Raw genomic sequence first — 144,179 nt, 5'->3', positions numbered from 1 at the left:
ATTCTAATTTGGTAGACATATGGAGACTTATGCATCCAACCGAAAGAGATTATACATTTCACTCGCATGTACATAATGTATATACTCGTATTGATTATTTCTTGGTGGACAACAATCTTACTTCTAATATCCTAAATTCTAAAATTCACGATATACTGATTTCAGACCACGCCCCAGTTTCATTTGAAGTTGTCCTTGATCAAACATCTTCTATCCGCCCTCAATGATGGATGGACCCTCAACTTATTGAAGACCCTAAGTTCATTGATTTCATGAGTTCACAACTGGACATTTTTTTTGATAGCAACGATAAGCCAGATACCTCACCAGGACTGCTCTGGGAAACTTTAAAAGCTTATATAAGAGGTTGTGTTATATCATATCAGGGGTCCCGAAATAAACTATTCAAAACGAAACTAATTGATTTAGGGAAAAAAACTCATCGGTCAGACAAGGAAACGCACTAAACCCCTCACCAGATATCCATAAGAAAATTTTACAGTTAAGGTTTGAATACAACAAAATAGTCTCTACTAAAATAAATAAAGCGTTTCATTTTGTTAAACACAAATACTTTGAATTCGGGGAGAAACCCCATAAATTATTAGCCAGACAATTGCGAAAAATAAATAGTGAAAGGACAATTCATAAAATACAGACAAAATGTGGGACACAATTTATCACAAATAAAGAGATAAACCAATGTTTTAAGGAATTTTACTCAGTTATATTCTTCAGAAATTGATTTGGACCCACAAGCAATGGATGAATTTTTACGCAAATGTACTCTTCCCACACTATCTCTAGATGATCGGGCATCCCTTAATAAAGATATCTCGCTAGAGGAATTGAAGAACACTATAAACTCTTTAAAGAGCATGAAAACCCCTGACCCAGACGGGTTGCCAGCCAAACTATATAAAAAATTCGGCGACATCCTTACTCCTTATTTGCTTAAAACTTATCAGAAAGCATTAACAACTGGACTGCCGCCGACTTTTTCTGAAGCTATTATCACAGTAATTCCTAAAAAAAGTAAAAATCCTGAAGAAGTTGAGGGATACAGACCTATTTCCCTTATTAATGTTGATCAAAAAATATTATCCAAGACACTTGCTAATAGACTTGGCAAATTAATTAGCAAGCTGGTTAACACAGATCAGAATGGATTCATTCCAGGAAGAAGTACTATACATAATACTAGACGCCTGTTTAATATAATTTATCATCCCAAGGCAATCCGAGACAATTTGGTTGTAATCTCATTGGATGCCGAAAAGGCATTCGACCGAGTGGAATGGCGTTATTTGTTTGCTATCCTTGAGAAATTTGAAATGGGGAATGAGTTTATAAATTGGATTAAAATTTTGTACCGTAATTTATCAGCCCGGGTTTTAACAAATAAAACATTATCGGACCCCTTCTATCTTCAAAGAGGAACCAGACAGGGCTGTCCCCTCTAACCCCTTTTGTTCGCTTTAATAGTAGAGCCCCTGGCAGAAACAATTCGATCTAACCGGTGCATACATGGCTTTAATACTTCAAACACTGTTAACAAAATTTCACTGTACGCGGACGATATTTTGCTTTATATTACCCAACCTCAGGTGAGCCTTTCTGTTGTACTCAAAACTATTTCTAACTTTGGAAAATTTTCTGGCTTTAAATTAAACTAAGAAAAAAGTGAACTCATGCCCATTGGTCTGAAGGATTTATCTGTAATACACTCTTCCCCATTTAAAGTCTCCACGGAAAAAATTACATATTTAGGAATAGTGGTTACTTCTAAATATAATTTACTCTTCAAAGCTAATTTCAACCCCTTACTATCCAAGTTACAAGCCTGTATACACTACTGGAAAACTCTTCCGATCTCCTTAATTGGCAGAATAAATGCGATAAAAATTATATTTCTACCTCAAATATTATATTTATTTCGTAATATTCCAATACTATTGCCCAAATCCTTCTTCAAACACTTAGATTCGATTTTCCTTCCTTTTCTATGGAACTATAAGGGTCACAGAATCAGAAAAACACACCTTTGTAAACCCAAACATGAGGGGGGGTTTGCCCTTCCTGATTTTCGCATTTATTACTGGGCCACTCACTTACAAGTTTTTGCACTATGGTTGGGACAGTTGGCTAATGCCCCAGACTGGCTTCAGATGGAGCGGGATTACTGCCATCCCTATGATCTTGGAGCAGTGCTGCTTTCACCAGTGATACTAGACCAAACTGCAGTTAATGGTTTTGTCATAAAGAGTCAGTTACGTATTTGGAGACAGATAAGAGAATACCTTAATATAAAATCACTCTCCCTCTTAATCCCGATCGCAAATAACCCATTACTTCCCCCTTCAAGGTTGGATTCGACCTTTAATCAATGGAAGGAATTGGGTATATGCAGTCAAGGACCTTTATTTTGATAGGGCGTTAGCTTCCTTTACGCAACTACAACAGAAATACAACCTTCCAAAAAATATTTTTTTCAGATTTCTACGGATAAGGAATTACTTGCGTACACATAATGTCCCCCTGGATGAGGTCCCGCCCTCAATCAGTGATGATTGTCTCATTCAGTTTAGAGGAAACAAAAATTAATTATCTTTAATTTATGGAAAGTTACAAGCAGCTACTTCTCCCTCTACAAACTTGATCAGAGAGGAATGGGAGCGAGAGATGGGGATTGGAATCTCTGAAGAGATTTGGAAGAATGGTTTAGAGGATATTGATAAACAATCGGTCAATACAAGATTATGCCTCATTTAATTTAAGGTCTTACATAGATTACATTTCTCAAAAAAGAAATTACATAGGATTTTCCCCAAAGTCTCGCTTCTTTGTGATAAGTGCAAATCAGAGGAAGCTGATTTAGCCCACAGTTTTATTTTCTGCCATAAAATACAGGGATTCTGGTGTGAGGTTTTTAAAATACTTTCAGATGTACTTAATGTAAACCTGGAACCAGACCCAGTGCTCATTATATTAGGACATTCTAACCATATATATCTGTTGAACAGTGCCCAACAGAAATTTCTTACATATTGTCTGATAACAGCCAAGAAACTGTTACTACTGTTTTGGAAAAAGGTTTACCCTCCTGATGCTAAACTATGGCTTGAGGAACTGATGTCTACTCTACACCTGGAACGAACTAGATACCTTTTGAAAGTTAACATGGGACAATTTCACAAGATTTGGGACCCTTTCATCTGTTACCTTAATAGGAATGTTATTCTTTAATGCAATGATTTGTAGGCGGACTTAAGAGCAGTGTATTAATGTCATTGGATTGTATATTAACAGGCGGGGATGGGGTGTTGGTTATAGTAAGTGGTTTTTTTTTATTATTTTTTTTTATTAAGTTTATTATTTTCGTGCATATAAGAAAATCTATCCTGAAACCTGTAATTATTTGTAATTATTTCAAGGCTATTTGATGTCTGAATAAAAAAACAATTTAACAAATTTAAATTTTTTTCGATTTCAGTTAATACAGGTGGAGCTGGGAAAGTTGTAGGGTTTCTGAAAGCTGCAACTACAAAAAAGTATTTGAAGGTTGAGCAATCTCATTGGCTACTGTACTGATACAGCACGAACCAATCAGCTGTGCCCTATAGAGAGAGATGGACTGATCAGCCTGCGCCAGAGTTTCATGACATAACTTTTTACTTGTTTTTGGGGAACTATTCCTATATGCTTCAAGATTTACCTAAATCAGTCTAATAATACAAGAATAGCATCTTTAACCTAAATAACCAACTGGGATGTCAGGGTTATGTTTTAGACAGGCTGTGTAAGTTTGCAACCATGTAGATAGAGTTTTTAAACCCCTTTATTTCGGGAAGCACAAAATAGGCTTTAGCCTTTTCACTTCAAAGGTATCTCATAAAGCATTTCTTCTTTTGCATTCATTGAAAGCATTTATTCAAACGGGTCATATATACAGATTGGTCATTTATAAAGCACTATATACATAAAGATGACTTGTCTTGACTTTTAAAACAAAGCAAAAGTGGCTGTGATGACTTAATGACTTCTTTCCAGTCTTCAGTCCCTCGTGTTCTTGCTCAGACGTGGACAGGCTCTGATCTCTATTGTGGCGGCTTGAGTTCCTGTCAGGATGGGATTGGACTTCAAGCTTGATGTCAAGTCTTGAGCTTGAGCCCTCCACCAAGGACAGCAAGTATGTTATTTCCTGTCCAATACAAAGATTTTATAAGCAAGTCAACTCATGAATGTTTTTTTTTTTGTGTAAAGCTGATTTATACAACAGAATTGAATTCTTGCAATTGCATCACTGATTCTGTTATTTTCCTGTTTATTACCATGAAGCCGCTTTGAAACAACACAAAGCACAATATAAATGAAGGTGACTTGACTATAAAAAGAACAAATGAACATTACAATGAACAAAAATTTGAAAACCTCACTACAAATAATCCAGAATTGAAGACAAATGCTAATAATCCTACTCAGTCTGTTACACTTCTTCACACCTGAAATCACTGATCGAGTGAATCTCCTGAAGTTCTCCATTCTACAGTAGATCATTTCTAATCCATCTATGTTGTAAGATCTGCTCTACAGTCAGGCGTTTAGTTGGATCCAGGGTTAGGCACTGGCTAATCAGATCACTGCATTCTGTACACATTTTATTATGGAGAGAGCTGGTTAGTCATGACCATGTGACACTAATGTTGCCATCTATGAAAACAGCATCTGAAACATGATTAATATAAGGTAAAGTGTTCTTTATCTTTACTTTAAAGGTGAAGTATGTATTTTCTGTTGCACTAGTGGCACATTGCGAAATTACAAAATAGTGAATATTTTAAAAAACTAAGCAAACGTCCCTTTCGTGCATCACCTCTTCCCCAGCTCAAACATCACAAACGCAGCTCTAAATGGTTCGTGTGAAGGCATGTTTCAGGTCCAACATATTAGGACTCCTTTTAGCTGTGTTGCATATGTCTTCATGAACTTGTCTTTCTGAACAGATGCATGATGATGCTGTGTGGTATTAAAGGGGCATTCGGCAACTCTAGCTATTTCTTCGCTGATTTTCACTTTTGTTGTCGCATGTTTTCTCAACAAGCTCCCCCTACAGCTGTGAGGCGTATATTTCACAACAATGTCGTAAAAAAACTCACTTGCTCCTCCCCCTCTCTACCACTGCTCATGTGCATGTGTTATTATCGGATCTGATACGACCTATTTCCAGCTTACCGTGACTTTAGTCCCCATGTTGCAAGGTTGGTTTTCCGCCTAGGAACGTTGGGGGAAGCGGGGAAAGTCACCATTCTCACCAGAACAGATTATTAAACCATCCAAATGATTACTAAACGGTTTTATTAAGTTGAAATAGTTGCCTAATGCCCCTTTAAAGCATCCTTTGTAGCGATTAGTATCACAAAGATCTGTTCCCTTTGACGAGTTCATGACCTATTTAATCTTCAAAAGTATAAATGCAGTGAACTTTGGCTTTCAGTTCTGTGACTAAAGCTACATTTCTTTTCCCATGGCTCCGCCTGCTACAGTAGCCACGCCGCAAATTCTCACTATACGTTTAACGTATATATAAAAAAATGTACTTCACCTTTAACTGTTTCTGTACTGAGCCTTCGCTTTATGTGTGTGTTTATCAATCTTATCAATATTATTCACTCACCGTTGGATAAGTTGGTGTTCTGAAATGTAACTTTGGCTTCTTTGATTTCTGTTGGATTGTGAAAAGGAGGACATGCGTTCACCATCTCATACAGCAACACTCCTAGAGCCCAGACATTTGCTGGGACGGCGTGAAATCGAGGTTCTGTGAAGACTTCAGGTGGGCAGTAATCCAGTATTCCTGTAAGCAAGACATTTGTGCATTGTTGAGCATTTTTTTCAAAGCATCAAATAATCAGTAAGTCATTACATCCAGGTTTCCACACTCCCAAAATGCTCACCAATGTAAATGTCGCTGTCATAGCCATCACTACTAATTAGCTGACCAGAGCCAAAGTCTATCAGCTTGAGCTCTAACGTGTCTTTCTTCAACAGGAAATTGTGCGCATGAACATCATTATGAAAAACGTCATGCTCAATGCAGTGTTGCACTGCCAGCACAGCTTGTCGCATGATGACCCGTGCTGTTGTTTCGTCCAGTTGAGGATTACGAATGATGAAGTCGAGTAAACTCTCGCAGGGTTCGGGATACTCCATTATCAGGGTGAATTTTCGAGGGTGTTCAAACCAATCATGTAGTTGTATGGCGTATGGGCTTATGGGTTCTTGCCTCATCATTAGCAGCAGAGCCACTTCTGTAATGAGAGGTTCAGGATGCCCAGGCTGGAGAAAAGAAGAAGACAGAAGGTTAGCTGGGTAAAATTCTGAAGAAAACATCATTTTTAAATGTTTCTTTCTTTGATTTTGGTAGATACGATCAATAGAGCCTTTCCAGGCATATTTATCTATAAGATTTACACCTAATGTAATGTTTCCTACAGGTGTATTAACTGCAGTAATCAGCACTTAAACAACTAAATACACATTCAGCTTTTGGCCAACTTACAATATCAAGATAAAGATCGTTGCAAGTCTTGCGCATCCGCTTGATGGCAACCTGCAAAAATGAAAAAAGAAACAGTATTCAATAAGAGTAACAGCATTCAAGCACCTGACCTTGCACATAACATTTATGATTTGAGCATCTAAGTATTAAACTAAGTGTATTAAATATGTTTTGAAGTTTGCAAGAGCAAAATGTTTATACAATTCAGCAAAATTGCTTTACCTTTTTGCCATCAAATTTGCGTGTTCCCTCGAACACTCTTCCGAATCCTCCTGATCCAATCATCTCTCCCGCATTATAGAGAGACTCAAAGGAGTCTGAAAAACAAGCAGAAAAAATATGAGAAATACATGAGCTTGCTAGATCCTTTGTTTTATATAAAAAATAATATTAATATTATCTGAAATAAAGCCTCAAGATATCTTTAGTGGAAAACAAGATGATAATATTGTTTAAAACAATGTTTGAGAAATAATGACTCAGATTTACCATGATTTGGCTCGACACCGGAGTGATCTGGATCAGAATCAGGCTCTGAGTCCAGATCTAGTGGAGGAACAAAAGGCTCCACAACATCCACAGCTTTACTGTCAGAACAGCTGCCGAACGAACTCTTAATAGACGTCCATATACTCTTCAAGAAAGAAGACATTTTTTCCATCTTCTTACATTTTGAAGCTTTTTCTGAAAAAAAGAGGGAAAAAATTAAAACACTTAAACAAAAATTTGAAACATCTCTGACCTCACATTTAACAATGATATAACTTCCATTTTACTGTTTAATTCTTATTTTTAATGTTACAAATCCAAAGTAGTGCAAATATTTCCAGTCTATTCGCCTGAGGATGCCCTGTTTCTGCTTAATACCTGCATAAATGTCCCTTAGGGGTGACCAAAAGTTTATTTCACATTATTAAGTAATAATGGTCGTTTTCTAACTAATTATAATAATTATTTTGTTTGATCTTTTATTTAAAAAAAGGAGAGCATACATTTCCAGGCCTCATTTGCCACAGTTCTGCCAATAGCAAAGGTCATATGAGCCATTTTTTAAAATGACCTTTCATGTAGTGTGTAACATAGCTCTAAGTGAATGAAAACATCCCGCAAAGTTTTAAAACTGAAAGTGCACCGTATATAAAGTTATTTTCTTTCAAAAGTGAGAATCGAATTTGAGTCAATTAAATTAATCGTTTTTCAAACGAGTCATAAGCCGTTTCCACTGTGACGTCAAGACGAAACATTAGCATATTTGATGCATGTAAACTTGTTGTAGGAGACTCCAAAGAAACATTAGGAAACATTAAAATAGCATAATAGGGGCACTTTAAAATATTTCACATTTATTTATATTAAATATAATATATTTACATTGATTTTATTAATGTCTTATTAAAGACAATCAACTCTGTACATGAACACTGGCCACAACAATTTTGTGTGCATTTTACCGTTCAAGCACAATAAGTCTTGAAACAGAGCTCTATTCGGGATCGGATCGTATATGCGGTCTGAGTAGTGTCTTACTGTGCGCGTGTTTCGGGTGTGTCAGAGTGCGAGTGAGTTCATGGTTTATTGCGCTTCCCAGCTAACAAAAATACATTCTGAGAACATTTTGACCAACTAAAATATTTCAGAAAAAAAAATTCTGAAAATTTAGCACAGCAACGGTAACCTTAACTTGCCAAAAAAATATAAGCAGTCATCATACTGCCCATCATTATTTCAGTCTCACCTGTCGAGCTCTTGTTCACAGGTGAATCCTCAATGACACCCTGAGCAGTCGGGACATTAGAAGTCTTCATTGGCTCGATGGGAACTTGACCAGGCAGAGGACACATCAACTCTTGGAAGATGTCGGATCTAGACAAACTCCTGTTGAGGCTGTCGGATCTGGACAAACTCCTGTTGAGGCTGTCGGATCTGGACAAACTCTTGTTTCTGCCACTGCCCTGTTCATGTTGGCTCTCAGATCTGTTGTTACTGCTCCTCTTCTCGATGATGTACGTGCCTCTGCTGCTAAAGCTCGACAACCCACACAACCACCTCTCCACATTCCCGACGGAGCGGGGTAAAGATGGTGTGGACATGATGCCCAGTGAAGAATTCACAAATCTGGAGACTGTGTGAAGACTCTGAAAACACTCTGTGGTCTAATCACTGTTTGACACTATAAAGCTGCACAACGTGTTTAGTCTGTACACTGTGTTTCAGTATCTGCAAACCGGCACCAGATGTAGACTCTGTCTCTGACACAAAACTCACTCTGTAACGCGAAACTCCTGCCATAAACACTCAGAGAGATTCTGCAAGAGCGCACAGGTATACAGAAGGCTATTATTGTGACGTCACAGAACACTATGATGTCATAGTACTCGGGTCTTGATGCATGACTCAGGAGTCTCGAGGTGCATTTTTCAAACAGTAAAAGAACTGAAGATCTTCAGTACTTGCTGAAGAAAGCACGACTTGGACACATACTTTGTAGTGTCATCTCGCTTTAAACAAATGAAGTTTGAGGAAAAATATCACATTTTACAGTTTTTTCTTGATTGCTACTAACACACTATAACTGATTCAGTTGACCCGATTTCCCAAACCATTCAATCATTTATAGAAACAAAGACACTTTTCTCAAAACGTTTAAAACACATTTCACCTCTCACATAATCCAATTTTCTTGATGTTTTTAACAAAAGTCTACACAAAAACGCCCTCATTTTGCACAGGTTTAACCATGTTCTCCTTCAGAAAACACAAGTAGCCTACACAATATAATCAAGTGTCACGCATTGATCGTGACAGTCACTCATTTCGGTCTTTTTTGTCACCCACTCCCGCCACGCATTGTATTTTTCACGCGGAAAAACTGTTTATAATATATTTAATATGCCGCAGCGCCCAAAATTACTACACAATAGCCAATCAGAAAATAGTACTATTGTATCTGGGCAAGATTTAACGCAACAACCAATGAAAAAAAAGCATATCGTGGAATTGTTCACGTGATTCTGCTACAACATCTTCCGAAAGGTTCGTTCACCCACAGAGAGGAAACCACTGGAGCTCTGCTTGAAGTCATGATCTCGTTACAACAAATTCACAACTTGTTTGACACAAACAATGACAACTTTACAGCTGTTAGAGAATGTTTCCCAGATAATTAGCATCAGTTTTTCGTGAGTGTCTGTAACTTAGCCAACAGTTTTACAGCCTGCACTGACAACACCTGCTCAGAACAAGTAGTCTAGGCCTAACTGTTAGTTATACAGTATTTTCGTTATCACACGATGACTGACATATTGTCACATTATAATCATCTCTCTCCAAATAGGCTTAATAATTTTATTAGCACTAAATTAATTCAAGTGTATTGCATAGTCGATGTTAGGTCACTTTTACAATCATGTCATATTTTATAATTATATCATGCCCATGGATGCATTAATCATTGCAACTTTCTTTTAAAGATGTCAAGTAAAAAGCAATTATGATTATTAATTAGGATTAAATGAAAATATTTGAGTAATAGAGGCCCCTGGTTCTTTTTAAAAAAAGAAAATGGCTTGAACCAATTTGGGAGGCTATCAAAGATGGCCTTGGTTTTACTGCTTTCACATTCTAATGCTGATGCCGAGAGGGTATTTTCGATGGTCGGTTTGAACAAAACCTCAACACGAAACAGCTTGTCTCTGGACGGGACATTGTCCTCAATCATGACCCTGAAAATAGCTGGGCTTGAGCCGAACTGTTTCAATTGGGAGCCAACACCACAAATGATAAAGGAGTCCAAAAAGGCCACAAACACTTCAAATAAACAACACCAGTCATAAAATCTCTCTCTCTCTCTCTCTCTCTCTCTCTCTCTCTCACACACACACACACACACACACAAACGGAAATTGAATAAATACTTTGTATTTGGTTGAATTGCCAGTGCCATGTGTCAAATCTTTTCTTCTGCAAGTCTGAGCAATTATTAACAACAACAACAAAAATAACTAATAATAATATTATTAATGAAACACCCCCAAAACATGAGAGCCCTGAAACTCAAGTGTCACTGTGAACTCAAATAGCACATATTTACCCATGTGAAAACATTAACTAGCAGAACTGATGACACAACAATCAGAAGCGCAAGATAATATAATTTAGTTCATAGGTGATTATGTGCTTTGGAATATGAATTGTGGTGGGAGTCAAAGAGGAAGAGGAGAGGAAAAGAAAAATGAAGGGGACGGGGTGAAAGGACATTTGCTCCTGATGAAATACAAAGCATTATAGTTGGCCATGTTCTTGTGCAGGAATGACCATGAGGGAAGTTTGTCTACAGGCTCATCTACAGGGTTTTTATCCTAACACATACTGTACACTATAATAACAGCACACGGCAGCACTTCAGATGGGAGAACTTTCACTATTTGTATCACACTCAAACTGATTTGTAGTACTTCTCACATTTCATATTTTTGCAGAACTGAAAGACAACTGCCTAGGGCAGGGAGAGAAATCATTTTGTCAGAAGACTAAGAAACTGTTATAGTATGTCGCATATATGGTCATTACCAGTACTGCAATGCGATTTGGTTAAGGATGCTGAATTTATTTTAAAAAATGTTTACTGTTCTGTAATTGACAGTATACTGTATTGTATTACCATTCCAAGTTCAATTCTTTGGTATTTCAACTTTTCTTTTCTAGTGATTTTCATCTACTGCAAGATCTCTTTACATTAGTGTAATGACAATAAACCTTTCTTAAAACTCATTGTTGAATTTCACTGTATCTGCACCCCTCTGTTTATGTTGTATACTGTAATAGACATTACTGTATGGCCCGGCCTAGACCTGAGATGACAGCGTTGATGCTGATGCCGAGTAACCTGATGTAAAATGTAAGTATTTTACTGAGCATGGACTCTTCCTTACATGTTTTGTCAGTGTGACATTTCATTTCAGACGTCAGGTTTTTGTCCAAAACAGCAGGTACAGGAGCATTGATTTATCCACTCATGTAAGAGGTATATGTTAAAGTACTGTTTTGCGTTTCTTTTGTCAGGGTTGTCCCTGAAAGAGTAATTACTCAGTGGTCGGCACTTGCACTCTTCTGACCGGCAAGAGTTACCAGCATGTGGCGTTTCGATACGGGGAATATTTCGTGAAGCAGTTCAATTGATTCAAAGTTTTGAAATGCTTAATTTCTCCCATCACTACATAAAGGATTCATAATTTCATAAATTAAAAAAAAAACATTGAATCAGAAGACAATACTTCCAAATGAATTGACAAGAGAAATAGGATTTAGTAGTTTTAATGGGACTGGTATTATAGTTGGTCCGCATCACACATTTCAGATCATGTAACCCCAGATATAAAACAAATTTAAGACTATAGGAAAGAATAAAACAATTAAAGAAATGCTAAAAAAAAAAGTATCTAACTAACACGAGGTGAGTAAAAGAGGTTTTCAAACAAGCGGTTTCAAACATTCTTTGAAAAGAATGATGCTTCTCAAGTCCAAGTGCATTGAGACATTATTGCACTTCATCTCAAAGTCTGCTAAATATTTGTAGAGAAAATTCAATGCGTTTCACCAGTCAACTCAGTCAAGAAAACCTTATGTGTTTTCCTTTGTGGGAATGCTCAGTTGTGTCCTTTCTTTTCGTGTCCTTTCTTTTCTTGTCCTCTGGCTCCCACAGTGCACTCCGGACAAACCTTGATGCTGCATCTTTGTCCAGACGTGCAGCTTTTCTTCTGTCCGTGATCTCTTTAACTTTGTTCATATATGTCCTGATTCTCTCCTGTGAGGGGGAGGAGGATGTTAGTTTCCTTTCTCTGTTAGTAATACTAAACCAATATTCACAAAGACAAGCAGTGACTTAACACAGAATTCCACTATCACATACTGGATTTCTGTTCACAGATTTAATCAGGGTTTCGGCGGGTTTTACAAAGGTACATTTTCTTAAAAGATCTTGTAAGACCAAGTAAAGAAAATTTCAGGAATACATTGAAGGGAAAACAATGTTTTGTAAATGTAAATGTCTAGGGAGAAACACAATGAGTTGTATTACCAACACTACAGGGTTTGAAAATATAACTTCCAACAGATATTCATTATTTTTTATTCATTTTACAAAACAAGTAGCTTAAATACCTCTGCTCCTAACCACTAGAATGTGGACATAACTTTTACTTTACATTCTGATGAGAACACTGCAAAAAAGTGATGTTCCTGCTTTTTGTGAAATTAATCAAAATGCAGTGACTTTGATTAAAACAAGAACAGATATCTGGCAGTGGGCTCAGAAAAATCAAGGGAAGTTTTCATAACTTCATGACAGATATTTGTTCTTGTTTTAAACATGAACTCACTTAATTTGGTTCAGTTTTGTATCTTAAACAATGTATCTTAATTTAAAGATGTTTATTAGGATTGTATGTGTTTATTGTAGAGGTGTATTGGGAAACAAGATTTTTGCAATGCAGGCAACATTTTTGTGTCTATCAAGATGGCACCGTGGATGGCTGCCTCGGTGTGGAGCTCTCCAGCTATTGTGTTGCTTTTGTTCGTTTGTTCTGCGTTTAGTCATTCTTTTCCTATCAGTTTCACCAAAGACGAACTACTGGACATTAGGAAACACACACCAGAAACCTTTTCTACAGTTTTTGATTATTCGGACGTTTTGCTGGACATTCTCGTCGGAGGGACAGCGGTGTTGTTCAAACGAGCGGTCAGACGCAAACGCGGGAAGCGAGCCGGCGCGCTGGTTAAACTCCGCGAGCGCGGCATGCGCACTGCACTCCCCAGCATTCATCTCGCGAATCTCCGATCCCTTCCTAACAAAACGGATGAACTTCTTCTCCTCACCCACACTAACAAGGATTTTTTAAACTCTGCTGCTTTGTGCTTCACTGAAACCTGGCTGAGTGAAGCCATACCGGACAACGCAATACATCTGCCAGGCTTCCAGCTGTTCCGAGCAGATCGCATCGCGGAGCTAACGGGGAAAACGAGAGGTGGTGGATTGTGTTTCTACATTAACGAAAGTTGGTGTTCAGATGTAACAACACTGAAGAAGATGTGCTCTCCTAATTTAGAGGCACATTTCATAAACTGTAAACCCTTCTACTCGCCTCGGGAGTTTTCCTCTTTCATTCTCGTGAATGTTTACATCCCTCCAGACGCGTGCGTGAGCGCGGCACTACAACAGCTGGCTGAACAAATATCTGAAACGGAACAAAGGTACCCAGACTCTCTTTTAATCATTCTTGGGGATTTTAACAAAGCAAATCTTTCCCGTGAACTACCAAAATACAGACAGCACGTTACATGTCCCACCAGAGACAGTAATATACTGGACCACTGTTACACCACAATAAGAAATGCGTATCACTCCGTCCCACGGGCAGCTTTGGGGCTCTCTGATCACTGTTTGGTTCATCTCATACCGACCTACAGGCAGAAACTGAAATCAGCTAAACCTGGAATAAGGACTGTAAAAAGATGGACTAATGAAGCAGAGCAGAATCAACAGGCCTGCTTTGATTGCACTGATTGGACTGTTTTTGAAGCTGCTACCAATGATCTGGATGAGCTCACAGATACTGTAACATCATATATAAGTTTCTGTGAGGATACATGCATTCCTACCAGGACATTCTTATCATTCACTAATGATAAACCATGGTTTACTGGGAAACTCAAACACCTTCGTCATGCCAAAGAGGATGCTCACAGAAGTGGGGATAAAATCTTGTATAACCAGGCCAGAAACAGATTGACAAAGGAGATCAGAGTTGCTAAAAGGAACTACTCTGATAAACTGAAAAAACAGTTTTCATCCAACGACCCATCATCAGTCTGGAATGGCCTGAGGAACATCACCAACTACAAGCCACCATCCCCTCGATCTGTGGACAATCAACACCTGGCTGACGATTTAAATTCATTTTACTGCCGGTTTGAAAAGCCCTCATTCACACCACACACCCGGTCTGATCTGCACTTCACACATTCACCATCACCTCCTGCTCTCCCATTACTCCCCCCTCCTGCCATCCAACCTGAGTTTAAGGTCTGTGTGGAGGACGTGAGCCGAGTCTTCAAAAAACAGAAGACTAGGAAAGCCTCAGGCCCAGACGGCATCTCATCTGCTTGTTTAAAAGCCTGCGCTGACCAACTGGCCCCGGTCTTCACGCAGATCTTCAACAGATCATTGGAGCAGTGTGAAGTTCCCTGCTGCTTCAAACGCTCCACTATCATTCCTGTCCCCAAAAAACCCAAAATCACTGGACTTAATGACTACAGACCTGTCGCTCTCACGTCTGTGGTCATGAAGTCGTTTGAAAGACTGGTGCTGGCCCACCTGAAGGACATCACTGGACCCCTGCTGGATCCCTTTCAGTTTGCTTACAGAGCAAACAGGTCTGTGGATGATGCAGTCAACATGGGACTGCATTATATCCTGCAACATCTCGACAGACCAGGGACTTATGCAAGGATCCTCTTTGTGGACTTCAGTTCGGCCTTCAATACCATCATGCCTGGTCTTCTCACAGCCAAACTGACCCAGCTCTCCATGCCATCCTCGATCTGTCAGTGGAACTCCAGCTTCCTGACGGACCGGCAGCAGCGAGTGAGACTGGGGAAACACACATCCAAGACACTCACAATCAGCACCGGAGCCCCCCAAGGGTGTGTTCTCTCCCCACTGCTCTTCTCCCTGTACACTAATGACTGCACTTCTAAGGACCCCACTGTCAAGCTCCTGAAATTTGCATCCAAAACGGTGACGAGTCTGCTTACAGACTGGAGGTTGAACAGCTGGCTGCAGTTATAAGAACCTTGAGCTGAACACGCTCAAAACAGTGGAGATGATCGTGGACTTCAGGAGGAACAGGCCAGCACTCCCCCCACTCACCATCATGAACAGCACTGTGGAAGCAGTGGAGTCATTCAGGTTCCTGGGCACTATCATCTCTCAGGACCTGAAGTGGGACAATCACATTGACTCCACTGTGAAAAAGGCCCAGCAGAGACTGTACTTCCTTCGCCAGCTGAGGAAGTTCAACCGGCCACAGGATCTGCTGATTCAGTTCTACTCAGCCGTCATTGAGTCTGTTTTATGCACTTCCATCACTGTCTGGTTTGGTTCAGCTACCAAATCAGACATCAGGAGACTACAACGGACAGTCCGGACTGCGGAGAGGATTATTGGTGCCCCCCTGCCAAACCTCCAGGACCTGTACTCTTCCAGAGTGAGGAAGAGAGCAGGTAAAATCATCACAGACTCCACTCACCCTGGACACCTCCTGTTTGAACTGTTACCGTCAAGACGGCGACTCAGATCACTGGCCACAAGAACATCTCGGCAGAGGAACAGTTTCTTCCCACAGGCCATTTCCCTCCTGAACAGTTAACACTGTTATAATATCCCAAGGCATATACCTTTAAGTGCAATACTCCCACTGTTTAGTGCAATATCCTACAACTCAGGTGATACTTATATGTAGATTTATTTATTTATAATATTCAAAACACTGTAAATAGGTTCATAATCTGTAAATCTGAAAATGTCTATTCTGACTAAACCCAACTGTGATAGTTTTATTCTCATATATTTTTATTTTTATTCTTATAATTTGTAGTATTATGTTTCATGTTGTATTTGTATTTGTATATGTCCACTGGAAGCCTCAATACCAAAACAAACTCCTTGTGTGTGCAAGCACACTTGGCAATAAAGCTCTTTCTGATTCTGATTCTGAACATTTAATGATTTCAGACCATGTTAAGGCCTTAATTGAGAGACCTTAATTAAGACTTTTTGGCCTGGTTTTTAGATGAATCCAAGATTTCCAGACATTTAAGTAGCTTTATTAAACCTTCTTTAGAAAAAAAAACATCACTGGTGTTCATCTTGAGACAAAATGTCACTGACATATTTTAAGATATGTCAGTGCAAGTTCCTGTTAGTCTGGAACTAGGCTTAAGCCTTGTCTGTGAAACCGGGGGTTTAAGTCCATTTTAAGACCCGCAGAAACCCTGTTAAAGCCACAGCATGTAATTTTAGCCACTAGAGGTCGCTTATTCAAAACAATAATAAAAGTGTAGCTTGGTGACACCGTAAATGAGCATGGAATCATGGGATGTGTCGTCTTCACCTTCAAGCCAATAAAAAGCAATCCGACGGGACTCATGTTCATGTTCATGTAGGTCTTTCGGATTAACTGCTAATGTAGGCTATTAAAGTTGTATTAACGTTACTATGGTATGAAGCAGGGCGGGGCGAGAGCCTGGGACATTTTACCTTGCTGTTTTTATATCATGCTTATATGCTGCATCATCCTTTAGTTTTGTTGTATATTTTACAATTAAAGTTACATTTAATGTCTGCCTCTTTTTTACCTGATCTTGAACTTTGTTACGGTTATGTTTCATCACTTAAATTCACATTATTTTATTTCATTCCAATCAAACAGCCACAAGTGATGAATTACTACTCATACAGGTAACTTTATTTGACGCATTAAAATTGTGGGGTAATGCAGCGCTGTTTAACTATTTGACTGTGTTGAAAGTTATAACGTTACTGTGCGTTCGCTTGGTGGCTGGTATGGTACCCTAACACTTGTTGCACATTGCCGTAAACTAGATTGATATTAGAATATCATATTAATAAAAGCTGGATGACTTGTGTTGCTAAATGGCATACAATTCATTTTAAAACATTGTATGGTGTGGAAAATGTGGAATTACTGTTACTAAAAAAATAAAGCCCTGATTATGCTATGTTAGTCACTTGAAAGAATAAGAAATAAAAATGGAAATCGAGGTTAACTTGGAACCGTTACACTGGTTAAAATAGCTGATTTCTCTGGATTTCAACATTATTGAAAACTAGTGGTGGACTGGATCATAAAATTCACGGTTCAGATCATTTACGTTTTTTGAGCCACAGATCGAATCATTTTTCAGATCAGAATTTTTTTTTTTAAATATATATATATATATTTTTTTTTTTCATGCATTACTTAAAGCTCATTTGAAGTTCTTTAATAGCTACTACATCAAAAACTACTGACCTAACTGAAATTATTTATTACACATTATTTAAAACAATTGAACAGTCAGTAATACACAAATACACAAATTACAATCAGAGATGAAGTCTATAGTATTCAGGTACAGAAATTAATAATTAAGCCCAAATATAAAAAAAACACTTTGTTCACTGTAGAAATTAAATAGTTTCATCTTTGTTAAAACTGTATTTTGTTGTTGACAGACATCAGTAGGAATATTAGGTGTGTGCTGTCACTTTAAGACCGACTGTACGGACCGGAAAAAATGTCAAACATCCTTTTCTTTCTCAACTTTCACTTATGACATAAACTAGACAGTACTTGCCAAGACGGGAATTTTGACATTTTGTGTGTTTATGTGTCCATTCAAGGTCAAGGAAACGCAAAAGAGGAATCAATTCGGTGTTCGAGCTGTCTGAAGCTAATTCATACAATTTCAAATTTAAAGTTGAAAAAAAATGACACTAGAGTGATTAAAATAACTTACTAACCTTGTCCTTATCATGAGTAAAATTTATTAAAAATTAAAAGATAGGCAATTTAAAATTATTTACTGTGGTTATCCACAATGTCACAAATGCTACTGATGAATTTTAACTAAAAATGTAAAATGACAGTCTTTTCTTACCAATTCTTGTTTAATCGCATGGTCTTTCGGATTGACTCCTTGTGTCACCAGATACACTAAGGAAGAAAGTTCAATCTTGTCACAACCTGTTACATTTCATTACACTTGACAAGTAAAACAGGATGGTGTAAAATCTTACTCCAGAACATAGAGTTGAGGGCATATGCAGACATCAGATCCAATTTAGCTTGATCAAGAGGATCCAGCTGGAAATGAGGTACAAAAAGATCAAAACATTCCGATAACAAGCCATTCATATGGAACGAGTTGTGCATTTGTTTCCACATACCTTACGCAGATGGTCACTTCTGGATACAGACACAAGTGTTTGGACCATATTCTGGACAGAGCTCACAGAGGAGTCAAAATCATTGAGGTTTTCCTCGATTTCGGTGGGATAATCCTCTGCTGGACCATCATCAGCCATTGTCTGACAACCGACTGAAAAAAACAATGATATATTCAAAACAATTTGATATAAATCCGGGTTAACAAACTGACACTAAATGACCTGAAAAAATACATTTCAATAGGAATATTTAGACGTCTAACGTTACATTATATTTTAAGCTTTAATTAACGTTAGTTTGACTTGCTGTGGGGAAATGCATGAGAGATGCTTTAATATACACTTGTGGACACCACGTTAATGTTATAATATTATATAACAATGCAAGCATATCTAATAATAAGATATAATAATACACATAAAACATACAAGATTATAACAAGTTTACAGGTTTAACGTGATAGTATGGAGATGTCCAGCTTTATCCACGTGTGTTGGTGACTGCGTGTTTTTAAAGCACAATTGCTTTTCTGGACGAAAAAAGATCAATGCGATGCCCTCCGAGACAGCTCATTAAACACTTATTACAATCATATTTTCACACGAGTATGTTTATGTTATTTAAAAAGCCCTTAACGTTACCTGTAATCACACACACGACACTTCACTTCACTTCCGGCGAAAACGGGAAAAATGAGCGACATGAAATTGACGTGTATTTCAAAATAATAGCCACGCTGGGTTACTTTTATTAGCCCCATATTGTGCTGTGTGAGGATTTAAATGTAAAACATTTTAATTTACTGGGTGTTAGCAGGGTTTTTACAATATAACACTAAGTAATTATTACACTGATAAACACGGCACACTTAAATAATATGTATTAATGTAAAAAATATTAGTTTATTATTATGTATTACTCATCCTCCTTTTCAGATAATTATCCTTGCATAAAATGGATAAAAATCTGTGCTTGCATAGTATTTATTAACTTACTTATTATTTAAATATTAAATATAATTTAAATATTAATAAATATTAATTTATTAGTGGATGTTTCAGGTTGTAAGAGGAAAAACTTTAAATTTAAAGTTGCGTGTTTAAAATAATCGACCTGTTTAGACTTTATTTTTTTATACTATTTCTGTATAAAATCCTCTGCTGACTGCAATTTCGTGAACACATAATTCATTATCATAAATTTGTCTCTTTTTTTGTAACATGACTTTTAACTTGCCGTGAAACTTTTAATGTGAAGTCGTGTTATTCATTTTCACCAAGTGAACTGTAACGTTACTGTACGCTATACGAACGGTGTTGTGAACTCTCCTATGTTTAGAGTGTGTTGTTATATGTGGAAACCAGGTAACGTTAACTGTTACAAGAAAGATGAATTCAGCTAAAATCACGCTATTGGTGAGTGTCTAGATACAGAATAACTGATAAGAATGTAAGTTAAATGTGTAACGTTACTTTGAAATGCAATGTAAGTCGCTTTGGATAAAAGCGTCCGCCAAATGTAAAATGTAAAAACGTAACTTAAATGTAAATCTACGTGAAAATGTATAACTTACTGTTGCAGTTCACAGTTCAACCTAGTTCATAAGGTTTGAATTGAAAACCTATACAGTTACTTTATCTGACCTTTGTATATCATTCGTCAGACTTCTGATTTCTTTTCTTAGCCAAAACGTTAGCACTAACGTTACTGGTTTTCTGTTTGAAATGTCATTTTCCTACAAATTTTAAAAAACGCTGAATCTGTCTTTCCTGTCATACTGAAACATACTTCCCTTCACTGTCTGGAAACCCAGCTGACTAACTTTACCGACATAACATTTGTGGGTATTTCACGATAACCAGAAATGCTGCCTAGGAGCACCTATAGGAAAGAACAACATGTCATTTAACCCTCTTTATTATCTCGTTTGTTTCTCCCAGACAGCATTGAGAGTGAGAGAGCAAACTGAGACACTTTGCTGCAAATTCTACAAAGAACAAATTATCTGAGCTCCTCTTCTCACTAATTTTATATTTGTATACTCTACTATGCCAACAGCTGTCTCGTTTGCCTTCGTTTGCTCGTTTGAGACAAAGTTCATTTCTCAGTAAAACACATTTTAGAACTTTTGAAATAAACGAATGATTAGCTTCCTTTTTCTTGGTGTCTATATGGTCAAGTATTCTTTGTAGTACAATGTGAACTCTATAGAACACGTGTATGGTAATCATTTAGTTCCATGATATTACCATCGGACACAATTAACTGTACCCTTTTGTAATGACATCTTATCTTTCTAATGGCTCTGCGTAAAACCTTTTGCACAGTAGTGATCATATTTGCCACCGTTACTATTGGTGAATGACTGTTGTCTTTTTTGACAAAGCAGCCCAGCTAACAAAAATATGTTCTAAGAATGTTCTGCTAACATTTCCATTAGTTATGTAAAATTTAAAAAAAAAACATTAAACGAACATGCAACTAATATATTTAAAAAAACAACAACCCATGAACGATTTATAAATAACGACTGTTATATTAACATTACTGGAAGAATGTTTGCTCATAACTTTGAGAGAACCTTGCCAGAACGTTGGCGAAAGTTCTGAGAACGTTCCCTGTTAGCTGGGAGAGTGAGCAATGGGCAACAATGCAATTTAATGCAAGTAAATAAAATAAAAGGCAAAATTGGTGAATTTAAAGGAAGACTTATGTTACACGATATTTATTTAAAATTATAATAAAAAATAGTAAATGTGCACTGTTCATTGATTGGGATATCATATTATCAGCTGTATATTAGAGAGGGTAATTTGTTAATAACACAGTGAGTATGTTTGTAGTCTTCTAGGTAAATGTCAGTCTGGTGTCATGTGATTGAGAGGAGGACAGGAGGAGCATGTGAGAATTATGTAATTAGTGTGAGCAAATACACATAAGGCATTACCAGTTACTCCAGCATTCCTTGAGTGACGCATCAGAGAGGATTGGGATAGAGACGGATTGTTCTGTGTAACTGGCTCACATGCTGCACTTTGAGTAATGTGGTGGAGATGTGTTTCTCATGTCTCTTGCAGCGCTGTGAGTCCTGACGGAGTGTTTGCTTCTTTCTTCCTTGTGATCTGAGCGGCCAGCATCTCCAGAATGGCAGACTGATTTTAAAAGCAGACGGACAGTAATCTCACAGCAGCAGAGGGGCTGACGGTCTAGTAAGTTTGGATACTCTCTTTCCTTTGTTTTTTATGAGTTCTGTGTTTTATTGAAGTGGTTGTTATATTTTTGAAATTCCTTCCTCTTTATTGCTTAAGCATACATGGACATGAATGATCATGTGACTTGTGGAGGTAAGGCATGCTATTAGCCTACTTTTTAAATCATGAGTTACTTCTTTTTTTTTTTTTTTATGTTTTAATCAGACTTTCGATTTTCACCTGGTGGATGATAAACAGAACAGGCATAAATATCCCAAAAGGGAGAAACTGAGCCATGTCTAGAGATCTGAATAGCCTTTTTCAAGCACCAATGTTTTCAAACTGCATAAAAACCACTGAATGGAAACGCCAAGATGTGCTTAAAAAACAACAACCTGTGCCCAGTTGAAGTGGATATTTTTTTTTATGAAGACATGCTTATAAACTACAGTGGAAACGCATTTACCAATTAATGTGCAACAAAAAACTTAATGTAATTGGATAACTGCACTAACCAGTGTACAAATCTCATTGCACACCATCTTAAAAGTAGTTTTAGTCAATCTGAAATGCCTGAGGCAAAAAAAAGGTTTAGTTGCTTCCCACGGTTGCAGCTTTGTTTCTCTGTGTCCAAATGAAAACCACCTAACCACTGCCCAGAACACCCTAGCAACCATATAGCAACAATCCATGAGTGGTTCTCAAATTAAAATGTGACCGGATTGTTTAGAACCACTCATGGACTGTTGCTATATATATATACTCATATACTGTATGACTCATTAATAGTACCACTTTCTATTCTATTTCTATTGTATCTTTGTTTTCTATTTTTTTTAAAACGAACTATAAAATATGCTTTTCTAATTTAGTATTTGTCTCGTTTCTAGTCCAAATATCTAACAATTCTTAAATCAAGAAGTAAAATAGCATAAGATATTTTGGGCCAGATTTACTAACAGCTGACGCTAACCTTCTTTTGGTGTTTAAAAACTTTACTAAAGATACGCAGGGAAAAATTAGCGATGCGGCCTCCCTTATTGCAAATGCATTTGTAGGAGTTTCCCTTTCAGACGCAAAATTTCTGAAAGGAGAGTATTTAATGAATCACGAAAGGGTTTGCTCTAGTCAATTTACAGGTGTTTGCTCAATTATTGAATGCACAAAACAGCATTTTTTTCAAAAAAAGCTCATTTGCACTGCTATTGGTATGGAAAATGGAAATGATCCGGCTGCGTCTGTGCTCTTTAATTTGCTCATCATCAGTAGATCAAGCGCTGAACTTTCCACTCCCATTGGTGCTTTTGTGGAATTGCGTTCTCGGGATAATTTGCCCTGTTTATTAAATCTGGCCACATATGGTCTTGTTTTCTGGGAGAGAAAAATCTAAATGAAGTGAGTTTTTGCAAAATGATCTGAAAATAAGAAAAATATTCCTAATTTAAACATAGGCTAAAACAATGTTATTTTTCTTAGCCCATTGGCAGATGAGCTTGTTTTAAGCAAAAATTCACTTAATATCTAGTAAATGCATCTGGATTTAATTAATAATTGTTTAGATATTTGGACTGAAAACAAGACAAAGACTTACATATTGTTGTTCTTTTGTTGGTTCAACTGCTTCCATTTTTCTCCTCATTTGTAAGTCGCTTTGGACAAAAGCATCTGGTAAAATGATTAAAAGAAAATTTATAAGCAAAATATTATTTTGTAATTTTTTGTCTTTTGATTTTGGGGCAAAATACATGTCCATATAATTATATTCCTGACAGTTTTTGTAAGATTCACACCTGTTTATCCCCATTATTGTATAGACAAGCTTTGCAAAGACAGGCACCACTCACGTTTGTTACTCTGAAAATGTAAAAATCTAGTTTTTAATTTCTAGTTTTTACCCTTCTCCTCTTTTTCTCTCTCTCCCAGCATTAGTTTATCCTGGTCACCCTCACATATACAATCCGTTGGATTTCCCTCCCTTCATCCTCTCTCTTTGAGAATGGATGGTAAGCAGTCTCTTCAGGCCAGCACGAACTCCTCCTACATTCCCACTGCCATCTCCTCCATGTCTGACGAAGAGCATTCAGAGGGTGAGGCGGCGGGGGGCGACACTTCCCCATTGCTGTCCCGACAGCAGCCAGCGGGACCCCTGGCGACCCGTCGCTGCCCGGAGGACTCCTACAATCTAGTGTACATCATCTTCTTCCTGATGGGCATCGGCTCTCTGCTGCCCTGGAATGTCTTCATCACAGCCAAACAGTACTGGCTGTACAAGCTCAGTAACAACTCCAGCCCTGCTGGTCAGGAGGAACCTCACAATGACCTCAGCGTAAGTGTGTTTAGAAATATTAAAATCATGTAAATTATAAACAAAAGATTTATCTATTAGCACACTGTAAAAAACAAACAAACAAAAAAACGGGCAGCTATGCTTGCCAGCTGAAAAATATGGTGACAATATTTGGTGCGTGTATATTTGTATATTTTACAACTTATAATTGTATATTAAGCAATATATGGCCCTATCATACACCTGGCGCAATGCGGTGGCAGGCGTGACGCAAGAGTTTTTTGCTAGTTTCAAATCGACCCAGTTATCTTTTTCACGTCCTGCGCCATGTTGTTTAAATAGCAAATACATTTGCGCCCATGGGCTGCTGGTCTGAAAACGAGGTGTGTTCAGGCACATTGTTGGCGCATTGCTATTTTGAGGAAACTGAAATACTGCGCCGTTGACTTTAGGCCAGGTTTTTGTTGGTCACAGTATTTGTTTTGTTATTTAAAGGACGCATTAGTAATATGAGCCTATAGGCGGGTGCACGACGCGCATACACTCTGCTTATTAAACACACAGGGACGTAAAGCACACAAACATGCCAAATATTAAAAATAAAAGTATTACAATGTAAAAGATTATTATTGTGTACATAAAGATATGGTTGGACTCGAGCCCGGCCAGACTCGAGCTGGGGCGGACTGGTGGTGTCAGTGCTTTCACTGTGCGCCTATGGAAACAGATAGAGAGTCCTATTGCTGTCGCGAATTTCAGCGATGTCATTTTCTTCTGGACGAGATAATTTGGAAACGCCAGCCAAAGCCCGCAGGGAGAAACGGACGGCTTAGTGTAAAGTGAGTATGTGTTTTTTTTTTCTTTTTTTTTACTAAGACGTAATGAACAGAGTTTAGACACTCGGCATTATCACAATGTTCTTCACGCGTAGTCAGCTGAGCTATTGTTGTTATATTTACATCTATGCTAGCATACTGTATGTGCAAATAGTTCGCATTGCTAACGTTGTGCTTAACGTTACTGTTTTGTAGACAATATCGCCGACGCCTAACAGCCTACCGTCACTTTATGGAATGGGTCCTGAAAGGTGAGAGACATAGTAAAGGCTATCGTCTCGTTTTGCCCACCTGTGTTGTCCAGGATTTCAGACGGAGATATCCAGCTCCTGACGGGCAATACCTGACGGGCAATGAATATAAGGAAACAGCTGAGGCTCTGGAAGAGCTTTGAGTGTAAAAGTGTTAATATTAATTATTTTTTTAATTAAAAGTTATAACTCACATTGGTTGTGGTTCTTTTTATAAACCTTAACTGTTACCTACAGTATGTATTAGAATGCTTCAATTTCAAAAATAATTTCACATTTCTCCTATATAAATGACCACTATTAAATACACATTCATCTTCCCAGAGCTGAAGTATCCCTTTAACCTCGCGCACAAGCAGATCCGTTTCCTCTCTGGAGAAGTGTTCAGTCTTTCCGCTTGCAAATTCTGCCATGTAAATAGCGAATCCGCCATGGCACGAGCGCAACTGGCTTTTAAAGGGAATTGGAGATGAGACTCTGATTGGTTTATTGCACGTTACGCCCAAAACACACCCATTACTCATTAAGAGAATAGAGACAACACTTTTAGACCATGCGCCGGTCGTGCCGACCATTTGTCCTGTCGCTAAACTAGCAAAAGTGGATTCAGACACAACTTGCACTTGCGCCCTGAGCTTTAGACCATGCGCTTAGATTGTTAAAATAGAGTCCATTATGTTAATTATAAACCAGTCTACTTAAAGTACCAAAAATTGCTCAGACAATTCAGAAACTTGCAATTGCGAGGAAAAAGGTCAGAATTGTGAGTTTATATGTCTCTCATTTCTGACTTTTTTCTCACAATTGCGAGTTTATTTTACTGTTTTGCTTTCAATTAAATTGTAATTCATAATTTTTTTTTTTTTTACTTACAAAAACTATACATTTGACAGTATTTTACAATATAATTTAAATATAGTTTTATGTTAAGCAAATTACAATTTTTCACCATGCATGGTAGGGTAAATACAAAGTTCTGTCATGAAACTAACTGGCGCAGGCTAGTAGGTCCTTAACTCAAGCTGCTTGCAAACACGTCTTTCTCTATAGGGCAGAGCTGATTGGTTCCTGCTGTATTACTAGCTAATGAGCTCACGTGCCTTAGCAGTGCAGTGTGCATTCAGAAACCTGTATAGATCTGCTACGGGTAATTTATGTACACTATATTGTACAGCAGCAGCATGTCTTACTTGCTCTCTGCAGCGTGTCATGTATGTATTGACAGTGGCAAGTCCCGTACTTGCTCTGCAGCAGCAGCACTGAAGCAGATCTATTCCACCAAGACCAAAATATTGTCATACCCATTAGCAAGCCAAACACTCAGAGTAGTCATGACAGAACTTACAGTAAAACAAAGGACAGGATTTTATCGTTGCAATTTAAAGGTTTTATTTTGGTTTCTGTAAAATTACCGAAAATAAAAATTACAGTCCGGCTTTGAAGAATAGTAGGTTATACACAGTATAAACAGTACATTGCATAGCCATGTACCAGATGTTGCTAAAGCGTGTCAGATGACCGTGAAAGTGTTTGTCACCTACTTGCTACCATACTGAAGAACTATTTAAAGGAATCGCCACGTTTCTGTGCTTTCTGCTCACCCCAGCATTCTCAAGGTCTTGTGATATTTGACAGAACTGACGTTCTTTTCATATGCAGAATCACAGGACCTCTTTTTGTCTTCTAGAGTCACTGAAGGTAAAAGAAAGTAATAATGGGTAGAACATGTCCCCTGTAGATGGGGACATTACAGTAGTTGCATTAGTGTGTGATTGATAGTGTTAGGTCTGGTTTGCATGTGACAAAACTTGTTTTTTCCACTACGCTACTTTTCCATTGTTTTTCTATGTAAACACACTAGACGCACCATTATGCTCACGTCTTTTGCAGCGTCTTGTGCATCACACGTGTTCAAAAGTGTGGTCCTCAAGTTAAAATGACTTAAAAAAATGTAAAAAATTGTGACCTTGCGGTATTTTACCATTCCACTGCCCATCTCGCGTTTTTCAAAGCAAAATTGCATTCTGTGTGAATGGCCCCTTAGTCTACTGTTGTCATCCCTTGTAGACTGCTATTGATCTGATTATGCCCACTGGCTGCATTTTCATGTTTGTTTCTAAATATATTGAATTAGCAGGCTTTTATAGCTTTAATGTTTGTATTTCTCTCTTAGTTGTTGGGGTGTCAAAGGCAGATCACATGATTTTAAACAGGAAGAAAAACCATCAGGTTTTTATATCAGTTCTAGTATTTGGATTAGTAACTTTTAAACTAAGTTAAGCATTCTTGGTTAAGTTGCCATAAACAGAAATCTGGTCACTTTTTCTGAAGAGTTAAACGCAGAAGTTGCAAATTCAAAAGTATGATTTTCTTTTTCTTTTTCTTCCCTGTTTGTCACTCTCACTTCTGCTCAAACTTTAGTTTTATCTGACAGGGCAGGAAATGGTAAAAATTATAGCGTGTCCTTTTATGAGACTCTTCCACTTGTGTTTGTGCGTGCCTGTCATCAGGAGCACATGAGCTTTGCCCTTTTGAGCATGTGGCATATTTCTCAAGGAATTGTAAGATGCATCACTAAGGATGACTGACATATTTATTGCTTAGCTTTAAAGGGGCTATATTCAGAATTCAGAAACCCTTGTTTGTAGTGACACCGGTGGCGGTTAAGTGAACTGCAGCCAGCAACTTAATGCTCGTGCTCGTACTCGTGCACACGTAACATACAAGAGACTGAATGTGATTCAAGACCCTTATATAGAGAGCCTAAGTCCCTCCCCTTCCTGTGGACCACCATGGGACCTTATTTTGGAAGAATATTGTATGGTAGTCAATGGTGAGAGACAACAAATATTTGGATCTGGTTTAAATTGTGCCCTGAATTACACATATGATGTTTGTCAATTAAAAGATACATTTTAAAGTCAAGAAAGTCACAGTTTGATGTAAAACTGTTGAAGTATAAGACTGTGAAAATATGTAATTACAAAGACTACAAATCCAAAAGGCGCGCATGTGACGTCATACCTTTTCTCTCAATGAATGAAGCTGACTTTACTGAAGCTAACGTCTGTCATTTTTTCTATAGTCTAACGTTTTAATCGCAACGTTATGCCGTCATGCCTGTGTGTTTTGTACCAGACTGCACACATACGAGCTTGGTGACGTACATAGTGCGAGACGAGAGATGTAGTTCATTGAGCGATTTTCACATAAAACTAAATGTTACTCTTCTGTTTTATGACAAACTGTGACTTTCTTGACTTCCATAATTATCTTTTAAATTGACAAACCTCATATGTGTAATTCAGGGCACAGTTCAGACGGAACAAAAAGATAAGTTGTCTCTCGCCATTGACTACCATACATATTTTTTTTCTGAAATAAGGTCCCATGAGCCGGAAGCGGAGGGGAGGGACTTAGGCTCTCTATACTAATTGCGAAGTTCTTTTTTTGTTCTCTGCTTAGAAGAAGTTGGAAATACCTTTGGAGCAATATACTGTTAACTTACATCTCGATGCCGTTTTACGCTGCTGAGAGAGACGTTTAGATGAATATTTAAATATGTGCTGCACACAGTGGTAAGAAAGCCGCAGTTAAGGAAGCATCTGATCATAGCGATGTGGATATGTTTGCACGAGCTCTGCGATTCACATGCATCATGACAACAGATAGTAATAGGTGATTTGGGATTACAAAGTTAAGAATCTGTTTAAGATCTGCTGATCCTACGTTCCTGACATGACATCACATGAAAAACTAAGGGGAACTACACTGTATTTGGCATTCAAGGTGAACTTTCACATCAAATTCAAATTTACATTTGATCTTCCTACTGAGAGTCAAACTATGTGTGAATGTTTACATAGTGTTACATGTACATAATTTACATAGTTCTCGTGACCAGCTACTGTTTATTCCATTTGGGGTAATATTTTCTTCACAGTCGGGGGTAATTGCCTGTATTGTCTTTAGATGCTTTTGTTTTAGTGGTCACTTGTGAGGCAGTGTAAGGTCAAGGACAGCCCACTTAAAGCATATAAAATACAATGTACAGCTCCTCAGACTTGATGACTGCAGCTACCAACAGCACGTGTTCTCAATGAAAAATCCTGCTGAAGATACAACCAAGTCTGCTGGTCCTCGCTTCTGACATTTCCAACAGTAATAAAAATTACTGAGGAAAACTAGGTCACAGGACAGAACCAAAACACAATGAAAACAACAGAATGGGGCATACCTATGGCTTCTTAACTATAAAGATTTATTTTTACTGTATTTTTCTGTCTGTCATTTGTAAAAAGTTTTTCAGTGGATGATATCTAGAGACCTGGGTGACCAGTACATGTCAATAAATTATATAGTACAATTAATGATTGCGAATAAAAACCAATAAAATTGCTGAAATTAACCTTTATTTTACACAAGGTTTCTCAAAAATATTTGGAAACAGAAAATGTGGGTTATCTATTTACACATCTGATACTGGACATAGAAACACAGAATCACTATTATCAGGTTATGATCTCATGTCAAATAATGTCAAATAGCAGCCAGTTAATCATCCAAGGCAGCCTATTGGTCTGTCACAACTTGAAATGAATTTAAAGCTGAATACTTTCTGCAATAGGTCGGTTTCTGATTGGTCAATTGTGGTATTCTGCAGATGTTTGTATAATGACCTTAAGCTAACTGTGTATTTGACTGTTGTCCTAAGTAACCATTGCCTAATGTAGCTGTGCTAGTTTCCTCTTTCATCATTCTGCTCTCTAATTATTCTTGCATAATAATAATAATTGTTCATGCTCATTTATTGATTGGGTTAATAATAGCCATAAAATAAGTGTTATTTAGGAAAAATTACTGGCATTGTCCCTTACATACACCACTGATACATGTATTGATTTTGAGTAACGTGAGTTGACTGATATTTTTATTTTTATTTTTTTGTCTGGTGTCCAGGATTACTTTGAGAGTTACATCTCCATCGCTTCCACAATTCCATCAGTGCTGTGTCTCATCCTCAACTACCTCCTGGTCAACAGGTAAAACAAACACATCTGCACACTTTCTGTACTATCCAGCCAGAGCATGTGATTTAAGATTTCAAATACCTATAAATTAAGGAGGCATTTTGAGATATGCATTTCAGATTCTACAGCGGTTGAAAAGTAGCATTTTGTTTGTCTTCCCATAAAAAAACAAAAATGTTTTCTAACAGGCGCAAAAGGTTGCAACTTCTTGTGCAGCTCAAACAAAGCATCTGTCTCAGCCCAAATTAAATCAGTTGACACACACAGTGTCCTGTTCAAGTGTACTGTGGTATCTTTGTAACTGTTGCCAATTCCTGTACTCTTAGAGAATAAGGATTCACTGTGTCTGTTTTCCAACATTACATGTTCATCTCGAGGATTCCCTTTTTTGTGTGGGGGTTTTTATGAACATTGGGCTCTAATTTTAAAGAGTCAATACAAGTTGCAAATGAGATCTTTGTGGCCAGCAAGTAAAGGAGGAACATCATGCCTGATGTGCACACTGCTGTTTTGCATGAAGACTAACTGAATTGGGATGAGTGATAGGATCATACAAACTGGATTACCAAAAAAAAAAATAATAATAATAATGTTGACCCTCTGCATTGATGTCGACCTGTAAACAGGGGCTAAATTGGCTTTAGAGCATTCTTTGACTTTCTACAAACTACTGAAGGAGCATAAGCAGCATGTCAATAAGCCTACACTGCAAGAAATTGCTGTAAAAAAACAATATTGATATCAGTATCTTGACAGCAGGGTGACTGATGGCAGTATGGTGCCGATATATATATATATATATATATATATTAGGGGTGTAACGATATATCGTGGGGGGTGCCGGTACTCTCTTGCATTGGCAAATCATGACATTTTAGATTTCTACAGTGAAAAACAAAACTTGGAGATATTGCTGGTACAACAACAATTTATTGTTATTAACAACATAAATGTATTTAAACAAGTCGTGTGTGCGTGTGCTTGTGCGTGTGTGTGTGTGTGTGTGCGTGTGCTTGTGCGTGTGTGTGTGTGTGTGCGTGTGCTTGTGCGTGTGTGTGTGTGTGTGTGTGTGTGTGTGTGTGTGTGTGTGTGTGTGTGTGTGTGTGTGTGTGTGTGTGTGTGTGTGTGTGTGTGTGTGTGTGTGTGTGAGAGAAAACGGAACACCTCTAAGTCTGCAAGTCCAAAAATACATTTATGGTGAGATTACAGCATTTTATTTAATTAAATGCATTTATGGTAAGATTATTATATTTTCATGTCAATCTGTAATCATGTTGACCACGAACCATGCGCTGTAACTTTAATTCAGCGCGTGCAGCACAGCAGAAATAGACTCTGTGTGGAAACGATCGCTGCACTGCCGTATAAATTGTCTCTGTGTATACACACCCAGGCCCGGATTGGCCATCTGGCAATTCTGGCACATGCCAGAAGGGCCGGTGTTATTTTCTATTGTTTTGGGCCGAGCTGACCACGTTGCTTTCCTTGATCATTTCAAATTCACTTCCCGCTACTTTTTCCCATGCTTTTTCCCTCTTCCTCGCTATGTTCCTCGCGCTCGCGCCCGCGCCGCTGCTACTGTCTTCTTCTTCTTCTTCTTCGATAGTAGCCTAAGCTACTGTCTGTATACTGCCACCTGCTTTACTGGAGGTCTAGCAACCCAAGTGCAAGCCGCCACTTCACAGACACAGATAGTTGCGTGTTCTGAGTTAACACAATCAGAGCGTAAAAATACGGGATATTTACGGGAAAATACTAAAACGGGAAGACAGCAGGAAAAGAGCTAAAATACGTGGAAACCTGGAAAAAACGAGATGGGCAGGCCCATATTTATAGGGGGGTTTCTCCCCCTAGCTACTGGCAAGTGATATTGCAGGACGTGCATGAGGACGTGATAGGCAGAGGCCCTCCCCTCTGCCCAAAGTAATATGCTCCACGTCAAGAGTACGCAAGCAAAAGCGGGGAAAGAGTAAAACAAATCTTGCTAGCATGTCAGTGGCCGATCATTGAAAGGGTAGCGGAGAAGAGCGCGCTAATGCAACGGCTGCTGATTTAATAAGGTAGGTCATGCTTCTTTTTATCATATATATTCTATTGTGGTTTGGTCATGGTGCTTTTTCTTTATTAAGCAGTTGTGTTGTGTGCGTCGGGCCGCCGTGCCATGCTCATGTGTGCGTGTGTTTTTGGCCGCTGTGCCATACTCGTGTGTGTGTGTTTTTGGCCGCTGTGCCATGCTCGTGCTGTGAATGTGTATGGACTAAGGTCTATGCGCCTCAGTCTTATATCCTGACGTGTATGCCTACAGTGTGAAAGTCATTGCTGCCTTGTATGGTGTGTCTCAGTGGGAAAAAATTTCAGATTCTGGGGATTCTTTTTAACGTCATCAATTAGTTGGGCCGGTGAAAACCACAAATGCCAGGGCCGAATTTTGGTCCCAGTCCGGCCCTGTACACACCGTTCCTGGAACGGATCGCCGGAGCGCATCCGCGTGCAGTGTGAAAGCTCTAACCTGTTAACATGGGTGTGGAAAAAATACGCACCACAAATTCGCTTTTTCTGTCAGTGGTAGTATAGCCTACCGGCTACATGCGAGAAGTAGCGGTATGCACGAAAAAGTGCAGGTACGCTTAAGAGTAAAGTGCCGGTACTGCGTACCGGTGAGTACCGCCCCACTACGAGCACTGGTGAACACTGTTAATGTTAAATAAATCTGTTATTTAATTTTCAGTTTAATTTTTTTATTTTGTTCAATATATTGTGATACATATCGTATCGTGAACCCAGTATCGTGATACGTATCGAATCGTGAAATGAGTGTATCGTTACACCCCTAATATATATATATATGTATACTCACCTAAAGGATTATTAGGAACACCTGTTCAATTTCTCATTAATGCAATTATCTAATCAACCAATCACATGGCAGTTGCTTCAATGCATTTAGGGGTGTGTTCCTGGTCAAGACAATCTCCTGAACTCCAAACTGAATGTCAGAATGGGGAAGAAAGGGGATTTAAGCAATTTTGAGTGTGGCATGGTTTTTGGTGCCAGACGGGCCGGTCTGAGTATTTCACAATCTGCTCAGTTACTGGGATTTTCACGCACAACCATTTCTAGGGCTTACAAAGAATGTTGTGAAAAGGAAAAAACATCCAGTATGCGGCAGTCCTGTGGGCGAAAATGCCTTGCTGATTCTAGAGGTCGGAGGAGAATGGGCCGACTGATTCAAGCTGATAGAAGAGCAACTTTGACTGAAATAACCACTCGTTACAATCGAGGTATGCAGCAAAGCATTTGTGAAGCCACAACACGCACAACCTTGAGGCGGATGGGCTACAACAGCAGAAGACCCCACCGGGTACCACGCATCTCCACTACAAATAGGAAAAAGAGGCCACAATTTGCAAGAGCTCACCAAAATTGGACAGTTGAAGACTGAAAATGTTGCCTGATCTGATGAGTCTCGATTTCTGTTGAGACATTCAGATGGTAGAGTCAGAATTTGGCGTAAACAGAATGAGAACATGGATCCATCATGCCTTGTTACCACTGTGCAGGCTGGTGGTGGTGGTGTTATGGTGTGGGGGATGTTTTCTTGGCACACTTTAGGCCCCTTAGTGCTTATTGGGCATTGTTTAAATTCCAAGGCCTACCTGAGCATTGTTTCTGACCATGTCAGTCCCTTTATGGCCACCATGTACCCATCCTCTGATGGCTACTTCCAGCAGGATAATACACCATGTCACAAAGCTCAAATCATTTCAAATTGGTTTCTTGAACATGACAATGAGTTCACTGTACTAAAATGGCCCCCACAGTCACCAGATCTCAACCCAATAGAGCATCTTTGGGATGTGGTGAAACGGGAGCTTCGTGCCCTGGATGTGCATCCCACAAACCTCCATCAACTGCAAGATGCTATCCTATCAATATGGGCCAACATTTCTAAAGAATGCTTTCAGCACCTGGTTGAATCAATGCCACGTAGAATTAAGTCAATTCTGAAGGCGAAAGGGGGTCAAACACAGTATTAGTATGGTGTTCCTAATGATCCTTTAGGTGAGTGTATATATATATATATATATATATATATAGCATAAACCAAGAAAAATCAAAACACATCTACTACATCAGGGGTAAAGTTTCAAGAGGTCTGGTCTCTATATTTGCTTCCCAGCGGAGGTGCGGACAATAATTTTTTGGAACAGGTATCTTACAGGTATATTTCCATCGGGGCAGTCGTAGCACTTTGTAAAAGAAAACATTCTAAACACTCAAAATAATCATCAAAGATGAGATTCTTGGGCCCCGACAGCATACCTGTCAACACTCCCGTTTTCCCTGGGAGTCTCCCGTATTTCACACCCATCCCCTGCCCCCCTCCCGTTTTGTTATTTCTCCCGTGAAACCCCCATAATTTGTATGGCCCAAATGTTGTTATATGAATAATCACATCAATATATTATTCCAAGGTTGTCCAGTTGCCAGATCTTGTATGAAACGTATCCTACTCGCACAATAAATACATCATACAAATTTCAACCCATTTGTGAGCTCAACCTGGCAACCTACAACACAGTTGCGCTATTGATATACCTATACCTGCGCAGGTAGTAGACGTTGAATAAGCGTCACTGGTAGAAATGGGAAGAGAAGACTCAGTGGTAAATATTTAACGCAATTAACGCAGCATCCCTTTTTTCTGTCATTTGGCTGGCATTACATTATATGATGCTCTTATTCATGCAAATGCTTTTAAACCATTCAAGCCAAGTCAAATTGAGCGCCAGAATCGAGTTCTCTTTTGGCTTGAAGTTGACCGAACAGTAACGCGCAATTATGCCAAAATGTCAGTTTTGTTGAGTATCCTCAAGAGCAGACTGAGCAGTCTTAAATAAGTTAAATAAAGTCTTAAATGAAGGTAAAGAGTTGTGAGAGAATGAGGCGCGTGTGAGATTCGCGTCTCTGTTTAAAGTGACAGCAGCCTAAAGCTTTCTGTCAGTAAAGTAATCAAAGAACAACGGGAACAGAGAAAAACACTCACTGCTCTTGACTAAAGAACTTTTGTAACTTTAATAAGGATTAATCTATATATAATTTAAAATGTATGCAGTGTAAACTTTATTCAATTATATTTCCTACCTTTTAGACAAATATTTAAATATTTATTCTTTATGTTGTTTCTACATTAATTTGGAGATTAACTGTGAAATAATTACATCATCAAATTTATTAAAAAATGTTTTAATGGCGATTCATCGTGATTAATCACAGAAAAAAAATGTGTGATTAGTTAATTTTTGCAATTGATAAAAATAAGAACAAAAAAGAAACATGAATAAGTCTTATTGTCCTTATTGAATATTATGTATTTATTTATGTTAATATCTGTGCAATTAATGTGTATTTAGCCAGCCTGCCTCTGCCATCCAGCACCCCTCCAGAAATATATGTACATTTGTACATATATTTTAAAGATTCAGCATAGAAACACTCAATAACATAGGAAATGAATACGGGTCATTTTAGACCCGTGTATGTAAAATTGATGTAGAAATATAAAAAATATGTGTTTGTTTATAAAGTAAAAAAGGAAACATAAACATAATGATTTGTGGAAATCAAAAACAAGATATTTAATGAATACCTGGAATAACAAATTATAAAATAGATATATTTTAAAGATTCAGCAAAGAAACATTCAGCCATGACTGAAATAACATAGGAAATGAATACGGGTCTTTTTAGACCAATGTTGTGCATTAGAAGGGGTTTGCATAGCTTGTGCATCAAAGGGTTACGAAAAGTATGGACCATTTCCATATTTTGCACTAAGTAATAAACTACTAAAAACAAACATTGTAAATAATCTAATAATCAAAACTCTCATCATGAGGACAAAACAAAGTTAACTAGTAATTTCAAAGTAATTTTTTTGTCATTCCTTGCCATCTTCAAATAATTTTCCAAATTATAACATTGTTTATTATGAAATGCTCTTAATATGATGATTAATAATGCTAAATGTATGGGTGGGAAAAAACATCTAAAGGTGCCACGCGTCAACTTAAACGGTCGGAGTCACCTGTATAACAGATAGAAATAATTGTATTTGCTGCATTCTTGTTTTCTGTGGTGTTTTAGCAAAAGTAAATATTTTGCTGCTCATGCCATGGAAAAAGGCCAGAACACTCTTGCAACCACATAGCAATATTCTAAAAGCCACTCAGAACAACAAACCAAGCATCACCCTGGCAACCACCCACAACAATCTGGTTCTCTCTTTGACTATGTATGTGTATTTCTTTCAGGTTGTCCTCTCGGGTCCGGATACTGTTCTCTCTCCTGGTGATCTTGGTTGTGTTTGTGGTGACCACAGTGCTGGTGAAAGTAGACATGTCTGGCTGTAGGATGCAGTTTTTTGGGGGTACACTGGCCAGTGTGGCGCTGGTCAGTGGGGCGTCCAACATCTTCTCTGGCAGTGTGTTCGGTATCAGTGGCCGTTTCCCCATGAGGATATCTCAAGCTGTCATATCAGGTACAGCCGGACTTCCTTCTGAGTTGACTGAATAAAAAATGTCCCATATGCCACCAACACATTGTTACAATACTTTTGGCTAGACTTTCCGCTTATCTCACGCACATCTCAGTCATTTAGGCCGTTTGTCTACCAAAGTGTTTTCCTAAGGTTACCATATTTTTTCAATTGTTTCAATGGGAGCGCCACATATTTAAAGGGTTAGTTCACCCAAAAATAATTTTTTTTTTTCAACCTCATGTCACTCCAATCCAAACCCATAAGACTTTCTTTCACCTTCGGAACACAAATGAAGATCTTATTAAAGAAATCTGAGAGCTTTCTTTCCCTACATTGACAGCTACGCAACTAAGTTACCACTGTGACGCTTCAAAAAGTTAATAAAGAGATTGTAAAAACTAATCCATATGAATTGAGTGGTTTAGCGCTTTATATGATGAACAGATTGAGTTTAGGCTTTTATTCACATATAAACATTGATCAACTCGCACATCAGTTGTGGTAAACAGAAGCTCAAGCATGTTTGCTTGACGCGCAAGAACCAATGTTTTATGATCTCTTAATGAACTTTTTGAAGCGTCACAGTGGTAGTTGCGTAGCTGTCAACTGAGGTACAGAAATTGGCCACCGTCACATCCTTCTTGTACAACGACAAGAGACGACAACAAGAAGTACAACTATGGAACAAGATCATTTAAAACAGGGGCCAGAGCAAGCAATTTACATTGTGCCAACATTTTTATATTCAGAAACAAACTATTTGCAAAATCAAATACTAGTAACACTGCCGTGGATATTCCATTTCATGCCAATCAAAGCATCTCAACTGAAAAACTGCTGGCTTTCAGCTGGCTAAAAAATGATTTGATGGACACAGCCTTATTGTCAATGCTCTTGCCATTGTACTGTTTTCTGAAATTATAGGGTGAGGTTTGGAGAAAAAAATGATCTAAAGAAACTGAAAGTAGCTATGAGAAGTAGTAGTCTCGTCAAACTTCAGTCTAGTTTTTGTGTTTATGTCAAAATAATTATGGGGTTAGAATTGTTGCATATTTCCAGATAAATAGATTTTGAGCCACAAATAAATGTAAAGAGATTCACAAATAATTACAAATTCACAAAATTTGTGATTTTTTTCAAAAATTCACAAATAAATAAAATGAGATTTGCAAATAAAAAAGTATCAACAAATATGTGTTCATGTAACAGCTATTATTAACAATTCTCTAGCGAATGGAGTTGTACCTGCTAGTTTTAAACATGCTGGGGTTCACCCATTTTATTTATTTGTGAATTTAATACATTTTTGTAAAACTTTTGTATATATTTGTGGATCTCATTCTAATTGTTTGAGAATTTGTTTAATTTTTGTGAATTTCTTTACATTTAATTGTGGCTATTTACCTTGAAATATGCAACAATAATTTTTTTCGAATACTAATTTTTTTTAATATGCAACAATTCTAATCCCCAGTCACCATGAAATCAAAATGAGCAATTCTTGTTTTTTATGTAATATTGCAGTATTTATAAATGATTTACCCATGCACATAATTTTATTTTTTTAATTAATTTCCCAGGTAATCTTTAACTGATCACATGTTCTTTCCACATCTTTCTTTCCTCAACATGCTCGCTCAGGTTACAAAAAAAATGGGATGCACACCGATGTGCGAAATAAGGTCTAGCAAAGTCAACGTGCATGTCTGCCAGCACTGATGACATCATTTTTTGTTACATGCAACCAAGCAAACTTGAAGACGTGGCTTAATCTTGCATCTTCTGACTTCAGGTCAGGGCATGGGCGGCACTTTGAGTGCATTGGCGTCGATAATAGATCTGGCTGCCTCAAGTGACGTGACCGATAGTGCACTGGTGTACTTCATCACAGCTGACGTCTTCACTGTTATCTGTATCATCATGTACCTGCTGCTGCCCATACTGCCTTACTCAAGGTGAGCACAAACACATTTCAGATATGAACAGAACAGACAAGCTGACACATTTCCATCGTTGCACTGTATATATGGTCATACCACCCAACACTTGATAACAATTATGAACATTTCACTACAATACACATTTGACCCTACGAATACAAAAGGAACAGTTTTCTTTCATTTGTCTCATGAGTATCTGCCCATGATATTCACAGTGTCCGTTGTTGAAAGGGAGCAGAAAGAGGAACTGTGCTGCTGGTAGTGAATCCTTGAGTTTCATCAGCGGTTTCGTGACACCACAGTTTCGTGACACAGTTGTGATGTTGAGATCAAGAGTTGACGATGTGCCAATACACATACACATCCTACATCTACCAAACTCATTTCAGCCTCATTTCTGCTGATTATCAAATCTGTCGGTCAGCCAGACACAAAAAGAGAAGTTTGGCAGAATCTCTCTTCCAGACAATGTCACTGAAAGGAGACAGACTCTATCAAACCCCAACAATGCAGTAAAATAATATACATGAAAGTATTATTAAAGTTCATATGATTTGTGATTTATATTCCAAATCTTCTGAAACCATATGATGGAATTGTTTGAAGAACAGCTTTCAAATCTCATTCAGATTCAAACATTTACTTTCAGTATGGAAAAGAGTATCTTGGAGATTCTGCTATATATCTCCTTTGTTCCAAAGAAGAAAGAAAGCAAAGAAGATTTTTTGAACAGTATAAGGGTAAATGATGATAGAATTTTTGGATTAAAACTATTGGTGTAAATGCAGTACTCCGAGATACTATTAAGTGGCACTAGACTGCTGCATTTACATGATGCAATTACATCACATATATAACATCACAGTATCGCTAAATCATTTAATTTTTACTTGTTTAAATCACAAGAAATGATTTAAATAAGGATGCAAGAGAATCACTTCTGTTTTGTGTTTTTGTCTAAATCTTTGCTTGTAAATCCTTACTTTTAAGAAGATAAATTTAATGTTTTCTATTCTTTTGGTCAGCACTATTTTCATGGCACATAGCATTGTTTTCTTTTTCTTTTCTTTTTTTCGTTTGAAGACACTACTGTTCAAAATGTTGGCGTCTCTAAGACTTTAAAAAATATATTTTACAGTATGTTTACTTACAGTGTACTTACCTAAGAAAGTACTGGGTAATGTAAGGTACCTACAATGGTTAAGATTAGGTTTGGGTTAGGTTCAGGGTTAGTACAGTTATTACCCAATTATTGTAATTACTATAATGCGTACATACTATGCACATGGGGAACAGGACTGTAAAATAAAGAGCTACTGACATTTACGTATTATGTTACAAAAGATTTCTATTTCTTATAATTGTTATTCTTTCAGACTTTATAATCATCAAAGAATCCTGAAAACAATGTCATGGTTTCCACAAAAATAAATAAATAATCAGAACGACTTATTTTTAATAATGATAATAAATGTTTCTTGAGCAGCAAATCAGCATATTAGAATGATTTCTGAAGGATCACGTGACACTGAAGACTGGAGTAATGATGCTGAAAATTCAGCATTGGTCACAGCAATAAATATATTAAAATAGAACATTTTTTATTGTATTTATATTTGACAATATTGTGTTTTTGAGCAAACAAATGCAATCTTGGTGAGCAGAAGAGACTTCTTTCAAAAACATTTTAAAAATCTTACTGACCCCAAACAGTAATGGATAGAAAAAAAAAGATAAATATTTGTGGTCCATTCCCATCACTGGGATCATTTGGAAAATAATAAATCAATAACAAAACAACAGCACACAAATCACTGGCAAAATGCTCAAAATGGTTACTGAGAGTCTATTATTAAATACCTAAATTCTTTCATCAGTATAATTCCTAAACACACTGTAAAAAGTGATCAGTTGACTTAACTTAACAAAGTGAGGAAATGTGTTGCCTTAAAATTATTAAGTAAATAAACCATGCGTAATTGAAAAAATTAAGTTATGTTGAATTGTCAAGTTCACATAAAAAATGTTTTTCAATCACGCATGAAGTTTATTTACTTATTAAGGAACGTGTTTCCTCACCTTTTTTTAAATCAACTGATCTCTCTTTACAGTCCACATAGTGACCTTCACACACAACCATGAGGGTCTACTGGGGTTTTCTGCCTAATATAATTTACTGTTTTATGGTTTTCTTTTCACAACACAAAAAGGCTTTCTATGTGTTGGTTACACTACATTGACTTTTTTTAAACAAAAGAAAAAAAGTTTTAAAATCATTGATATTATTATTATTGATTTTTTACATAGATATTACGTTTCAGCAGTAGTAGAGGCCTTAATGCAGCAGTCTTTATTTTTAAATAAACAAAACAAGATTATCCAAAAGACGATGATAGCAAAAAGAATAATCCAAAAAGGGAAACACAAAGAAACAGTCTTGTATTCAAACAAAGACAACAAACTGAAGAAATATACAGTATAAACAGAATATAATAAAAGCACTAAAATTGACACAGGTGAAGAACATAATTTGTAACTATAGAAACCGATGAAAACATACTTGGAAACCAAGGAAATAAACAAAGGAAACCAACAGAAGCAATTGAACAGAAATAGCATTCAAAATAAGAGTTCTTGAACAGAAATGAAAACAAATACCTATGACAATAGAAATGTATAGTATTTCATAGAAATTATAAAAGATTTTGACAAAATACTATTTAAAAAAAATCAGTCTATTATATATTATTAGTCCATTATATATTATTATATAACAATAATATATAATAATCAATGAAACCATATATTATAGTACAATCAAATCACCTTTATATGCTTATATCATATGAGAAAAGGCAGCCTTATAAATCAGGTGCACATCGTCAGTCCATTGTAAACGAGTGTTATTAAACTTACACACTGGGACAGCACTGTGTGTGTGTGTGGTCAATCTAAACATTAACATTAACACCACCTAAACATTTTTGACCTTACACAATTTTAACGCAGAATTGGAAAACGTATTCATCTGTCAAAGTTCAAAGATTCAAAGTCTGTATGAATTGCATTTTAAATTTCTTTTCTTTCTTTCATTTTCATTGACCATAATAGCAGGTGTCAATCTGTCTTTCAGATATTACATGGACCTGGCTGCTGCCCCCTTTAGTGAGTCTAACAGCCACACCAGCAGCTCAGACTCGTCAGATGTATCCGTGCCCCCCCTCAGACCCATCCTGAAGAAGACCTGGGTGCTGGGCGCCTGTGTCTTCTACGTTTTTTTCATCTCCATCATGATTTTCCCCGCCGTCTCCTCGGGAATCCAGTCAATAAATAAAGACTCTGGAAACCCTTTGACTACCACATACTTTGTACCTCTGACTAGTTTTTTACTGTACAATGTTGCAGACTTCTGTGGCCGTCAGGTCACGGCCTGGTTGCAAGTGCCGGGTCCGACCAGTCGCGTCCTGCCATTACTGGTCATCTCCAGAACCATCTTAGTTCCTCTGTTCATATTCTGCAACTATCAGCCACGATATCACCTGCACAATGTATTTTTTGCACATGACCTCTTCCCCGTAGTCTTCATCTGTTTGCTGGGGATTTCTAACGGGTACCTGGGCACACTGCCCATGATCTACGGGCCCAAAGTCGTGCCGCGGGAGCTGGCTGAACCTGCAGGTGTCGTCATGTCCTTCTTCCTCACGCTTGGGCTAGCTGTGGGTTCATCCGTCTCTGTGGCGCTCGTTCACTGTATCTGAGTGTCTATGACAGGCTGCACTTCAGACTTCTAAAAGGATTGCCACAAGACTGATCATTTACACTACAGCACACCATTTTTTTCTCATATTTTTTTGTTACAGTCTTTATGCATTTTAATGGTCCTAATGAAATGTATAGGTTTTTTCTTTATTTTAATCTTTTACTTTTTTTAAAACATTTTTATTGTTATATTTTAATAGAATATATGTGGTCATGTTCGGGGCCAATTTGGACCTTTTATAATAAAATATTTGTATAAAAAGAAGCATTGTATATTATTTTCCTGCCATAATACACAGACATAAACTAGACTAGTTTTAGTGTGCTTTAAGGGTTTAAAGGTTTTAGTCATGTTTAGAGTGTTCTTTTTATGGTGATAGTACATTTTGATTGTTCAAAGCAAAATATTTAGCATATCTAACATATTATAATGCTTAAAATTAATTTAAAAAAATTAATGTTGGAAAATATAAATTATACACATGAATTTAGAACTTTTTTTAATGAATATTTTTAATTGATGAGTTGAAGCAGAGGAAGGAAAACAGCCATTAAGTGTCCAGCACACACTGAAGTCCTTCAGTGCTGATAAAAAAAGCTTCCCATGATGCACTTCATTAAGTTGGGTGTAAGAAACCTGTGAAATCTGGACAAAGAAGCAGCTCAAATATATTTTATAGATTTAAATACATTTTGTAAAATACATTTTTGATTATTTCTTAGTTTTGATTACCATTTTTAAAAAATGAGGGAAATGTTTATAATAAAGAATTAGTAAGTGTATTTACACTTTTGGACAATTAAAATCTTCAAGTTTAATCCGTTTGATGCATTACATCAATTACAGTGGAAAGATCTTAAAAAACATTCAGGGTGTGATCTTAAACCTGTGACCCTATCCATAATTATATGACTGTCCCCTTTATACGCTTTTTTTTAATCTAATATTAACAGATACAACTTTTAAACTTAAAAATGTTTTAGTAAATGTTGAGATTAACATTAAATAATATTGGTAAATGCTGTAGAAGTATTGCTCATTATTAGTTTGTGTTAACCAAGTAGTTAACTAATGTTAACAAATGAAATGTCCTCGGTTACTACCGTAACCTCGGTTCCCTGAGATAACGGGAACGAGTACTGCGTCGCTAGACGTGATGGAGAAAAAAATATTTTTTCTCTGAATGTTGAAGACTTTTTATTAAATAACGCATAACGCACAAGACATAACAGAGCAGGGCCTTGAGTGCAAAGTATTCACCCGACACAAAAGGGGCTCGAACCCTGGGTCTGAGCCTCCAGGGAGAAATAAGCTGGTCACTCCGAGGTCAACTACAGCTAAATAGAGAGGACTTGTGCTTGTAACACAGGAATGTCCAGGTTATAAAACCTGGTGAAGGTGGACAGCGAGGACCAGCCGGCCGCTGCACAGATGTCGCCAATAGATACACCACTGGACCACGCCCAAAAAGTGGAGTGTGCTCTTACACCAATGGGGCATTGAAGGTCCATCGAAGTACAGGCTGAAGCAATAGAGTCCACTATCCAGCGGGATAATCTTTGCTTTGTGACCGGGTGCACTATGGTGCGGCCTCCGAAGCACACGAAAAGCTGCTCTGACTGTCTGAACTGGGCAGAGCGCTTGATATATACTCTTAGGGCCCGAACGGGGCAGAGTAAGCTCAATTCTCGCTCGTCTTCAGAAGCGGGAAGAGCAATTAGTGAAATGACCTGTGCCCTGAATGGAGTAGACGGCACTTTAGGCACATAGCCATGTCTTGGTTTGAGGATGACTTTGCAGTTGTTAGGCCCAAAATCAGGGCAAGATGTGCTCACGGAGAGCGCTTGCAAATAACTCACTCGCTTGACCGATGCTAATGCTAGCAGGAGGGTGGTCATAAGCGAAAGGGGCCGTAATTCAACCGACTGTAGTGACTCAAAGGGAGGTCCTTTGAGGGCCCTAAGGGCCGTCGACAGGGGGGACGAGGGGTTGAGCCACCTAGCCCCTTTGAGAAAACGAACAACCAGGTTGGTCCTGCCAAGTTACTGGCCGGCCAAAGGAGTGTGGTATGCTGCTATGGCCACCACATACACTTTAAGTGTGTAAGGGGTACGACCACCACCAGTTGGAGAAAACAGACCACTTAAGGGCGTAGAGGCGTCTTGTGGACGGGGCTCTAGCCTAAGATATAGTGTTCAGGACTCCCGCTGGGAGGTCCATAAGTTCCTGTTGAGAGGCCATGGAGACCAAATCATTCCTTTTGCCTTGGAAAGGACGTCCTTCCTCAGGGGAATTGGCCATGGGGCTGTTGCTAACAGCTGCATCAACTCAGGGAACCAAGGTTGTGTCTGCCAGTGAGGGCCCACTAGAAAGACTAAGCGTCTGTCCTCCCTGATCTGTTTGATTACCTGAGGGAGTAGCGTGACTGGAGAAAAGGCATAAAGGGATAGGCTGGGCCATTCCCTGCTCTTTGAGAAAAATATTGGGCAGTGAGAGTTCCTGAAGATACTCCATATTCTCAGAACCGTCTCGGGATGGAGCGTCCACTCCCCTGGGGACACATTTTTTATTTATTTTTTTATTTGACCTTTATTTAACCAGGAAAATCTCTCTGAGATTAAAAATCTCTTTCACAGGAGAGTCCTGGCCAAGAATGGACAGCAGTTACAGTCACAACTTACAAATTGAAACAACAAATATACAATTAAAACACTTAAAAACAATTGCAAATCAATGAGTCTTCTTCGAGTGACTGAATAACAGATTTAAAATGTTCCAAAGGCACCAGAGTTTGTAATTTCAATTTTGTTTGGAGTAGATTCCATTCAAATGGAGCTGCGTACATAAAAGCCCTTTTTCCCAGTTCAGTTCTCACAAATGGAACAGAGAAAGTAAAACGATTATCAGACCGAAGGGAATATTTCCCAACACTTTTCTTTTGAATTAGGCAACCTAGATACAAAGGCAACAACCCCAGAATAGTTTTATAAATAGTTAGATAAAAATGAATTTTCCTTCTAATAGACAAAGATGACCAGGATACTGTATTATACAATATACAATGATGAGTTAAAATGAGTTACATTGCCTTGGGATAGCAGGTCTACTTTCTGGTTCAGGGAGAGCAGGTTGCGATGTGCCCATAAGAGGAGGCTTCTGGACAGCTTGTCCAGAATGGTAGTTTATGTAGGACACCACTGCCATGTTGTCCGTGCGGACTAAGACGTGGTGTCCTATCAGGTCTGGATGGACTTTGAGGGCTAGAAAAACCACCAGCATTTCCAGTCAGTTTATATGTAGCGGCTTTTCCATACTCAACCAGGAGCCGGAAGTCGGTCTGCCTTCGCACAGAGTTCTCCAACCCGTGTTGGAAGTGTCTGTCGAGATCACCTTCCTCCTCAAGACCAATCCTCACACCGGTTTGGTATCAGGTTGGGGTCCTTTCAAGGGGCCAGGGGTCTGATACAGCCGGGGTTTACCTTGACATGGAGGCGACCTGAGCGCCAAGAGTGAGCTGGGACCTGGGGTTTCAGCCAGTACTGCAGAGGCCGCATGTGTAGCAGGCCCAGCGGGAGTACTGATAATGCAAAGGCCATGAGGCCCAGCATCCTCTGAAAGGTTCTGGGAGAGGGGGGGGGGGGGGGAATCTGAGCGATGCTGCGAGCCGCTGAATCATTAAAGCATTCTCTGATGTAAGCCAGTCCCACATCCAGGCCAAGTCGAGAACTGCCACCAGTAAATAGGTTCTCTTTCTCCTGGGAGGAAGAAAACGAGAGAGCACGAGGGGCAGGGCCGCTCTCTGAAAAGAAAGTGATCCGCTAGCATAGAGAGAAGAAACTCATCCTCTCGCAGTGAGAGCAGCTCATCTCGGTGAGCACGGCTTCTGCATGTGATTTCCCCAGACAGGTGACGCACATACTGTGCTCGTCAGATGAGTGCAGAGGGGCTCGACATTTGCAACAATGCCTTGAAATTTGCTCTTTGAAAATTTGCTCTTTTAATGCAAGCCGGATATCGGCAGGGGAAGTGCTGAAATCAGCTGTCAGCAGCGGTGTGTCAGCCTGCTCCAGAGTGTGCCGGTTGCTTGCAGCTGTAGTCAGCTTGTTGGTGCCGAATCTGCTCATTCCACTGCAAGGCTCGTTCTACTACTTGAAGGGCTTCAGCTTCTCCAGGAGTTAAGCGAAGAGATGTCGATCATCGCTGAAGGAGATTTAATCTGAATCCTATGGAGAGACGAGCCCCGTCTTATAGACGGATGCTCCTCCCATTCTGGCGGGCTTCAGTGCCTGCTCCGATTGGTTCGCACAAATACGCTGCATCGCCATAGGTTCGTGGAGTTGTCACTGCTCAGCCAATAGACTCCCGTAAATTCCTGCACTGCTATGGCTCGTGCAGTTTCACTGCGTTATTTAATTAAAAAAAATAGTTTTTCCGCATCGCGTCTAGCAACGCAATACGAGTGAACCGAATCAATACGGAACCTTATTGTAAAGTTTTACCAATACATTTGTTAAAATTAAGAAAGATTGGGGATTATATTCATTTTTCAGTTATGAGAAACATTAACATTTTTTCATTCCTTTGTGATTTAAGGATTAGCCTATACCGGTATTTAAATATTGAGACAATTCAAATAGAAAACATGCAGTACTACTATCCTGAAATTTCACACTCCTCACCTATAGACTAAGTGTCAACTCTGCCTGACCTCGCTTCCTTCTCACTTATTTGCCTTTTGCACGAGGAAACAAATGTAAAGGGATAGTTCAAAAGGAATAGCACAGTTAAAATGGAAAAAAATAATAATATGGAATCATTGTTGCCCCACAACTGTTTGGTTACAAAAATTCTTCAAAATATCTTCCTTTGTGTTCAGCAGAGCAAAGACATTTTTACAGGTTTGGAACAATTTGAGGGTGTCCGAATTTTAATTTTTGGGTGAACTATTCAACACTCTTAACAGGCAGACAAACCTGTTCATTCCTCTGTATATCCTGCAGGCTGCAGCAGTTGTGTGTGACTGTAATGTTGTGATGTGCAGAATGCAGATGGAGATCGCATTAATCAGCTGTTTGTTTCGACTTTGTGATATTCTTGGATGAGTTAAAGCCCACCCACCCTACAAACCACAAACTGCCAGGCAGGACCCACCACAGATAGACTAAATAAACACATTTTCTCGAAGACATGGTATGTAAACATATATTTCTTATTATTATTTTTAGGGATTTAAAAAAAAACAGTCGCCTAAAAGAGTAGAATGTACTTAGCGACTGAAGTAAAGAAAAAAGGGGAAATTCCGTGGAAATTCTGAAGTTCTATTTGCAGTGTACTTTGCCCTTCGCGATTTGAGAATTAAACTAGCTGGATTTCGTAGCGAATAACGATAGGTTAGTTTACCAAGAACAGTGAGAGAAGCATCAGCATTATTTCACTAACAGAATAATGATAAATTACGCAAGTCACGTGTTTTCTGAGCCCGAAACGTAGTAAAAAGTTGTATGTTGAAGATTTCGCCTGCGATTTAATGGTACACAGGAACACGTGCTATTTTATAAAACGTGAACGATATTGTTATTCCTGCATGACTTGTATGTTTAGTTAAAGTCGCCTAGGCATACCCTCTCGAAATTCACTGATATTAACCTACAGTTTGTCCTTGTTGTCTTGTCAGAAAAGTGAAGACAACCTAATCAGCCAAGCAGATGTGCCTGTTTTTCACAGTTGCTATTAATTTCTGATCTGTCGTTTGCAACTCAGTAAACCAGGTAGTTAAGTTCTGCCAATAAGGAATGCAGTATGTTTTTTGAGTCATTAAAATTAACCAGCTCTTAAGAGTCTATTGTTCGGGAGTCAGAAAATCTGACTGCGAAGCATTTTTATGATTCGCTAATATGAACCGGCTCTTAAGATTCATTCGTTTGGGAATCGGGCGCTGTATGATTCGCGCTGTGTGTTTCTCGCACACGCTGTAGATTTTATTTCACGTTGTAAGTGCAGCAGCGGTGATTCTGCGCCAGTCAATACTATTGTAGTAAACACGGTGTTTCGTACTAAACAATGAAATTTGTCCTAAATAAGAACCGCTTTTCGGCTATCAACCCGAATCTTTACTGCAGTGTAATACTCAAACAAAAGCCAGGTTCATACTCCAGGAAGTGACATCATTTTTTGTGGGATAACAACAGCACCAGGATCAGTAAGTCGTAACAATGGATTTAATGAATGTTCTGTGCTATTAGTTTGTTGTCTAACTTTAAAACATTACTCCCCGTTTTCACAGATAAGGTTGAAGCCTAGTCCAACTCCCAGACTAAAACGCATGGACATCAACTTGCATTGACATACCTTAAAATATGTTGTCTCAGATGCACACCAGTAGCACGTTTATAAAAGCTACGGCCTAATCCTGGCATAAAAGTCTATGAGTATCGTTTTGGTAAAATGTCAGAAATCTTCCAAAAGGTGGTTCAAATATCAAACATACAACATCCTTAAACTTAAGCAGATTTTTCAAGAGGTAACAGTTACAATCAGGAATGACAAAATGATAATATGTTGTATATGTTTGACAAATTAATGCAGATAATTATTATGACTTTTGCTTGTATTTATTTATGCACTTTACATGTTGTCAGTGAAATATAGCCTACTTGTTTGGGTAGTTTATTGAAATCCTCCTGTATCTCCCGCAGACAGAAGAAGGCATCATGCTGGATGAGGTGGTTGTGAACGAGCAGCTGTCGATAGACACAGAGGAGGAGTCGATGCCATGTTTCCAGACTCCAGGCCCCACTGTCACCTTCCATCAAATCCGTTACCGTGTCAAAGAACGATTGGGAATGTTTAGTAGGCAGTGGGTTGTAAAGGACATCCTCAAAGATGTCAGGTAATGACATGTTCTGCTAGTCTAAAGTTTGGGCACACCTACTGGTTCTTTAAGCATGTACACTCCAGTGCAAAAATATGGGCCAAGCCCAAAATGGCTAAACTCTGAGCTTTTAATTGTCTTAACCGCAAATGATTAGTCAGGAAATTCAAGCAAATGCACTACGTAAAAAAACATTGCTGTATCAGAAAAACATCAAAGGTAGAATTAAGTTTTTGGCAGAATATAGGAAGTTGTGGGTGGAGCAATGAATCACTGTGAAACACAAGTTGCTTGGTGATGTTTCAGAGCGGTATCGAAAATCTGGTGAGAAATATAATACATGTATCTCTACCAAAGTGAAGCATGGAGGAAGAGTGTCATTGTTAGCTGCTGGTATTGATGAGCTACTTCACTAAAAAGTCATTTAATTCTTCGGAGTACAGAATATTGTAGAATGGCTTGCTTCCCACAAATTAAAAGTTGTGATTAGAAGTTATTTTTATTAACAAGACAAATGGGAGAATTCAGCTTTCCCATCAAAGGAATAAATTACATTTTCAAATATATTAAAATGAGTTATTTCAGTTTGTAATAAAAATTATGTCTGCATCAAAATCAGCCACCTTGTTCTCTAGATACACAAAAAACTCATATTGGCCAACCACCATTACTTTTAATGTCAGAGTTAATGGGTATTTTAGTTAATATCAGCTGTGTATGAAGAAGAAACAGTGATATACATTTCACAGCTGTTCTCAATCCAAATAACTCCTTGTCTAGTTAAAAGCAGTTCAAAAAGTGATGTTTTTTTAATTTGTTGTTTTCAATCTGTTGCAGTGGTATCATAAACCCCGGAATGAATGCTATAATGGGTCCTACTGGAAGTGGAAAGACATCGTAAGCGCATGTTCATTTATTTCTGTTGATTCTTTTTAATAGTATTTGGATGCTAAAAAAAATCTGAATCTCATTGTATTCAAAATATACAAATATTTGAGACAAACTATCAAAATAAGTGAGATTAATTTTAAGGAAAAATATCACACAGGTTTATATATAAAATATTTGGTTTTTCTTAGTCACTGCACAGTGAGATTCATGTCTTAAAAAAAATTCTGTCATAATTTTTATGTCGTTTCTGTTTTTTTAGTCTAATTTTTAAGTCTAATGTTGTTCGGTTCCCTGTCCCTTTAAGCGTTCAATTGTTGTTGTTTTATTAACTATTATTTTTAAGTAGTTTTCTGCATATAATATATGCTATTAATTTCAGTGTGTCTGTCTTCAGGCTTCTGGATGTGATTGCTGGACGGAAAGATCCTAAAGGCTTAAAATCAGGTCAAGTTCTAGTTGACAACGCCATCGTGACCTCTGACCTCAGGCTCTGCTCTGCATATGTAGTTCAGGTGAGGAGACAAAACTCTCTGTGACTTTTCTAAATATTTTAAAGGTGACATATTATGCGCCTTTTCACAAGATGTAATATAAATCTATGGTGTCCCTAGAATGTGTCTGTGAAATTTCTGCTCAAAATACCCCCAAGCCCAAATAATTTATTATAGCTTTTCAAATTTGCCCCTTTTTGGGTGCAAGCAAAAACACACCATTTTTGTGTGTGTCCCTTTAAATGCAAATGAGCAGCTGCTCCCACCCCCCCATTCAGAAGATCCTATATGAGATTTGGAGTACAGCCTTATAAAGAGACTCATGAAGAGGTTGCAACTTTTAGAAGCACCTTGATGTCCCCTTTAAATCAATTCAATTGGTTCTTCAAAAGAATTGATGTATACATTACTGTTCAAAAGTTTAGGGTCAGGAAGATTTTTATTCGTGTTTTTGTCTACTGCTCCCCAAGGCTGCATTTATCTGATCAAAAATACAGTAAAGTAGCAACTCTTTACCATATATTCTGAGCGTGTCCAGTCATTCTTTTATTTTGGAAAGATGCACACAGGACATTAGAGGCTATTTTAAATATCAAAATTCCATTCCAGTTTTGTGTCTTATATTTGAGAAATCTGGATTTGCATAAAACCAATTATACATGTCTATGGAGAATATTTCTGGTTGCAGCTAAAAAGGCTCTTACTGGTAAATGGCTTCAATCTAGTTCACCCGCTATAGAGAACTGGAAAGCAATTGTAATTGAAATAAATTAGATGGAATTCTTTACCTTTTCTTTAGAATCAATAAAGCAAAAGGGGGCTCTGTAGTCAAAAAGATGGAAGGAATTTGTGGAAAATTGAGAAATAGTAATTATATAATCATAGATTATTGTTGTAAATTAAACACTAATTATGTGAAGTTTCCACTTGACTGTACTGTACCCTATTATTTTTATTGTTTTTATTTTCATTATAGATGTATGCACAATTATACATGCATACATATATTCTTTTGTTTGTTCTTATTTATTTTTATTTTGTTGTGAATAATTCAGTTTCTGTAAATATTATGAATTTATTGTGAAATTTGTAGGAAGTCAGCTGGACTGAAAATCCAATTTTTCTTTTAATTCTGTCATGTATATTTGACTCCTACACAGAAAAATAAAAAAAAAAACAGAAATACAGTAAAAACAGTGATATTGTGAAATAGTTTTACATTTAAAATAACCATTTTTTTATTTTAAAATTAAATTTATTCCTGTTATCAAAGCTGAATTTTCAGTCTTCAGTGTCACACGATCCTTCAGAAATCATTCTAATATGCTGATTTGCTGCTCAAGAAACATGTATTATTATTATCAATTTTGAAAACAGTTGTGCTGCTTAATTCCATTTTAACAAAGAAATATTTTGTGACAATATAAATGTCTGTGAGTTTTGATAAATTGAATGTGTCCTTGCTGAATAAAAGTATTTATTTCTTTAAAGGTGCAATGTGTAATATTTCTGAGGATCTATTGACAGAAATGCAATATAAGATCCATAACTATGTTTTCAGTGGTGTATAAAGACCTTGCATAATGAACCGTTATGTTTTTATTACCTTAGAATGAGACATTTATATCTCCATAACCGCGGGCACCCCCTTCTATGGAGGTCGACATATTGTGTCGTCATGTTTCTACCGTAGCCGACAGCGAACACACAGCGCTACAGAGCGCGTTTCCTCACTATCTTGAATAATAAGTTTTCAGTGGTGTATAAATTAACCGTTATATTTGTATTACCTTAGAATGAACAGTTTCTGTCTACACACACCGCGGGTTCCCTTACATTGAAATGCGCCGACATGTTTCTACAGTAGCCCTAAACGGACAAACGCGTTTCGTTACTATGTTGCTCTTCGTGCAAGGAAGCAAGCTTAGTTCAGCGAATAAAACACTGACACAATGATGAACAAGTAACAATAATATTCGCAATAACATAAAGTTTTACTGAATAATTAGGTAAACATAATTTCTTGATTTATCCCTTGTAAAGAAAGCTCATTGCTGAACTGGCTACTCTCTGCTGTCTCAGACGATGACATATTTTCCTGTCGGCCACCGTAACTTTTGTTGGTTGCAATTTGTAACCTCACCACTAGATGCCGCTAAAAATCACACACTGCACCTTTAAAATAAACAAAAACTTTTGAATGGTAGAGTATAAAATGTTTTTATTTTACAGTAGGATTTGTATAAGAATTGCTGGATAATTGGTAGCAAATATGATGAAATCATACATTTCCTTTTGTTTGTCTTGCAGAATGACATTCTGATGGGTACTCTGACCGTAAGAGAGAACTTGGCCTTCTCTGCCAATCTTCGTTTGTCACGAAAGGAGTATTCCTCATCCGACAAACAGATGAGGGTCGATTCCGTCATCAAGGAGCTCGGCCTCAAAGACTGCGCAGACACTAAGGTAATGGACTTCAGCCTTGTGAAGACGAATGTTGAAAATGATTTGTTGTGTTGGTATGAATAAAACATCCTCTGAGTGTTTGAAATAACTGGGTCAAGGTCACATGTGCTTCAGTCACACAAAAACTATTTCTAACAATGTGATTGGCCGCTATGTCAGAATATATTGTGTGACGGTAGGTATGTGTCCTTTATATGGGCTTGTTTCGTCTCAGATTGGGACGATGTTTTTGCGTGGTGTTTCTGGTGGAGAGAAGAAGAGGTGCAGCATCGGTATGGAGCTCATCACCTCCCCCTCTCTCCTGTACCTGGACGAGCCCACCACAGGCCTGGACGCCAACACTGCCAACTCCATCATGGAACTACTGCAGAAGTACCACACACTCTTATCAAATATACCTACTTCCTCTGCTGTAAACACAGTGTTCTAGGTGCACTACAAGTGGGCCATTTAAAAAACAAACCCAGCTTAAAGCAATAGTTTACCCAAAAATGAAAATTTCTTGACTATTTAATCACCTCAATGCCATCCAAGATGTATATAACTTTCTTTTCTCAGCTGAAGAGAAATTAAGGCTTTGGAGGCAAACATTACAGGATTTTTCTCCATGTAATGCAAGTAAATGGTGCCCAATGTAGTTCTGACCTTTTTGACAGTTCAAAATCCATATTAAGGCAGCCTTAAAGGGCTCCACACAACCCCAGCCGACGATAAGGGTCTTCTCTAGCAAAACCATCAGTCATTTTCAGAAAACATGCATCATCATGGATTAGTAAATAATCAGGACATCTTCATTTTTGGGTCAACATCCTGTTTTGAAAGGCACAGGTTGTTGTTTGAAAAACAACCTGTAAAAGCCGGACATATAAATAATTGTCCAAAAAAATATTTTATTTTAAATAGAACATTTTATTGAACCTTTTGTCAAAATATTTTAATAAAATAATTTTTGTTGAGTATCATATTTAATACATCAGGCTTTTGTGGCTCCTAATCGAGAAGGAATAAACACCTTGATTTTATTCAGAGGGCCCAAACAAAAAAAATGCAATATGTTGCAGTTGTTGATATTTATATGGCCAAGTAAGTTCGCATGTAATGTAAATCTATATAACAGTATAGCAGATTACTTAAAATGCATATAAATATAAGTTGTTGCTCTAGGATATTTAAACACTTAGGGCCCTATTTTAAAGATCTAAGTGCATGGTCTTAAGCGCACGGCGTAGGCGCACTTAAAGGGATAGTTCACCCAAAAATGAAAAATAGCCCATGATTTACTCACCCTGAAGCCATCCTAGGTGTATATGACATTATTCTTTCAGACAAATACAATCGGAGTTTTATTTAAAAATGTCCTGGCTCTTCCAAGCTTGATAATGAGACTGAATGGCTGTTTGACTTTGGAAGTCCATCAAAGCGCATCTATTCATGATAAAAGAGCTCGGCTCTGCGGGGGTTAATAAAGGTCTTCTGAAGGTAAGCAATGCGTTCGTGTAAGAAGAATATCCATATTTAAAATGGCAAACGGTCATGTTGTTTGAGCCGCGAGAGGCGTGAATTGCCGTCATTACGTTGTGCGTCAAATTCAAGGGTTACTCTTTTGCCGTAAATCAAGATGTAAAGTTTTAAATATAGATATTTTTCTTACACGAACCCATCACTTCACTTCAGAAGACCTTTATTAACCCCTGCAGATCCATTTCGGGGTTTCCGAATCTATTTTTGCTTCTTTAACGCCAGGAAAAATGGTCTGCGCACCCGGCGCATGGTCTAAAAGGGTTGTCCCTATTCTCTTAATGAGTTATGGCTGTGTTTTGGGCGTAACGTGCAATAAACCAATCAGAGTCTCATCTCCCATTCCCTTTAAAAGCCAGTTGTGCTCGCGCCATGGCGGATTTGCCATTTACATGGTGGAATTTGCAAGCAGAAAAATGTAATGCTTCTCTAGCAAGTAAACGGATCTGCTCATGTGTGAGGTTAAAGCGCGCAAGCAGACCATCTACGGGACAAAGTATGTGCGTTGTGGATCCACCTATAGGCGTATATTACTAACATACTCTTTAAACAACAAAAAAATATTTTGCGCCATTGACTTCAGACCAGATTTTAGTTGGTCAATGGCGCAGTCTATTTAATTTGCCTCAAAATAGCAACGCGCCAACAATGTGCCTGAACACACCTCATTTTCAGACCAGCAGCCCATGGGCGAACAAATATTTGCTATTTAAACAACGTGGCACAGGACGTGAAAATGATAACTGCATCATGCTGAAACTAGCAAAACACACTTGCGTCGCGCCTGGCACCACATAGCACAGAGTATATGATAGGGCCCTTAGTTTTATGATCAAAGCTCTGTAGTTTTTATTGTGGGTGCAAAACATATAATGCAGTGCAATACACTGATGATTGAGAGATGCACAAATAAACCTTCCTTTAAAACAAAAGGCTGATTTATCATATTTGATACTCATATTTTAACATGATATTAAAAAAATACTATATATATATATATATACACACAGGTGCTGGTCATATAATTAGAATATCATCAAAAAGTTGATTCCATTCATGAGTAATTCCATTCAAAGAGTGAAATTTGGATATCATATTCATTCATTACACACAGACTGATATATTTAAAATGTTTATTTCATTTAATTGTGATGATTAAAACTGACAACTAATGAAAATCCCAAATTCAGTATCTCAGAAAATTAGTATATTACTTCAGAGAAATATAAAAAAAGGATTTTTAGAAATGTTGGCCAACTGAAAAGTATGAACATGAAAAGTATGAGCATGTACAGCACTCAATACTTAGTTGGGGCTCCTTTTGCCTGAATTACTGCAGCAATGCGGTGAGCCATGGAGTCGACCAGTCTGTGGCACTGCTCAGGTGTTATGAGAGCCCAGGTGTCACGACACCCACACAAAAGGGTGATAGTCCAAGTGCATTTTATTGGGTAATCATAAATCCAGGAACAGACAAAAGGTCAAGGTCCATGTAAGCAGTCCAAAAACAAGAAATAAACACTTAACCAAACCAAGACAGACTCTGGGAAGCGGGTGACAAAATACAAGGATTCCAGAAAAAGTGATTAAACAGACAGGGTATAAATAGACAGACACTAACAAGGTGAGTGGGAACAGCTGAGTGTGATAATGATTAATGAGTCCGACAAGGGTGATGGGGATTGTAGTCCAATAGTGACTGACACCTGTGAGGGAAGAGGACCTCTAGTGGCTACCCAGGGGACATCACCCAGACATTGTGACACCAGGTTGCTGTGATAGTGGCCTTCAGCTCTTCTGCATTGTTGGGTCTGGCGTATCGCATCTTCCTCTTCACAATACCCTAGGCCTGTCACGATAACAAATTTTGCTGGACGATAAATTGTCCAAGAAATTATTGCAATAAACAATAATATTGATAATAAACGATAATATTGTTGTTCTGAGACCATTTTCATCTAAAATAATGATAATGGCATAATAATGCAGGTACACCTTTTCAAAGATCAATAAACTTTTATTTCTAAAGACTATTTAAATGAACAAAACAACCAAAAACAATAAAAGCAATGGACTCTGTCTCTGTTAACAAAAAATGCACTTACCAATGTGTGACTTCCGTTCGCACTGAGAATCATATCATGTACTGTGTGAACATGCGTCTCATGAGTATGTGCGCTAGTTTGTGTGTGTGCTCGCGTCTCATTTGAGTATGTGCGTGGAGAGTTTGTGTGTGTGTGCTCTGTCTCATTGAGTTTGTGCGTGAGTTTGTGTGTGTGTTTGTGTGTGCGCTCGCGTCTCATATGAGTGTGTGCGCGAGTTTGTGTGTGTGCGTGTCTCATATGTGCGTGGAGAGTTTGTGTGTGCACGCGTGTCTCATATGAGTAGGCTATGTGCATGGAGAGTTTGTGTGTGCGCGCATCTCGTGTGTGTAGAGTTTGCGTGTATGTGCGTGAGCGACTTTAGGTGTGTCGTTGTGCATTTCGTATTGTTTGAGCATTCAGCAGTATACATGTATGTTTGACTACTTAATATATGTGTATGCAAGTGTTTCATATATGTGTGCGTGAATGAAGTTTGATTTAAGCCCTCATATGAGGGTGAGAAGGAGAGGGACGAGCGAGAGGGTAGTGCTTGCACTACGGCGCTCTGCAATCAAGTACGATTGTAAATAGGCTCAGTAAAAAAAACTTTTTTTATGTGAAAATCAATGTGTGGCGGTCAGCGTTGATATTGTCATCCAGTCTCTTTGGTAGAGAGAGAGAGAGACGAGGAAAACAAACAAACATGCAAAGGAATGCAAAAATTATCGCGGCTAGAAAAATTATTGAACTAATTTTTTTTATTGTGCGACTAATTGATTTATTGATTATCGCGACAGGCCCACAATACCCCATAGATTTGGACCACTCAGCAGCAGTCCAGTCCTTTTTGTCTTTAGCCCAGGCGAGACGCTTCTGACGCTGTGTCTTGTTCAAGAGTGGCTTGACACAAGGAATGCGACAGCTGAAACCCATGTCTTGCATACGTCTGTGCGTGGTGGTTCTTGAAGCACTGACTCCAGCTGCAGTCCACTCTTTGTGAATCTCCCCCACGCTTTTGAATGGGTTTTGTTTCACAATCCCTCTCCGGGGTGCGGTTATCCCTATTGCTTGTACACTTTTTTCTACCACATCTTTTCCTTCCCTTCGCCTCTCTATTAATGTGCTTGGACACAGAGCTCTGTGAACAGCCAGCCTCTTTAGCAATGACATTTTGTGTCTTGCCCTCCTTGTGCAAGATGTCAATGGTTGTCTTTTGGACAGCTGTCAAGTCAGCAGTCTTCCCCATGATTGTGTAGCCTACAGAACTAGACTGAGAGACCATTTAAAGGCCTTTGCAGGTGTTTTGAGTTAATTAGCTGATTAGAGTGTGGCACCAGGTGTCTTCAATATTGAACCTTTTCACAATATTCTAATTTTCTGAGATACTGATTTTGGGGTTTTCATTAGTTGTCAGTTATAATCATCACAATTAAAAGGAATGAACACTTGAAATATATCAGTCTGTATGTAATGAATGAATATAATATCCAATTTTCACTTTCTGAATGGAATTATTGAAATATATCAACTTTTTCATGATATTCTAACTACATGACCAGCACCTGTGTATATATATATATGTAAGGATAATCAAGTAAATCTAAGCTACTTCATTCCAGTGAATGTTCATCTTGAAATATTACAATATAAAATGTATTCTTATGTTGATTTTTTCAAATATTTTAAAGATTTCAGACAGTAAAGACAGTAAAGATTTAACAGCAAAAAGACACATGTACCACAACCTGAAGGTTGATGTTTTGAGAATTAAATGAAAAGGCCTTTTATTAAAAATATAAACTATCAGTCAGATGACAGAAGGCATGCTGTATATTGTGTACAAATTTTTTTCAGCTAAGTTTTGATCATGTTGATAATTTAGAGGCATTTGAAATTTTTGTTTCAAATATGATACAGTAGGCTTTATAGGGTTAATTTGTTAAGACAACAAAAAGCCTTAGTATCCTTCACCCTTTTATTAAAAGTGTGGTTTGGTCTTTCAAAACATTGTATGAAGTGTTTTAAAAAAAAGTACAAGCTTCATATTTCTGGTTTGAAACCCTCTGGTGCATTCTTCACATAGACATCCATTCAAAATGCATAATTTACATTACTGTGCTTCAAATTGAGGGACACGTCAAAATAATGATCTGTGGTAAATGACAGCCTGTCACAGATGATTTTAAGTTTTGTTGAAACTTCGGGAAAGTTGCAAAACGTACCGTGTTTTCACCTTCAAAGTTGTGTTTCTGTGTAGCTGTCAGGAGAACCCACATTCCAAAGCACAGTCACATAAAAGGTGTTTTTTGTCAGTTTTGATCATTGGCAAGTTAGAGATTTATTGATGTTTTGTTCATTTACTTGAACTGTTTCTACTTGTTTAACCGTGTTGTTGTGTTACTCAGGCTCTCCAGAAAGGGTAAGACCGTCATCTTCTCCATTCACCAGCCACGCTACTCCATCTTCAGCCAGTTTGACCACCTCACCCTCATGAATAAAGGAGAAATCATCTACGCAGGGGCCGCCGACAAAGCCATTAGCTACTTTGAGGACTTGGGTACTGACATACTGATGATAATCCAAAAATTCAAAAGCAAATGAGCTGTGATTCGCTAATTACATCATTGCATGTGTACTATGATTCTCAAACTTGTGTTGCTGTGTCGTAGGCTACAAGTGTGAGCCATTCAACAACCCGGCAGACTTCTTCCTGGATGTCATAAATGGAACTGTCCTTCCTCAAATTCACAACAAAAAATCAGGTGCTGTTGTGGTTTAAAAAAAAAAAGAAATTATTCAGCAAGGAGTGGACGGATTAAATTGATCCAATCTGACAGTAAAGATGCTTATAATGTTACAAAATAAATGTTGTTCTTTTATACTTTTTATGCAGATAACAATAAGAAATCTTTCTTTAACACCAAATCAGTATAGTAGAATGATTTGTGAATGATCACATGACACTGAAGACTGGAGTAATGGTGCTGAAAATTCATAGGAATAAAAAATGTATAAAAAATAATTGTAATGATATGACTGTTTTTACTATATTTTTTATCAAATAGTGAGCAGACTTGGCGATTATATACTTAAAATCGAAATGTGTCATATTATAATTAAAAATGTAACTATAATTTTTGTTGCATCATATAAATTAAGGATACAAATTTGTAAAAAGAGAAAATGCCCAAAATGACATCACGGTCTCAATCAGCAGTACTGGAGGCAGGTTGTGTCATGTGGATATACTCAATATATATTTTAGCACGGCTGTAAGTCTACATTGACCAATCAGAATGCAAAACTGGAACTGTCTATTTAAAATTATATTTTAGTGAACATACGGTAGTGGCCAAAATTGATATCCGTTCTTGGAAAATTGACATCTTCACCCTTCATTTAAATATTATTAAAAAAAAATAGTTTAGTTGTGTTTAGTCAATTGTTTTATTTGTGACAAAGCAATGAAACATGCCAAACTGTGACGACATAATTTTTGGCCATACAAAGAAATTATGAACACATTCAAAAACAAGAGCGAACCAACAAAAGAACTGATTATGTTGTAGTCAGTGGCTACGTTTACATGCACAACTTTTGTTTCAATCGGACTGAATTCACTCTGATTGATAAATCCGAGATCCGAACGTAGTTTACATGAACGCCAAACATGTGATCAGGTTGATGTGTGTGTTTTTATGTCACAAGCTGAAAATCGAGATTTTTTGACGTGCACACTGCACGAATATTGAGTTTCCTGCTTTTTGCGCATAATAACTATTCTCCTTCATTGGTTCTTTATTTGTTTTACACAGCAGACTTAATATTTATCCATTTCTGGTCATAATTTGGAGACGATGAGCATATGAACTGTTGTGCCGTGCTGCTTATATTTATCAAGCAGTAAAAATGCCCAAAACCAGTCGTCTGTGGATGAGAGTCTGAAACAAGCACTGGTGGGACGTTGTCTTGCGCCTCTTCACAGACACTGAGTGAAAGGAGAATTGTAGAATGACGGGACACTCATTTACGTATATGACACTTTATTCAACAGGAGAACAGCTCATTACGCACGTCATACATCATTATGCTATTTCAACGTCATTGCACATGCGTAGCCCTTTCTATCTCGGTTTTCAATCTGATCAAGTGTTTACATGTCCTCTCGATCGGATTAGAAAAGGAATTAACCACCCCTTTCAATCCGAAATTTCATTCGGATCGAGCTAAATCAGATCGATTAAGGCGTTTACATTAAGCCTTTTTTCAGTCCGATTGAGCCTGATTTAGTCCGATTTAGTGTTTTGTTCTTCCCTATTATTTAAAATATATCAAATGTTTTCCTCATATTTTGATGGTTTATTTGAATTAGTATGGTCATTAAACACAAATGCCACTACTGGTTGTAATTCTCTGTACTTCACATGGATATTTCTATGTTTTTAGTCGTGGTAAAATATTATTTTTAAAATGTATGGACTACTGTGTGATCAGCTAAACATCTGTGTTTGGGGTGTTTATAGAAAAGTGCAGCAGCAGTGAGGAGACTGTGGAAAATGAGAACCCTCTGGCAGTAATTTACAGACAGTCCACTTATTTCATCAAAGTGAAAGAACAGCTCAGTCAGATTTCAGATGGGCTTGACCCTGAGGTCACTAAAGGTGACCGGGTTGGTTACGCCACACCTTTCTATTACCAGGTACGTAGAAGCAACTGGTTAGCTTTACCCATTTTGACTCATCAGGTATATGTGACCCTGGATGACAAAACCTTATTTAAGTCTTATGGGTATTTTTTTGAAATTGAGATTTATACATCACATAAAAGCTGAATAAATAAGCTTTCCATTGATGTATGGTTTGTTAGGATAGGACAATATTTGGCCGAGATACAACTATTTGAAAATATGGAATCTGAGGGTGCAAAAAAATCAAAACATTGAGAAAATCACCTTTAAAGTTGTCTATTTATTTTCGCGGTTGTGCTGCATTCACTCACAAATATAAATGTTTTATACATTTACGGTAGGAAATTTACAAAATATCTTCATGGAACATGATCTTTACTTAATATCCTAATGATTTTTGGCATAAAAGAAAAATTGATAATTTTGACCCATACAATGTATTGTTGGCTAATCCCACAAATATACACGTGCTACTTAAGACTGGTTTTGTGATCCAGTGTCACATAAAACCAAGAATAACATCAATAGATGACCTTCCATAATTGATGAACTTTACACAATTATTGAACTAAACTGAATCAACACTGCACTGATTTCAACTGAATAATGACAGTTTACTATTTTATTTTTAGAGCTGCTTTACAGGAGAATTGTATTCTGTTTGCATCAATGAATCATCATTTTCCTGTTTATCACTGCAAAGCTGCTTTGAAGCAATATGTATTGTATAAAATAGGGATGGACGATATATCAGCCACCATTTCGGTATCGGCCGATATATGACAATTTTTAATGTTATCGGCACGATAAGGAAATTTGGCAGATATTTTTAAGCTGATAAATAATGGATTAGCTATTAGCTTTCAAGAATTATCGTATCGGTTAAAATGTTCATATCGGTGCATCCCTAGTACAAGACACTACAAAATTAAAGGTGACTTAAACTCTGTACATTTTTAATGAGGAAATGTCTATGTTGCAGCTCCTTTTGGTGAGTGGCCGCACTGTAAGAAACATCTTGAGGAATCCTCAGACGTCCTATGCCCAACTGTTCCTCAACATTTTCTTTGGTATTTTAGTGGGACTGATATACTACCAGATCCCACACACTTTACCAGAGGCTCTTCAGAATAGGTGAGTACCTGCTACCAGACCCCATGGCTCAAAATTAGTGTTCATTCGGTTCTAACTTAACTTTTTTCCAGCATTTTGAAAATTTGCATTCATGGTACGTGGATTATGAATATATATTGCTTGTGTTAGCAATGGTGACTTTCAAAGAAAGACTTGCAGCCATCATTGCTTTGGATCAATGGCCTCACATGCAAGGGAATTGCTGCAAAGAATATTGCACCTGAAAGAACCATTTACCGGATCATCAAGAACTTCAAGGAGAGAGGTTTAACTGCAGTGACGAAGGCTTTAGGACGTCCCAGAGTGTCCAGTAAGCACCAGGACCATCTCCTACTGAATCATGTCACCACGAGTGAGTGCAGTGCTTGCTCAGTATTGGCAACGGGTGGTTTCAAGTGCATCTGAACGCACAGTGAGGCGAAGAATTTGACCTGGTGTCAAGAAGGGCAGCAAAGAAGTATTTCTCTCTGAGAAAACATCAAGGACAAACTCAAATTCTGCAGGAAGTACAAGGATTGGACAGCAGAAAACTGGTGCAAAGTTATTGTCTCTGATGAAGCCCTCTTCTGGCTGTTTGAGACGAAAAATCGATTGTCCAGAGAAGAAAAGGTGAACGCTACCATGAGTCTGGTGTCGGGCCAACAGTGAAGCATCATGAGACCATCCATGTGTGGGGTTACTTTTCGTCCAAAAGGTAGTGGTTCTCTCACACACACACAAAAAAAAAACACTGCCTGAATAAAGAATGGTATCAAAACATCCTGCAAGAGCAACTTCTCCCAACAATCCAGGAGCAATTTGGTGATGATCCTTGCATTTTCCAGCATGATGATTATCATGTCACAAGGTGAATCATGATCATGAAAGTGACATTTCATTCAAATTTTAAATTCATGGCCAGGCAACTCTCTGGATCTTAGAGAACCCATAGAGAACCTGTGGTCAGTCCTCAAAGCCCACAAATTGTGCTACTCTGAGCACTAATAAGGTAAGAATGGTTCACAATCATTTAGGATTGGACCCAGAAGCTGATTTCCAGCATGGCTGAGTGAATTGCAGAGGTTATGAAGAAAATATGTAAATATTGACAAATGTTTTTAATTTTTTCTCTCTTCAGAACAGGAGCTTTCTTTTTTCTGGTCATCAACATGGTGTTTGGCAATCTGTCTGCGGTGGAGCTCTTCATCAGCGAGAGAGTGCTCTTCATGTGAGTCAACCTTTAAACATGAGCTTTCCAACCTGTTCGATGAAGACCATCAACACATGTTCCTCTCATCTTCAGCCATGAGAACTCGAGTGGTTTCTACCGCACCTCTGTCTACTTCCTGTCGAAAGTGTTTGCTGACCTCATTCCAAACCGCATCCTCCCCGTCTTCATCTTTTCTGCCATCCCGTACTTCATGATGGGTAAGTAGTGGCACTACCTTCTATGATACCTTATCTGGCCAAATGTCACATGTATCCTTTTCCAAGAAGACAATCCCATAATGAATTAAAACAAAAATCCAAAATGGCAAATGAAGCAAGAGACACAATTTGTATAAAGTAGATAGTAAATGTTTTGCTTTTAATAGAGTATTGCATTATTAGCTTAGCAACATGCTATTGAATTCGGTTGTGATGAAAGAGTTGATGCACATGTAGAGCATTTCAGATTGGACTCTTGTCGGCTTAAAAGACAGCTCCCTATTTAGACAGCAAGAAAGCACTAGGTTTTGTCCTCTTGTTACTATCCAGTTTGACAAAAGAAAGTGGCCAAAATCAAAAAGAGTGTCAATTCCTTATTGTTATTGTGTCACAAATGATTAGCAATAGCATCTCCTAAAATAACACGTATTAACATAAACGGCCCTTTTTCATGAGTTCAGGTCTGAAGCCTGATGTGGAGGCGTTCTTCCTGTACTGTTTGACCATGAGCATGGTCAGTCTGTCAGCGGTGAGCTTGGCCTTCTTGGTCAGTGCCAGCGTGGGCTCCTTCGCCATGGCTAACATCCTCATCGCACTACCGTTTGTCTTCATGATGGTGAGTTTGGTGGAACAGAATATATTTACTTAGGGAGGGGCAGGTTCACACAGAGCATGTTTTTCCATCATTTTCCATTATGCTGCACTAATTTTACGCACTAGACGGACATGAACGTTGCACTCGTTTTTTAGTTCCTGTAACCTGCGTCTCACATTTTTAATTGCAAAAATGTGTTCTAGGTGAATGGCCCCTTTAGAGAGTGTTTTCAGAATTTAAGATTGTTTGCTTTGTTACAAAACAGAGACTTGCAATGTTGCTCTTTCTCATTGGTTTAATTTGCTTTTCAACATTTCAAAGTGTAAATATATACAAAATCTTGACCAAAAATGTACGTACCTCTTGAAGGATATACAGGTCCTTCTCAAAAAATTAGCAAATTGTGATAAAGTTCGTTATTTTCCATAATGTAATGATAAAAATTAAACTTTCATATATTTTAGATTCATTGCACACCAACTGAAATATTTCAGGTCTTTTATTGTTTTAATACTGATGATTTTGGCATACAGCTCATGAAAACCCAAAATTCCTATCTCAAAAAATTAGCATATCATGAAAAGGGTCTCTAAACGAGCTATACCTAATCATCTGAATCAACTAATTAACTCTAAACACCTGACAAAAGATTCCTGAGGCTTTTAAAAACTCCCAGACTGTTTCATTACTCAAAACCGCAATCATGACTGCCGACCTGACTGCTGTCCAGAAGGCCATCATTGACACCCTCAAGCAAGAGGGTAAGACACAGAAAGAAATTTCTGAACAAATAGGCTGTTCCCAGAGTGCTGTATCAAGGCACCTCAGTGGGAAGTCTGTGGGAAGGAAAAAGTGTGGCAAAAAACGCTACACAACGAGAAGAGGTGACCGGACCCTGAGGAAGATTGTGGAGAAGGACCGATTCCAGACCTTGGGGGACCTGCGGAAGCAGTGGACTGAGTCTGGAGTAGAAACATCCAGAGCCGCCGTGCACAGGCGTGTGCAGGAAATGGGCTACAGGTGCCGCATTCCCCAGGTCAAGCCACTTTTGAACCAGAAACAGCGGCAGAAGCGCCTGACCTGGGCTACAGAGAAGCAGCACTGGACTGTTGCTCAGTGGTCCAAAGTACTTTTTCGGATGAAAGCAAATTTTGCATGTCATTCGGAAATCAAGGTGCCAGAGTCTGGATGAAGACTGGGGAGAAGGAAATGCCAAAATGCCTGAAGTCCAGTGTCAAGTACCCACAGTCAGTGATGGTCTGGGGTGCCATGTCAGCTGCTGGTGCTGGTCCACTGTGTTTTATCAAGGGCAGGGTCAATGCAGCTAGCTATCAGGAGATTTTGGAGCACTTCATGCTTCCATCTGCTGAAAAGCTTTATGGAGATGAAGATTTCATTTTTCAGCACCACCTGGCACCTGCTCACAGTGCCAAAACCACTGGTAAATGGTTTACTGACCATGGTATTACTGTGCTCAATTGGCCTGCCAACTCTCCTGACCTGAACCCCATAGAGAATCTGTGGGATATTGGCCCTCATTTATCAAAAGTGCGTACACCAAATTTCCAGCGTACACCTGGCGTACACCCAAAACCACGGTGACTTTGATATTTATCAATATGGACGTTGGCGTACGGCACGCTCAAATCCTACGCCAGGTCAGGAGGTGGTGTACATGTATACGCACGTTTTGAGTTAGTGCGGAAATGCGCAGAAAAACAATTTCTTACACCTCAAAACGCACTGACAAACTAAAAGATATGAGGAGCTCTTTTCCAAAACGCGATAAACGCCATTTTTAAAAATAAATTTGTATTTTATTTCTATTAATAAACTAGTGTTGTGTCTGCAAAGATGAAATTGATGATTACCATCTCCGTAGTGAACGCGTCTATAGAGAGAGTAGCCTATTTCTTTTCGTTTATAATTGTTTCGTTTAAAGACTTTTCAAGCTTTCTTTATAGATATATTTCTCATGTCTGTGAGGCATATACTGAGTTTCGGTTAATTTGTGATGAGATGCGCTCCAGTTCACCTGCAATGCAAGGGACCGCGCACGCGCCTCCATGTCATGACTCATGATTATATTGTCTGCTATTTGCTTCTTATTTATTAAATCCAGGCAATTGGTTGATGAAAAAAATATTAAAATTAAGATACAATTTATACAAAACGAAATTCACTTTAAAGAAAGGCTTTCTACAAAACAAAACTTAATTAAGTGGCCAAAATCATGTCTTAGCATGTCTCCCGATATATTGCGCATCCTATCTTAGCCTATGTTCACTTTTCATAATCAACATAGATGGGGAAAAAATAACATTATTATTTTTTAACAAATATGAAACTAAATGCACTTAGTTAATGGCTACAACACGTAGCCTAATAGTAGGCCTGAATATTGTTATCATTACTTTTTTCAAGTTCGGCACGAATTGCTATTAGCCTAAATGTGTTACTAAATGATTTGAATGTATTTTTAACATTGTTGTATTTAAGGACTGTATTTGTGTGTTATTTTTAAATTATTTGTTTTATGTGGTGGACAATATTGGAACGTGACATTGGAAATATTTATTTTATTTTTACTATTTAATTTATTTTACTATTTATTTTGTTTGGCTTTTATTTATTTCATGCAGTTGCACTTATTTAATTTATATTAATTTATAGTATGAGTCCCTGATTATATGTTGCATGTTCTCTTGTTGTTGTTTTTGTTGTTGTTTTTTTAGACAAAAAATGGATGGATTTATAGCGTTTTGGAAAAAAAATACAATTAACTTTGAATTTATCATCAACAATATTGTTGTTTGATTTAATAATAATTTTTCATGATGGTGATGGTCTCGATCTCCAGAGAAGTGTCTCCTCTTTGCCGTCTTCCGTGTGTCCATGGCGTAAAATGAGGGTGTGGGGGAAGCGGATACTTGAATATATAGGGGCGTGTTATTCTAATGACGATCGTTTTCAGCCGCGGCATTTATCAAGGGCAGGTATTGCGTACACCTGGATTTCAAATGTACGCACAGCTTCATAAATCAGGCGGTGAGAGGAGTGTAAGCATAATCTTACGCCAACATATACGCCCGTTTCTACGCAAGAATGATAAATGAGAGCCACTGTGAAGAGAAAGTTGAGAGACGCAAGACCCAACACTCTGGATGAGCTTACAGTTTTTCTCAGTCGCTTTGGTGCGTTTTTCACATCATCCTTAACATGTGCAAAATAATAAGTGCATTTCTCAGAACAATTTGTACAAACTGCAACATATTATAGATATGTTTCTAAAGCTACTCCGTCACTAAAAATCCTTAGTACATCTCTCAAAAGTAAATATTCATGCCAATGATCATGTCAGTGTCATCAGAATGATAAGTCATTGAGTCATTGTTCACGAACAAGGTCGTCAAAATGTTTAGGCATGTTGTCAATTGTAACTGTGTACTTTGACAGTATTACCTGATGTTAATTTAATAACAAATGATCATTTAGACGGAAGTGAATCAATCAAAACTAACTTTAGCTGGAAAAAACATTTTTCAAGAGCCACTATAAAACCGAACCAATCTCTGTTACCTCAAATTATATGTTTATCTCTGTAAAGCTGCTTTGAAACAATCTACATTGTTAAAAGCGCTATATAAATGAGGATGACTTGACATGTAAACTTACAGTAGGCTTCAGTTTGGATGACAGTTACTGTATTGAAATTGCACAAGGCTGCACTTCTATGGCATATATCAATTTCAACAGTACTATTTACATATTACTGTATGTAGGTTATTGATAGAAAGAGAATGGACAGGATTTTGTTTTTCACAGCTTTTACTAGGGATGTAACAATATATCATGTCACAATATATCGCAATACAAAAATCCAACAATATGTATCGTGGATCGTGACAATCTGTATTGTGTGTAGTTCACCCAAAATAAAAAAATTCAAAAAGAGTTGTAGTGTCAGTACTACATTACGTAAAATACTATATATATATATATATATATATATATATATATATATATATATATATAATGTTGAATATAATGTATAATACTGCAATGGAGGAATATTTGTGGATCCTGATAATGCCAAATGTCTGATGTTACCAGTAAAAGTGTCCAACATTATTTTAAATATATCTAGTCAGTTCAAGCATATTCATCTAAAATAATTCTGTATTTTCAGCTTCAGAATCATGAATATTGTTATTCTGGTGTCTCTATTGTCCTGTATTCCCCGCACTATTCATTTACACACACACAATGTAATACCAAAATTAGCATTTTAATCAACAGTTCATTTTTTGTTAATTTTTTTTTTAAATGTCTTGGAGTATCGCAATAATATCGTATCGTGAGTTCAGTATCGTGATATGTATCGAATCGTGACATGAGGGAATCGTTACACCCCTAGCTTTTACTAGTGCTACTTTATGAAAGAAAAAAACTAAATAATTTACAGTAAGAAAAAGACAATGGGCACAAAGGAAAAAAAAACTAAATTAGAAAGAAACACAGGAAACACCCCTAAGTTGTGGTCTGTTTATATGCTTGCCAATTGATTACTGTATTCATGAGATGCACCTTTGAGCAATTTAGACCACTGGTTGATTGTTGGTTGAACTAACACTTTACATTCCTTCATGAGTGAGAGTCAATTTCACCTGCACGATTCATCAATTCACGTTTTTTTACAAAAGGTCTAATAGAATTGTGTAAAACTATGCTTGACAGTTATGACAAATAGTTCAACAATTTTGCATGTAATGGCTTATGCAAGGAACTAATGCTTAGATGTTTTTAGGGGTAAGATTATTCAACAGAGAACCATATACTATGTTTTGATCAACATGACCATAACTCCATAACACCTCAGCAGTGCCACAGGCTGATTGCCTCCATGCCACGCCGCATTGAAGCAGTCATTTCTGCAAAAGGATTCCCGACCAAGTATTGAGTGCATAACTGAACATAATTATTTGAAGGTTGACTTTTTTTGTATTAAAAACACTTTTATTGGTCGGATGAAATATGCTAATTTTTGGAGATAGGAATTTTGGGTTTTCATGAGCTGTATGCCAAAATCAACAGTATTAAAACAATAAAAGACCTGAAATATTTCAGTTGGTGTGCAATGAATCTAAAATATATGAAAGTTTAATTTTATCATTACATTATGGAAAATAATGAACTTTATCACAATATGCTAATTTGTTGAGAAGGACCTGTACATGCTGCGATGTTTTTTTTCTTGTCTCAGTGCATGCATTGTCTTAGTTTGGCAGCGCCGACGCTAGCTTAGCTTAGCATAATGAATGAAATCCTTTGTTGTCAAGTAGCATGTCGTGAGTAAATAAAATAACAAACAAAAAAAACCCGACTTACTTCTCGTGGCCTGCGTATTCACAACGAGTACAAATAGCAATTCAGATTAAGACTAGGCGATTTCCTAGGCAGATATTGACTTGGGAAGCACAGACGAAGCACTTGCACTTGGGTGCAGTCATATCGCGCAACACCTGAAATCCCCTATGGAAATCCCCCAACTTCCGGCGTGAATAGTAGCTAGCTATTTTTCCTACAGTAGGCATAGTGAATGGCGATGAACATGGCGGATTTTGCGAGAGATGAAAAGGGTGACTTCTCAGACAGTCAAGATCCAGAACCATACCTCTACGAACCAGAGTTTTCAGAAGAGGAGCTACGTGCTCTTAGACCATCAGGAGGAGGTTGCGATCGCTCATCAGATAGAGGACGTGAGGATGAGAGCCAACATGAACTGGTGGTGTGAGTGTATGTCCTTTGCTTGTTCTCACAACCTTATGCTATGCAGGCAATTACCATGTTTGCTGTAACTGTAGCTGTAAATTCTCAACACAACACAATCCAAAAGCGAAGATACTCGGTGCAGGTCAAGTCAGTATGTTGACTGATTTCAGGTGTTGCGTGATATCTCTGCGCCCAAGTAGCAGTGCTTCGTCTGTGCTTCCCAAGTCAATATCTGCCTAGGAAATCGCCTAGTCTTAATCTGAATTGCTATTTGTACTCGTTGTGAATACACAGGCCAAAAGAAGTAATTAGTTGTTTGTTTGTTTTTTGGATCACTTTTACTCATGACATGCTACCTGACAACATAGGATTTCATTCATTATGCTAAGCTAAGCTAGCGTCGGCGCTGCCAAACTAAGACTATGCATGCACTGGGACAAAAATGCTTTTGCCCACCTATCTTAATGTAGGGGATACGGTGAATAAGCCCTATTTCAAAAAACGATGGAGTGTTCCTTTAAGAAATGAAAAGCTACACACTCCATCAATTAGGGTTAGAAGAACTGTTGCCAAACATATAACATGCTAGAAACATAATAATCACTGGAATAATGATCCAATCATAGACTCTTACGCATTTGCCTATTTAGATCTAAATAAATATGGTGTACGGTGTCATTATCTGATTATTTTGTTGCACTATTGTGTCAATATGCCTAAATGTAACAAAAAATCTGAGAAAATGTGCCAGTTTCAAAATTAAAGTCTTCAAACGAGCCAGGTGTGAAAATAAATGCTCTTAGATTCGAGATATGGGACGTAAATGTCTATTTCTGAGATGAAGGTCATGTCTAGAGTCTAACCCTATTCATGCACAGAATTTTTTGGGGTTGTAGCTCTGATTTTCCTGTCCTGCTTTCTCAGGTGTTTGGGGGTTTCCTGGTGAACCTGAATTCAATGCTGAGCTGGATGTCCTGGCTGAAATGGGCCAGTATTTTCCGATATGGCTACAACGTAAGACCATAAAACATTTTACAACGCATTTGAGGCTGTATATCAATTTGCAGTTCAGCAGTAACCCAACCAAACTGTCTCTCTTCAGGCACTTGCCATCAATGAACTAAAAGGTCAAGTCTTCACCAGTAACTACACCAGGTAGGACTCGATCAAGCTCAACAGCGCCACCTACTGGAAATAAACAGAACGATCAAATCTGTTGAGCCGAAGTGGCCACAAAAGGTAAGTGTGATGTTTAGATTTCAGCTGCACACCTGAGAAACTCTCTCTCTTTCTCTGACCGGCAGGATGACAGGAGACATGTACCTGGATCATCAAGAGATCGACCACAGCACTTGGGGGTTTTGGCAGAACCAGGTAGCTCTGACAGGCATCATGAGCGTGTGTCTGATTCTGGCGTACGTGCAACTACGTCGGATCAATCGCTGGAAGTGATGGAATGAAACTCGTGGTTTTTTTAATTTTTTTATTCTGAACCCTGAAATCAGGGAAATTTTACTTTTCAGCTCTTCACCCTTAAAGACTGAAATGTCAGCCTTGCAGAGCGTCCACTTAACTCACTACCTCAGTTATCTCATATCTTCAACCTCTGAAACTACCTGTGGCATGAAGTATACAATTATATGAATATTTGTACATTTTTAATTTGTTGTGAACTGAATACAGATTCTGTGAACCTGAAAAAAAAGGATATTACGATTTTATGCCTTGGTTGGCAATTTTTTTAAAGCCAATTTGTATTGTTTTCACGAACATCCCACCGCCATTTTGAAGTGCATTCAACTTCGCCAGGTGGGCGAGAGACGTTTATTTTGACAGACCCTCAATTTTGACCAAGGGATCAAATCTACTTGACATGTACACTTCAGGCAGATCCATAGACCACAATGCAATGTGTCAGCATATTGCCCTTAATTTACCCCCACAACTCTAGTGTATGATATCGGAGTCAGTATGCACTAAACCACATTAATATTTGTAGCTACCTTAAGTTCTTACGGTTAAAGTGCATTGTATTGTTTTCATTTGTGTATTTTATTCTTTTATATTTAAATATTACATTTATCAGCCCAAGCATACAAACATGCCTGTAGAATGTTGCTTAAATTTATAAAGGACATTTTTATATAAATCAGCTCCAACTCCAGGTGATCGAGGGCACAGCGCATTGCATTTAAACACAGCACAAGGGTTCAGCCAGTAGTGGGCACTCGTGCAATGATGTACATCCGAGTTTAGCGAGGGAATTAAACGCAGCCTTAGGGTGCTTCTCATTTCTTATTTGTGCATCCTCGTTTCCTTTCCTCGCTTCCTTCCCTAGCGCCTCAGTTCCCCCCTGTAGGATGCGAGGGAAAGACGCAAGGAAAGAAAATGAGGACGGAGGAATCGAATGAAAGCTTTTTTTAGACATTGGAATACTTGATCACTCGTCACTCCACCGCGTCATCAGCAGCGCTCAAAGGATGTTGTTGAAGTTTATTCATGAAATTCATAATGAATAATAAAGCAAGATACCCTGTTGAAATATGTGAGATGTGTAGTTTATATAAACTGCAAGGGTAAAGTGTAAATTCAAATTATTGTGACCGATGTGGAGGGGGGAGGAGAATGTATAGCTATGTGCGTCACATTTAGTCAATAAAACACTTCCGCATAAGATACACCTGTGTATCCTCGCTCATATCTCCTCTGAAAGCCTCCTCACTCCTCGCGGTGCAATTAGAGAATTGAGATGTCCTTCAAGATTGCTGTGCTTGATTGGTTTCCGGGTCATAGGATGGAGGACAGAGGAGCGAGGGGGGATATTGAGAAGCACCATTAGTTTTGTCCAGATGTGGACGTTGCACTCAAATGGAGCCAGATCTGAATGAGAATTTGCTTTTGAGGTGTGATTACATTAACAAAACTTTCAACCAGAAATCAGGGACAAAATAAAAAGGTCTATTGTCAATGGTCTAACAATTCTTTAAGCACTGCACTGCTCACACACTCAAAACAAGTAGCTTTCTGGGGTTTTTTTCTTTGTGGTGAATTTGCATGACCAACTTGAACACTATCAAAATCTGCAAACTTCAACCTCAAGTGAAATATGAGCACAACTTTATAAAGGGCTGGGTTTAAGCTGACTAACTTGGAAAAGTTGTGCTTGCATTGTAAAATGTATAAACATTGAAAGATCAAGTTATTACAGAGGAACTAAATGGTATTTAACTTTCAAAGAAGAAAAGGCATTTAAAAACAAAGAAAGCACAGAGAAGGGGTTTGAGGTTTAATTTTTTTTTTTTAAAACAAATGCTCAGTCTGAACAGTGAAGCACAAGAATAAAATTAGAAATGTAGGGAGCAGTGACTGATCAATCAGTCAGGGATTAGTGGATCAACATCACTTTCCCCATCAGCTCATTTAATAACAGACAAAGTTAGAGAATCAACTTCTATTAGGACCAAAATGTCACCCATTAAAAGTAAAAGTTTAAATCACTGGCCTTGCAGGTGTATTTGCAGTTAGAAAGGGAGGCAGGGATATTAGAGCATCCTAAATCACTTCATCTTTATTCTCAGACCACCTCTTCCACTAAAGGCACAATCTATTTCCATATAAACTTCTCTTGCAACTCTCAGATGCTACGTGCATATTTAAAGGATTGTACAACTTAAAGAACACACACAAAAAAAAAGATCCAGTTTCAGTGCAAATATTTCTCGTATACCAACACTTCCATCCAAACCCCTGCCCCCTCAAAAGTGTACATGTCCTTTCAGTAAAAACTTTCTTTCCCCTGAAACAAGGCTGTTAAATTAGATGCGACAGATCGATTTCAAATGTCACTTATTAAAAGAAAACCCAGGTATTGATTTTAAAACAGAAAAGCAGCGCTCCAGCAATTCTCCTTTAGTTTCCAAAGATTGTTCTGGAACATTCTCATCCTTCAGTTCCATACGTGACGCCTGCAGTGGTCCATGGCCTAAAACACACACACACACAAGCTGTGATGTAAACGAAGCTTGTGGGTTTGTAAGACAACATTATATGCTCCAAACATGAATGGGCATCTTCAGGAGCTGGAAAGGCAATACTCACATTACAGCGTGCAGCGGTCTCCACATTCTTACACCAGTACGCTGGTCCCCAGCTGCACTGCTCCATTCCCAGCAGCCTCTGCACTGCCTCAGGACATGCTCCCAGCTTCTGGATACACCAACAACAACAAAAGCTCAGTCTGGGCTCATCATTTGATCACATGACTTCAGCTTGAGCGTGCAGTGTAAACCTTACCATGCAGACGAAGTCAGGGTCGAGTGTCTGGAGCAGCAGCTGCACCAGCAGAGGCTCGTACTGCTCAATGAGCTGGTTACACTGCAGAGAGGAGAGCAGTCACATCGTATTTAAATAAGCGCTCACTTGTCACTTTTGAATTTGCAAATCATCTGTATATAGGCCTATAATGACGCTCAGGATCTGTCGCACACCAAATCCTCCACCATCGTCTTTTCAGTCGTCTCTTTACTCTAACAGAAGTGAAATCTGACTCCTGCTGTGACTCGGAGCAGACGCTTTCAGTTTAGAATTGTAGCGTCCGTTGTCTAACTGAACTAAATAGATTTTAATAATTTCTAGAAAAAAGCAAAACGACAGTGGGCAAGTAATGCAATCAGTGTAACACTACCACAGCAAGCCTAAAACAGTGGATTAAATTGATCCGCATAGAGAATCAGTGTGTGTCTAAACAAGCTTTACCATTTACTTCTGACATCTGATTTGCTAGACCGCTAGACCTATGATGTATGTGATGTGGAAGGCATGGACAGAATCAGATTTGATAAGTGTAAATTAACAATTTAATATATTGTTTACTATAATACGCCCATTTGAAATGTTTTTTTTTTTTAATTCATAAATTGTCTAAGTTTCATGAATTCAGTTGATTAGACATACTTTGGATTTTTATTTATTTAATTAAACCATTAAAATGGAATCCACAAATACAAAATTAATTTTGGTAAAGTAAAACAAATTTCATGGGGCCCTACATGAAGTTAGACAACAGCTCAGTTGCTGACAAATTAACTGAATTTTAAATCAACCATTTGTTCTTTGGTTGGAAGTACTGCAAGTGTGGATGTAAGAAACACGAAAGGTTTGATGTACCTGATCTCTGAATGCTTCAGGCAGGAAGTTGCAGACCTTCACCACGGCCTCCTCAATCTCTGCCTGAGTGGCGTTCTGCTCCAGGATCCCGTCCACATAACGCACTGCCATCTTACACACGTCACAGAAGCCACCCGTCTCAAACTGGTCCTTTTCCATTACAGCTGCAAGACAGGGAAAAAAAAAAAAAAGAGCAAGGCATTATTTACGTAATGTAAATACCCTGCATCCAACAGAGAAACCAAATGGATCATTGAGGTTTGTTTTCAGCACACTTACGGACATGGCTGACCCCATTGCAGAGCGCGAGTAAAGAGCAGAGTGTTTTGGGATCCGCCTCCTGCAGAAGCAGCTCAATTATGGCTTGCCCATAGGTCTCAATAAGGTCCTTGCACTGAGCCTTGAGTGAGGAGGGCAAAATATAGCAGACTTTCTCCACAGCCTGCACAATCTCTGCCTAAAAATTCAGAACAAATATCAGCTTCAACAGGGGAATCTTCTCTACATGCAATCACATATTTAAAGCAACTATTGTAATTGCTCACCCAAAAAAAGTCAATTTCACCCTCAAGTCGTTCTAAACTCAGACTTTCATCTTCGAAACACAAATATGTTAGACTTTCAATGAGGGACAAATGCAAGGGACTGAATTTGTTTTTCACCATTAGTTTGTCCCAACCCTTGGTTGAAAGTACCATGAAGTCTTAAACAAGTGTTCGACAACATACTCGTGCTCCACGGCTAACCTGTTTGGAGGTAGGTTTTGTTCTGGGTAAGAGGTCAAACCAAAATTGGACCAATTCTCAGCAAAGTGAACATCTGCTACTACTGATATCACACTTTCATGTGCACACACTTAGTTAACCACAAGCTCAGGATCAATACCAGAGTTGACAAAGTTGATGACCAGCATCTGTGACACAGCCTGATTGGGTTGATTTGGTTGTCAACTTGAAATCAATCCTGTAATGGAGCTTCATGGTAAGGCCCCAGGTCTCACTAAAAATATCTTCAACTTGTTTTGAAGATAAACGAAAGCAAATTAAAACAAGTTACTTATATTGGTTTTTGTTAGTCTCCAACTGTGATGGATCTTTTTTTGCAGCGGATTGTTGGCTAATTGCCTGACTGCAAAATCCAGCATGCGTGTCATTACACTTGAATAAATCTGCTTTCTCTTCAATGAATGGAGAAGACCTTATTACATCAGTCCCACCTGCTGAGAAGGTTGTCTCGCTGGCTTAATCTACGGTCATCTAATTGGTGTCTCGCTTGCCTAATTTATTTCCATGTATTCTCCTGGTACTCTCCGTTATTTGTTATACAGACAAAATGGGGTTTTTAAACTCAGAAAATAACTGATTGTCAATGTTGGCCTCATACCTCAGATACTTGACCCTCAATCATGCTCTCAAGTTCCTTCATCACAAACTCACAGATGGCACACTGAGGGGAGTCACGCACTCGCACCAGATTCTGTCAAAACAAATGCATGTGCATCAAGAAAACATCCTACATTTTTACACAGCTTCCCCACTTGAGTTTGATTTGAATATTTAGAGCTCACATTTGCCAACAACTTGCAGTTAGTTCATTTACATAATCAAAATTGAAGAAAAAAAAACCCCACATTGATCCTAACATATGTGGGATGTTTCCTACTTTCTTGTTAAGCAAAAGCTATATTTTGTACCTTAGCAGGCTTGGTTAGGACAGGCATTTCAAGTTTGGTTGCAGGAAACATCTTGACCGCAGGGATGGATTTGGCAGGCATCAGCTTCTCCATGCGCACAGAAGACTTCTTAACGGGGCAGAAGCCAGCACGAGTGCAGATATCCTTGGGTTGCTGGAGGAATGGTAGAGACACTCATTGAGTAACATGTCACCATGATGGGTCAACATGAGCAAAACCTCAGGCATGCACTGACAGATATGCTCATACAACATCAGGATGGCATCATGCAGCATCCATTGGAGCACACCTCTGACTAACTGAGATTACCCATGATCCTGCTCCACCTCATGCCCACATCACCCTGCCAGTCTGAGGACTACCACGCATGCATATGCGCAAGTGTGATCTGATGAACCAACATGTTCATCCAAATCATGTCGTTAAGGGAAGAACGGTTAATCAGTTTTCTAATGATTGAGTTAACAACTTTTAGTAATTGGACAAACGCAAATTACTTTAAGGGCCTTTCCCAACATCCATACGTGTGGTCTTAGCCACTTGAGATGACATGCACACACCAGTAAGTGCACAAGACTGTCCCATGTCTGATAAAACTCCCGTGCCCTTAATGCCACACGATATCTAATTCCACTGCTGAGCGCATCTCATCATGTTTAAGAACTCACATGACCCAATATCGCTAAAACAATCAGGGGTTTACAATTTATTTGTACAAAACTCAAACTATATTATGATTAACTTTGTTAAACTTCTTCAAAAAAAGCGGAATAAAAAGGTTTCCTAAATAGTATGCAAGATAAGTGTGACCCAAAGCATAGTATGTTGAAAAGGGTATGCCAAAAGTCCCCGGATAGTCTACCATTTCTGATAGTTTTTTTTAACACCGTGTGGATCTGTGCGTACTCTAATATTGCCCACAACCCATTGTGCGCTGGAGGAGGATTAAGTTCAAAACTACAAACATGAATAAAGTGTTAAACTGCAAACATGGCGGATCTGCACGACCAGTGATTAAGACACAGGGGATTTAAGTGTCGCTTCCATCCTTCTGGTGAAGAATAGAGCCAAAATGGCTCCGTTTAAAAAATCTTCTATTTAACAACAAAATTTTATTAATTTCCAAGAACCAGTACATAGTTCCCAACCCTACTCACAGATAGTGCATTATTGTGACAAATGTTATGATAATGGAAGATCACTCTGGTACTACATCTACAATAACACATGAAACCCTCAAGGTTAGGGCTATTTTAAGAGTGTGTGAGTGGCTATTCTACACAACAGCACAGATTAGCAATGGCCGCTTGGATTAGAAAACAGCACAGGTGATTAGCCACAGGACAGATTAAAAGACAAGCTAAAATGAGACTAGCAGCTTAGAGAAACCTACCTGCTCCTGAAGACCATAGCAAACAAAACCACAAGTAGAAAAGAAAAAAAATATGAAGGTGGGAGTAAAGAATGGGGGGGAAAAAGACAAGTGATTAGAGATGTGGATTAAGCTGGTAGACAAGCAGTGTGTCAACAGGAAAAGGGAACATAAGCAGCTTTGTTCATTTCCAACAAGCTCTACAAATTAAAGGGGTCATATTTTAATACCGTTTTCTCCCTGCGGTCCACTTATAAAAGCTAGTCATTGATGCAGCAGTCAGAATTAATTTCACGACCATTTTCCACCCTTTCTTTGAACCTTTAAACAGGATGCTTTTGGCTGCTTGTGCCTTTAATAGAAACATCCTCTTTGCATTGTAGACTAAACTATCTCAACAGTTTTTATCCCCCTCATCTGTCAGTATCAGCCTAGTTGCAAATTCTACATTATACGGTGACAACATAATTATCAGCATCTAACTGAAATGACCTGGGATCCTGTTCGAAAACAACCTGCAGGTGCTCTCCACAGACTCCTTTCACTTTTATTCCTAAACCTCAGAACTAAAATGATTGGAGTCTTTATTCTACTTCCTGCTAAGGAAAATTTTGGGGGCAAAATTGTCTAGCTCTAACAATCCCTTAGCAAGTTATAGCCATTTATCACAACATAATTATTATTGGCGCTTTCAGTGAAAATCTGGTGTTTTTTTATTTACTGACAATGTAGAGGTCCAAAAAAGTTAAATTAAAATGAAAAAAATTTGAATCATTGTTAAATAGAACACCAAAGCAAAGTGTCAAATCTGAAAATGAACAAACACAAATAGGGCAACGAACGAGTAGTGTAAACAATTGTGAAAACGGTCTTGTGCAACTAAAATACAAACAGTGCAAATGATTTTCACAAACTATATCAGTATTTATATATACGAAACTAGACTCTTGGCTGTGTCAGTTCTCTCCGTAGGACACAATTCTACTGGGACATTGTGTAGAGACTCGTTTGAAAAATCAAAAACTAGTATGAAACTGCTTTACACAGATGAGGCACTGAAATTTATGTTACGCTTTGTCAGAGAGTGCTCAAGCAAATCTGTTACTTTGGGTTTGTTTTCATGCATGCAAATATGCATGCACACGCAACTACTTTCACTTTGCGTCACTAACAATTTCCAAAGAAAGATGCTAATTGGTGGTGCAAAAGCCCAAAACCTACGTTTATTGGTTGAGTAGATGATGCTTAGTCCTGTCCCGAGATAGTTTCAACCAATCAACAATTGTTCTTGTTTGGCTCAGAGGGACAAACCACATGGGTTTCTTTGCGTCATCACGTTGAGAACAGCATTGATTCAATCACGTTCACTACGGAGCCTCCGACTGAGAATCTCCTCTTTACAAGACTTTTTAAAGCATACAGATTGGATTAGTAGTTCAAAAGTTAAACATTTAACAATAGTTTTTTTTAGCCACGGGCAGCTGTTTCAGTTTTTAAGGGTTAACTAATAGTTAACTTAATGTTAACAAATGGAGCCCTATTGTAAAGTGTTACCCTGTAATGTTTATGTGGGCACCTGCAAGAGATCTGCAAAAGAGTTTAATTTTTAAACTAATCAAACTTCCAATAAATGCTATTTCACTAGGGAGAAAGTAAAGTTCTGGAAATTATATAGCACACTATGATAAGTACACTTAAATTTGATTCCACATGACCCCTTTATAACTCAAGTTCCATTTTGGTAGTGAAGAATGGAAGAATGAAACTACTGAAATGCCTACACAAATGAGAAGACATTTTATGCAAACATGCTAAATGACTTACCATAGACATGAGCTGTTGAAAGACCAGTGGGCCGTATTGGCTGATGTACTCTTTGCACTGTTGAAAAAAATAAATAGATAAGATAACAACATTTGTACCAGACATGCAATGCACACAAAAGCATGGCAGCTTTACATTGAGCACACAAACTCCGTAAACTCAATGCTCATGTTCTCACCATGTCAGACATGCCAGGTCCCAGAAGCTGACACTGGCTCTCCACTTGCGCGATCATAGCACTGATAAAGGAGGCGTTGGCTTTGGCCTCCTCCTGAGTGTCAGTGAGGAACGTAACACAGTCCTGGCACACTACATCTCCACTCATCTGCACACAGAAGAGCCAGTTAGGGAACATACAGGATGACAAATTCATGGCAACACTACATAATATTTATCAAGTTCAACATTTAGAATCCCCATGGCTTTTTATCCCCATTAAAACAGGCGTGTGACGGCTTCACCTGTTTTGTGCTCTCCTTGACCTTCTCTTGGGGGTAGAGCAGCTGGGGGATGTTGAGCATGAAGGGGTTGAGTTCATGCTGGTTCAGGTCCACTTGAGGGATCTCGTTGGACACGAGTTGAGCTTTAGCCAGAGCTGCCTGCTGGGACACACACAGGCCCATAGCAGCGCACACTACACCGGGGTCTTCCTGCAAGATGAAGGACAACAGAAGCGGTGTAAAACACACAAATAGGATCTGCAGCGGAATACACTGACCCCTTCAGTTCTTTAAAGAGGATTGTGACTGATGCGCTGAATGACAGATGAGGCTCAACAGGAAGGAAGAGACCATAACACAAAGGCTGCTTTGGTCTAGTGCTGCGAAGATGGTTAGCTATTTAAAGTCTAGTCACACTAAAACTTTTAGTTAGTTTTGGAGTCATAATGCGTTTAGTTAAAAATTTTCCCCAGTTCTTTTATTGCAGTTAATGAGAACAATGATTTCCATTGTTACAGCAACTTCTCTATTTGGTTTTTTGTATAACCCACAATCAACGTTCTGATGAAGTAGTAATGAATAGAATTACTCTATTGGTGAAGTCTATAGATCTGTTGTAATAGTCAAATGAGATACTACTGTGGTGGAAATTTTAAACTGAATATTAAACTAACCATGTGTCTAACATCTAACCTTATCATACTAAGACTTTGAAACACCATGTACTAAAACATTCTGTTCTGTGTTTTGAATGTTGCCATACCCTGTTGAGTGTAAAAATAACATATATGGGAAATGAAACAAGACAGATGACAAGGTTAGAACCTTGTTAATCTCAATGAAGTAATCATTAAAACAAAGTTTGCTTTACCTAGTAACAGAAAGGTTTGCAAATGAAGAACCAATCAAATTCATGTCATTTTGCCATCCCTCCCTATTCTATAAAAAATGGTTGTATTCGTTTTTTTCTGGTGGGATTCTCAATGGAATTTGTCAGACATTTGCTGAAGTCTGTTTGTCGATTATTCCTACAGAGGACGTAAGCTAGTTAATGGAACAAGTTATTTAGCGAAACACTAGAGCCCTTATTCCCAAGTGATAGTGTTCGATAGGGGGCGAGACGTCGTTCGACTCTTGGGCGGGGTTAGATTGTCAACTTGCGCGTTCAGAGGTAACTCAACGGAGTATAATATTTTCAGGCGTCAAGGACACCAGGTTCAACCCAAGTCAGGTGCGTAGGGGAAAATCTACCACACTACCATGGATGAAATCAGCCAACATTAGGCATTTCAATATCGGCATGTGCAAGACTATTTGAATAGTCGCTTAAACGATACTGCTGCTCATCGACTAGGAAATACTAGTGGTTGACTTTTTTGCACATTTAATTTTGCTTAATATTTTAAGAAAGGCTACGTTTCTTAGTCATGTTAAGATTTCACAGAACAATTAATATATCGTTTTGAAAAGTGCATATCCGGAGTGGAAAACAAAATAATTTCTCAGAATTTGCATTTGATAGAATTGAAGAGATACATGCGTGTAAGAAAATATCCATATTTAAAACTTTATACAGTAAAACAACAAGCTTCCGGCCAAACGAACATACGGCTTCCAATAAGTGCAAAACGACGTACTGCTGATATTTACACTATGCCATGTCACATGATGCGCTAGTAGACTGCATAAGGCCATTAGCTGCAATTTTACTTTTGTAAGGTGTTAGATATGAATATTTCTCTAACACAAACTGAAGCAAAGTGATGCACTTTGCTTCAGAAGGCCTTTATTATCCCCCCGGAGCACTTTTATGATAGATAGATGCACTTTTATGGACTTCAAAACAGAAACAGCAATTCACTGCTGTTATAAACCTTGGAAGAGCCAGGACATTTTTTCAATATAACTCGATTGTATTTGTCTGAAAGAATAATGTCATATACACCCAAGACAACTTGAGGGCGAGTAAATCATGGAGTAAAGTTTTATTTTTGGGTAAACTATCCCTTAAGTTTAATATACAATGATCGTAACGCAAAGCAATAGTAGATATATATAAATTATTTTTTACACTGTCATGTAAATGGTCCCTAAATTAAAATATCAACAAGCCCTAAATCATAAAAAGAAAAGCCATTAAACATGACATTTAAAATATAGGCTAATGACTTTGTTGTTACTACATTCAATGTTGAGATTAAATGTGAAATTACTATAGTTAATTTGTTTTAATAATGTTATAGTTATAATAGTATTTTATGAATAATTACGGATCAAAAATTCTACTATTCTTGCACTATCCTAGTCAATGCACGCATTTGTTGCTGCAGTCTCCAGTATTTTTGTTCAATCTCTTAGGTTTATGGTAGAAGAAATTGAAACTAATGTCCGAGGGAAGTGTTGTCACCTTGTGGAACAACCAATTAGTGCAAAACATATTCAATGTGCATGTGTGACATGCGTTTATGTTAACCCGTAAAAACGAGAGATGCACCGATTGATCGGCATCGGCCGATTTTATGCCGGTCAAATGCACTCGGGCGCCGCGTAATTAACATCACGCAACAACATCAGCATCACACGTAGGGATGCAGCGATTACCGGATTTCACAATTAACCGCGCTTTAAAACGTCACGGTTAATTAATCGTAAAGACTATGCTACACCGAGTGTTCTGCACGGAACGGAACTTTTGCACCAAACGAAAACAAGGTTACACCAGCTTAATGCCGTGCTCGTCAACCACTATGGCAGCGACGCTCTATTTCCACCGAAAAAACGCCTTAAGGGCCTGTTCACAGATCGCGTCTTTTGCGCGCTCAAGTTCGTTATTTCAAATGTAAGCGTGCGGCATGCGCGCTCATAAGGGAAGCGGCGCGCTCGTTTTTTCCAAGCGCGTGCGCGCCGCATCGAGATAAAAACATCTCTACTTTTCAAAATGCCGCAAGCGCACCTTAGGTCAAGTGACAAGAACCAACACAGCAACGACAGACGCCTCCGGAGCGCAACCGCCCTAGCGCTTTGGAAAAAGGAGAACGTGCCGTGCAACTTTCAGCTTTCAGTGCAACGTAAAAAAACAACAACCAAAAAACAGCGGAATGTTTTGGTTACGTAAGTCTGTGGAAAACAGAATGTGACGTGCTCTCAAGACTTTCAGTCAGTGAACATTTAACTTAATATCCTATTGCTTTCTCCTGTAAATGTTAGGCTTTGTAGTTTTAGTTGTAGTTTTAATATGCCCGGTGTAAAACACTAACATAAGATCAGGGCCGTGTAGACTTCTAGGACTAACAATTAACTGCATTTCAGTTATTAATAACACTACATGAGAGATGTTCTCAGTTTCTTTCTATAATTTTTACTTAAACTTCAAACAAACAAACCAAAATAATGAGATTATAATAGATGATTTTCTAAAGGCACATGTAAAATTTGGATTAATAATTTAAAGAAGAGTATTAAAATAAGTACAATAATATTGGAGTGGATAACATGTGGACTATATTTGTTTTCTTTTAAAAGAAATACATAGTTAATATTTAGCTTACATTTAATTCAATAGAGCCAAATACTTTGTTTATTCTTATTTTCATTGGGATTTATTATCCCTTTATTTGTTTTTAAGTCAAATACCAACAAGATATTGTTTTCATGTTATCAAGTTTTCTACCTCAGGTTGAAAATAAATTTAGAACAAACTAAACACTTAATCATTTTGTGATCTATTTCAATCAAAGAGCCCTGCAGCCATTGACTTAATTTGTTATTTTAAAAGAAAAATGCTGGATGTTTACAAAGCACTTCTCTTTAATTCCAAAGGAAGAGATTTATTATCGTTTGTAGTTTTATAATTTTGTACTGTGTTGTAGTGTTGTCACGATACTAGAATTTCTAACTTCGATACGATACCTTGAAAAATATCGATATTCGATACCACAGAGAAAAAAACTGCCACAATATTAAGGGGGTCTTTTTTTATTTAAAGCTAAATATAACAAGTCTAGAACATGACAATGAGGTATATTTTACATGAAAAAAATGTCCTGAGTTCTATCTGTTAATATTATTTCATTGGACAAGAGTTATCAAAGATTAAAATATACTGTTACAAATGCATTGTTCATCGGTCATAAATGCTGGTTAATATATTAACGTAAATCAAAGATTAAAATATACTGTAACAAATGCATTGTTCATCGGTCATAAATGCTGGTTAATACATTAACGTAAATCAAAGATTAAAATATACTGTAACAAATGCATTGTTCATCGGTCATAAATGCTGGTTAATAGCCTACATTAACGTAATTTGATGAACAGATTTAAATGCAAACGTGCGTGCATCACACGTGGAAACAATGCTCAATGGATTGGCATGAAGTCAAGTCACCTTTATTTATATATTGCTTTTAACAATACAGATTGTGTCAAAGCACTTAACAGTATCAAATTGGAGTGTGAAGCGCGTCTCCGCGCTATTCTCCGACATGCCCGCTCGCGGTGTGTAGCGCGTGCCCTGTCCACACTATTCTCCGACATGCCCGCTCGCGGTGTGTTTTTTTACACGTGTCAGCGCTATTCTCCGGCATGCCCGCTCGCGGTGTGTTTTTTACGCGTGTCCGCGCTATTCTCCGGCATGCCCGCTCGCGGTGTTCTTTATCAATCAACCAAAGCCGGTCGCGGCGCCGCACTCGCCATCTTCCCATTCACTTTTGCTATTTAACCAGAGCGAATGAGACGAGTGCGTCACGTGTCGTGTTTGTCAACGCGCCTTTGGCGAGAAGTGAAAGTGACCCCTCGGCTAGTATCGGTGTATCGATACTTCGGGAAATTAGTATTGGTACCGTTCAGATATTTCAATATCGATATTTATCGAAATATCGATATTTTTGACAACACTACTGTGTTGTGGCAAATAACACATGAAAATCTAGTGTTGAGTGTTCATGTGATATTATACATAGTGTTGTGAAATTAATTGATGCATAATCGTGATAATCGTGATTATTCCTCAGACAATAATCGTACTTACAAAATCTTTAATCGTTGCATCCCTAATCACACGTGCACACGGAACGCACATGTAGGAAACCACATGAATTAACGCCGCACCGCAAGCGTGAGCAGTTTTCGGCAAATGTGTGTGTTTTGAGAAACATCTTTATACTGCACTGCTATATTTAGTATATATTTATATTTATTTTATTGCCATTACCTTGTTTAGTTTCCTAAGTAAGTAAATAGGCCTATCACATTTTTTTTAGTTGAATATTGGAAGTGAACATGGTTCTTCCATACCATAATACTGCACTTAGATATGTGAATTTCCCACACCAGGAGTATGAATTTCCCACACCAGGAGTAATCATTTATATAGTTCTATTTTATTTAATTTGTTCAAAAAATGTTCCATGATCCATTAAAGAAAAGCTAGAAAATAAATTTGTGTTTGCTGTAAGTGGTTAGAAAAAAAATGAAATCGGAATCGGCTAAAATCGGTATCGGCATACCAAACTCATGAAAAATCGGAATCGGCCTAGAAAATTGTAATCGGTGCATCTCTAGTAAAAAATGAAAATTTTATCTTGATTTTGAGCAAATAGATTTGTAACAGCATGAACTATTGTTCGTCTTTCTGCTCATAAAGATGCAGCTTGTGTTTGAAAGAGGTATTGAAAGTACTGTTACTAAACACTCACCATGTGCAAAACACAAATCATCTAAAAGGGAAAGTGTTTTTTAGTTAAAAGGGAAGGAAAGGAATCAGCTCACCAGCTCTCCTTGGATGATGCCCATGAGAATGGGGAAGTAGTTGTCAACAATCTCCTTGCACTGGCCAGCCAGGCCCTCATCAGGGATCAGCTGACAAGCCTTCTCCATGTATCCGAGGAGTTCGCTCTAGATTCAACAAGAATTTAGACTTTGCCCTCCATTAAAAGCACTCAAAACTCCAGTGTCATGTTCACATACCTCTGTGACATTATCCTTCATAAGCTGCTCCACTACCATCAACACCTCTTTGCACAGATCACATGGCACAGTTTTCTGCAAGAAAAAGGGTTTATACACTTCGTGCTCATGAATTATGCACTGGCATATTAAAGAGCTTCTGAGAATCAGGTCAACGCACCATCTGAGGCTTGTTCCACACATTCTGTTGGCAGTGTTGGACAGCATCACAAAGAGAAGCAGTCTTGACATTCTGGCACCAGTAGGGGGGACCGCGGGCACACTGCTCCGTACCCAACAGGGGACTCGCCACAGCTAACAAGAAAACATTAGATGTGTTCAGAACAGCCACAATGGACAGACGTGTGATGGCCCATGCAACATCAAATAGCACCTCTTTCTGTACCATATTTTTCTTGTCTGATCAGCCTGCCAAGAATTATGACACTTAATTTATTAAAAAAACATTAAAAAAAGTACATGTTTTGTATTCTAATAGTATTGTTGTTGAATAAGGAAGCTGCATCTATTCAACAATTTTCTGCTTTAACTTCATGTACAGGTAGAATTACATCCAGGTGACCTATAACAGGTGATTCAAACTTTAGGCTTTCACAATCAGAATTTCTGAGCTGAACTTTTATTGACACTAGTTTAAGATGTTAGGAGCAAAGCTACTTTACAGAACTGAAACTGGATTTGAAAAAAGGGTGGGTGGGGACACAATTTTGACAGCGTGTGCCTGGAAAGTCCCCAGAACTTAAAGCCAGTTAATACTGATTTCACCAAGTACAACGCCAAATTATAGGCTAGTTCCTTTAAAACTTTCCATGACAGTCAAATCAGGAATAAACAGGCTCATGTGAAGCCAGTGACAGCAGATTTCTTTCCACTTTGAGCGGATCATAAGAAACTGAACTGTAGTTGCACAATCAGACTGGCAGCTTTGGGTCTGAAGAATTATTCCTCCTACTCCTGAAATCACCATTAAAAAAAAAAAACAAAAAAAAAAAAACACTGACTTTCATAGGCAAGATCATCTGACATATGACAAAAACTAGGAGTGAGAGCAGTCTTATGATCCAGTCTCTGTTTCCGCCAGCTCAGCCTCTATAGCTGACTTTACAAAAGACAAGTTGACAAAACCCAGATGTGAAACAGCAAGTGCACTTCTAACAAATGACTAACACTCACATTTTACTGTAATGGACACAACTAGAAAACTATTTGTGTGTGCGCGAGAGTACCTATGCACAAACTATATTCACAAATAATATTCATTGATCTAGGATATGACTTTGTTTTGCATAATTTGGCAATAGGGGACAGCCTTTACACTGGTCAAAATCGGGCAGACTCCCCAAATTTTTTAAACCGGTTTAAAAATAAATTAAAAAAAACAATTTGAGTCGTGACATTACAAGCATCAATGATTTGCACAATTTCTCTCAAGAGAGAATTAATTATATTTTTAAATGTGACAGCAAAAAAATTATATACTCATATATATATATATATATATACACACATACATACACACACAGGGTCCGAAATTAACTTTTTGGCTCACCTGCCGCAGGGACTGGTAGATGAAAAAAAATCCACCAGCCAAGCATATTTTTACCGGCCAAAATAATAAACAGCCTTTTTGTGTCACATATACATTAATTTCAGTACCTTTAATTGAGATAAGGTATTATGTTGAATGACTAGAGTAGAAGTTAAAACAGAGCAACAAATAGTAAGACATGGAAGATGTGAGCATCGAACTAGTGCTCATAACAGAACATTTGAAGCTTTTGTAAAACTATCAGATACTTTACCGAAAGTAAAAAAAAATTACTGATTAATACTATCAGTTAAATGGTTTAAAAAAATTAAAAAAATATATATATACACACACCACTCCAATTATAGCTGCATGATTATCACAAAAATCATAATTGCCGATTATTCCCTTGAAATTGTAATTGCGATTATTAATTACGATTATCACAATTTACATTGAATATATATAGACCCCTTTTCAGTTGGTAAACATGGTGACGTTTTTCTGTGGGCGGAGCTTAGGTGGTTGCAGAACGATCACTCTGGCCGCTTCCCTAACGTTAGTTTGCAAGTTTTGTTAGCTTGTTTTTTAACAATGACTGGAGAAAATCTGATTTTATCTTAATGTGCAAGGTCACTCACTGTCCAGGACCGCGATTGTTATTTTCAAAAGTTAATTTTAACAGACGGAACCAGATTGGCTGACCCGTACACGCTCAGGCAATGGATGGACGATCTGACAGGATTAACGTTAACACTAGGCTCAGTCCTACACCTATCCGATAGAGAAACCGAGCGTAAAGACATACTGGGGTCATATAAATCTTTAGATGCCTATAACTATGTGATGAATGGTCGTGTACAAGACTTGTGTGGTACGATCCGCAGTTCTGCCTAGCCAGCGCCAAGACGACGTCAACGTAAAGAGTGACATTACTGTGCAATTTTAATGATGTGAATATTTTCTAGAAATAAAAATTCCAGATACAGCATATTCATTTTTCATTGATTCTTGCATCCAACACCACAACAAGATGACATTTAATAATAATAATAGTAATTTAAGCTCCTTATTATGTAGCCGAATCTGTGCTTGTTTGTATTGGCCGCCTGCAGTTTTCCCTTTGTTTTGCCTCCAGCTAGCGCCGTGACGTAATTGTGACGTCGGCTCGAAATTGGTCTATAAAGGCGTATTATAATACATGTTTACACAAAAATTGTTAACTCACACGAGTACTGTCCCCCTTTACTTAAGATACACATGGTAAATGGACTGCATTTATATAGTGCTTTCACAGACCCAATGGCCACCAAAGCGCTTTACATATTGCCTCACATTCACCCATCGATACACCGACGGCGGTGTCAGCCATGCAAGGCTCCATCCAGCTCATCGGGAGCAGCTGTGGTTAGGTGTCTTGCTCATGGACACCTCGACACTTGGTCAGGTAAAAAATAACACGAAGTGAAAATAAAGTGGCATTTTGGGGTTATGGAAACGACAGTTACCATGGTGAATACACAATACTAACAAGAACTGTTAATGAAACAGCTCCTGGTGAATAGAATGAAAATCACACCTGCATGCAAATCCTTCTCAGCTAACACGTGATTTATTGGTATTTTACATTTATTTCGTGACTTAGCAATTTACATTGTAACGACGTTGCATGCTCGTAGTTTCTTTTGCACTTTATTCAGTGAAGCGATATACAGTAAAGTGATACACAGCGCGCGCCGTCGCATTTGCGCGTGCAATTGAAGAGTGCGCGCTACGAGCACAGTATAACGGGACAGGACAGTAAAGTATGTTTTTCTGAGGTGAAAGTCTTTTTATTTCAGCGTACGCTTACGTCACTGCCTGTTGTGTCATATTGTGCTGGGTTTCCTGAAGTAGTCGTGATTCGCCTCTCATAACATAAAACACACACAAGCAGAGTGGATTTTCTTTTGTAATCACGGCTTTGAACGATTACGTAATCGTGGCATCCGTAATCGTAATCGCGATTAGAAATTCGATTAATTGTGCAGCCCTAACTCCAATATGTCATATTGTGTACTCCCAGCTTAAACTTGGAAACATTCCCAAAGGACTAAACTCTTTTTAAACAAAGAAACCAAAAGGCACCAAGTATACCATTATCCATGAAAAACTAGGGGTGGGCATTTTGATCCACTATTGGCGCTGCACATCTAGCAGATTTAACGGTCTATGAGTGATTCCAGACATCAGTGCATGCCAATGACAACCAATCAGACCTTGGGTACAGACAATTATATATTTTTTAGAGTCAGAGCAATAATAGTTTTAATGATCAATCGTTGCCCGTCATGTCCAAGTACTCATGCACATCCCTATGAAAAACACCACGATTTGTTAAACCCCCAGACTTGCACTTCTGCTCTGCAATTCATATCAGTTATCAAAATCAAATCAGAAAAATCTCTTAATATGTGAGAAGATGCAGACAGTACACATTATGGGAAAGCGCCATGCAATAAACACATGGCCTAAGAACTGGCTGTAAAACTGGGTATCATTCAAGTTATAAAAGTGTTTTGCCCTACACACCATGAAGTACTTCAATTTTACCAGCACTTATGATAAATCCTGTAAACAGGCTTTAATCACAGATCACTGCTAGACAGAAAAGTCGACTCATTGTGGGAATATGTAGCCGACATAGCAGATCAAGTAATGACACGAAACTACATTTTTCAAATTCTCTTATAAATGCGTACATGCAGTTTGAGCTCATTAATGGAGACTGCGTACATGGAATATGTTTTTAAATTATAAAGTGGACATGGATTGAGTAAAAAAAAAAAGTGGACGTTACATTAAAAATAAAATCTTAATGTGATAAACTATCTGCAATGCGGAAGTGATCTTAGTGATTAGTCAAGAGCAAACAATCAAATACTCTAGATGCAATCACATACTCGAGATGCCATAGCCAAATCATAGCACTAAACTTTTATAAAAAGTCATGCTCCGGGTCTATTTTCCAATAGTGTCCAGCTTCCTCTTGTGCAATTACTGAGAAAACTGCATTTCAATGAGAAGTGGCACATTCTGTGGTTAAGAGACATGTGGTTTCATAAATAAATTTTCTCACAAACTAGAAGCTCTGACTTGACCACTCATTTATGAAAGACTATGCTTTCAGACCTCTACAAAAAAATAAGTTAAATTGTGACTGTAAGCAGAAATCCTAAAGAGGAACACAGAAGAGGATGTGGCAACTACTGGTGTAGAGATCTGATCCCTGGGACTGAGAACAGACAAGCTACAACACTTGCTTGGATACAAATGATAACGCATATAATTGGTCAGATCTCAGATTAAAGAAAACTTCGGAGTAAAAGACAGTCTGAGTACATCAAAACCACGCAACGCTGATAAACAGGTTTCATTTGCTGTGTCAACAACATCCAGACAACAGTCATCTGACAGAGCTAAGAAAAGAGATAAAGGTGATGAAATCATTTAAATCGATCATGCACGAGACGAACGTTATGAGAAGGGACGAGTCATAATGCGGACATGAAACGAAATTAAAATGTTATACATTCATGACTACAATAAACCAAACCCATTTAAGTTACATCGGTTTCAGACAAAACAATCGGCAGATAAAGAATAAAACTCACTAGTCAGACCGGTTAAAAACATCTGACTGCGCAAAAACACAAGGGCATAAAAAAACTAGATTACAAATACCAGATAAGCAAGCTCAATTAGAGACCTTCGAATATTTTTTAAAATACCGGAACGTCATAAGAGACTTATAACAGTTAACGTTATGTGGGCTGGGCTCTAACGTTGTCTGTTGAATAAAAGCACCTCACGTTAGCCAGTTAGCACAGTACGTCAAAACACGAAAGATTTGCTAATAAACAAACCGGGAAAACAATATTAATACCGCTATTATTAGTTAAGAGTCCTTATTATGGCTTTCTTGAATAAAATAATAAGTTAGGACGTGTATTCGAAGATAACATTTCCATTTAAGCGGGCTCGACTTTCAGTAACGTACATGACATGTTTACCAAACACTTCCTCCGCCATTAACTGCAGCTATGACATTTCTTACAGGAAATAATACACACAATAATGTGGCGCTCAGTAAAAACCAAAATATATATTACCCGTGGAGATAAAGAGAAGCGTGAGAAGCATCATGTCTTCGTGAACGCTTCTATCGAACAGCAGTGTCGTGTTTTGTATCTGGTGTGGGTCTGCTGATGGTGTTTATGCTGCAGTGAATCGCTAGGTCGTGTGATGTGATGATGAGGCTTTATGCTGATCTCACTGTCAGCTGACCCCGTGACTGGGGCGTGGCTTTATGAGGAAAAATGATCATCATTTCGGTAAATACAATCTAAGTTGCTCCTTAAAGTGTATGATAAAATCATCTAGAGTATTCCAATGCCAATGAGTAAAGGAACATTTGTAATATTCAGTGATAGTACCTACAATATACACGATCTTACGACGATAGAAAATGTAAGCTTTGGTGATAGAAAATGCTCAACACATTTTTGAGGAATTGTTTAGTGCAATAATGTTTCCCAGGATCTTCAAAAAGGACATATTTCCGTGATTGTGTGAAGAAATAAGTGTGTAAAAAATTAGGAGCGACTTCTTTCATTTCCGGTTAACACTAAATGTAAGGAGGCGCACTTTGAAATTGTGAATCATATAAACCCTGCAAATTTGAAATTGTGAATCATATAAAAAACAAAGAATACCAGCAAAACTGATACTGTCTACAAAGAATACCTGGAAAACTGATATTGTCTGTCTGATACGTTTGTTTTGTTAATTAAGGATGAAAGGGTATCTTATGTAATAAAAAATGTGTTTCTTTTTCTTAAATTTTACATGAACAAATGTACATCTTCACCGATTATTGTTTTTTATAGAGGAATTTCTAATATATTTGGAGACATTGAGAGGGATAAAAAGTCCCAATTTGTATTCTTTATTGGAGGATTTTTGTCTTATATATTAAAAGAAAAACTCTATTCTTTTTATGCATTTACTTATTTGTTTTTCTTTCCTTTTATTAACTTGCCTACTTATTTGGTATGTTGTGTTGAATGTGAAGTGAAAATGCAACATAATCTCAGTCTTTGTAAATATTTCAATTATGACAGCTTTTCTGTTAATATTCAACAAGTAAATTAATGAAAAAAAGATCACTTGAATTGTGTATTTTTGTAGTAGCCTATTTGTGAGTTTTACAAAGTATTGTCGTCACTTATTGTTCCCAATTTTACAATGGTTTGATACTTTTGTACAGTACCATTTTGTTGTTTCATGAATTGTTTTGTTTAATGTTCACTTAAAAAAAAAGCCTAGGATTTTACTGGCAAATTCGTTCATAGGGTTAACCCTAACGTGACCAGCTATTGGTGCATATTATCACAAAAGGCCAATGTGTGGAAGACCAACTGTATTTTAATGTAACATTTGCTGGTGTCATTTCTACAATTACAAAATCACCATTATTTGCCGTGTTTTGTTGGACATCTACTGTGGTAATAACACAGAATATGTACCAATTAAATCATTATATACAACAATTTTAATAGTATATATATAGTACAGTACCATGGTGTTACCATATTTTCATCAAAGTGCCCTTGGAACATTCAATTTTGTGTGGCTTTTCCCTTCATTTAAGAGTATTTTATCAAAAATTGTTTTGACTATGAACGGCTTGTCAGAAAATAATGCTATATCAAACATAACCCATTTATTAAAAATCAAACTTATGACGCATTTGTAGTATTGCATACCTCTTTAATTTTACCCTAATACAAGTGACATAAGATTTTAAGACAATTTATTCAATGATGTTGATTCAATTGATGTTGATGACATTAAAGGAAACATTTCTGCATGAGATAAAGAATGAATTTAACCACTCAACCAAAAACGAGATTAAAGAACAAAGTAGTTTGGGTTATGAACCATATGATAAGAAACTGAGAATTTTTTTTTTTAAATGAACTTTGTATAGTTCATTTCAGCACCTTGTTTGATTTGCTTTTGAAACGATTAAAACTTTTGTATGCATTAACTGGCGTTTTCTCTTTTCTCTGCTGACTTTTTTTTTTTTTAATACATTCTCTACAAGGAAAAGTAGAGTGGATTTTTTTTTTTTGAGTCTTGCACAACAAACTCTACAGCACTTCTAACATGACTGTGTCCTGATAGCTTTCCTCTACTCCACTTAAATGTAGTTCTTCATGCGTGTTCCTTTAGTGGAAGAGAATGACTGCTATAGACAAAAAACATTTTGTGTCATTTATTTCTGAGCTTGTAATTATTAAAGCAGATTCTGTCATAATAAAATTAAATACTCCAAAAACGATATTGATCCTGCAAAAAGATCATATGTACAGAGTTCTTTGTATAAATACACATCACATCATTAGCTGAAGTAAATGCAATGCTCCAAAAACCATAAAAAGGCTGCTGGCATTTACTAGCTTGTCTTGTCCGTTCCCATAATCCAGCAGATGATGTGATCTTCACAGTCCTAGGGGGAAACCACAGGAATTTACTTGTTGAACATATGATCAACAACAGTCTTATTCAAAAATGACAGAAACTACAGCAGAAGTGTGACTGTGAACCCAAAAGCATTTGAACTTTGGTACAGATGTCATTGCATATCAATCCAAGTGTCACCTGAAATGCAACAATGCTTTACATTTTCTCTTTTTTTAACCCAACTTAATTTCTCTATCATTTCTGAAATGACTTTAAATAAAATCAAACTTAATCCTTGTTTATGGAATATTGCAGTATTTATTATAAATTATTTACCCGTGCACAGCGGTTTAAATTCATGTACCCTTTGTAATCTAAATAACTTCGCCTCACACTTGCAAGGACATCTCGGCTGCATCCAAAACTGCATAATTCCCTAGTTGGCGAAAACAGTGTGTGTCAAAAGTAGTATATGTCTGAATTCACAGTACTCGTAAAAGAGTAGGCTAAAAGTAACTGGATGACCTACTACTTCCGGTGAGATTCTGAAGGGTGCATACAATGGAAACTTTAACCATGAGGCCACAGGAGAGGATGAAGCAATGCAACTGACGCTGGTAGGTCCCGAGATAATGACATGGCAAATGTAGTATGTCCGGATTATATTCGTACTACACATTCATAGTAAGACGGACTTTTCAAGAACATACTTTTTGTGAAGCCGTTAAGTAATTCAAAATAAGTATAAGTGTTTACTGGCGCGAGGGTGGAACAACAACCTGTCACTCACATAAGATCAACCACCCACAGCAATATAGTGTCTGGTACATGTGGATTCAACGCGTACCAGATGCGGGCAGAGATCTGAACAATAATTTGGAAGGGGGTCGAAATTCGGCACAACACCGGATCTGGGCCGACAATATGTTGCTATGCTGTCTGGGCAATAGCAAACCACAACCATCCAATCAATACCCAAATGGACCTAACGTTTTCTCCGTATTGCGGAGCCCGGGAAGTCACCCGACCTGTGGGAGAAAAAAAAAAACAATCCGCGGCGACGGTTTTGCAATCCGTCCGCTCAGTTTATAAACCGTACCCACGAATTCTCAAACTGTTCTCTTGGTTTAACAAATTGTGCCCACGGACTAATAAACCGTACCCACGAGTTCCTAATCCGCGCTCTCAGATTTTTAACCGTGCCTTCAGTTTTTGCAATCTGTACCCTTGAATTCATAAACCGTGCCCACGCTTTCGCAATCCGTTCCCACGGGTTTGTAAACTGTACTTACGGATTTGTGGCTCCTCCCCCAGTCTGTGCTGGATGATTCAACCAGGCAATCTGTTACGGTGCGGGATACGTATAACTTACACATTGCATTGTGTTTATAAACTTTATTTTAAAAAATTGATAATTTAATCATAATACAGGTTAGACAATTGTTTTGTGTGTATTAAGTGGAATACATCAAATTGTCTTAACTGCGTCTGCATGCTTCAAGTGATTCTCCATTGTAGCGGGTTTGGGGTGGAAGATTTAATATGAATGACGTGCATCAAAATCTTTTGTTTATTTGTGATAATCTTAGCACTTTATTATTATTGTCTAACCTGTATTATTACTGATAATTGCTTTGTTCCTTTTTTGTAAGTTTTCGACAAAAGCGTCTTCTAAATATGTAGCCTAAAATGTAATATTATTTGAGTTTATAACTATAAATTAGTTCACTTAGTAATACAGTAATATTTTTTGCCAAAATAATTTATCAATGCTTTATTTTTATAGGCTATAACCTAACCTTTTACAGTTTTGGATAAAATAGGCCTACATCTTTTGAATAGTTGCTTAAAAATAAAGCATTCATAAATTATTTTATGACAAACATATTACTGTATTACTAAGTGAACTAATTTATAGTTAATAATAAAGTACTAAGATTATCACAAAAAAACAAAATATTTTGATACCCGTCATTAATATTAAATCGTATATTACCCAAACCCGCTACAATGGAGAATCACTTTAAGCATGCAGACAAGACAACTTGATGTATTCCACTTAATACACAATATACAATAAGATTCATTAACTACTTATCTCCTGGTGATCTTCAAAAATGAGGGCGAGCCACAAACCCGTGAGTACAGTTTACAAACCCGTGGGAACGGATTGCGAAAGCGTGGGCACGGTTTATTAATTCGTGGGTACAGATTGCAAAAAACTGAAGGCACGGTTTACAAATCTGAGAGCGCGGATTAGGAACTCGTGGGTACGGTTTATTAGTCCGTGGGCACGATTGGTTAAACCAAGAGAACAGTTTGAGAATTCGTGGGTACGGTTTATAAACTGAGCGGACTGATTGCAAAACCGTCGCCACGGATTGTTTTATTTTCTCGCACAGGTGACTTCCCGGGCTCCGTAATACTTCGGGTTGCTTCTGATAACTGGGAAGAAAAGACCATAGCAACTTGTGATTTGTAGCGATTAACTCAATTCTCCTTAAATCCACACATGAGGGGTAGAGTTCATGACCTTAACTCCAATAATGTTCAAATACTACTTAATTTTGAACAACCTATTCATAGTTTTATAGTATTCCCAAATCTAAACCGATTACCCCAAATCCTCGGAGTAAAAACAGATGAGGAAAACATGAAGATTCTCACATTTAACGGGATGTACTCTTTGCTTTCTTGTTCTGTAGGCCACAGCACTGCGCCTCGGAAACCTCAACGTCTTTCTTAATAACAGTCGGACGCAGCACATCAACGTCTCTTTCGAGGTGATCCAACAGCCCGCTGAGGATATTCGGCGAGGCGTGGAAGTCCACCGAGAAGTACCCTCCGTGCGTGTGGAGACAGTTGTGTTTGGAGATGTTGTAGGGCAGCCTGCGTTCCCCGAGGTTCTCCAGACCCCGCACCACCGCGCCGCGCTCGAACAGCGTCTCCACCGTGCGCCGCAACACCGCCGCGGTCTCCGGCCTCCGCATCGCCTTCAGGATCACGGACAGCTCATAACGCGGCATCTCCCGGGACTGAGGGAACAGAGAGGTTATCTAAAAGACAAATGTCTCTCTCGGTGGAAATCTTTCACACAGTCAGACTCTGAAGTGCATGTGTGTCTGACTTCTTCAAGGATACTGTAGAAACACATGTGGATGTTGATGCAGAGCGTCACCTACAGCATCGGAAGATTATGCTTTCTTCTTCTTCTTGCTATTTTCCGGGGGTCGGCATCCAGCTTGTTGGTGCATTTCCGCCACCTTCTGCTCCGGAAGGTGAATCAGAAAATAGGTTTACAGTATGGTTTACTGACTAAATCACCCACCCTCCTTATTTGCAGTTCACACACACACACACACACACACACACACACACACACACACACACACACACACACACACACACACACACACACACACACACACACACACACACACACACACACCAGTCCTTCTACATAATAACAATACCAATAATAACAACAACAATATTAATATTTTTAACCCTCCTCAATACTTTTATTTAAAAAACCCTGTTTCTAGTCTGAGCCCTATGGCTGCTAAATAACCCATTTAAAGGTGCTCTAAAAGGTGATGATACACAGGGCAACTTTTTGAGCAATGTTGCTGGGCAATGTTGGCGTCAACAGGCAACCTGATGAGACACATGGCCCCCCACCGCTCTAAATTATCCAATAGGAATGTATTGCCCATTTTCAATGGGAAAGAGCCCAAGCAACAATCACTGTGCAAGATTGCCGAGCAACATTGCTCAAAAAGTTGCCCTGTGTATCATCACCTTAAGCGATGTCGGGTGACGTCACTTCTTGTTGACTTTTAAAGTATTGTCAAACAAAACGTAGGCTAGCTCGACCCTCCCTCCTCCTCATCCGCGCACTAACCCCCCAAACCCTTCTTGTCGGTTATTGGCTGGAACAGTTTGTTTTGTTTCGTGGAGCGGGTTAGCCCAGTTTGTTTTTGTTGCCGTTTGTGGAGCCCGGGGTGTCTGCAGAGACCGCGTTTTTTTACAGTGTGTTCAGGGGACAGGCAGCTAGCGGACAGTGAGGAGATGTTTGCTGTATGTGAAAAAAAATGTTTTGGCCTAAAAAAACGCGTGACATTGCTTAGAGCACCTTTAATGTGAGGTTCTGAACCCCTGTCTCCTTCAGCTTATTCCTCATCACCTCTCTGTGCTCAATATCTACTGCATATGATACGCTCAGACTCCTCTTCCTGGCATCCCGCACAGTCCTGTATTATGTTATAATATTAACTTTATTTATCAACTTTACCCAATCTTAACCTAGATATCACAATTTCTTCTCTCCGAATTTCCCCTCTATATCCTGTCTTTCTTGCCAGTTTTGATTTATTTTCTCCCATATCACACTTTTAACCTCTGCTTTGCTAATACTAACTTGCATTTCTATATTTCATTTTGTTAACGCCCTTTTTGCTAATTTGTGGGTGGTGATGGCGCAGTGGATAAGACACATGCCTTTGGTGTGAGAGACCCGGGTTCGAATCCACTGTGAGACACCAATGTGTCCCTGAGCAAGACACTTAACCCCTAGTTGCTCCAGAGGCGTGCGACCTCTGACATACATAGTAATTGTAAGTCGCTTTGCATAAAAGCGTCCACTAAATGAATAAATGTTATTTTTCTGCCTTTTCATTCCCCCTTATCCCTACATGTCCTGGAAACCACATAAACTTTAGGCTATTTGTCTTCCTTGAATTAATTTTTACTATTCTTGTAACTGACTGGAGTTCAAACAGAATATCTTAACGACTTTTTGAATTGAATGACCTTAGGCTTGTTAAAACTCTCCTGCAGTACTAGTGAGATGTGAATTATTATGCCCTTGTAAACCAGCCCAATATTTTGCCATCAACTGCTTCCTCTCCCATTTCTCCCTGTGGAGATATATAATCTAGAACAGACTGTATAATGCCACATATATTCTTTTCAGTGATGATCTACTTGCACACCAATGTCTTCCCCTCAGACATCTCATCACATTTACTTTTTCCCACTTTTCAATGTCAATTGTGAATCCAAACTAACTTCTAAAAATGTAAAAGTTCCAACCCTCTCTAAATGTCTTCCATACATCTTTATTCCTCCCTGAACTCATTAGTAAAAAAGACTGACTGAGTCTTTTCTATAGAAAATCTAAATCCCCAATCATAACCCCACTCCACTACTTTATCAATTGCTTAGGATTTGAATTGGCTTTGAGGGAGAAATCGATTACACAAAAAAAAAAATTATAATAATAAAATTAGTGCAAATATAGAAATAAAATCTTGTCTACTTGCGTTATTGCCCATGTGTGTAGCAAGTTTTAAACTATGAAGCATAAAAGATGGGCTAATAATGAAAATATGTAAACAGTTAAAAAAAAATGTATAGCTGTTGGAATCTATACACTGTATAAATGTATAAAAATGTTTTCAGACCTTATTTAACCCTGTAAAGGCTACTGTAACATGAATTCCTAAGGACTCTAAATCATATGATCAAAATTATTAAAAACAAATTATTGTACAAAATCTATGACATGCCTTCTTTTGTCTGATTGTTAGCGTATATATTTTTAAGTACAAGGCCTTAGTAGGCTAATTCTAAAAACGACATGCAGGTCGTGATACACGTGTCTTTTTGCGGCAAAATCTTTAATGATTTTTATAGGCTAAAGTAATTGTAAGAATAACCTTTATCTAAAGGCTAATTTTAGTAATATTTAAAGATGGACATTTATTGAAGCTGTGTTTACTTGATTATCCATACATTATCTTTAGAAAAATCAATTGTAAGTTTCAATGATACATCAGGCGTTTGAGGGACATTTATTTGTTCAACTCTCAATCATCGTTTTATCGCACCGCATTATTTGCCTCCACAATAAAAACTAGCTTTGCTCATAAAACCAATATTTAAATATCACCTTACTAAGACATTATAACGATAATTGATATGCAAGTCATCTGCATAATGATATGAAAATCTATTTTAGTGACAAGAAATCAGAATTTCATGTTACTTTTTAGCCATTTAAAACTTTTTAGTCAGGTCATAAAAAAATGATATGTTATATTATTTCATATGTCGGGGTTTACAGGGTTAAAGAGATTGCTCTTGTGCCAGGTTTACTATTTGAAAACTACCCGTCTCGTCTATAACAAAAATAATATTGGCTAAATAATATAAATATATATAGTGGTTTCTAAAATTGAAATCAGACGAATATAATTGTAAACAAAACAGACATTAAGTGGAACATATTAACAAACAACACTACAAAAGGCAGACACAATCATAAGAAAAAACAACATATGACAGTGGTGGAATTTTGAAAATCCAAATGAATTGACATTAAACGAATTAAAAATATAAATATAAAATAAAATAATAATGTACATAAACAAATCTACACAGGGGGGTGATAAGCTACAAGGCACAACTCATTGTAAAAAATGTCTAGCCTACTATAATAGCTTTTTCATTTGAGAGAGTACAGAGGCAAGAATTCTAAGTTGAGTAAAGGAGAGGGAGGTTGTGTGGGTTTAAACCCTGAATTTATGAATGAAGAATTTAGCAAGTCCTATCTAAAAGTCGAAAAGGTTATAATCGTAAATTTAGTATGACGCACTCATCGTGCGCCATTTTCATCGGCTCCATGTGACGTTGAAATAGCCAATCGCGCTCCTCCTCCACATGAGTGCAACGAAGATGGCGCAAGACGGCAAGGTGCCCAGCGATCTCTACCAGCATGTGTACTCTTTTCTCGTGGAAAATAAGTTCGCCAAAGCTGCGAAAGAGTTTATAAAGCAGTCTAAAGTGGTAAGAGCCTTTCACATGTTTATTAGAAGCTTTCGTGCGCGTGGAGGCAGTAGTCCTGTGATGTGTCGATCGGGGGCGCGTAGTTCTGCACACGCGTGGAACTGACACGCAGTTTGTGCCGAACACGTGTTTACGAGCCGCTGTATATGATGTGCTGTAATACATTTAATTTCTGCCGGTTGTTTTATAATTTCGACCTGTGCCAGTACAGCAGTTTTTTATACGTTTACATTTTTTTCCTTTGTCCAGAATTAATTAACGTTATATTCATCACTATTCTCCTACACTTTAGCAACAGGTTCAGTGTTGGACAATGTTGGAATCAAACTATAAATGTATAACTATTTACAGACCTTACAGTCTGGGATATCAAAACTAAGTAATAGATTTATATTAAGAGTAGGCCTAATACATTTATACAACATAACAGTTCACAAGAATGCAAAATTGACACATGCTGCATTAATTATTCTTACAAATGTTTTATATGGCCACAGAAGTCTTAATATCTTTTAGTTTTAAAGTGTCTCTGCTGCTGATGGTCACCCCGCAAATTTGGAGTTTCTACTACTTTACATTTATATACATGCATATAGCATTTGGTTATTTAAGGTTTACAATTTTGTACAAGTATTATAATTTGCAATATTATCTGTTTCCTCTCATCAGAAACCCCAGGACCAAAATGAGGACAGTCTCCTGGACATCTTCAATTTCTGGGTGAAGTAAGTATAAGCTTTAACCGTTTAAATGGCAACTGTAGCTCACTCTTGCTCACGCTGGTAGTTTTGCTGTCATTTCCACGGTTGGATTGTAATCACTACAACTTCTTTCCTCAAGGTCCCCAGAAACCAAGAAGCGTAAAGCGGTCACCAGTGGCCCTGCGACTGTCAATGGCCCGTCAGCCAAGAAAACAAAGAAAGATGCAGAGAGTTCAAGCAGTGAAGACTCCAGCAGTGAAGAGGAAGCTGCAACACCTGCCAAGAAAGCAGTACAAGGTACATAGCTGTCACTTTATTATCTTTCTCATTGGGATTTAACAAGTTTCTTATAAGGATTCCACTTAATGGCCTTTTACACCTGGTATCGAGATGCGTTTTGGTCTATCGGATCACAAGTCGAGGACGCTAAATACAAGTGTACAAATACAAGGGGCTCCCCTGTTCCATCATGGTGGCTCTATTGACGCATTCGTTCCAATGAACTGCCGTAGCCAAGGCAACATCTAGTGTATATATCTATGCTTTCCAAAGCGCTTGTGCTCCTGTGGCGGCTGTCGTTGCTATGCTACCATGAACTGCTGATGAAGAGGAGGAAGTATCAGCAAAGTATGAATTGATTTCTAGACCTTGCATTAGCTTTACTGGTAGATATATTTATAGAGATGATCAATAAAATCCTGCCCTGTACAGCTATGGTCAGATGTTCGGCTGAGCTTTCGATGTTGTTACGGAAAGGTCAGTTGGTTTTTGTCACATGACCCACGGTGCGCATTCTGTAAAGTTGAGATGTTTTCATCTCGCCACTGCACACTTCTATTATGAGAGCCTACATTTGAAGTAACGAATTTGAACGTGTAAAAAATGAGATATGTGAACGGCCCCAAAGTCAGGAATTAAAAGGGGAATTGACATGCGTGTGCCTTATCGAATCCCCAGTTTTTGGAAAATTCTTACCAGTTCTAAAAATGGAACCGGTTCTCGATAGACCTAGGGTTGGGTAAAATGTCTTGAGTTTTTCCACTTTCGACCACTTCCAGAGGTAGTCGAACACTCATTTGACTGGATTGGTGACTTAATGCTTAAACATTATGGGAAACGCGCTAGCCAGACGGGATTTAAACTTTGTCTGCTGGAGACTCAAGTTTGGTTTGAAAATGAAAATCGTATCAAGCACACCGTTCTCTCAGCATTCCTGATTTCTAACACACACTCACAGCGTTCGGCTGGTCTTGTGGCTGTCAGAGCAGAAACTAAAGCTGATGCTCTCCGTATGTTTTTCCGTCGTCTCCGGGCGCGTTCATATGTGCGCAATCGCAAGCTTATTTTGTCCATTAGATCGAAAAATCCCATACATTTCCCCTCCCATACACCCTCCCTTCGTTGGTGGTTGAGGAGATTCCCCCTTCTATGTAAAGCGCCTTGAGTGCCGAGAAAAGCGCTATATAAATGTAAAGGAATTATTATTAATAGTTTTTGTGGATAAGTGTTGCATTATTTATATATATATATATATATTATTATTTTATGAATAGAAAGAACAGCATTTATTTGAAATTCAAATGTTTTGTAACATTATAAATGTCTTGACTGACAGTTGATCAATTTAATATGTCCTTGTTGAATAAGTGTTAATTTATTTTAAAGGAAAAAAAAAATCTTACTGGCCCCAAACTTTTGAATGGTTGTTTTTAAACACAAAATTTTACACTGATATTGTGTGTTTCCAGTGAAAGCTCCTCCTCCAAAGAAGCCTGTTGCTGCTAAAAAGAGCAGCAGCTCTGACTCCAGTGACTCTGAGGATGAAGCTCCGGCTAAAACAGCAGCAAAGGTCAGGAAGTTGATGTTGTTTACATGAGCGTGTGGGATTTCTCTGCTAGAATGCCTCTTCCTGAATCTCGGCTTGTTGAATTGTTGTGTAGAAACCTGCAGCTGTGAAACCTGCTGTTCAGCCGGCGGCAGCAGCCAGAAAGAAAGACACCAGTTCCAGCAGTGAAGAGTCTGACTCTGATGAGGAGCCCGCAAAAACTCCAGCTAAAGGTGAGCTGAAACACAAGTTCATATTCTCTATCACGACTACAGCCGTGTGTTACTCGGGGCATGTTCAAAGTTATGATCTGTGGTCTCCAGGGGCCAAGCCTGTGGCAGGGACCCCTAAATCAGCGTCCACTCCTGTACCTGCAGCTCAGAAGAAGCAGGACAGCAGCAGCAGCGAGGACAGCTCGAGTGAATCTGAGGACGAGGCTCCAGCTAAGGTCTTTTAACATACTAACATGCAACATAATCATGCATCAGAATTCAGTATTTTTTTTTACCCCAAATTCCATGTTTTCTGTTTCTCAAATTGTTTTAATTACTTATTACATAGATCAAATTTAATATGATCTAAAATTTAACAAAAGTGGTGGTAATCAAATTAATGGATAAATTTAACAGCAAGATTAATCTTTAGGGGTGGGCGATATGACAAAAATATCATATCACGATTTTTTTCAGGAAAATCATGATTCTTTTTCATGATGGTTTTACTATTTTGCAAGTGACTGAGCATTACAGACAAACTAATGTCCCTATTTTAAAAACAGAGCCTTACAAGGAAACAAAATATAAAATAAAAAAAGAATGGCTGACATTTAGGGCAGTGATGAAGATAGAAATATGTCATTATTTTCTTTGCTATTAAAAGATAAGAACAAATATACACATTATAATCACACAAGACAAGACAGAGGCTCACTGACATACTTTAAAAGATATTTCAGCATTTTCTTAATCGACGGCCTACTGCCCCTGACTGAGTAACTTTAACCCAATCCGATCACGGCTCTCCCGGTGTTAGTGTTATTCCACGAAATTTATGGATAAACTGTTTGATTTATAATTATTAGATTATTACGAATTTTGTGTTTCCCATTTGAATGGTCAACGTATGAGACGGCTGCTGCTTGCGCTGGGACTAGGGCTGGGATAAACGATTATTTTTTAAGCGATTAATCTAGCGATTATTTTTTCGATTCATCGATTAATCTAACGGTTTATTTTTCCATTCCGATTCGATTATCTATTATCTCCCCATTAATTGAGTAATAGCAATTTATACATGTTGATTTACATATCTGAATGAAAAAAAACATGAATTCCTTAACATTGCAATATATGTTTATTGCTTTTAAAATTCCAAAATAAAAGACTATACAAGTGCAAAGTAATGCATTCTTAGTCAGAGGTAGCATTCAATAAAACCTTGAAGGCTTGAAAACACATAGGCCTAGCTTACCGAAAAAAGTGCAATCTGTCACGACACATTAAAGAACCACAAAATAGTAGGTCTATTTATGGTTTAATTTTCTTTCACTGACCAAATTTGAAAGTTGAGACTTTATTAAATGTTACCTTCTTGGTCCTGTCTGTCAGCGCGTTGGCAGTGTCCTCTGTGTATTTTCCACGACATTAATAGCTATAAGTGCATACTTGCAGCAGTCTCGCACGCGCTTAGAGCTCGTGTAAATTGCACGTATAAAATGAACAACCTCGATCCATCAGGAAACGCCACATAGGTTGCTGCATTTCACTGCGCTCCGTGAAATTTTTTCCTTTTGCACGAAGAAGCCATTTGCCGGAGATGTGTTAAAAGACTGCTCTTATGAGGACACTGGACAAAACGGACAGTTTGGCATAATTTGTGTGTTATGGTTCGTTCAAGCCCGAAAGAGAACTTGATACTGACGCACATTTTTATGTGGGTTGTGTGTGTGTACTTTAGAGGAACGAGTGCGTGCCGCCTTGCACTTCTGATAGTCTGAGGAGCCACTCGTGTTTCTACTACTATCCGGCGCCGTCATCTTTGTTTTTGGTCTGACGAATCGACGCGCATATTTTGCGTTGACGTATTTTTTGCGTGGACGTGATCAATGACTATAGGTTTTAGTTTCAATTTTTATGAAATTATTCGCTAATCATTGCATATTATGTCGTGGATATATCCCTCGAATGCACACTGCAGTCCCTTTTGTCTTGCTCTCTCAGATATTTAACATGTTCGCCAAAAATTGCTAATTATCTCATTGGGAATGTCTGACACCGGTGCATACACACTGTAATAGAAGTGCCAGTAGCAACAGTAACTAGGGAGGGCGGGGCTTAGCGAAGGGTCAATTCCTTTTTATTTTGGCTAACATACCATGAACTTTGTATTTAAATAGCAGTTTGTCTGAGGTTTAATATTAACATTAGGGAATTTTATTTAAGATAAAAATAATAAAATAGTCTTATAAACCATGATTTATGTACTTTAGACGCTAATGGGAAATTAGCACAAATTTCATAGTTCCACATTTATGCAAAAAAAACATTTATTGATGATATTTGTGATTTTGATATATTCCTTTCACTTAATCACAGAAAGCAGTAAAAGCAGCAGTCCCGGTGAAGACTCCTCCAGCCAAACCTGCAGAGTCCAGCAGTGAGGACTCATCCTCAGACGAGGAAGATGCCCCTCCTACTAAGAAAGCCAAGACAGGTATTACTGCTTTTCTTTCACATCTGTCTTTAAGCTGCACTAAAAAGAGTTTTTTTCTGGCTTATATAACCAATATTTACACTGACAACTTCAGCATTCACCAGATCATGTGATCTCAACATAACATCAAACTGCTTTTCAGGACAGTATATGACTAGAGTCTGTCATGAACATACTTTGAACATTTGTCAAAAAACCTTAGTGCACCTTATGAGGCAAAAATGATTTTCTGAAAAAGAGGACACCAATGTGAAATGAAGCATCTCTATTCACAGGACAATTCAGTGCCGTCCCGCCCCCTGCTGCACTGACAGCTCGTGCTCCAGTCATAGCCCCCGGTAAGAGTTCGATTAAGCCAAATGTCATAATCACTATTTAACTCGATTGTGAGCAGGCCATATGACCAAATCCTTGTAGTATTGGATATTTATAATATATATCACCATCGTAAAAAAATATATAAGTATATATTTGCTGGAAATAAGGTTGCTATGACATCTACGTTGTAATTTTCAGTTCTCAATACCAATTTCGATACCACTGCAGAATACTAGGCAAACTAATGCAAGTAAAAAAAAAAAGTCCTCAAATTATTGAAAATAAGTAACCTGTCAGTAATGCAATAAAATCAAAGCAGCAAATTACAAACAAGAGGAAAAATATTATAGAAAACAAGATTTGAAAAATAACAAACAGTGCTTTAGTTTTTTTATGCAAGTCTTTAAGCTTTCAGCTAACAGCCTGCTACATAAGTGAATACGTAATCAAATGTAAAGTAAAATGCAGCATAGTCTTTACTGCAAGTATTAAACTTTTGATTCTTATTAAAGCTACAAAAGTCCTTCAGTCAAGAGCAGTGACTGATTTTTCTTTTTTTTGTTTTGTGCATGTTATCAAATGTTATCACTTTGAGAAAACCATTGGTTACCAATGAAAAACAGAGAAAATTAAAATATTTACAGATGACTACTGTTTTCCGAAAATAATGCTGTGAACTATTTGTTTAAAAAACTCATTTGAAATGAGGTCTTGAAATTTGAGTTTGAAAATGTGTGGGAACCCTGTTATTCCTAAAATGACATTATTTGTATTGACAGATCAAAAAGTATGATTTGAAAACTAAAAGCGGATGCTTTGTACATAGAGAGCACAGGCTAATTTTCATCTCTGGTCCTTAGGATTTAAAAATATACAAAAAAAATACTAAATCGTATTACCCTATCGCCCAGTCCTAGTACATTTGATTTTTATAAAGAGTAGGGATGGGCATGATTAATCGACGATCGATTATTGATCATTAAGAATTTCGTCGATCACGTTAATTTGTTATCGATTATCATTAAACTAATGCTGCTGCGTTGCGTAGTGTGAGTGGAAAGTGAACACGTTCCCCGGGCTGGTTGGTCAAGTTAGCGCGGAGGTACCTGTGCATCCCGGCAACGTCAGTCCCCTCAGAGCGGGTGTTTTCAGCGGCTGGACTGAAGCCTTGTTAACACTCGACGCGTCCGCTCGAGCGCGAAGGTGAGCGCGGCAAAAATGACGTCATTGCGGTATTCGGTGTTTCACAGGCGAGCGCGTCGAGTATAAACGCCTCGTCTGTTTGGGGAGGTGCGCGCGCAATCTGTGGAGACTCGCGCTGCAGATCCAGGCGAAGGTGTAAACGATCCTTGACGGTCAGGTTGCGGTCGCGTCTGACCTCAGATCATGTCATCAACATGCTTATCTTTCTCAACAAAAATCAGTAGACTGGTGTAGAAGTTGTATGTGAGTTACTAGTTAATTTTTATGAGGCTTTGTTAAGTAGCCTAGCCGAATTGATTGTTACAGTAAGTAGGCTAATCTCTCTCACCCTCTTTCTCGACTCCGTTCTTGGATAGTTCTGAGTTAAATTTTGACATAACCTGTCAGATCTAAGTATTATTATGTTTTTGGTTAAGTTATTGTTTAACATGATTTTTTTTATTATTTATTATTTTGGAACAAACGAGGGTCTCTGTTTAAGAACGCCAACTCGCAGCTGCAGGTTCCGTTGCTTTCGAGCACCGCAGCGCATATATCTTCAAGTTTAGCCTAACCGAACGTCCAGTTTTACTGCCACAAGTTGATCATCTTGTAATAAAGATCTAATCGAGGAAAAACGCGCTGTATTTGTGTATTTTCATTGCATTTTTAATTTATAAAAAGTATACAATATAAAAATAAATAATGAATTTGAATATAAAAATATTAATGATTAATCGATAGTCGATCGTTAATTCTCCCGACGATCGACTAAGAAAATTTAATCGAATGCCCATCCCTAATAAAGAGGCAGTTTTTAAAGGCATTATAACAAAACTGCCATGATGTACAAAGACTTTATAGTTTATATATAATTGTATTATGTGTTACTTTCATAGGGATTGGTTAGAAAATGTGCTTAAGCGGCCAAAATATAGGTGTATTTCTTTTTCCTATCCTTTTTCCAAGCAGCCGCAGTTAAGACTGTGACTCCCAAAGCTACTGCTAAGAAGGACTCTAGTTCTGACAGCTCTGGTACGTCAATCTCTGCAGATTATTACCTCCAAGTCACTTTTGGGGGTTTGTTTTTTTCCCCCTCTTTGTCTCTTGAGTGCTAATGAACTTTCTTTTTCTCAGATTCAAGTTCAGAGGATGAAGCAAAGAAGCCAGCGGTCAAAGCTGTGCCCGTGAAAGCAGCCCCAGTTAAGAAGCCTCCTACAAAGGTTGCTGCTGCTCAGAAAAAGGACTCTTCAAGTTCAGATTCTTCAAGCTCAGAGGACGAAGCAGCAAAGCCAGCTGTTAAAGTCACACCTGCAAAAGCTGCATCTGCTAAATCCACACCTGCAAAAGCTGCATCTGCTAAATCCACACCTGCTAAAGCCGTACCTGCTAAAGTCACTCCAGCTGCAGATGAATCTTCTAGCTCTGAAGACTCTGACGATGAAGAGGCCAAGAAACCAGCAGCTAAAGTTGTCCCAGTTAAACCTGCGCCAGCCAAGAAAACGCCAGCTAAAGTCACGCCTGCTGCAAAAGAATCTTCATCATCCAGCTCAGAGTCTGAGGAAGACGAACCGGCCACAAAACCTACTCCGGCCAAGGCAACCCCTGCTAAATCTGCAACTCCAAAGACAACTCCTGCTAAAGCTGCTCCTCAGAAGAAAACTCCTGCAAAAGCTGCTACTCCAAAGGCAACTGCTAAGAAAGAGGATTCCTCAAGTTCAGGTCTGTTGTCATCATTATATCCAGTTATTCTATATCCAAAATTACTTGGAAACATATAGTGCACTCACATTATGTACTATATAGCAAATCTCAAGTGCTTGATTGTTATTTTTTAAATTAAGTCCCGCAAAACCCTTGAAAAAAGCCATATTTATGAAGAGGTACTTGAAGTGCTTGAATTATTAAAATAATTTTTTTTAAATTAAACTAATGTTATATTTTAACACAAATATAATCTAGGGCTTTGTAAATGTTCCCATACCATTACTCTGCACAGTCATTGCATACTAGATTACATGTAGATTAACACAGGATTAGGTTTTAGTTCAATTAGGACATTTAAGTAGCTTTTAGGATTCCTTAGAAAGAAACTTTACTGGGTTGCATCTTGAGACAAAACAATGCACATATTTTAAGACATTTTAGTGCAAGTTGCTTCCAGTTAAAACAGTCCAAACATGCATTTTAGTCTGAGACTAGCTTAAGCCTTGTCTGTGAAATTGGGCATAAGTTTTATTAGTATATTTTTATTTATCTATTTACCTTTTTTAGAATTTGGAAGATAATAAAGATATTGTTTGGTAAGTGAGATCTTATTGTAGTGTTTAAAAACCAAAAAAAGCAGTGCATAAAGTCCTTGAAAATCCTGGAATTTAATTTGACAGTGTCTGTACATACCCTGCATATAGTAGACTTGTGTAAAGCAATATATACTATATAATAACTCTTGTTATTGATTATATCATCGTAAAAATGTAAGCTATCGTACACTTCCATACACTAAAATTGGATGCGTTACATCTAGCCACTTTTTTCTTGCATGCAGTATTCGTGTTAATTTATAGCAAATCTCAACTGCCCGTTTTAAATTTTTTTGGCATTATTTGGAAGATCAATTAACATTTCTTTCATCATAGTTGTTTATGCAGGTTTGGAATGATGCGAGTATAAGTAAAGAGATCCAGAGAAATGGAGTTTTACCATGTGAGTGCTCATGATAAAGATTGTATTAGCTTATAGATCTATTTTACCTCCCACAGATTCGGACAGTTCTGAAGATGAGGCACCAGCTAAACCAGCAGCCACGTCCAAGCCTTTGAGCACTCAGAAGAAACCTGCCACCACACCGGTACCCAAACCTGCAAAATCTACCCCAGCCAAACCAACCACTAAAGCAGCAGAGAGCAGCTCAGACTCGGACAGCTCTTCAGACGAGGAACCTCAAAAGAAAGCCGCCACCACACCTGTATCCAAACCTAAACCTGTGGCTACCTCAGCCAAATCTACCCCTGTAGCTAAACCAGCTGAAAGCAGTTCAGATTCAGACAGCTCATCAGATGAGGAGCCACAGAAGAAAGCCGTCACCACACCGGTATCCAAACCTAAAGCTGGTACCCCAGCCAAACCTGCAGCTAAACCAGCCGGGAGCAGTTCTGACTCTGAAACTGACAGCTCTGATTCAGAGGACGAGACTCCAGCTGCCAAGACCCCGAAACCAGCAGCGGCTGCTACTGCTAAGAGCCCTGCCTCTGCTGCTAAACCACCGGCTCCAGCCAGTAAGACCACAGCCAAGGCCAGCAGCAGTGAAGACGACAGTTCCAGTGAAGACGAGAAGAAGGTAAAGGCTGCTGTGACGCCCAAAGCAGCAGCAGCCGCTAAACCAGTCGTGAAGAAAGCCGAGAGCAGTAGCTCAGATTCGTCTGACAGCTCAGACTCTGAGGCGGAAGTGAAGAAGACTCCCGCCAAGCCTGCAACCGCCAATGGGAAGGCTGCGAAACAAACCCCCACCTCTGCAGCGAAGACGCCTGCCAAGAAGACAGCAGAGTCTTCATCCTCGGAGGACAGCAGTTCTGATGAAGAGGAGCCGTCTAAAACACCGGCTGTCAAAACTCCACCCGCTAAAAAAGCACAGGCTGCTAAAGCCAAAGCCGGCAGCTCTTCTGAGGACTCGTCGGAGGAAGAGGAAACCAAGACTCCGGTCACTTCTGCAACAAACGGTACCATCAGTGCTCGATATATCTGATGCAAACGTGTGTTTTTGGTGTTACTGGCTCTCAGGCCAGTTCTTATTACCTTTAACAGAGTGCGTTATGTATTACATAAACACAAACAAATCAAAACTTTCAACAATTTCGCCTACAACACCGAGCACCACTCAACACTTGAAAATAAAAAAGCTAAGTCTCAAGACATTTTATAAGAGTTGAACAATCTTGATGTTATTATAAAAACATGGCACTTATGTGCGAGATGTGAGCAACATTTAGCACGTTCAAAGATGACGCGTTTTTGCATTTGTTCAAGACAAAGGTCCGTGGAATTGGAAAAAAAGTCGACTTTTTAAAAAATGACTGCAAGATGTGAAAGTGCAACTGTCAAAGACAAACATAAAGTGTATATATATATATATATAAAAAAATTGCATTCCACTGTGCCACCATTGTTTTTCTATTTATTATTATAAATGACACTAAAGAAACAAACTACAAATTTGATTGACAAAAAATAAAGTCAATGTAAGTTGACCTGCGGAGGTCTGGTGTAGGGCGGCTGCGTCAATACTTTAAACGCATTATTTTTTCCCCCATAACCAATTAATTAAATGAACGTGTTAAAGCGACCGCCCTATTAAAAATGTTTTTACAGCCCTGTACTGCTCTTACATAATTGAATCCAATGGTGTTTAGTGTTCTCTTTATGACTCGAGAGTTTGCTTGTTGGTCAGTTAACAATGTGATATTCTAAAAAACATGCACATTATGGTTAGAGCAAATTAGCGCTACAGAGCGCGTTTCCTCACTACCTTGAAAAAGAAGTTTTCAGTGGTGTATAAATGAACCGTTATATTTGTATTACCTTAGAATGAACAGTTTCTATCTACACACACCGCGGCTCCCCTTACATTGAAATGCGCCGACATGTTTCTACAGTAGCCCTAAACGGACAAACGCGTTTCGTTACTATGTTGCTCTTCTAAAACACTGACACAATGACGAACAAGTAACAATAATATTCGCAATAACATAGTTTTTCTGAATAATTAAGTAAACATAATTTCTTAATTTATTCTTGTAATGAAACCTCATTGCTGGACTGGCTACTCTCTGCCGTCTCAGACGATGACATCTTTTGTTGGTTGCAATTCGTAACCTCACCACTAGATGCCACTAAAAATCACACACTGCACCTTTAAAATGAAAGTTAAACAATTTACAATAGTCACATTTGTTTTTTGTCTCTCTTCCTCCTGATCGCAGGCACACAGAGCAAGACAACACCCAAGAATAAAAAAGTCACCACATCCACACCTCAGACCTTTCCCAGAACCAAACAGAAGGTAAATTCCTGTGATTGTGTGCGTGTGTGTGTGTTTGTTGGCTCAGTGCATATTCAAACACACCCAGGGGTTGCGGATTCTGATTCCTGGAAAGATGTGACAAACGCTAGTATATCGGCTTCAGTGAATAGATGCAGAGAAATCTCTCAGATGTCATATTAAAGTCCGTTCCACCAAAAACGAACTTTTGAAGCCTCAAAGTAATCCATATGAATTAGAGCTGCACGAATCAGAATTAAATTGAGAATCATGATTTCTTTTGTGAGAAATGGAGATTGTGATTCTCCCACGATTCTGAAGAAGAAAAAAGACAAAATAAAATAACATTTAAAGGACAAGTTCGGTATTTTACACTTAAAGCCCTGTTTTAAGATTGTTTCTGATTAAATAGAAAGGTTAAGATTGAAATTTGGACAAATGCGGCTGTCCTGAGAATTTTCGGTTTCTGTGTTGAAGGCTTGAAGTAAAATAACCCCCCACCCCCCACCTCCACAATGGTTTCATAGGTGCACTGGAACAATCATTCATAAAACGTATTAAACTTTAGTTTACAAAGACGTGAAACTCACCGAGTGGTCTGGGGTGTTCACTGATATGCTCACACAAAAATCGCTGCAAAAGATGCTTTCCAACAGGTTTTATCGTAGTTTTTGTCCAACTCCATTGACTTGTATTGGATGTTCTGTGAGGTACGGTATTACTCCGCCGCCGGAAACGGAAATGGGGTTGTTTGTATTCTTTCTGTAGTCATATGCAGTCGCGGTATCGTAGGCTACGCTATCCAAACAGTGGTTTGCTTGCAATTGGCAAAGGTGCATTATCGCCACCAACTGGGCTGGAGTGTCTATTATTCAAGCTCTCAGCGGAAGAATGTCCGGTTGTGAGGCATTTGGAAAAATAGGTCCACAGTTTTACAACGAATGGTAAAACACCTGTTGGAAAGCATCTTTTGCAGCGATTTTTGTGTGAGCATATCAGTGAACACCCCAGACCACTCGGTGAGTTTCACGTCTTTGTAAACTAAAATTTAATGCGTTTTATGAATGATTGTTCCAGTGCCCCTATGAAACCATTGTGGAGGTGGGGGGGTGCTGACACAGAAATCGAAAATTCTCGGGACAGCAGCATTTGTCCAAATTTCAATCTTAACCGTTCTATTTCATCAGAAACGATCTTAAAACAGGGCTTTAAGTGTAAAATACCGAACTTGTCCTTTAAATAGACTAAAGCAATGACTGTTTTTGTCAGAACCAGTAGTTTAAAAGATATATTTATTTGGACGAAATAAAAATAATTTGAAAACGTCTCATTCACAAAGACTTGTTTCGTTATTGGATGAATAAGATGAACTTTTTTTTAAACACTCGTTTGTCGCCACCTCCTGGTGTAACGATAAGCAATACAATATACCATTGTCAAAATACTTTTTCATCCCAGTACACTTATCCTGTTATTGAAATGTTTGTAATGCTTAAATAACACTAAAGGTGTGGTTGAAAAGACTTTGTTTGTGAAGCTGCTTCATACTGTAGATTTACATAGCAGCTGCTTTCTGCAGCTCGAACGCAGATTTGAATGTTGCAAGTGTGATCATGCTTTCAAAGCTAGTCTTAGTTTTAAACCGTTTCACACGTGTTTTGTCACTGCCCATATCAGTGAATGCGAGCGTTCACATCGGGAGCGTGCCGTGTTTTCAGTTCATTTGTATGGAAGTTCAGCTTTACATGAGCGTGAGTGTGAAGCTCAACTCGCTCTGCTCCGCACCAGTGGACACGCATCATTCATTAACATGGGCAGCAGCAAATTACACGCCGCTCACGCTCCTCTGAGGCTTGCGATGGGAAACAGTCATAATAGACCAGGCATCGTGGTCATTTAGGAATAAGATGACGTTCTTTTAATGATTAATTATGCAGCTCTAATACGATTTGAGAAGTTTAGACCAAATCTTCAAATAGAATTAAATTTTTTTTGTCTGGTGGACAATTTTTTAAAACTGGTAAAACACCTATTTAAAAAATTTATTATTAAATTGGCTGTTAGCAGAGGTAAATTCTCCGTTCCCACCGTAGGAAGCTCCACACAGGCATACTGCCACGACTGTTTGGTTATGCACTTCTGCTTAAATGCATTTTCTGTTTGTTTCTCGGTTGTGTGGCTTGTAAAGGAAAGCAATGCTCCTTTCCGTAGAGTAAGAGACGAGGAAATTGACGTGGACCCCCGACTGGCAGACAATTCATTTGACGCAAAGGTGAGATCATAAACATGTCAATGCATATTAGGCCAATATTTACCGTAAGGAGATTGTCCTCGTGCATGTGTAGTGCTTTGTTTAATTTGTTTGACTCTTGATTATTTACTTCAAGATGGGTGCCAACGGAGACTGGGGCCAGAAAGCCAACAATGTGCTTAAATTTACCAAGGGCAAATCTTTCCGTCATGAAAAGACCAAGAAGAAGCGTGGCAGTTACGTTGGCGGTGCCATCTCCACCACAGTGAACTCCATTAAATTTGACAGCGAATGAATGAGATCACAATCTAAATGAACTTTGATTCCATTTGAATGAGCTCTCCCGCCTGTATCTCCCATTCTTTGCTGTGTCGGCTCTAGCAAGCACCGTTCTTACCCATCTACCCTCCCGACGCTGTTCTGCCATCCTTCAGTACTGAGGTGAAGAAGGCAGGAGTAGAGGGGATTGGGGAAGTGTACGGTTTCATGATCTTCTGCACTCAGTCCTTCATGCAGTTACACATGGTGACCACATGGTGGCATCGTTTCATTAAGTTTTGCAATAGAAAGTCTTTGGATTAGCTTATGTCAAATCATTTTGGCTTTACTGTAAATGTTTCTTGAAGTTGGTTTTGACGAATTATGAACGGTCGTTCTAGCAGGTTAGTTAATATACTAGAACTGGTGGAGAGATGTTCTTTTTTTTATTATGTCTTAAAGAAATGTCATTATGGTTATGTTATGAGCCTTTCCATGTATTTTGAGCCTGGTGATCGTCTCATTTGAAGAAGCCATGTAATGACTCCGCCCACTTCTGTTCACCGGACCACTGGAAGACCGCCATCAAAATAACGAGTCATCCTCAGTCGATTTTAGTTTTGATATTTTATGGTTTCACTTCCGTTATGCAGGATTTTGTAATTTGGTCTCCCTTATAATCAGTCTTGTAACTGTAATAAAAATTTTGTCTGAAACTCAACAGTCTTTTTTTAAATCAAATGTTATCAAGTTATTAAATTTTATTATACATTTAATTAAATGTCAAAAGTTATCAAGAGCTCAGCCATGACCTGTTTTGTTTGCCGATAAACAATTTAAATCCATGCTAATGAAATTTTAAAGCAATGTGTGACGAATGGGTAACAGGTGCAAGTAATCGTAGCTGTGAGTTTAGCCTAAAAGATCGCACTCAGTAGCGTCTAGTTAATTCGGGCTGGGTATGCATTGGTTGGAATTAGTCTGAAGAAGTGTTTATTGAATCCATCAGAGATTTACTGAATCAACATCGGACTCTACACACTGTTAATGCTTTAAGTGATGTGCGTCTGGAAATAAAGCTTAGGTTTATTTGACATTGTCAAACAAAGATCAGTATCATTAAATACATATTGGATTAACTATCAGCTAGTAAAGAGACATTTATGTAGGGCTGGGTGATATGGTAAAAAAAAAAAAAGAATTCTCCCATATGATATTGATATTTATTACAATATTATTTTACTATTAATGGAGAAAGAAATGCTTTCCACATATTTGTTAGACCTTGAGAATGTAAAGTTGTTTGTTCAGAATAAACTCCACAGTTACATTTTAAAGAGTAACTAAACCCCTGGTCAGAGCCTGTCTCCACCCACTGGCAATATTTGAAAAATGCTGGAAAAGTGTGCAGAGGCCAGCGGAGGGACCTGAGACGCGTCCTACTTTAGGCAAGGGTGTGGTTAACTGGTGGTTGCATACGTCACGAACCACCAACTTCCAATAGGAAAATTCAACTGCAGTAGCCACCGTCCAACCTGAAGAGGGCAGCAGTCAGACGTTTATACACCATAGATTGTAGAATTAAAACACTTTAAACCCAAATGTCAAAAAATGTACTCGAATCAATGAACAGCATTTATGAAGCTCCATTCTTACAGATCATTAACTAGAACAAGTTGTTTTAGTGTTTAGTTACCCTTTAACTTAGGGCCCCATGATGTCCATTTTATTTTCCCCTAAAATGTTTTTTTCCATTTTATTCTTTTGGGATTCTGTTTTTTTATGATGTAATACAAATGTATATAAACTTTTAAAAATGTAGTCAAACTTAAGTTTTGTTGTAAATTTTTATATTTTCATTTGATTACATTTTGTTTTATTTTGTATATAAATTGTATAAAAATAAGATGCGCAACAGAACTATATAATTTTAAAACATTGGTAAAAAAAATATATTGAATGATATTCCTTAGAAATAATAATATTATTACTTTGAGAAGTACATTTTAGTAAACAGTAGGTGAAATATTTGTCATAATTTCTTCAAGCTAAACCGGATTTTTATTTTGACGGGTTGTCATTTCAGTTTAAGTGTGAATTTGACGGTAGTTTTTCTAAAATAAAGAGGTGAAAAGCTCTTGAAGTGACTCTCAAAGGCGCTCTGGAAGTTCATGGAGTTCATGTTCACATATTGAGACGCAGATGCTGAAAACACTGAGCGCAATGTGTGTGTTTGTGTATCGGAGGAAACCGTGCCGTTCATCCACATAGAGACAGAAACATTTAATAATTATTAGCGACATGCAAGTTACTCAAGATCAAGTCAATCCGGACCCGCCTCCATTTCGTATTTCAAGAGCACTAATTGTGTGTAAGGGATTAAAAGTGTGGATTTCCTACTTTGATAAACGCATGTTAAAATCAATTTATTTATTTTTTTATGTATTTTTTGAGATGGTCCGAAATTAAAACGAAGGCGTTTTAATGAATTACATTTTTGATATCAACTATTACATTTTTGATATTAACATTGATATCAACAATTGAATTCTTGATATCTGTAATTGTATTTTCACTAGTGAAATGTCACCATAGGCTGCCATTCAAAATCGATTGTTGATATCAACAATTGATTTCTTACTAGTAGAAATATAATTTTTGATATCAATAATTACATTGTTACTATAAGAATGTGAATTCCTGATATCAATAATTTAATTGTCACTAGTTTAAATGTCTATTCTTGTTATCAACAATTTAATTGCTACTAGTAAAAACTTTCATTTTTGATATCTGAAAATGTATTTCTGATATTATTTCAGATATCTAAAATGGCTTTCTTACTAGTAACAATCACATTCATGATATCAGAAATGAACATTGTTACTAGTGAAAATGGAATTATTGATATCAAAAATGAACATTGTTACTAGTAACAATTCAATTGTTGATATCAAGAACAGACATTTCAACTAGTGACAATTGAATTCTTGATATCAAAAATAAAGGTTTTTACTAGTGAGAATTTATATTTCTGATATGTGAAATTGGAATTGCAACTAGTAAGAAATCAATTCTTGATATCAACAATCAATTTTGAATGGCAGCCTATGGTGACATTTCACTAGTGAAAATACAATTACAGATATCAAGAATTGTAGTTTTTACTAGTTGAAATACAATTCTTGATATCTAGAATGAGCATTTTAACTAGTAAAAATGTAATTGTTGATATCAAGAATTAGCATTGTTACTAGTGGAAATGTAATTTCTGATATCAAAAATTGCCATTGTTACTAGTAGAAATCTAATTCCTGATACCAATAACTATAATTTTAACTAGTGAAAACTGAATTGTTGATATCAAGAATTCATATCCTGGAAATGAATAAAAGTTCATCCCATGGCCGCCAATGAAATTTGAGTAGCTATAAGAGTATTGAGCCCCTATTGGCAACTTGGCGCGAACTAGTTTTATGCCTCTGTAATCACTTTGTTTTTCACACATACACACACAATATTCATGTCATTTGCTCCATAGACAAAATAACAGCTGAAAAGTAATGTCAAACTAAACAGCTTTCTTTTGAGACGCTAGTGATGTATTATTAGTTTTATTCATTATAGCAAAACTGTGATTCTACAACATAAGAGCCAGCAGTTTTGTGGCAAACAGATAAAGTGAAAGATTCACACAGACATCAAGAATCAGCATATAAATCTCAACAATGGTGATAAAAGTATACATGGGAGTCTGGGTGAGTACCTGTGCTGGTTCCCAGCATGCACTGCAGCATGAAACTTTTAATGTCACCATCGTTCAGATTCATATGCTGATTCTTGCTCTCTGTGTGAGTCAGCATTATACCGCAGAGGTTTTTAAATCTGATTGTCACAACAATGGATCTTACAGTATCACATTTCTACTATAATTAATAATACAAAACTAATATATCACCTGTTTAAACAGAGATTAGGCTCTGGATAAGTTCAGTGAATCAAGTCACTAAATAGTGAGTTTTACCATCAAAACACAATCATCAACATCTGATTATATTTTCTTTTGGCTTTTGTGCCACAACAAGTGTGCTTTATAAACACTCAGCAGCCAGAGAAAAACTGATATTATAAAGTTAAGGGTCATGAGCCCAACTAAAGCAAACGCTGATCTCCATCATGGTAACTTTTAATGAAACAATAAATCATCAACATATAAACCTCTGTTAATTCTCAATAACTTCTGTAGACTCGTCACAGAAATAAAGTCAGTCTGGTTAATAATAAGTGAAGCTTGTAATGCTGTTTGTGGAGTTGTTTAATCCTCCTCTGCTGAGATCTTCAGAGATTTAACATCTTTTATCTTCAGTTGATTTCATCTAAGCCTGTGGATGAAGTCAGTTGTAGTTTCAGTGTTTCTCTTTTGTTATTTCTCGTTCCTTTAATGATTGTTTTAGTGGACTCAATTAAAATAAGTTCAGAGTACTCATAACTATTGTTTTTTATCAAATTAATTGAATTGAGGTAATCGGTGTCCTCAAATGTTTTGAGTTAGCTGAACTTGTCTGGTTTTACAGTGTGCGGCAAATCGCTACACCTGTTTAAAATGTATAATGTAAACATTTTTTATTCATATTAAAATACTGAAATATGAAAATCACACACAAACCATCAACCATCTTATTCGCGTGTTTACTAGCTTATTTCAAGTGTAGAAATGTTTCTTTGGTTTGTTCTTCACAGAGCACAGGGGAAGGAAATATACAGGACAGCTGTACAGGATTATGGTTATATTGACTCACGTACAATGATTGACAGCTGTAGAGATCAAATGAACGTGCGATAAGTCATAAACTGATGCAAATTAGGAAGAGGAGAGACAGAGCTCGCTCTGAACGCTCTTTCAGCTCTTCAGATCGCATAATTCAGTGGGAAATAAATAGAAAGGGTATTCTATATGACAAAATATTTTGCAAACGTGGTAATAAATCAGTATTTCTCCAAATATGCACACTTTTGAACTAAGTCTCCTAACGTACGGTGTCTGCATGTATGTGCTCACAAATAAACCGCAGAAGACATGAGTGAATTCATGAGTGTTGATATTCTATTTCAAATATCATACATTACAGATTGATTATTTTGCAATCCTGACATAAATTAAGAAATGAATGTCACTGCAACCTAGTTTTATCATAAACAGAGGTCAAATATCAAAGCTGGAGTCTTTCTAATGATACTCAAGTTTGTCCAGATCAAGTAAGAGTTTGATGTTTTAAAATGCAGTGAATGTTTAACAATAGTCTGCAATCTTTGCTTATAAAGGGGTTAAATATCAATATCTAAAACACAAAACCAGCACACAATAGCAGAGGATAGCCATCATTGGCTCAATCGGCTCTGTAAATAATTATTTTCAAGGGGTTTGCATTTGAAATCATATTTCATAAACTTTATAAAATCATTAAAATAACATTACAAATGACTTTGTCAAAATGTACTTCTTCAATTGTTCGTTTTACCCATCATATTTTGCAATATGTTTCTATAATTCATATTTAGAAATGATAAAATCACTATTATAACATTTACAATCATTTTGTTACCAATCTTATATATCAAATATCTGTATCCAAAACAAAATGTGTGCATGTGTGTGTGTAAGCATGCTTAGTCTATATTAAGGATTATTGTTTAAGCCTTTCATTCTGTTGTGAATGTGTTTTAGCATATTCTCCATCATGGATATTTATGGCGTCAGCCCTTCATTTCCGGTTGGCCTAGACTTTAATAGCATAGTTGGCATGGAGGTCTTAAAACACTTAAACCCCGTTAATTGCTGCTTGCAGCTATATTTATTATTATTATCTTAACAGTTTATGCAACTGGTTCTGCGTAAGAACAAAGGCAAAACTTTGAACAAAACTTTTCCAAGTTGACCTTTTGCTGACATTTTTATTTTTTTGAAAGCTTCTGTTTACTTCCCTAACCGCTTCATTAAGTGTGAGAGCTGGCGGACAAATCTGCAGAATACTGCATTAATACAACAGGAAAAACACGAGACAACCCCACATCTCTCTCTGGAGCCATCTCTGCTGTGCGTTTAATAAGCTTATGGTTTATCAGAGATCTATGATAGATGGTGACTTTAATGTGTGCTGATGAAAGACGCTCATGGTTATGTCCTTAACCAGAGAAGAGCTGTAAATGCTGATTCACCTCAGATAAATTTAATGCTGCCCTGGAGAGGGTGTTTAAAACACTGCTCATCCTTCAGCAATGGGAAATTATATAATATAATGCTTAAAACCACACACACACACACCTCACTTTCACCTCTAAGTGTCTTCTTGAATCATGGTTTCTATTCAATAATAGAAATAAGCAGTCTACTGAACTGAATTTTTTTATCATTTCATGGTCTGCATTAGGATTTAATGATGGAATATTTTCCCATTAGTCTTTGAACGCAAAATATATCCGGTAGCAAATATACTTTTTTTTTTTAACTCTTTCCCAGCCAGCGCTTTTGAAAGAATTTGCTAACCAGCGCCCCAAAGTCTCATGGCCCCCACAATATTTTGTCGTATGAATATCTGAACATGCAATATATTAAAAGAAAGAACAGACCCTCTGCTTTAAAAAACAAACCGGTTTTATTTATATTTTCATGCATTCGTTTTTATCGACACTTGAATGTGGGCAAGTATCATAAAAAAAGCAACATTTTGACCAGAAAGCTGAGAAAATCCTGTTTTTGTTGAAGACTACATCCAGATCGGATTCAGGAGGATGAAACACAGATGGAGTAGATCGAGTCCATGACACCCCTAATGCCTGTACAGTCCTATACCTCGTCCTGGGTCAACATTTCATTCAATAACATTAGGTAGTTTTGATTAATGTGCAGTTTAATGTTAATGATCGTGTTATTTTACATATGCTATCGCTTGTTTCTGCTTGGTCTTCATATGTCTTTTGATCTGGAGATTCAGAACTCTTTCAGAAGATCTCTAATATTCTATTATATAGAATATTATATTGAATATATAATTTCCCCAGTGAAAACACAAAAAGCCGGAATGGCAAAATTCCATCAACGGCGAGGAAAGAGTTAAGTTTTATTTATTATTTTGTCCTAATTACATGGTTTATTTGAACATAAGTTCTGATTGGATGAGGCGCATTCAAAATCATTGTAAAATGCTGATTAACACATATGTTAGCATACATGCTATATTAAGAAGTCACATAAATTGTTTAGTGAGCATTGGTGTGTCAGGGGTGATCTTGTAAACAACAATTGTTTGTGTCCAAGTATTTAGTGTATGTACTAAAGACACCTTCATCTCATTTTTTTTTTGGTTGGAAGAATTTAAGCCGATAAACATCCTCAAACCCACTTATATTATTAAATAACACACATGAATGCACCATCAATTCTGTACTGTAAAATGTTTTAATAGTATCTTATATCTTTAATAGTAACAATGAATTTTTCAAAATAATGTGGTTTATGGTACAATGGAAATTGCTTGTCAGCTGGATGCTAATAATTCAGCTCTGAAGTGGAGACTGGGACACAGAGACCTTTGAGAACAGGAGTGCAAACTAGGGAGCTTATTGCTTAAGAAGTGACGATGAATGTTTTAAAAATCAAAGTTGAATATATCATATGAATTATCTGAGTAAGTGCCAACATTCATTTCAGATAGGAACTCCTGGCACTCGAGCATGACCTCTCACTGTTGTTTTTACATGCCATAGTTACATTCTAGTGTATGTAGAATTGTGCATCCAACTCCAAAACTTGCAAACAGCAAGATATAAATAAAAGATAGCAAGCTCTGTCTGGATGTTGAGTTGAGTTGAAGGTGGGCACAGAAGGGCTGAATGCACGAGCACTAGCATGCTTGTTATCAGATGTGCCTTCCAAAGTAGTTGATCCTTTAATGATTAATTAAACCCCATGTGGAGTGTAACGTGAGGGGACGTTACTGCTGTTTCGGCATGGCAAAGTCCCAGGCAGTATCCTGGGCACACTTCCACATGGCGCGCACCAGCCGGGTGAAACCCATATCCTTGGGCTTCTCCAGCCCACGCATCAGCCGCTGTTTCATGATGGAAATAAACTCCTTATTACTCAGCTCCCCGTTTCCTAAAAGAAAGTGCAAACGAGTGTGAGAGAGAAATATGATGGGTAATTACCACCGCCAGTGCCACCCGACTCCATATGCTCATCAACCCTCAGCAGAATTCAAAGTTCTAATTCAGCAGGTCTGATGCTGTACACACACATTTTGTACTTTGTCATATTTTATTATGGGAGTATTTGAACCTGGTAAACTCATTTACAACATTTGTTGCATAAATACCACTACACAAAGAAAAACAGAGTGGTCCACATTGGAGATATTTCATGGTTAAAGACAAACAAAAACAATTAAATCCAGAAATAAAAATAAAAATGAGTTAAAATCTAAAACTATAAATATGCATTAAAATATATAAATGAAAAGTTTTTGCAGAGTTTTTGTAATCTGTCCGTATCAAGAGTGACTTTAGACTATCAGTATATTCTGTGTAACGAAACATAAAAAATAAGTGAAGACCAAGCAAAAAACAAAAGCAAAACACAACAAAACAAAAGCTAAACAACGAAACTAAATCAGACACAAAAGCAAAACAACAAACCAGAAAACAAAACGAAAACACAAAACAAGAGCAAAACACAACAAACCAAACCCCAAAACCAACAAAATTAAAACTCAAAACAAATGCAAACCAGAAAACGTATTAAACCAAAATGCAAAATAAAACCAAACATAAAGCAAAACAAAAACTAAGCGAAAACAAAAAACAAAAGCAAAACAAAAAACAAATCAAACAAAACAAAATCACAAAACAAAAACTAACACAAAACAAAACGCAACAAACCAAAGGACAAAAATTTTTTAAAAACAAAACAAAACCAAACACAAAACAGAACAACTAAACAAAAAACTAAGTAAAAAAAAAGCGCAAAAAAAACCAAAGAAAAAAAAAACATAAATAAATAAATAATGAAAGCACTAAACAAAATCAAAAAAGAAAAACGCAAAAAAAGAAAAGAAAACAGGGTTGCCAGGTCTGCACATCAAAACTAGGCTAGCTCAATAGGTTAGAGCAACATTTAAACCGCTGGGGAAAATACACCTGCGGCACCGATTTAAAAGGACTTGGAAACACTGAAACCAACACAACACCCAATTTGACAAGATACAAACCAAAATAACTATTTATGAACAATTAAAACTAACTGAAACTGAAAATCAAAAACACTTATATGATATGATGACTAATATGATTGTAATATTTAAACCATTAAAGACTAAATGCATTTTTTTTAAATAATGCTGATGTGATTAAACATAGTGAGATGTTATTACTAGCATTTTATAGTATTTCAGTAAAGAAGGTACTAGTACTCATCCTCAGTCTCAAGAAGTGATATTCAAAGAGGAACCTGATAAACACACACACACACACTCACCGTCACAGTCGAACAGTGCAAACACCACGTCACACACATGGTCGGACAGCTCTACCTTGGCCACCGTGCGGGCGACCTGCTTCATAGTGGCTGAAGAGAGAGTGAGAGATGAATGAACACAACTGTGTTTCTGAGCTTGATTACCGGTGATCGGGTGGTGTCTCCATCAATACTGGACACTCATTCCCTGCTGAGGACATCTCAACAAGTAGGAAAAGAAAAAGATGGATAGAAACAGAAGAGGAGGATGAACTGGAGGTGTGTCCACCCCCTAATTAATGTCCTTTAGAGATTGAGGAGGAGGGCAGATTATTTACTCACATCATAATGATAATTACTAAGACTGTAAAGAATTACTGTTAGCGCCCATAATTAATTAAATTAAAAAACTCCACCCATCCTCCAAAGACGTCAGCCGCAAAATGACTGACAGACAGTGTTTCTTATACAAGCCTTTTTGACCTTTTCTTTTTGCTGTTGACAGAGTCTAGCGCTGTCACTGAGACGTAGGGATGCAACGATTACAGATTTTGTAAGTATGATTATTGTCTGAGAAATAATCACGATTTCACGATTATCACGATTATTATGCATCAATTCATTTCACAACAATACTAATGTATAATATCACATGAACACTCACCGCAGTGTTAATTTTGACAGCAAATTTTGATTTAGTTTAGTCATAGTCCTTTGACTAAAATGCCATTTAGTTTTAGTCATATTTTAGTCATCTGAATTGTTTTAGTTTTAGTCGATGAAACACAATAAGATTTTATTCGACTAAATCTACAGTAGATTTAGTCGACTAAAATATAATGGGTTTAGGTAAATTGTAATGCATTCATTTAGAATTTCTCTAAAATTTCCAAACCCACATACTCCCGGAGAGAACATCTATTAACCCATTAATATGAATGATTTTTAAGTTTGAACATGCAATACAGATACAGATTTAACTACTGTGACTTACAAAATATCTTAAAATTAAAACCACCTTTGCTAAAGTAAAACACAGTCTTATTTTCAATGAATGATATATGCATTCTTTATAACTACTTGCATACATCATTCTTTATTCTTTCAAGCAGACATGTTTATTTGTATGAATATAATTAATCCTTATTAAAGCTATTAAAAAACAGTGAATGCTTTTCTCTTTTCTTTTGTTGCTTGATTAATATTAAGGACACAGACCGCATTAGGTTTATTATCCACTATCACTTTAAGACGTCGGAATTCTGAGGGGGCACAATCTGAGGTAATTGTTTTCTGAAGGTTAGACTAGGCTAGCTATCGATAACGTTACACTAACACAACTGAAGTTAATGCTCTGAATTCGCAGCTAATATCCAATCCATAACTTTTTGATCAAGTTCAAATTTCCAGGTCAACCACAAATAATCCCACTACCTTTTAATATCATCCGATAACTAATTCAATGCCGATTTGTTGCTTTGCCCACTTACCACTTCAAGACCATCTGTAAAACATTGCCAGCTCAACGTGCGAGACGAGTGAGTTGCTTGAACATACACAGCAAAGATTCTAGAGCGCTGATTTGATATACACAGACACCATATTAGGAAAAAGGGGCGGGCTGATGCTGACCGATTTATTACACATCCAGAAGAATCAGGCATGTGATTGGCTAAGGACAAAAAAGCAGGAAAATATACCGATTTTGTTGTTTTATTAACATTAAATAGATAGTTCTCCCAAAAACTTTAATTGTCATCATTTACTCTCTCAAGTTGTTTTAAACCTGAATAAGTTTCTTTCTTCTGTTGAAGTTATTTGGAAGAATGTGGGTAACCAAACAGTTGATGTACCCCAGTGATTTCCATAGTATATTTTTCGCTATGGAAGTCAATGGGGACCAGCAACTGTCTGGTTACTCACATTCTTCAAAATATCTTCTTTTGTGTTCAGCACAAGAAATAAATTAATATAGGTTTGGAACAACATTACATAAAATAAATAATGACAGAATTTTTATTTTTGGAATTTAATTTTTATTACTATCCCTTTAAGGAAAAGCGGCTGCATGTTTATTATTAGGGCTACTGTCTCTTTAAGACCTGTACGCGACGTGTCTAATATACACGCATTTGACAAGCAGATTTCTCTCAATTTTCTCAGTTTGCTTTCAGTTTAGACATAACCAATTTATGTATTTTAATCCAATTAATCCGGAAAAATCACATCCCTGAGAATACATTTGAGTCTTTATAGGCTCTGGTAATTATGGAGCATAATAGGAATAAAGTTGTGACAAAAAAAATTATCAGGGAGGAAAAATCTGAGGGGGCACGTGCCCCCTCACTTTGAATGGGCATGACGCCACTGCTCGCGCGCTCTAGGCTATAGGTGTCTATGTGCATGGCTGCACGCTTCGGGTCGGGTTTGTGCACACAGAAAAACGTACCGAATAGAGCTCTTTTCTGCATCGTCACTCTTATTCAGATCGATTTGTCTGCTCTACTCATTCTCCCTGACGTTTACATTTTTTTAACGTTTTATGGGACCGCTGGGTTAACCACTGCAAAGGCGTTTTTTCGGTGGAAATAGAGCGTCGCTGCTTAGTCCCTCTGCCATAGTGACTGATGAGCACGGCACTTTAAGCTGGTGCACCGCTGGTGTACAGTAACTTTGTTTTTGTTTTGTGTTAGTTGCAAAATTTCCGTTTCGTGCAGAACACTCGGTGTAACATAGTCTTTGCGATTAATTAACCGTGACGTTTTAAAGCACGGTTAATTGTGAAATCCGGTAATCGCTGCATCCCTACTGATTTCTCACGACACACATTTCACTGATATCTGTCAGGACAGGGACGTGTCAGCTCTGCTCCAAAACCTGAGCTGCCTTCAGAAGCAGCATTATAAGGCATCATAAGCTATGTTTCCATCCACCTATTTTTATGTGCATTTTGGGATATCGTATAAAAAGTTCTGAAAATGCACTCTGAGATGCAAGTCATTTATGATGTAGGATAAAAGAGCCACAGTGGCTTCCCCAAATGCAGCAACTTCCATTTTTATTACAGATAATTTGTGCCAATTTCTAAGGAAGTGACCATTTTGTTCTCTTGAACTCGAGATGGAAACGCTGCTTTATTCGCAAATGTTTTATGCAACATTCTAATACATCATCATATGTAATTATATAATTCATTCGATACCAAGAAAGATAGAAAAATATATATGATATATATAATTTTCATTAAATAAACAATGTATAGAATAGAAAAATATAACATTAAAGACTTCTGAAATAAAACAAGTTGAAGTACTAAAATAATAATAAAAAACTAAAACTTAAAAAAAAAAATCAAAGCTAAACAGAAATATTTAAAAAATAATATAAAAATAATTTATTTAGAAAAAATAAAAGCTAATTTAAAATATGAATACATACCATAACAGTATGTAAAAAATATAACATAAACTAAAATAACACTGATTAAATTGGATTGTGTGCCAAGTATATTTATTTTTTGAGTGTAATGTACTGCACTTACACGTTACCTGTTCAGAATATACCAAATCACTTACTTATGAGTTTCCAACTGAATTAGAATAAAAGGTAGAAGAGCAACTCTGCTTACTAGGTTTAGGAACAAAGTTGTGTACTTTTTCAACCAAATAATATTAAATTATCATCAAAGCCCAGTATATATCTAGACACAACCATCACTAGTATAAACATGAGTGAGAAGCGTCTAGAGCATGTCATTTACACAATCTACCAGCAGGGGCTAAATTATTAAAAAATATTTTCATCAAATAAATAATGAATACAATATAAATATTAGATTAAAAACTTGGCAAATGCTACCTTGGCAGGTAAACTAACTGCTTTAACTGCTTAGTGATTTGTATTCCTGTTGAAGACCTGTGGACTAATAGTAGGTTTTCTTTTTGATTCGTTGATTAATAAACAATTCTGTTCATAATTATGAACGTGATGTTTTGCACATCCTAGTGGAAGAGTGAGAAAACGGCCTGTTGGGAACATAATAGAAGGACATTAGTGGACCCAGGACCAGGAAGTTTAAAGTTTGAACTAGACAAGGCAAAAGACATCCATCAGAGTCAGGCTAACAGTGGCCAGCCTTCCAGACACAGCCTTGACATCAAAATACAGAAGAGAAAAGAGCCATTCTGAAGATGACAAGCTGATAAAAGCCTCTTTTGTCTTCATAAGGATCAGTGATTCAGAGTGTCTGAGTGTCAGGGCTAGAGTTCAGAGAAATGGAAGAGAGGTTATCGAGAGACATCATTCTGCACGAGAGGAATCGATCCTGAGATAAGGACTGTGAGGAAGTGTGCGGAGGGAAGTGACACGTGCTGAAGAGCAGAGACATTGCAGTGCTGGATGTTTATTAAAGTCAGCATTACTAGTCTTATTGAGACGGATTCATTTGTGTATATATTAGGGGTGTAACGATACATGTGTTCGGTACAAGGCTTTCGGTTCGGTAATCGGTACGCATTACAAACCGAACGATTCGTTAGACCATTTTTCCTGCCGACCAAAATCCGCGCTAGTGCGACCACCACAACGTTGCACAACATCAAATGGCAAACGTAATAAAAGCGGAACGAATCTCCGCGACTCATTATTTTGTGCTTCATGGACCATTTATCAGTTTGGACCAATCTCAGTGCAGCGCTTGCCGATCTTGATCAAGCGACACTGTTTACTGGATCTCTTAGCGCTGTAGTAACAAAGCATTTGAATTCGCCACTGAAGTAATAACATCGCTGCGAGATCTAGTGAGAAGCATTAACATTTCTCCGTTATTAACGGATCAAACAGCGCTGCTGTGGAAACCAGGAGAAACATTGTTCCATGAATGAACTAGTTATAGGTTTTAAGTCCACAGATCAGCAACATTCACCATGGATTTCTAATGTACTAACACTACATTGTACTTTGTATTGCAACACTACTTGTAACAATGGAAGTTTGGCAGAAAAATGCTTTCAAGTACATCACACATCTTTTTCCAGCACTTCAAAACTCTCATATTATCATATTTAAATGTTATTTTTAATGTGAGGACCAAAACATTATTTGTTCATCCTTCAAAGATTACCCCAATTTATAAAACTAAAAGTTTCAAGATGTAGGAAAACTCACACTTATTTAAATGTTTTTTTTTCCAATAAATAGGAAATTTCTCTGACATTTCTTTTTGCTGTATCGAAAATGTAACGAACCGTTACATCGTTGAATCGTTACATATATATATATATACACATATACATACATATATACATACATACATATATATATATATATACACATTTTTTCAGACCTCATTTTTAATCAAAATGTCTTAACTTAATCTTCCACTGATATAAGTGACAGCTCTCTGTTGAAGTATGCAAGGCCATGGAGCAGTTACGCCACATCACATTCAGATCTGACTCCATTCCAGCATGCACCGCTCACTTTTCACTATGGGGTTTTCTTTATACATAGTTATATTTTTATGATTAGGACAGTAGAAGCAGAGACAGAGAGTGATAAGAGAGGAGACAGGGCAATGGGACCACAAGTTTGGAGCACTGCCCACAAAACCCTGGCTCCAACCTATGTTTTTTTTAAAGTTTGATAAGCTGCTTCAATCAATCATATTATAATATGTTAGCAACTTCAGCTTTCGCTTCATGCCTGCATTGATGGTGTTTGCTACTCTAAGGCAAGTCTCGCTTAGCCAGATCTTCAGACTGACGGTAGAAGGTCTGGACTCTATCGCAGCTTTCATTGGCCAAGGACTGCATAAGAGAACGTTTGACTGACATACATAACAGGGCTCGACATTAAGGCTTGTCCGCTTGTCCGGGACAAGTGGATTTTTTGTAGGACAAGTAGAAGAGAAAATTAGTTGTCCGACCGGACAAGTTAAATTTCAAACAAAATAAAATGCCATGTTACTTCACGTTATGTGCCACTCGTTACGTCTATTTTACAGATTTAATTTTACAGATTTGAAACGAAGATATGTCCTGAATGTGAATGGCCTGTGAATGTCCTGAATGTAACTCGCAGAAAGACGCGCACCAGTATGATGCGCATGCACAGACCGCGCGCCAGAATACAGTTCTCTTTCGCGCTTGAACGAACATCAACACACACAATTAAGCCAAAATGTCATTTGTTGAGTATCTTCATAACACAAGAGCAGTCTTATGCTGGACATAAAGAGTTGTGACTCATGAGAGAATGAGGCGCGTGTGAGATCCGCGTCTCTGTCCACAGCGGCTGCTCTTAAAGGGCCAGCTACCAATAAAGTGTTCTGTCAGTAAAGTTAATGAAAGAACAAAGGGAACAGAGAAAATTACTCACTGCTCTTGACTAAAGAACTTGTGTAGCTTTAATAAGGAGTAGTCTATATATAATTTATAATTTATGCTGCGCAGACTGTTTGATAACTTTATTCAATTTCTGTATATGTCCTACCTGTTAGACAGTTCATTTTTATCCAAACATCAATGGCTTATTGATCATTATAGGTGTTATCAATCATTTAGTTGTTATTGCTAATTTCAGAATTATCACTAATCTGTGTGTGCATTTGGTTTAGAACCAAACAAGTTGACTCATGAAACCATTTGTTTATTATATCGCAATCGCATATCACAACCGCAATATTGATCTCAATAATAGGAATATGACATTTTCCCCAAATCGTGCAGCCCTAGATAAAATTATAAATCTTTACCCGGACAAGTGACTTTTGTGCATGGACAAGTGAAACATAAATTTACTTGTCCGAAGGACAGGTGCCTCAAAAAGTTAATGTCAAGCCCTGCATAACCAATAACAGTTCGTTTTGTTACGCAACATGTTTAGAGGTGTGAAAATGTTAAGTCGATGTCCCTGCAATAACAGTCCGGTGTGCATTTATAAATTATTCATTCGAGAACATTGTGCAGGATATAGTGCAACAATGGAGCCGTGAATTTCACATTCTTTTGAAAATCCAATGTTTAGTTGATTCAGATAAGCGCTCATTGTCACAGTTTTAAACACGCCGGCGTTCTTTTTTTCACGAGGGGGTTTGAGCGTCATGGCATTTGTTTCCAGGCAGACTGTTAAAGAACGCGACACACACGTCTCCCAGACATCCAATTCAACCAATCAGATCGTGACTTTGAAACTCCTGAAGTGTTTACAGAAAAGTGTGCCGTATGAATCAGATGTTCAGCCAACGGTCCGAGACGTCTCTAAGGCCAGCATCACTACTGCACATGCTTAAAGAAATGCTTTTAAAAGATTTTAAATGAAAATTGTCAGATAACAATTTAATTTCATTGTGATGAAACGGAATTTGCAACAGATCTTTTCGTCCAGGTGTAACAGATTATCAGAAAATAATTGGTTCTATGGTTGTTGGTTGGATTTTGATATGTAGATGTAACACTCAAAAAATTAAATGGAGAAGTCGGCGCCGATAGCCTCGTGGGCAGCACCGACATATAGCGACATCTCTCCCACCGTTCTTCCTGTCCACTCTATACTATCCCATCACAATAAAGGCAAAAATCATCAAAAATAAATCTTTAAAAAATTTTATGGAAAAGGCAAAATAGCCAATTCCTGATAAATTGGTGATAAATATCACTAAGAAAAATGGATTGCAATATAAATATTAGATGCAGTAGGAGACTCCACTGTTTATAATTATTTTCGTATAAATATATCACTACTCAGAGCGCGTAGACAAAATACATTAAACATGGTCATGTTATCTTGCTTTCTGAGGCGGATGCATGGTGTTTGGAAACGCAGTTTTGTAAGACAGTTCTGGGAGGTAATTATACCGAACCCCTTTTTTTTCTTCAGACTTTGCTCAGGCATTTCAGAATAACCAAAACAGCTTTTCAGATGCTGGTTAGTCCAGTTATCCCATCCCATCGCAGTCACATGTCTTTTTACATCAAGTAAATGTGTTTCCATGGTAGTTTATGCATATGTTCCCTTATTGGCTATACAATTTACCCGACTCAGTTGAGCGCATATGTTTTTATGCGCATTTTAAGAATTTATGCACATCTTGGCATTTCCATCCAGCATTTTTTTTATGCAATATCTCAAAATGGGCATAAAAATAGGTGGATGAAAAAGCTAGTGAGTGCAGTTAAATGGAAAGGACAACTAATGAAACTTAGGGGACTTTTTTGGATTGCCTGAAAATCCAGGTAATGTGTGCATGTGAAGATTCGGTGAGAGAGAAGATTATTATAGGATGCTCTACCAGCTGCAGTGAAATGGGACACATCTGGCTGAGTGGCTCTGCTAATGGGAGGAGACCAGGATGAGCTGATGCAATATGGAAATTACAAATGGGAATTTTTGCATTGCAAAGTCCGTCTTGCAGTAGACTCAGAGTCAGCAACGTGACCACAAACTGACCCTCTGGAAATCTAAAGCTGCATTTGATTGCTTCAGTCAACTCCTGTCCGCTTCCAAACTAAAGGATTACAAGGAATTGGATGAGGGATCATGCATTTGTGTGTGTGTGTGTTTGTACCTTTATCTATAGAGGCGCCCGCCATGTGGTAGAAACTCAATGCAGTGTCGACATCATTGACGTTCTTCAGGAAGGTAAAGAAGTTCTCCACTTCCTCAAACGTGATGCCCTGTGTGTGAGACAAAAATAGAGAATGCCAAAATGACTCCCACAACTAAACTAATTCATTACATTGAATTCTTTTATGACAAATCTGGTCACACAGCTCAGTTAGTAAAGAGAGAGTTGAGAGAGTGAAATGAAAGTGAAATGTCATTAGCTCTATCAAATAGAGCTGAGGAAAACATGATGAGCACAGAGCCTGTACATATTGTTTTAATATCCTTTTAATAAGAGCATAAATTACAGAATGAGAACATTTGAGCGACACAAAAACATAAAACAGCTCTACGGAGAGAAAGCTCTTCATACTCCAGTGTGCCGGAGTGCTCTCATGATAATGTGTGTGCCTGACGAAACGACAATCATACTGAAGACAGACAAACATTTCAGAGAGTATGATGAGCCATTTAAACTGTATCCCAATGCATTCTTCCTCGCTTTAACAAGTATTCAACTCTGAGCTAAAAATTAGTCTATGGGGTTAATTATATCAGATTATCCATGTGACTGATCCATTTACCTCTGTGAACATCTTAAGACATTGATTAACAAGAAAAAAATCTAAATTAACCCTGGGGCATAAGAAAATTAAAACGGCACATCAGGTCAAAAAGGCTACTGACCTCTGATGCATATTCATATCATATAATGAGGAATCAAACGTTACTTGAGCCTTGAAATGGTAGAGAGGTCGTTGTCTACTATTTAAAAAAGTACTATAAAACATACTGTCATTTTTTTCCGAAAACCAAACTATGGAAGTTTCCCCATGGAATCAAAAATTAAAAAGGTAATTGCGACTTTTTGTCTTACAATTCTGAGAAAATTATAAACTCGCAATTGCAAGCAATTGAGTCTGAATTATGAGATAAAAAGTCACAGTTACCTTGTTTAATGGCGAGTTTATATCTCGCAATTCAGACTTTATTTCTTGCAATTGTGAGAAAAAAAGTCATTTGTCATATTAAACTCCGTACAAAAGTGTTTTAAGGGGGCAGTGTTGTGAACAGCTGGACAGAAAAGGAACGGAACAGCATACAGGGGTCTGGAAGCAGGTTTTTAAATGTTACTAGAATTAGACAAGTTATTTTTCGCTTTAAAAGCTGTGTTAAAAACACAACACCATGGCATGACGTTCAAAAAACATCACAAAGGATGACGCAACGCCCAGACACGTCTATCTGAATGTGTTTGGCTGTAGTGGATGTGCTTTAAACTGGACAAATGTAAAAATGGAATTTTTCAGAGAATTGTTCTTTGAAAGAGATTAATACTTTTCTTCAAAGAATGCATTAAATTGATTAAAAAATGAGTTAAGACTTTATATTGAAAATTTACTTTCATCACAGAATCCTGAAACTTCAAAGTTCCCACAAAAATACTAGGCAGCACAATAATGCAACATTTTATTAGTATATTAGAACGATTTCTGAAGATCATGTGACACTGAAGACTGGAGTAAAGATGCTGAAAATTCAGCTTTGTAATCACAGAAATAAATTACTTTTTTTTGTAATTGGCAATTTTGCAAATTGGCTGTAATTTTGTTAATTCTTTCTTCTTTCAACAGGGACAGAGAAATGACTTAACTCTCAAAAGATGTCACATCATACCAGGTTAGGACACGTGTATATTTTAAAAAGAGAGAATGGGAAAAAGAAGAGAGAAAATATCGCAGACACAGGCACTCAGACACATTGACAGTTGAAGGAAAGAGTGAGGGCTCACTGTGCTCTTCTTACAGTGACACTTCACAAACACACACACACAACTTTTTCAGACTGGCGTCTCGCCCACCTGAGCATCCTTGAACATTCTTTTGAGGTTCTTCTGCATCAGTTTGAGTTTGCGAGACTGGACTCCACTGTAGGCCAGGAGCATCCCTCCAAACTGCTTCTCTGTGATCCTGCCAGCCACCGGATCATTCCTCTCAAACTACACACACACACACGCACATGCACACGCACACGCACGCACACACACACACACACACACACACACACACACACACACACACACACACACACACACACACACACACACACACAATGCTGAGTAATTGCTTCAGAACGGAATCTTGTGTTCAGCTAGTCAATATCATTTACAATTCATGTTCGACTGAATACTTAAGCGTGGGCACAGCTGTGCCAGGTCACGAGTTGGTGGATTTAAAGTAGCTGACAGCAAAAGTTGAACAGCTCTCTCTTGTTGGAATGCATTAGGGTTTGACCATTACATTCATTTAAATAAAACTTTGGCTATTATCTACACAACCATCATGAATGTGAACATGCTGCTATCAATTTCTACAACTGATAACAGTGAACACTCGTTAGAAAACATAAGAAATATAACTTTCCAACACTAGTTCGGCTCCCATTTCAACACACATGAAAAAAAGAACAGCTGCTAAATATTTCTTTAAAAGGCACACACAGCAAAAGACTTTTCACTTCATTATTAGTGATTGTCAGGACTGTGGGATAGAAAAGTCTCATCTCTGCTGTCTGTAATCTTGGATTTAAATGCTCAGTCCACTGAGGTGAGGCTGTCCTGTGGGTGGGAGCTGTTAACATAGAAGAGATTGAGGAATATCTGACAGAACAGAGAGCTGCAGCCTCAGCACATCTCAAAGACCAGATAACGAGAGAGAGAGAGAGAGAGAGAGAGAGAGAGAGAGAGAGAGAGAGAGAGGTAGAGAGAGAGAGAGAGAGAAGTAGAGAGAGAGAGAGAGAGAGAGAGAGAGAGAGAGGTAGAGAGAGAGAGAGAGAGAGAGAGAGAGGTAGAGAGAGAGAGAGAGAGGTAGAGAGAGAGAGAGAGAGAGGTAGAGAGAGAGGTAGAGAGAGAGAGAGAGAGAGAGAGAGAGAGAGAGAGAGAGAGAGAGAGAGAGAGAGAGAGAGAGGTGTCTGTGACAGAGGCTGCCTGAAACACTGACACACTGTCAGACCCTAAAGAGGTTACATCACATTCAGTGTCACTCACGCCACACTGCTGCCAACGGCTCTCAAGCCCTCGCTGACTCCTACATTACAAATCGTCTTTCTTTTTAATCAAGCAAGTTTTTTTGGACATCTACCATGGTAGTATTATAGTTTCCTCTAAAGTACCTCCAAGAGTGGTTGACCTGGTTTTTCCATTGACCAATGTCTAAAGAGCAGGGTGGCAGATGACTCATATAATTAAAATATGTTATAAATAAGTCAGCTGTAAGTGAAATCAATTTTTTTTATCTAGATCCTTTTATCACTACCTTTGGGTATCTTGTGAGTATTGTTTTCTTTCTTTCTATCGTTTGTTCCTTCGTTCTTTCGTTCAGTAGTAACTTATGCAGGAGTCTAGGCTTCCATTGGTTACATTGGCTGACAACTTTCAACTTCAATTTATTTTCCTGTCATCTGTCATATGTAATCTGCACTTCTCAATCTTCCTCGACTTCTGTGCCATACCTCGAGTTTAAGCACATCGTGCTGTAATTTCCTCTGGAATTCCAGGAAACTGCCGATGGTGAGTTTGCCCTTCAGGTCAGCCCCGAAAAAGTATGTGGTGAGAGCAGAACTGCAGCCTCCTGTTTTCAGAGTGTTTCCTGTGGTGGAGCGATCTCGGTGTCTCATGCCCATACTGGTCTGAGAACGAATGATACTCTGAACCTGCAAAAACAGAAATAATAATTCATGCGAGTAATTCATTACATTTACAGAGCATTTTTGCCACTCCACGCATAACACTTGAGGAAAATCTCCTCATCCACCAATGCACAGCATCCACCTGTGTGAAACACTGATGGCCAGAGCACACCAGAACACACACATCACTGACCATAAGTAGAGAGAAGATAGAGTGTGATGCAGCCAACTCAGAAAGAGATGGAGAAGCAGAGGAAGAAGAAGGATGTGAAGGACAAGAAGGACAAAGAAGAGGAGGATGAGAGAAAGAATGAGTAGGGGGAAGAACAGGAAGAAAAAGGAGAAAGAGGTGGAGATGTAGGGACAAGGAACAGGAGGAGGAGAAAGAGGAGGAAAAGGAGAAGGAGGAGAGGAAAAAGGAAGAAGAGGAGAAAATAAAGAATAAGGTGGAGAAGGACAAGGAGAAGATATAGGAGGAGGAGGAGAAAAGGAGTTGGAGATGGAGACAAAAGATTAGGAGGATGAGTAGAAAAAGGAGAAGTGGTAGTGATGGAGGAGGAGAAAAGAAGGAGGTGGAGGATAAGGACAAAGAGGAGAAGAAAAAGGAGAAGATGGAGAAGGAGAAAAGGAGGTGGGGAAGAAGGACAAGGAGGATGAGAAGAAAGAAAGAGGAGTAGGAGAAGGACGGGGATGATTAAGAAAGAGAAACAGGTGGAAGAAGAAAAAAGTAAAAAGAAGGAAGAGGAGGAAGGAGGATGGAAGAGGAGAAAAAGGGGAGGTGGAGAAGGACAAGGAGGAGGAGAAAGTGAATATGGAGAAGAAGGGGGAGGAGATAAAGGAGGAGGAGGAGAAGAAAATGGAGTTGGAGAAAAAAGGGGGAGGTAGAGACCAAAGGCAAGGAGGACGAGAAAAAGGAGAAGGAGGTGGAGAAGAAAGGAAGAGGAGGATGGGGACGATTAGAAGAAGCAGGTGGAAGGAGAAAAAGGTAAAAAGAAGGAAGAGGTGGAAGGGGAGAACGTGCACAAGGATATACAGAAGAAGCCCCTCCTTTAACCCTTATTCTTCCGCTACTTGTCTCTTCTTTTTCTCCTCCACAAAGATATGGAGAAGAAGGAGAATGAGGAGTATGAGGAGGAGGAGGACACAGAAAGAATGTCTTCTCTTTCTTTTTCTAAGTATCATTCACTGAAGGACACTGAACTCCAAAGAAAATTGAAAAGAGTGAAGAAGACGACGAGCACTGGGAGGAATTCGAGGACTCTTCTCCGGATGACGGTGTAAATGTTCAGTTGTTGAGGGACTGGTGGAGGTGCAGAAGGATCTAGGACACCGTTCAGGACATCAAGGGTATTAGTACCTGAAGTTATCTGGGAATAAGGGCAGTGTGGCGTTTAGCAGTGATGTATGTGAGGTTCTGGGATAAATCTGTCATTCCAAGAGTGCTGAAATGCCCCTAAAGATCAAGCAGTTTTAGACTGATATATTCCCTTAGCATATTAAAAGACTATAATTGATGTTATAAGAAGTTAGAAGAATTTGTTCCCTAAAAATGAATAGCTCTAACCTGGATGATCTGTGATGAACACATCCATGTGACTGCACATTCTATATTAATTGGGAACATCTAAATAGCCTACATTTAGGAAAACGAGCTCAATTTGATATAATCAAATTTTGACAGTAACATTTTGTGAAGCAACTTCATGAAAACAGAAAATCCTTTTGGTTCCTTTTTTATCCATTCCTAACTAAGCTTCTTGAAACCCGGGCTCACAAAGAGGCAATATACAATTCTCTGACCTATTGCATCTGTTGTGGTTTGAATGTCACCCTCTTGGCTGATCTCAGATGTAGATCAATGGAAAGATTACTGGAGGTCCCCATCCATGGACAAGAGCATTAAGTGTATTCTCTGTGATGCGGCTAGTATATTTACTCGGCTGAGCACAAATACAGTGTGTTTACCAACAGGTACTGCATGTACTCAGAATGCTTTGGGGAAACTGAAAGACCTGATACTACCAGGTGAATGAGTCATAGTGACTTTGCAAATGAAAGGCAAATGTGGCCTGAGGGTCAAGCTAAAACAAAATAAACAGCTGAGAACTGCAACCAAAATACACAAACGGCCTTTACACTGTCAGAAAATATGTGCCTTTAGGGGTACAACAGCTTGTCACTGAGGCAGTACACTTAAAGGAACACCTTTGTCAACGTTAACAACCTCTAAAAGGTACATATTAGTACCTTAGAGTAGTAATATGTACCTCTACAGTACTACAATGAACATTTAGGGGTAAATAAGGTACAAAGTTGTACCCCGGTGACAAGTGTTACAAAACACCCCCGTGTTTTGTAAAATTCGATAAAAACTAAAGGTAAAATTTTCAAATATTTGTCAAATTTAAAATAAAAATCCACATTCAAATGCAAAAACGGTCATTCGAATTTTAGGATGTGTGTCAGGCGCACAAGATGCGATGATTGAGTAAGAGTTGTTGCGTTTTAATGTTTTTCTTAGCTTTTTTGATGCGCCGCTGCTGTGTGCGTTGTTCATTCAAAACATTGCAGAAATAGAATAGATCTTGGTTGCGTTAAAACCGTAACGAATTCTGCGCCGTTTTTTCATTGCTTTCTATGTAAACGCGATAGACGGACATATTTGACCCTTGCACTCGCGTCTCGCCCAAGAGCCACGTTTAGAAAACTATGTAAAGAACTATGTATTAAAAGAAGTTCAACTTTAAAAAAATATGCCTTTTTTTTTATTCCATTGCATCTCGTTTTTTAAACACAAAACAGTACGGCTCTTTGTATTAAACTATGCATAAATAAATGATGCTGTTTTGTTCATAATTGTTTATGCAATTTACAAAATTAGATTTGATTTATAAATGTTAATTTAAATGTTATGCAATTTTTTTTGTACAGACAGTCCAGTTATGTCATTGCTTTGAATAAACTATTTAATGCATTCATTGATATTTTGCCCATTGCGCCCTCTTGTGGCCTCAAGAGACCAGCCAAATGCCTTTTCAATCTAAATGAAATTATGCCCGTTAAATTTGAACATAATTCTCATATTATTCATATTTAAGAATAAAATTTGAATTTATTTTTTCAGCCATTATGCGGCGTGGAAAAGTGACAAAGTCAGTAAAGCTATGCGAAATCCGATCAGAGTGGTCAAAACAAATTTCCAGAAATGTGATTCGAATAGGATTTCAAACCACATATGGATGTAGGTTGACACAGATTTGTCAAAATCACAGTTAACACTTGCTAAATATGATTGGATTCTAAAAGGATATGCACAAAAATCGGATTAGGTCTGTCATTTGTGTTCACTTACTTGCTCAAACTCCTCAAGGTCGACTTCTCCGTCTCCATTCAAGTCAAACATCTTGAAAGCAATTTCAAAGTTCCTCTGAGGAGCTGCATAGGGAAGAAACAGAATTTTGCAACCCAAAGATATGACACCATGTACTTTCACTTACACATAATGACTATTTCTGCATTTCTTAAAAGGAGCTGTCAGCGATAAAAAATAGTGAATATGACCGAGCACCAAAATACACTTGTAGCCAATCAGCAGTAAGGGGCGATGCTGTCTTTTGCTTGAATACACTCGTGTGATCTTAGCTTGTTTGTTCATTTGCATTATTATTAGTATAAATCCTGGAACATATTAACCTCCTCCACCGCCTGTTTCAAGCATCGGCTCCCTAAGTGTCTGAAAAGTGAGATTCCATACTCCCTAATATATGGTTTTTCTTTTTGTTTCCGCTTTTAGTGATTGCTTTGACCCCTCAATCTTGTCACATTTGTAACATGTTAGTTAGCCTACTTGGATTATCGTGATATGTAGGGAGCTGCTCATGAAAACAGTCTTTGTTTTTGAGATGAAATGACTATGTTCAGGTATGAAATATTCAGGTTCGACCTGAATTATTACAGTAACACAAATTGCATTCACTTATTGATGACATCATACCCTCAGGCGGCAGGCACAGCAGATTCCAACATAGTCATTGCCTGTGTACGTGAATGTGGGGGCGGAGCCATCACGATAGGTGTGTGTTAATTTTGGGTAGGGGCGTGTTTGTTTTGGTGATTTCAAATATCAACTGTGTTTACCAGAAATTGCTTACTGCAACTTTATTGGTTAAAAATATAATTATCAATCATTTTTCCACTTGTGGCAAGCCGGGCCGGTGGCGTGAGCGTTAATGAGCGTCATCTGCATGCCACACCTGTCTCCAGTCTCATGGAGGAGCTCAGGAAGAATAAAAGGAGGAGTGACAACGTGAAGGACGATAGAAGACCAGGTCTGGGACATTTATGTTGTTGTTTGGTTTTAGTTCAAAGTGACAGCCCGTTACGGATGAATGCCGCATACTTTCTTTTTGTTTTTTGTTTATTTTGTGATTAAAGTATTGTTTAACGTTCGCCGGTTTCCGGCCTGCTTCTTCCCATAGACTTTAAATGTCATTACAACACTAAATAAAATATTAAAGTAATTTTGACCAAAATATCACTCCACTCCATGATCTCCACTCACGTCAGGTGAAAATTTCAGTATATCAGTGGCCTGATAAAAGCTGTTTAATCCTACATAAGGGTGGTCCATCCTCATGGTGGCTGCCATGTTGAAAACACAATGACCAATCAAATTTGATCTTTTTCACTTTATAATATTTGCAGTATTTGTAATTGTATAGTATTCACATGCATATTTGTCAACTAGTAGTTCATTCCGCAACTAGAAGTGTCCAATAATAGGGGGGTATACTTAGGGAGTGAATACTTCTATAATAAAATCAGTAAGTGGACACTTTTGCTTAAAAAGTTTGCTTTGCTTTGGCGAGTCTGCTTTTAGCTACTATGCCAGCCGCAGCTGGAACCAGCTTCCAGAAGAGATCAGATGTGCTCCTACAGTAGTCACATTCAAATCCAGACTCAAAACACTTCTGTTTAGCTGTGCATTTACTGAATGAGCACTGTGCCACTGTTCGTCCGACTGTTTGCACTGTATTTTATTTTATTTTTTTAATTATTCTGATTTCATTTGATTATTTCTGTATTTTATCTTTTATTCTAAACTGTTTTAATTATTCTGATTTCTTTTGATTATTTTAATTTCTTCTATGTAAAGCACTTTGAATTACCATTGTGTATGAAATGTGCTATATAAATAAACTTGCCTTGCCTTGCCTTGCCTAAATGTGTAAAGATGCTTCCACACCAATAGGTGTCAGTATTAAGTCCAAAAACATTCTATTGATTAGGCCTGGGTCACACTAAATCTTTACTGATTTTAAAACCGTAGGAGACCATAGACACAAGGACAGTTTCAACTGATTGACACACACACTAGACAATCTGTCCAGACCGAGAGACCACACACTTTTGTGAGATTGTAAAAACTTTTTCACAGTGGCATTTCCACAGACTCGAGATGTCACAGAAAACTTGTGTGATCAAACGTGACTTCAGAAGAAAAACAAAAAAGGAGAACTCGCTTGTTTCATCCAACTCCATTGAAAAATGGACCCATGCCTTTCCCTTGTTGGCCCTGTTGTGATAGTTCTTGCACTACCCATTATAAAGGCACTTGTACTATTGCCATATATGTACAAGTCGATCTTCTTTCACAATTTTCCACTTTCGTGACATGTTTGTGGCTGCCATGTTTCAGCTATAGAAGCACGCAACATCCAATTGGTGAAGCTTGCTCGCTCTCATTGGCTATTGTGGGTATCCCGTCGGACGCAGCCCGTTCAAGAGACGTAAATATCAAACATGGGATCTAGGAGGCTCCGACTCAATCGGGAGCAGTAAAATAATATTAATGACACCACACAATTGAGGATTTTTGATTTTTGGACAAAAAGTTGGTTGCGACAAGTCTCGATTCGGGCCACGGCCCCCGATCGTTTGGGTGTTGCAAATCGGGCTTAAAATTTTTCAGGTGTGTGGCCAGTATTAGCAAAACAAAAAGTGGTACAAAAGAGATACAGACAGAGGCTCAGAGACTTACTGGAGAGGACGGTTGTGAGGAAGATGTAGTCAGAGAAAGAGATGAGTCCACACTCCCCCAGAGTGTAGAAAATGCTGTCCTCATCTGCAAACTTCTCCCTGTCCTGAGAGATCTTCTGTAGGTGCCCAGAGAGAAACAGAGGAGAGAGAGTCAGCAATGCTTCTGTGGAGCACCATATAGTGCATCTGAGTTCAGTTTAAGAGCTGACCTCCACAGAGTCTGAACAGAGAAGCGGATAGAAGGGAACTAGCATGCTAACACTGACACTGCACAGTACAATCATGCAAGTGATGCAGAGTCATACAAGACGCAAGCAAAAGAGATAACAACATGAAAAGATCATTAAAGCAGACATTTCATAAGTATCACTTATAGAACAGCACATGA

General features: G+C 37.9%; 7 protein-coding genes and 2 long non-coding RNA genes across 21 annotated transcripts in view; 3 read left to right on the top strand and 6 right to left on the bottom strand.

Moving 5' to 3' along the window:
- Nucleotides 1-4,067: 4,067 nt before the first annotated feature.
- Nucleotides 4,068-6,098, bottom strand: LOC143753683 (uncharacterized). The gene is made up of 4 exons (XR_013207797.1): nt 5,955-6,098; nt 5,675-5,854; nt 4,503-4,647; nt 4,068-4,201 (listed from the first exon to the last, which is right to left on the bottom strand). It is a non-coding gene; the product is annotated as an uncharacterized LOC143753683 (long non-coding RNA).
- A 149-nt stretch (nt 6,099-6,247) lies between these two features.
- Nucleotides 6,248-6,847, bottom strand: LOC143753682 (uncharacterized). Its single transcript, XR_013207796.1, has 3 exons — nt 6,782-6,847; nt 6,560-6,610; nt 6,248-6,336 (listed from the first exon to the last, which is right to left on the bottom strand). It is a non-coding gene; the product is annotated as an uncharacterized LOC143753682 (long non-coding RNA).
- A 5,009-nt stretch (nt 6,848-11,856) lies between these two features.
- On the bottom strand, nt 11,857-19,251 carry c1d (C1D nuclear receptor corepressor). 3 transcript variants are annotated; one of them, XM_077246502.1, is made up of 5 exons: nt 19,209-19,251; nt 18,567-18,718; nt 18,417-18,483; nt 18,278-18,333; nt 11,857-12,362 (listed from the first exon to the last, which is right to left on the bottom strand). In XM_077246502.1, the coding sequence occupies exons 2-5, from the start codon at nt 18,702-18,704 to the stop codon at nt 12,168-12,170; spliced, it is 456 nt and encodes a 151-aa protein (XP_077102617.1). In that variant the 5' UTR covers nt 18,705-18,718; nt 19,209-19,251; the 3' UTR covers nt 11,857-12,167. The 3 variants fall into 3 exon arrangements, with proteins under 3 accessions (XP_077102617.1, XP_077102627.1, XP_077102609.1); XM_077246512.1 differs by lacking the exon at nt 19,209-19,251 and adding an exon at nt 19,015-19,129; XM_077246494.1 differs by lacking the exon at nt 19,209-19,251 and having other exon boundaries at nt 18,567-18,748.
- A 564-nt stretch (nt 19,252-19,815) lies between these two features.
- slc29a3 (solute carrier family 29 member 3) lies at nt 19,816-42,667 on the top strand. 2 transcript variants are annotated; one of them, XM_077246686.1, is made up of 7 exons: nt 19,816-19,982; nt 21,645-21,776; nt 23,682-24,084; nt 30,092-30,174; nt 36,477-36,703; nt 38,496-38,658; nt 41,777-42,667. In XM_077246686.1, exons 3-7 carry the CDS (start codon nt 23,755-23,757, stop codon nt 42,399-42,401), a joined length of 1,428 nt encoding a protein of 475 aa, XP_077102801.1. In that variant the 5' UTR covers nt 19,816-19,982; nt 21,645-21,776; nt 23,682-23,754; the 3' UTR covers nt 42,402-42,667. The 2 variants fall into 2 exon arrangements, with proteins under 2 accessions (XP_077102801.1, XP_077102808.1); XM_077246693.1 differs by lacking the exons at nt 19,816-19,982; nt 21,645-21,776 and adding an exon at nt 21,820-21,911.
- A 4,759-nt stretch (nt 42,668-47,426) lies between these two features.
- Nucleotides 47,427-73,287, top strand: abcg2c (ATP-binding cassette, sub-family G (WHITE), member 2c). Of its 2 annotated transcripts, none has more exons than XM_077246619.1 (17): nt 47,427-47,593; nt 49,099-49,292; nt 50,112-50,171; nt 50,560-50,677; nt 52,967-53,122; nt 53,337-53,494; nt 59,130-59,281; nt 59,394-59,486; nt 61,248-61,423; nt 62,394-62,545; nt 63,663-63,752; nt 63,828-63,952; nt 64,414-64,568; nt 71,244-71,333; nt 71,422-71,474; nt 71,624-72,600; nt 73,159-73,287. In XM_077246619.1, exons 1-16 carry the CDS (start codon nt 47,591-47,593, stop codon nt 71,769-71,771), a joined length of 1,923 nt encoding a protein of 640 aa, XP_077102734.1. In that variant the 5' UTR covers nt 47,427-47,590; the 3' UTR covers nt 71,772-72,600; nt 73,159-73,287. The 2 variants fall into 2 exon arrangements, with proteins under 2 accessions (XP_077102734.1, XP_077102744.1); XM_077246629.1 differs by lacking the exon at nt 47,427-47,593 and adding an exon at nt 48,321-48,602.
- Nucleotides 73,288-73,593: 306 nt separating this feature from the next.
- On the bottom strand, nt 73,594-92,647 carry psap (prosaposin). Its single transcript, XM_077246652.1, has 14 exons — nt 92,464-92,647; nt 86,945-87,078; nt 86,785-86,859; nt 86,587-86,712; nt 80,836-81,024; nt 80,553-80,699; nt 80,375-80,431; nt 77,179-77,331; nt 76,869-76,961; nt 75,765-75,942; nt 75,486-75,649; nt 74,613-74,693; nt 74,418-74,525; nt 73,594-74,301 (listed from the first exon to the last, which is right to left on the bottom strand). The coding sequence occupies exons 1-14, from the start codon at nt 92,495-92,497 to the stop codon at nt 74,266-74,268; spliced, it is 1,575 nt and encodes a 524-aa protein (XP_077102767.1). The 5' UTR covers nt 92,498-92,647; the 3' UTR covers nt 73,594-74,265.
- A 1,455-nt stretch (nt 92,648-94,102) lies between these two features.
- On the bottom strand, nt 94,103-97,987 carry mrps6 (mitochondrial ribosomal protein S6). Its single transcript, XM_077246791.1, has 2 exons — nt 97,487-97,987; nt 94,103-94,865 (listed from the first exon to the last, which is right to left on the bottom strand). The coding sequence occupies exon 1, from the start codon at nt 97,843-97,845 to the stop codon at nt 97,489-97,491; it is 357 nt and encodes a 118-aa protein (XP_077102906.1). The 5' UTR covers nt 97,846-97,987; the 3' UTR covers nt 94,103-94,865; nt 97,487-97,488.
- A 3,531-nt stretch (nt 97,988-101,518) lies between these two features.
- nolc1 (nucleolar and coiled-body phosphoprotein 1) lies at nt 101,519-116,674 on the top strand. Of its 8 annotated transcripts, none has more exons than XM_077246568.1 (15): nt 101,519-101,668; nt 102,338-102,393; nt 102,509-102,666; nt 104,118-104,218; nt 104,310-104,427; nt 104,518-104,642; nt 106,789-106,906; nt 107,182-107,244; nt 109,376-109,441; nt 109,544-109,747; nt 109,778-110,128; nt 111,169-112,125; nt 113,386-113,465; nt 115,633-115,716; nt 115,832-116,674. In XM_077246568.1, exons 1-15 carry the CDS (start codon nt 101,543-101,545, stop codon nt 115,988-115,990), a joined length of 2,766 nt encoding a protein of 921 aa, XP_077102683.1. In that variant the 5' UTR covers nt 101,519-101,542; the 3' UTR covers nt 115,991-116,674. The 8 variants fall into 8 exon arrangements, with proteins under 8 accessions (XP_077102683.1, XP_077102700.1, XP_077102714.1 ...); XM_077246585.1 differs by having other exon boundaries at nt 109,544-110,128; nt 111,169-111,617; nt 111,741-112,125; XM_077246599.1 differs by having other exon boundaries at nt 109,379-109,441; nt 109,544-110,128; nt 115,656-115,716.
- Nucleotides 116,675-123,390: 6,716 nt separating this feature from the next.
- Nucleotides 123,391-144,179, bottom strand: part of micu1 (mitochondrial calcium uptake 1) — a 104,132-nt gene continuing 83,343 nt past the window's right edge. For both annotated transcript variants that reach the window (XM_077246665.1, XM_077246674.1), the window contains 7 exons: nt 143,793-143,907; nt 141,105-141,187; nt 137,576-137,776; nt 135,927-136,064; nt 134,028-134,136; nt 125,483-125,572; nt 123,391-124,108 (listed from right to left, as the gene is read on the bottom strand). In XM_077246665.1, coding sequence (XP_077102780.1) covers nt 123,945-124,108; nt 125,483-125,572; nt 134,028-134,136; nt 135,927-136,064; nt 137,576-137,776; nt 141,105-141,187; nt 143,793-143,907 — 900 coding nt within the window. In that variant the 3' untranslated portion in view covers nt 123,391-123,944. The remainder of the gene's footprint in view (nt 124,109-125,482; nt 125,573-134,027; nt 134,137-135,926; nt 136,065-137,575; nt 137,777-141,104; nt 141,188-143,792; nt 143,908-144,179) is intronic.

This window comes from Siphateles boraxobius, unplaced genomic scaffold, assembly GCF_051911475.1.
Source record: "Siphateles boraxobius isolate OS27281-9 unplaced genomic scaffold, OSU_SipBor_1 104, whole genome shotgun sequence".
Taxonomy (NCBI): domain Eukaryota; kingdom Metazoa; phylum Chordata; class Actinopteri; order Cypriniformes; family Leuciscidae; genus Siphateles; species Siphateles boraxobius.
Note: the sequence above shows the minus strand (reverse complement) of the source record. Positions and strands in the feature narration are given on the sequence as shown.

Coding starts and splice junctions, on each gene's coding strand:
- c1d (XM_077246502.1), bottom strand. CDS start 18,704: ATGGCTGATGATGGTCCAGCAGAGGATTATCCCACCGAAATCGAGGAA. Junction 18,484..18,566: donor GAAGTGACCATCTGCGTAAG/GTATGTGGAAAC, acceptor CCTCATTTCCAG/CTGGATCCTCTTGATCAAGC. Junction 12,363..18,277: donor ATGCGATTAAACAAGAATTG/GTAAGAAAAGAC, acceptor TCCCCCTCACAG/GAGAGAATCAGGACATATAT.
- slc29a3 (XM_077246686.1), top strand. CDS start 23,755: ATGGATGGTAAGCAGTCTCTTCAGGCCAGCACGAACTCCTCCTACATT. Junction 30,175..36,476: donor AACTACCTCCTGGTCAACAG/GTAAAACAAACA, acceptor TATTTCTTTCAG/GTTGTCCTCTCGGGTCCGGA. Junction 36,704..38,495: donor ATCTCAAGCTGTCATATCAG/GTACAGCCGGAC, acceptor TTCTGACTTCAG/GTCAGGGCATGGGCGGCACT.
- abcg2c (XM_077246619.1), top strand. Junction 53,495..59,129: donor ATCATGGAACTACTGCAGAA/GTACCACACACT, acceptor TGTGTTACTCAG/GCTCTCCAGAAAGGGTAAGA. Junction 71,475..71,623: donor TTCACCAGTAACTACACCAG/GTAGGACTCGAT, acceptor TCTGACCGGCAG/GATGACAGGAGACATGTACC.
- psap (XM_077246652.1), bottom strand. CDS start 92,497: ATGATGCTTCTCACGCTTCTCTTTATCTCCACGG. Junction 80,700..80,835: donor TCAAGGAGAGCACAAAACAG/GTGAAGCCGTCA, acceptor TTCTGTGTGCAG/ATGAGTGGAGATGTAGTGTG. Junction 74,694..75,485: donor CTGAAGCATTCAGAGATCAG/GTACATCAAACC, acceptor TCCTCTCTGCAG/TGTAACCAGCTCATTGAGCA.
- mrps6 (XM_077246791.1), bottom strand. CDS start 97,845: ATGCCGCGTTATGAGCTGTCCGTGATCCTGAAGGCGATGCGGAGGCCG.
- nolc1 (XM_077246551.1), top strand. CDS start 101,543: ATGAGTGCAACGAAGATGGCGCAAGACGGCAAGGTGCCCAGCGATCTC. Junction 104,219..104,309: donor CGGCTAAAACAGCAGCAAAG/GTCAGGAAGTTG, acceptor ATTGTTGTGTAG/AAACCTGCAGCTGTGAAACC. Junction 113,466..115,632: donor TTCCCAGAACCAAACAGAAG/GTAAATTCCTGT, acceptor TGGCTTGTAAAG/GAAAGCAATGCTCCTTTCCG.